At 39.0% G+C, this 144,179-nt stretch overlaps 7 protein-coding genes across 19 annotated transcripts in view; 3 read left to right on the top strand and 4 right to left on the bottom strand.

Moving 5' to 3' along the window:
* The window catches only part of LOC131943799 (cilia- and flagella-associated protein 44), a 10,415-nt gene extending 215 nt beyond the window's left edge, over positions 1–10,200 (bottom strand). The window contains exons 1-5 of the mRNA XM_059304081.1: positions 10,137–10,200; positions 3,027–8,490; positions 2,207–2,342; positions 812–1,033; positions 1–52 (exon numbers count right to left, since the gene is read on the bottom strand). The exon at positions 1–52 is cut by the window's left edge and continues 215 nt beyond it. Coding sequence (XP_059160064.1) covers positions 1–52; positions 812–1,033; positions 2,207–2,342; positions 3,027–8,490; positions 10,137–10,158 — 5,896 coding nt within the window. The 5' untranslated portion in view covers positions 10,159–10,200. The remainder of the gene's footprint in view (positions 53–811; positions 1,034–2,206; positions 2,343–3,026; positions 8,491–10,136) is intronic.
* Positions 10,201–25,259: 15,059 nt separating this feature from the next.
* Positions 25,260–26,351, bottom strand: LOC131943779 (putative transmembrane protein DDB_G0289901). Its single transcript, XM_059304057.1, has one exon. It carries the CDS (start codon positions 26,349–26,351, stop codon positions 25,260–25,262), a length of 1,092 nt encoding a protein of 363 aa, XP_059160040.1.
* Positions 26,352–32,946: 6,595 nt separating this feature from the next.
* On the top strand, positions 32,947–55,549 carry LOC131943817 (twist-related protein 2-like). Its single transcript, XM_059304109.1, has 3 exons — positions 32,947–33,582; positions 35,079–35,836; positions 53,425–55,549. The coding sequence occupies exons 1-2, from the start codon at positions 33,528–33,530 to the stop codon at positions 35,816–35,818; spliced, it is 795 nt and encodes a 264-aa protein (XP_059160092.1). The 5' UTR covers positions 32,947–33,527; the 3' UTR covers positions 35,819–35,836; positions 53,425–55,549.
* A 2,259-nt stretch (positions 55,550–57,808) lies between these two features.
* Positions 57,809–82,135, top strand: LOC131943798 (leucine-rich repeat-containing G-protein coupled receptor 4). 3 transcript variants are annotated; one of them, XM_059304080.1, is made up of 9 exons: positions 57,809–57,930; positions 58,732–58,969; positions 60,207–60,442; positions 63,043–63,253; positions 64,976–65,119; positions 66,598–66,875; positions 67,175–67,283; positions 67,376–67,533; positions 81,840–82,135. In XM_059304080.1, the coding sequence occupies exons 2-9, from the start codon at positions 58,736–58,738 to the stop codon at positions 82,078–82,080; spliced, it is 1,611 nt and encodes a 536-aa protein (XP_059160063.1). In that variant the 5' UTR covers positions 57,809–57,930; positions 58,732–58,735; the 3' UTR covers positions 82,081–82,135. The 3 variants fall into 3 exon arrangements, with proteins under 3 accessions (XP_059160063.1, XP_059160062.1, XP_059160061.1); XM_059304079.1 differs by lacking the exon at positions 81,840–82,135 and adding an exon at positions 75,305–75,676; XM_059304078.1 differs by lacking the exon at positions 81,840–82,135 and adding an exon at positions 68,901–69,242.
* A 273-nt stretch (positions 82,136–82,408) lies between these two features.
* On the bottom strand, positions 82,409–123,230 carry LOC131943738 (death-associated protein kinase 1). 7 transcript variants are annotated; one of them, XM_059303966.1, is made up of 28 exons: positions 123,190–123,230; positions 121,516–121,624; positions 120,410–120,628; positions 112,872–113,010; positions 112,570–112,693; positions 111,054–111,129; positions 109,424–109,576; positions 108,789–108,924; positions 108,572–108,673; positions 92,213–92,332; positions 91,791–91,889; positions 91,538–91,636; positions 91,073–91,171; positions 90,430–90,528; positions 89,922–90,020; positions 89,683–89,781; positions 89,488–89,589; positions 89,171–89,269; positions 88,821–88,898; positions 88,482–88,674; positions 88,255–88,362; positions 87,886–88,080; positions 87,172–87,437; positions 86,843–87,031; positions 86,484–86,663; positions 85,915–86,121; positions 85,061–85,735; positions 82,409–84,278 (listed from the first exon to the last, which is right to left on the bottom strand). In XM_059303966.1, exons 2-28 carry the CDS (start codon positions 121,581–121,583, stop codon positions 84,063–84,065), a joined length of 4,239 nt encoding a protein of 1,412 aa, XP_059159949.1. In that variant the 5' UTR covers positions 121,584–121,624; positions 123,190–123,230; the 3' UTR covers positions 82,409–84,062. The 7 variants fall into 7 exon arrangements, with proteins under 7 accessions (XP_059159949.1, XP_059159948.1, XP_059159947.1 ...); XM_059303965.1 differs by having other exon boundaries at positions 121,516–121,674; positions 123,020–123,227; XM_059303964.1 differs by having other exon boundaries at positions 123,020–123,227.
* Positions 123,231–123,315: 85 nt separating this feature from the next.
* On the top strand, positions 123,316–127,607 carry LOC131943777 (oxidoreductase NAD-binding domain-containing protein 1). 4 transcript variants are annotated; one of them, XM_059304051.1, is made up of 8 exons: positions 123,316–123,393; positions 124,340–124,467; positions 125,042–125,123; positions 125,212–125,315; positions 125,958–126,099; positions 126,364–126,606; positions 126,954–127,044; positions 127,292–127,607. In XM_059304051.1, the coding sequence occupies exons 2-8, from the start codon at positions 124,388–124,390 to the stop codon at positions 127,462–127,464; spliced, it is 915 nt and encodes a 304-aa protein (XP_059160034.1). In that variant the 5' UTR covers positions 123,316–123,393; positions 124,340–124,387; the 3' UTR covers positions 127,465–127,607. The 4 variants fall into 4 exon arrangements, with proteins under 4 accessions (XP_059160034.1, XP_059160036.1, XP_059160038.1 ...); XM_059304053.1 differs by lacking the exon at positions 124,340–124,467 and having other exon boundaries at positions 123,322–123,350; positions 127,292–127,606; XM_059304055.1 differs by lacking the exon at positions 124,340–124,467 and having other exon boundaries at positions 123,364–123,393; positions 127,292–127,605.
* Positions 127,608–127,947: 340 nt separating this feature from the next.
* Positions 127,948–139,864, bottom strand: LOC131943739 (splicing factor 3B subunit 1). Of its 2 annotated transcripts, XM_059303971.1 has the most exons (22): positions 139,804–139,864; positions 137,797–137,969; positions 137,390–137,476; positions 136,907–137,024; positions 135,522–135,601; positions 134,895–135,111; positions 134,642–134,809; positions 134,142–134,536; positions 133,751–133,960; positions 133,307–133,408; positions 132,927–133,193; positions 132,524–132,794; positions 132,210–132,355; positions 131,883–132,029; positions 131,642–131,767; positions 131,262–131,483; positions 130,939–131,121; positions 130,305–130,483; positions 129,794–129,979; positions 129,318–129,590; positions 128,911–129,127; positions 127,948–128,646 (listed from the first exon to the last, which is right to left on the bottom strand). In XM_059303971.1, the coding sequence occupies exons 1-22, from the start codon at positions 139,823–139,825 to the stop codon at positions 128,488–128,490; spliced, it is 3,948 nt and encodes a 1,315-aa protein (XP_059159954.1). In that variant the 5' UTR covers positions 139,826–139,864; the 3' UTR covers positions 127,948–128,487. The 2 variants fall into 2 exon arrangements, with proteins under 2 accessions (XP_059159954.1, XP_059159955.1); XM_059303972.1 differs by lacking the exons at positions 136,907–137,024; positions 137,390–137,476; positions 137,797–137,969; positions 139,804–139,864 and adding an exon at positions 136,059–136,864.
* Between the last annotated feature and the right edge of the window lie 4,315 nt (positions 139,865–144,179).

Raw genomic sequence — 144,179 nt, 5'->3', positions numbered from 1 at the left:
GGCCTATTTCACGTTTCAGGGCGTTTAGCACCTGCCTTTGATCTTCCACCACCTGTAAGACAAGTGCAGGTCTGTTACGTCACGTCCGGTGTGTTTGTTTTAAATCTGAATACATTATTGGTGGCCGTATCGGGGGTTTAACCGGGGTGGTGATGGTGGAGAGGGGATTTAAACGAGGGGCGGGGGAGGGATGCTGGTAAAGGGATATAACTGGGATGATGATGGTGGGGAAGGGATTTGACCGTGGTGGTGATGGTGGGGAGGGGATTTAACCGGGGGTGATGATGGTGGTGGGGAAGGGGATTTAACAGGGGTGATGGTAGTGGTGAATCTACTTGTGAGTGCAGCTCAGTTAGAGCTTAGGACAAATTTCGACGAGGTATTGTATATCTAGAGCTTAAGTCAAGTAGTGATAAGGTATTTCCCAGTTACAGCTAAAGTCAAATACCGACAGCGGTATCGTCCATCAAGAGCTCAAGTCAAATATCGACGCTGTATTGGCCAGTTAGAGCTAAAGTAAAATATCGACGAGGTATTGTCCGAGTGTATTAAAGCGAATCAAGTGTTTGTATTGCAAGTTAGTGTCTGGCATATTTCTGTGTGACTTGTGGTGTCGGTTTGTAGTTTGCGTTGTCGGCTTATACGTCTCGGAGATCCAGTTCAAACCCCATCAAATGTCACTTTAAACTTCTAACACTAATTAATGTAATTACAATTCTAAAATTTTAACCGCCAAACTTTCTTCCCTCTTGTATCAAAACTGCGTTTAGAATTATGATTATGGACACGTAGCGCAACCAACAAAGCTTACCGTTTTTAGGAAGGCAATCTCTTTCTGGGTGGTGATATCCTCATACTCAGACGGTAGGTGGCGCATCTGTTCGTCCATCTGTTTGGTCATATCGTTCACCTGGTACATCATGTCCGCCTTCCCGTACATCCGCTCGGCATGGCGGCGTGTGACGTCAACACGGTCAGTAACACACATACGCTGCTCTATACCGTAGTGGTGTAGGTCGTATGCGTGCTGCTTCTGTTAAACACAACACACGATAGGTTAGGTGTTTAACACAACACAGGCCGGAGATTATCAGGTGTTTAACACAACACAGACCGGACATGGTCAGGTGTTTAACACAACACAGGCCGGACATGGTCAGATGTTTAACATAGGCCGGACATGGTCAGATGTTTAACATAGGCCGGACATGGTCAGATGTTTAACATAGGCCGGACATGGTAAGATGTTTAACACAACACAGGCCGGACAAGAAGACGCCAAAAATTACAAATTTGAAAACCTGATTAAAAACACACTTTGGTGCTTCGCTAAACTGTAAACATATTTTGGTCCTTTCCTAAACTTTTAAGACATATTTTGGTCCTTTCCTAAGCTTTTAAGACATATTTTGGTCCTTTCCTAAACTTTTAAGACATATTTTGGTCCTTTCCTAAACTTTTAAAACATATTTTGGTCCTTTCCTAAACTTTAAAACATATTTTGGTCCTTTCCTAAACTTTTAAACATATTTTGGTCCTTTCCTAAACTTTTAAAACATATTTTGGTCCTTTCCTAAACTTTTAAACATATTTTGGTCCTTTCCTAAACTTTTAACTGATTTGTTCCTGATATAACCAGTTTGACCCTTAAGTAAAGTTACCCCATCAATCTACGATCTATGTGGCAGATGAAGTAGAGTTCATCTGTTTCTGTGACCTCGGTATATGATAGGCTATTGTAGACAGCCGCCTTTACTTTCCCTAACGTTAGTCAGGTACCCATCAGAGCTGAGTAGGCTCAGGGGCGTATTAGAGACTCGTGCTAGTGATCCGAACTCTAGACTTTCGGGTTAGTAGTCGCAGGCTCTACCATCCAACCACGCCTTCCCTGTTCCTGATATGATCAGACCGACCTTGACCTAAACTCACCTGATATGATCAGATCGACCTTGACCTTAATTTACCTGATATGATCAGACCGACCTTAACCTAAACTCACCTGATACGATCAGACCGACCTTGACCTTAACTCACCTGATACGATCAGACCCTTGACCTTAACTCACCTGATATGATCAGACCAACCTTGACCTCAACTCACCTGATATGATCAGACCGACCTTGACCTTAACTCACCTGATATGATCAGACCAACCTTGACCTCAACTCACCTGATATGATCAGACTGACCTTGACCTTAACTCACCTCGATCATCTCCTGCTCGTGCTGGAGGGTGAGTATCTCAGGGTCCTTAGAGAAATACTCGAGCTCCTCTATAGCCCTCACGGTGCCAAACTTTTTGATCATCTCGGTGTCACACTTAGCCTTCATCTCTTCCAGGCTGTTGGTGGCCAGGGCATTACAGGGCATTACAGGGCATTACAGGGCATTACAGAGCATTACAGGACATTACAGGGCATTACAGGGCATTACAGGGCATTATATGGCATTACATGACAGTACAAGCCATTAAATGGCATTATATGACATTACAGGGCATTTCATGACATTACAGGGCATTACATGACATTACACAACATTACATGACATTACATGACATTACATGACATTACATTGAATACATGGTATTAAATGGCATTATATGGCATTGCATGTCAGTTCATGTCAGTTAATGTCACTACATGTCTGTTCGTTACATTACATATAATTTAAACTCATTATATGTCATGCTACTACATGTCACTAGATCTCATTTGAAATCCATATATGTCATTGTATGTTATTACAAATCATTCTAAAAAACTCTCCTCGCAGTAAATAAATAGCATTTAGAAAGCTGTATTCGGCTGTGTAAGTAGATTGGAAATGCCAAGGTTTGTGCAATCTTCTTCACAAAAGAGGAATAGATATATAATATACATCTTTTACAGTAAACGACCATATGACTAAACATCAAACGACCATTAGACTAAACATCAAACGACCATTACACTAAGCATTAAACGAATATTAGACTAAACATCAAACAAACATAGACTAAACATCAAACGACCGTTCGACTTACCGATCAAGGAATTTATTTTTCTCTCTCTGCAGCGTATAGTGCTGCTTCTTGATGTCCTTGCCTTTCTTCTTCTGTATAACCGTCTCTTTCCTGAGCTCCGGAATCCGGTTCCGTAGCTGCTCGATGGTGTCGTTGTCCGTACAGAGGGCGTCCCTCATGTCCTCATCCATGAGGAAGATCTGGTGGAGTTTGATGGACACCGTGCAGTCCAGATCGTTCTGCTTCTCCTGCTTCTCTTTGATAAAAGCGTCCAAATCTCTTCGCCCAGTCTCCAGGTTCTTATCGGCGTCGCGTATCTTTGCTTTCAAGGCGTTCATGCCGTTGTTGACGTCATCGTATACTTCTCGAGTCGCAGCCTCGTACTCGTCGATGACGTAGCGTTTGTCTCTGACCTCTAGCACCTGCTCGTAGATTTCTTTGTTGAGCTCTGATGGAGGGAGATCAACATCCAACCCATCGTCGTCATCATCTTCCTCCTCAATGTCCATATCGCTGCTAGATTCGCTGTCCTCGTCACTTTCTGGGTTAGACACCTCGGAATTGACAACAGATTTACGTTTCTGTTTGCCTAATTTTTTATTAAACACACGGATGAGGTACTTCTCAAACGCAGGCGCCCTGGTCGCAATCTGCATAACTTCGGACAACAAGACCTGCCTTTGTTTTACGTAGCCCTCCATGTCTTTTTTCACGAGTTCCAGTTTTTTCTGCAGTGTTTTGAATTGCGTGCTGCAGTCTTTCTTCTCCTTGTTGGCGTCCAGGATCTTCAACTCTATGGACGCCTCCATAGCCTCGCTCCGCTGTGCCAGGATAAACTCGTCAATCAACAGGACCATTCGCTCGTCGGCAATCTTCAGCAGGTAGTCCAGCTTCAGCTTACGGTGCCGCAGGAGTTTGAGCTTAACATCGAACGCCTTCTTTTCTTCGTCTATCAGCTTGGTGTAGTATTGTTGGTAGAACCGGGCGTTGGTCAAGTTAACCTTGGCCATCTGGCGCTCTAAGGGCGAGGGTTCGGAGACTATGTCCTCCACGTGGTTACCAAGGTCGAAGCTTTCTTTTTTTTCTTGCGGCTCTTGATCCACACTTTCAACTTTATTTGAGCCGGATGAGACTTTCCGATACAGGTTTTGGTTTCCCATCAGCCTTCTTTTGGCGGGAACTTCCGGTTTTTTGGCAGCTTTAGCGCTGATCTGTGAGGCCGCAGCTTTCATCTTTTCCTCCATTTGTCTCTTGTATATCTTGATGTCCTCGACCGTGTAGTACATGTATGAGTAAGGGTTTTCCTCGATGGTCATCTCCTCAATCTCTGGGATCTGAAGTTGCTCGCCGGCTGGCAGTAGCTTCTGTTTCTCCTCAATCACCCTCACGTACTCCTTCATCCTGTTGATGTGTGCGATCTTCTGATGCCGTAGTTTAATTAACTTCTGATTAAACTCGTTCTTCAGGTTGAATATTATCTCCTCTAGGAACACGCATTTTTTACGCGCCCTGTGTTCTGTTAGCTTTTTATCCTCAGGGACCTTATAGTCAGGCGCCATCTTGAGTTTCATGTCCCCCATGTTGGTCATGGCCTTCTCGATGGCCTTGTCCTCCTCCCTCAACTCCTTGCCCTTCGGCTCCGTGGCCAGGAAATCCTTCCAGACTTGGCTGCGTTGAATCTTCCTTTGCTTCCTCTCCCACAGCCTGACCTGCCGCTGGTAAACAAACCGGTCCATGCCGGACACTTTTCTCGGCCTGGGCTCGTGCGTCATGACGGAGCTGACGTGGGACGACAGGTCGTCTTCTATAATGTCTGACTCCACCGCGTGCGGCGTCCTCTGGTGCTCGATCCTGTCTTTAGCAGCTTCAAAAAACGGCGGCATCTTTGGCAGACGGAACGAACAAACCGACAAATTGGAGTTGAAGGACTTGAGTTTGAACAACTCGTTGTGCAGTGTGTCCTTGTATGCGGACTTCATCTTAGATAAAGCGATGTTGCATTTTTCTGTCTCCCACGCCATCTCTACTTCTAAGTTCTTCAGCGCCCCCTTCAGCTCTTCTTCTCTCCTGACGCTGTTGTCTGAGGTAATGGACAGCTCGGTGTGGGTCAAGCGAGAATCTTCAGGCAGCTCGCTGTTTTGTCTTAAAATATCGCAGTACCACAGCCGCAGACGAACAATCTCTTCCTTTCTCGCCGCCTTGCTGCGTTTGGCCGCAGCCAGTAGCGCCATTTCTTTCTCAATGTTTTTATATTTCTCCAGCGTGTAGGCGTCTGGGTCGATGATATCCTGGACGGTGGTCGGCTGCGTGACGTACGGCACCTCGTGGAAGTACAGATTTTCCAGGTACCGGTCCAGCATGTCCGGGTGGAGGAAAGAGTGCAGGAACGTGTTCCCGTCGTTGGCGCATGTGATCATGAACACACCTTTCATGTCCAGTGCTATGGACGTGATGCTGCCCTTGACGCAGTCGTGGACGCCCTCGGTCCAGTAGGGGCCCATATTGTCCAGGTCGAACGGATAGATACATTTCTGGATTCGTATTCGTCCGTCAGCAAAACCGAATACGAATTGATCCCCGTCTACGCTGGTCGCAAAGGCGGTAATCGGTACATCGTCAGAGTCCTCGACGGGGATGGCGCCAATGGGTTCCTGGGGCTGCGGCTCGGCCTTGACCTTGCTGTTCATCTTGACGTGGTACAGATACCCCGAGTCGTACTTCCCCATGGAGAGAAACATCTCGTTTTCCCTGACCCCCGGCATCAGACACAGGATGGGGCTCGGCTCGGGTGGGTAGTACGGCTCCCACTTTGGCTTAGGCTTCTCCTCCAGCTTCAGCCGCTCAAACTCCTCCGCCTCTTGCAGGAGTCTCAAGTCCTGCTCGGACTGAGTCTCCATTCCCTCTGTGATTTTCTTCCGGTTCTCTTCCTCTTGTGCTGCTTGTCTCGCCTCCTCCGCCAGCCGTTCTCTCTCCAGCTCCTCATTGTGTCTCAGCTGAGACTTGATGCTCTTAAAGTAGTAGCTCTTCAGCAGCGCTGACTCCATGTAGTGGTAGGACGTCTCGTTGTGGATGTGCTTCTTCTCCGGCACGCCAATCTCTTGGATAAACCCTCCGTCTAGCACGGCGAAGACTGTCTTTTTCTCCTGGGGTAAATAATTCCACTTGAGGAACGACACGCCTCGATAATCCGGCATGGCGACAAAAACCATCGGAAGAAAATTTTGCTTGACATCAAAGAAAAAAACGGTTCCGTCTTCGCTCCCTGTGACGAAATGTTCAGCGTTTTTGTCGAGCGCCATTGATGTGATTTTCCGAGCGTGAGGTTTCATGGCGCTGAGCAGAATGATGGACAGGGGCAGGTCTTTTGTCGGGACACCCGACAGTTGCATGACTCGTAGGGTACCGTCGCTAAATCCTGCGATCATTTTATTAAATTGGCCGTCTATCAGTGTAGACGGCCAAAGGAAGCATGAACCTGCAGAAGTGAAATGTCGTCTGGCCACCAACTCCCTAGACAAGTAGTTATAGACCCTGACCTGGCCGTCTTTGCCCAGTGTAGCAAACAGGCAGTTGTCGTTGGAGATCTGGCAACCGACCACTGGCCCGCCGTGGGCCGTGGAGATGAGCATCGGCTCTTTAGCCGTGTTTAAAAAGGACAGGTCGACCTTCCATATGGAGCCCGCGCCGTCCTGGGCGAACCAGAATATGGAGCTGGTACTGGGGTCGGGGATGTTGGGGACGATGGACCAGATGTCGGCCCCGTCAGCCACCTGCACCTGCGCCATGACCTTGATGGGGACCTTGATGCTCTCCTCACTCGTGTTGATCTCAGCCGTGTCCACGGCGTCGTAGTTCCACGTCTTGACCCATCCGTCCTGCCCCGTCGTGTAGAACTCGCCATCCGTCAGCAACACCTGCCGGACGATGCCGTCGTGGCAGGGGACGTCGACCCTGCTACACAGCTCTGCGATGATCAGCCCGTTCTCCCAGACCAGCAGGTTCCCCCACTCGCTGCCGCTCAGCACCTTGCCGTCCGGCATCTCGATATAACCTTCTATGTCGGACAGCTCCGTCCGCCCGAATCGCCCGATATCGCCTTTAAGTTTGAGCCCTGTGAAGGTGTCCGCCATCTTCCAAAACTTGATATGACACAGACCTGAGGTGGTTAGTCTCCCCGCTAACTCTTTTGAAAAGGTCACTCTGTACACGTCTTGGGAGTGCGACTTGACCCTCAGGATGGGGGTCTCGGCCAGCCAGTTCCACACCGTGATGAGATAGTCGGGTTCTCCCCCTTGTGACGCCAGCAGCCTCCCGTCTGGGCTGAAGTTCACCGAAGCGTAAACTTTGTTTGTGCCCTCTCTAAGTTTTCGAAACAGCTGCAGTTTTGGCCACGACCAAATCCCTATCACGGGATTTTTCCCTTTCTCGGCCGCCGCGAACAGAATTTTACTGGGGTGCACGGCCAGGGCGCCGAAGCACGATCCGCCCAGACACTTGAGGTAAGTCTTGTGGAGAGTTGTGTGGTCCAGGAATGTGAGCACAAACCCGGACATAAAGACCAGTGTCTGTTCATCCAGCACGTGCAGGTTCGCCATGCGCTGGGCGTCATAGCCGAAGGAGTGGATGAGCGTAACGGGGGCGTGGATGAAATAACCGGGGTCGTTTGTATTGTCCGCCACCCTTTCGTAACGAGGCTCATAGTGGATCTTCGGTGGCCGCTCCACCAGTTTTTTAACTAAGATTTTCTTGTACCTTTTCTTCGGCGGTTCAGGTTCTGGTTCTTGCTCCGGCTCGACTGTTGCGACTTCAAACGTTTCTTCAGCATCGGCGTCTTTTCCTTCGGCTGCTGCCTCGTCCGTGACGGACACTCCCTCTTCCGACACAGCCTGTGTTGCTCCTTCAGCCTCGGGTACTTGGGGTGCCACCACCTTTTCGCTGGCTTCGGCTTGGGCGGCGAGGCTCCCCAGGTCAGTTCCCTTACTTGTCTCCGAATACCCCTCCTCATCTGATGCCTCAACAAGTTCTTCCACCCATTTATAATCTTTTTCAGATGGATAAATATCGGGCTCGTCATACTCCTCGAGCTCTCCCTTCCATTCGTAGAGGATTTCCTCCGGCGGTTCGTCGTCCTCCCTCTCGTCATTGTTCGAGCCCACAGACAGAGCGGACAGAACTCTGGTGGCTGATTCCTGCGTGAATACCGCCGTGGGTGGGAGGGGTGCTCCTTCATCGTTCTCACCAGTCGCGCTACCTTCGCCGATGCTCTGTCGTACCAGTTTACCCCCCGTCTCGTCTTTGACGGCTCCCCCCACTCCACGGTCTTCATTTGATTGGCCAGACATTTCATCCTCTTCACTCTTTGACATAATATCCCTCGTAGACGATCGGATTCCTTCATCTTCTTCTGGTATCGACTGGCCGTCTTCTGGGTGCTCGGGAGTTGTCACTTCTTCTTGTTTCTCTTCCTCGTCGTGCTGGGGGGAGTCTTAATGGAAAAGTTTTATTTTTATTTTCTTAACAGCTTTTTGTGATTATAGCTAGGTAACAATATAGCTTAAAAAACTAAACATGCAAACGCATTTTATTTTAATTAAAGGAATTTCTCGAATTTTAAACTAGATATGCAGGGTTGCGCGGTCGTGTGAAGAAGCGTATGATAGCTAGCTCCAAAAGTCCCGGGCAAATGAGGCTCGATAGCTGGGGACAGCAACATATCTAGGAGAGACAACTCTAAAATTTAACAACGGCTGCCTTGCAGAGTGTTCTTGGGTGGACAAAATATGCCATGAAGGCAAATTCAGAATGTAAAACAGGTTGAAATCGGAGTCAACAGGCCATATGGCTCATAGCATGATGACACGTAATACTTAATTGAGTTGGAGGAGTTTCCATACAATATTGGAATTAAGAACGAAGATGGAGAAAAACAAAGAAAGCAAAAAAAAAATATTAACTTTATAACTGCCACATGTTTAGAAATAAAATAGCATGAAACAAACCCAAATTTCACTTTAGAACTGCCTTCTGTTTAGAAATAAAATAGCTTGAAAGAAACCCAAATTTCACTTTAGAACTGCCACCTGTTTAGAAATAAAATCGCTTGAAAGAAACCCAAATTTCACTTTAGAACTGCCTTCTGTTTAGAAATAAAATAGCATGAAACAAACCCAAATTTCACTTTATAACTGCCATCTGTTTAGAAATAATGACAAGTAAGAACTCAAAGATGGAAACACCACGTCAAGATATTTCAGAATAGGATTGTAGGTTAAGGATCCACGTTTTGTTTATGATTGCTACTTCACATCGATTGTGTTTTCTATACAAAAAGTTGGAATATCTAGCGACAATTTCCTAACGCCGAGACAAGTTAATATCAAGTTTAATACGAGCGCCGAAACACATTTTTGCTATGCAGTTACATTAGTTATAAGCGTGTCAGTGTGCGAAAATATATCATTGGTTTATCTCTAACAGAAACACCAGCTGATATAAAGCGCTAGCCTAACCTTAACTTTTAGCATTCACAGTTTCTTTGATCGCCAACTTGACATCGAAAATATTCTTTGCTTGTTCTGCTATTGTAACTTTAACACTAGGGCTAAGCCTGATCAGGATCCTAACGTCGTATGAAGTGAGAAATTAAACAAATAAAGTAGAATATTTTCCTGCATAAACATAGCTTTAAATAATTAAACTAAACACAGATCTTTGAATAACTAAACACAGAATTTTAAATGGCAAAATACAGACTTTTGAATGATTAAAGACTGACCTTTTGATTAGCTAAAGAAAGATCTTTAAACACTTAACGACACGCACGGAATAACTAAACATAGACCTATGAATGACTAAACACGGACCTTTTAATTGCAAACGCCGTTCGAAATGTATCTAATGTATGTAAGAAAATACGACTAGACTTTGTACAATAGATGTGAATACAGTTCTAGATCTAGATCTATGACTAGATCTACGTGAATCCAGTTGAAAGACAGGTTTTTATATTTTGAATTTTGATTTACTATTTTATTCTAAGCTTAGAAGCGAGTGTTAAAACAGCCAAAAACTTGATTAAAATTCCAGTCCCAACTTCTTAAACTTAGTCTAAACTCAGTTTATCTGACTTACTGTCATCGTTTTCATCTTCCATAGCGAAAAGGTTTAGGTCAAGAAAAACATGATGGGTTAGGGCTGAGCATCTTTGTTTGTAAACTTGGAGCGTTCAAGGACAGTGTAGTTTGGTGCACAGTCTATTCACGTGTAGGTATACAATTACACCGTCGTGCGAAAATTGTCTTCAATTAATTAAATTAGTCCTTAAAAATCTTTCCGTGGAAATGTTAGATAGATCTAGTTGAAATCTTCTTCGTTCTTAATTTTTTCCCACGTTTTCTTTAACTTGCTTTCTCTGTGTGTTTGTTTGTCTTTCCAATCCAATCTTGCGATCGAAATTTCTGGCACTTCCCAGTTAGCTAGCGCGCTGAAATTTTCAGGGAAGCTTTGTTTTGGATGACAATTGAATATTCTATTGTTTTTATTACTAAATTAATCCATGGAAACATTTTATTGATCATTTTAGACCGCTATATAATTGTACCAAAAAACGTGGGGGAAAAGGGACATTACCCAGTAACTGTAATTTGATGAAAACAAGGTTCGGCACTCCCCCTCTTTTTGCTTACTGAGTAGTTGTCACGCTGTGTTTGTGTACAAACAACCATAACGTAACAACTGGTGGCCAGTATGGGGGAGACGATATGGTCGAGTGGTTGGGCACACGATTGCTATCCCACTCGACACGGGTTCAAATCTATGTGTTCTAGTCAGTAACGTATTCACACAACGTGTTTTTTACGAGTTGTCTTTTTACGAGTTGTCTTTTTACGAGTTGTCTTCGTTTACCCAAAAAAAAAGTGAAAAGATAAAATCGATAGCAAGATTTACATGCAAACAAACAGACAAACACTAAAAAGTAGAAAATAATAATCATTAAAAAAGTTTTAAAAAACCCACGTTTTCTGATTGAACTAAAAAGTAGAAAATAAATACTATACATCACAATAATGCAAGCGATCACTCTACTATAAGCTATCAAAAACGTGGGGCGCCGTGATTTTCTTACAGTTTCTAATACTGTTGACTCTCTACAAGCTCCCTAATAAAAGTCAATAGTATTATCTAATCAATAGTAATATAACTTTTACTTCGGCGACCCACGTTTTTGATAGCTTATAGTAGAGTGATCGCTTGCATTATTGTGATGTATAGTATTTATTTTCTACTTTTTAGTTCAATCAGAAAACGTGGGTTTTTTAAAACTTTTTTAATGATTATTATTTATTGTTGGAAGGGATCGAGACTTTTTCGAATTTTAATAATCATGAGCAGTTGTTTGATTTCGGAGTTGTCTCTCCTAAAAGAGTGGCTGTCTATCAAGCCTCATCTATCCGAGGGTTTGAACTCGTGAGATCTCGGTTTAGCAACCATGAGCTTTACCGACTCAACCACGCCGACCAAGTTGAAATATCGTATTTTAATCTCTTCTATAAGGAGTTATTGAACACTTAGATCAGTGATCTAGGCGGAGGGGGGGGGGGGGGTGGAGGGTAGGGCAAACAAGGTGGGTAAGTAGGATAAAGAATGTTGGTATATGAATATGTGTGTGTATGTGTGATTGTAAGTGTGTGTGAGTGAGTGTGTGTATATGTATGTGAGGGGGTGTGTATGTATGTGTGTGTGTGTGGGTGTGTATGTGTGTGAGGGGGTGTGTATGTGTGTGAGGGGGTGTGTATGTGTGTGTGAGGGGGTGTGTATGTGTGTGAAGGGACGTGTATGTGTGTGTGAGGGGGTGTGTATGTGTGTGAAGGGGTGTGTATGTGACTCTGAGTTCTGTAAATCGTGATCTTGCGTGCTCCGCCTTCTGTGAGACCTCACGGGCATGGGCTGCCCCATTACCAGGTACAAAGCTGCCCCCCCCCCATCCATGGGCATGAGGCTGTCACAACACCAGATACCCCCCCATGGGCATGAGGCTGCCCCAACACCAGGTACAAAGCTGCTCCCCCCCCCCCATGGGCATGAGGCTGCCCCAACACCAGGTACAAAGCTGCTCCCCCCCATAGGCATGAGGCTGCCCCAACACCAGGTACAAAGCTACCCCCCCCCCCTCCACAGGTGTTGTCTGGAGGCGTACAGATGTTTGACACCGCCTTGATGGTTTCAAGGAATCTTCCGTCTGCTGGACCAGTGAAAAACAAATTTCTTCCGTAAACATTTTCACTTTCTAATTTCCTTAATCAATATTTACAACACCCTCCACATATTTATAACACACTCCACATGCCGTATATTTTAATAAATATTATCCCCATTCACATTTTATAGAGTTAAAAAAACTTCAAAACGTTGTTAATTATCCATGTGTTAATTATCCATGTTTTAATTATCCACCTTTCGACCAGATGGCTACCTCTACGTTATATCTCTGTGCATGGTGAAGTTGGCAAAAGCTGATGGAAGCCTTTGGTCGAAACATCGTCTGTTGTCAAACGGGAATATGCTGCCCTCCCAACCACCACTCCAAACCACGACAAAATTTGTACTTAAAAAAGGCAGTAGCATAAATTTACAACTTAAAACCTATTATAAATGTAAGCCAACCGATTCTAATTGCTGAATGTTATTTTAAAAAATAAAGATAAACAAAATAAAACAAAAGGCAGCGTTTAATAAAACCATAACACCCTATTTAACACTAGACCATATCAAAAGATAACCCACCTCTTCGCATGTTAGACCTAATATATACATGTAGCCTGTATGTAGCCCTATAACATGTATGTAGCACATGTAGCCTGTATGTAGCCCCATACGTGTAGCCTGTATGTAGCCCCATACCTGTAGCCTGTATGTAGCCCTATACATGTAGCCTGTATGTAGCCCTATACACGTAGCCTTTATGTAGCCCTATACATGTAGCCTGTATGTAGCCCTATACATGTAGCCTGTATGTAGCCCTATACCTGTATCCTTTATGTAGCACCATACGTGTAGCCTGTATGTATCCTGTATGTAGCACATGGAGCCTGTATGTAGCTCACGTAGCCTGAATGTACTACAATACATGTAGCCCTAGTGTACCACCACCTCACATAAACCAAGTACTCACCACCGAGCCAGATCCCAGCACATCCACTTTAAGCCGCTAATTTCCTAGCTTTATAGGGTGTCCGGGCTAATTAATTAACCGCCGAAGATGAAAGCGCCTTGTCCTGCGCACCTAATTCAGGGCTATCAAGATACGCGGCACTAGACGTGCACACAGATGGGAGTCATCGACTCGCCCTCCCAGGGAGGCGTGCAGCCCCTCGGGGAGGTGCCCTCTCGGAGAAAATGTTAACCAAATAATCTTCACCCCAGCGCGTTATCCACGAGCAGTCAGACTGCCCGAGTCTCCCCCTCTAACGATGTGCCATCATTAAATAAAACTATTCTCCCGCTTCGATCTTTGCTAGACTCCCCGCCCCCACCCCACCCTATTTCGTTTGTTATGATATTTTCTTTGAAGCTCAGTGACTGTTTATTTGAACAAAAGTGTCTCGTGGTCACGTGAGCCGAGCTTCTCCCGAGGGAGCTTTCGTACAACTTCCGCCAACCTTCTCGCGGCCGCTCGGGTGTTTCCGTGACACGGGCCCGCTACGTTTATTTGTGACCGCTTCTCTCCCTTTTGTTTATTTGCTACATTAGAGTTTGTTTCGTTGCTGACTTTTTCTGTAAACTCTCGCGCGTAGTGATACAATATAGAGACTGACGACTAGTGACGGGACTTTTTCTTACGCGGACTATTTGCCGACAGATCTAATTGTTGGTTGCATAACGTCAGAGGCGTAGCGACCCATCCCGGCGCCCGGGGACAAACATTCAATTTGGCGCCCCCTCGGGAGCAAATTTTCAATTTGCACCCCCCCCCCATCAAACTTTTGATTTGCACCCCCCCCCCCCCCGCTCAAACTATTTATAATGAAAAAATGCAGCTAAAATGATACTTTAATTTGTTTTTACAACCCATTTTGGCGCCCCCTAAGGTCGGCGCCCGGGGACATATGTACCCCCTTGCCCCCCCCCCCCCCCCCCCCCCCCATCGCTACGCCTCTGCATAACGTAACATAAAATGTAATGATCTTCAAATATCCATGTTAAATAGTTATCAGCACTCACAGCGGTATTTTTTTAGAGACGTAGGAGGGGAGGGGTCAAAATTATTTTAATATTTATAAACAAGGGGAGGGGAAGGGGACTAGAAGTCAGGGTCGATTCTAGATTATAGCTGTGCTAGAGTGCTACTGTCCTAGTATTTTCTCCACTAAAGCGAACTTATCGATGTGCGAAAATAAAATGTTACATGTAGGCCTATCTATCATAATACATTACACTACACTAACAAGCTAGCACGCTTATTTCCCTTACTACGTGTATTAGTAAGGGGAAGTTGTCAGTGATCGAAGCGATAGAAGAGTTTTATTCAATGAAGGCACATCGGTAGAGAGAGATAATTTCATGACATTCAAATATTGTACTGTTTGGTCTAATGTTGTGATGTTGGTCGGACTTTGATGTCCAGTTTGGTCTAATATTCTGATGTTAGTCTAACTTTGATGTCCGGTTTGGTCTAATGTTGTGATGTTGGTCTAACTTTGATGTCCAGTTTGGACTAATGTTGTGATGTTGGTCTAACTTTGATGTCCAGTTTGGTCTAATATTGTTATGTTGGTCTAACTTTGATGTCCAGTTTGGTCTAATGTTGTGATGTTGGTCGGACTTTGATGTCCTGTTTGGTCTAATATTGTGAGGCACATCAAAAAGCAGCCACATGCTTGACTAATGATTAACTGTTGCACCCTGTGTTGCACCTTGCACCGTTCGCACCTTTCTGCACTCCAAGCACAGGTATGCACTTCTGTTTTTGGGTTACAACCATCTGTGGAGCTGATTCTTCTCTGAGTGTGCGTGGGGTGGGGCTGTTATCTGGGTGGTCACTCCATTGGGTCTGCGTGGGGTGGGGCTATAAGGGGGTGGTCACTCCATTTAAAATAAACCAGAGAATCGTATACCTATGTATGAAATTTCGTTCACCTAACTGAAACAGTACTTATGTTGTCGGTATTTTAGAAACCAGAAATAAAGTACCGATTCCGGATATCGGAATTCACTCAAAAATTGAAAGTTATCAAAGTTTAAGATTTTATACTAATACATACATTTCTTTAGCCTAACTGTAAGAGAATTCGTGTTATCGTGTTCCCAGTCAAGTAAAGTACTACTTCCAGTGACTGAAAGTCCCTTTTAATTTTGAAAGAAATCTGCGCATTAATCACATTATTTAAATATGAAATTTCGTCCCCCAATTCAAGTTATGTAGCTTTGAGAAACCGAATGCAGAGCAAGTACTACTTCCGGTAACCGGAAATCGCTCTAAAGTGTTAGAGAACTACAAAGTATTACACTTCTAAACGAAATGCCTTCAACATAACTGAAACGGTACTCAAGTTATCGTGTTCACAGACACACAGACATACAAACTAAATTGCAAAAACACGTTTTCCTGACTTAGTAGGTGTAAACATCGACATTTGTGAAAATCTCGATTTAATTTTTGTGCACGATTATAATTCCTCCACTATGCTTTGTATACGAGAAAGTAAAAGTGATAACAAAATGTATTATACAATAATAGGTTAATTATAACAAAACAAAATAAATTAAGATGATTACAGTATTAATATAAAAAAGATAACAACTCGAACATTGAGGAATGAAGTTCATGAAATAGGCCTAGATCTATATTGTGAATAAAACAAAACGCAAAATGAACTGAAGTTCATGAAATATATTGTGAATAAAACAAAACGCAAAATGAACTGAAGTTCATGAAATATATTGTGAATAAAACAAAACGCAAAATGAACTGAAGTTCATGAAATATATTGTGAATAAAACAAAACGCAAAAAGAAAGAAAGCCATTAATTAAAGTAATTTTTCCAAAGCAGATTTTCAATTCATTTGTATTTCTTAATCAAGTAATTAAATGCTCATTTTACATTTTGTGAAACATAAATCTATCAAAATAATACATTAACAAAAAAGTAATTTAATTTTTTAAATTTTATTATTTAGACTAAGAATAATTCGATGAAACGGTGCGTAGGCCATTCTAAAGATGGGATTTCATGGTGAATTCTGGAACAAGCATGAGTGGTAATCCGTGAAGACTTCTCAGGTAAACCACAGGTAAACTGCAGGTAACTGCAGGTAACTGCAGGTAAACAGCAGGCCAGTCCAGACTGCCAGGATGTCGAGGTGTAATTTAATCGAATAGCAGCTCCATTTGGTTACACCGCTAAAATTTAATTACCGCCAACACCCTGTCAGTCGTCCAACAATGATGAAATGGTTTAGTAAACATGATTTGTTTCGGTTCATTAAGACGAAATGTGAAACCCACGTCAGGGCTAGAGTTGCTTCCCTTTGTTCGTGAGTTGTCTTCCCGTTTTTACCTGTTTTACAAAAGTAAGTGTTCTTGTGTTACTGACAGGTGTAAGAAAATCTTTGGTAACTGTTTGTTGATTTTACGTGTATAGACATGAGTTTTAATGCTGTAACTGCTTGTTGATTTTACATGTATAGACGTCAGTTTTAATGCTGTAACTGCTTGTTGATTTTGTACATCTAGACGTCAGTTTGAAATTTTGTAACTGTTGATTTTACATATATAGACGTCAGTTTTAATGCTGTAACTTTTTGTTGATTTTACATATATAGACGTCAGTTTTAATGCTGTAACTTTTTGTTGATTTTACATATATAGACGTCAGTTTTAATGCTGTAACTATTTATTGATTTTGTACATCTAGACGTCAGTTTTAATGCTGTAACTGTTTGTTGATTTTACATATATAGACGTCAGTTTTAATGCTGTAACTATTTGTTGATTTTACATATATAGACGTCAGTTTTAATGCTGTAACTATTTGTTGATTTTACATATATAGACGTCAGTTTTAATGCTGTAACTATTTATTGATTTTGTACATCTAAACGTCAGTTTTAATGCTGTAACACTGCTGAATTTATACACCGAGACGTCAGATTAAACTATTTAATATTATAACAGTTATGATTTTATACATTGAGACTTCAGATTAAAATATTGCAACTGCGTGTTAATTTTACTCATCAAGACGTCAGTTTAAAATATGTGCGCTTGTTGATTTACCTATCAAGACGTCTGTTTAAAATGTGTGCGCTTGTTGATTCTAAACTTGTGTAAAGATAGAAAAACAGCAAGCAGTCACGGCTGTTGTACATCTACCATCTGCCAACCACAATATGTACACAACATCTATAATCTACAATATGTACATCTACCAGCAAGTTTGTACATCTATTAGCTCGAGTGTACTTGTAACAGCTAAATTACAATGTGTACATGTGCCAGCTGGTATGTATTTGTACCAGCTAAATCACAATATGTTCATGTACCAGCTACAATGTGTACATCTACCAATCACCAAGTTGTGCCGGCACCAGCACATGTTTTACATTGTACATCTACACGTGTCGTAACTCCGTAAACTCGCGAGCCTGGAATCTCCGAAAAACTCTGGCACCGCTTACTTCCCTTGCTCAAACCCTGGCATCGCTTACTTCCCCTGCTTATTAAATCGTGTGTTGATTGCTTACGCGAATACGGCGCGTTTAAGAAAACGTTAAAAAAAAAGCCATTAAAAATGAAAAGCCATTATTAATATTAGGAATTCTGTAGATTGCGCCACAGACACCTCAAGACGCGGCCGGCGTGTAAGACAAACCTACAGCAAATCAGCTGCAGGTGATTCTATTGGTCCACGTCTGCTACCAATTCCCTTCCCTCCGTTTATGCACATGCTACTCATTTATCCCACACGGCTCAAAGCCGACTCCAGCCCGGGGGTGGCACCCTCTCATCGTGTGACCCCTAATGGCTGCCAGTGTGACCTTTCTAGCCAGGACGTCCCAGCATGCTCCCATTAACGTATTGTAAACTCACGTCAACTCAGACGTACCTATGCCGTCTACACTGACCCTAATTGCGCGTGCTATTCATTTAAAACACTCCCGCGATAAAAAACATAATGGGATTAGAATTTCATTTATTTTTAGTAGTTTATTTAATCAAAGGATTTCATTTTGAAAGAGGGGAAAGGAAACAGAGTAGGGGTGGGTTGTGGGGGTAAGACCAGGTTGGTCAGTGGTATCTAACCTTAAGATGACGGTAAGCCCAACACCCAAAGCACGTTAACGGTTGTAATGTATCCAATTATTGCTTAAAGAATATCGTATGGGCGACATCTGGTGCTGTTTAAGATGGGGGTGGGGGATGGGGTGGGGGATGGGGTGGGGGGAATACCACTTCAGGTTGATGTAAAAACGTGTTTTATAGCACTCTTAACAATACACGTTTTATGGGGGGGGGGGGGGGGGGGGAGGGGGGGGGGAGGGGGGAAGTGACTCGACTTTTGCAGTGATGTAACCTGATTGCCATTGGGCATGTATTTATAGGTTATGTAAGAGATTGTAATCTTGGCCATTGGCCATGTATCTGATGGCCATGTATCTGTTAAGTAACGTTTGTTTAGTCCAGGCTATTGGTCTTGTTTGTTGACGGTTATGTAGGAGAAACCTTAGTATCCATTGCTAAAGTGAGGCTACCTTAGTATCCGTGGTTAGGATGAGGCTACCATAGTATCCGTGGTTAGGATGAGGCTACCTTAGTATCTGTGGTTAGGATGAGGCTACCTTAGTATCCGTGGTTAGGATGAGGCTACCTTAGTATCCGTGGTTAGGATGAGGCTACCTTAGTATCCGTGGTTAGGATGAGGCTACCTTAGTATCCGTGGTTAGGATGAGGCTAACTTAGTATCCGTGGTTAGGATGAGGCTACCTTAGTATCCGTGGTTAGGATGAGGCTACCTTAGTATCCGTGGTTAGGATGAGGCTACCTTAGTATCCGTGGTTAGGATGAGGCTACCTTAGTACCCGTGGTTAGGATGAGGCTACCTTAGTATCCGTGGTTAGGATGAGGCTACCTTAGTATCCGTGGTTAGGATGAGGCTACCTTAGTATCCGTGGTTAGGATGAGGCTACCTTAGTATCCGTGGTTAGGATGAGGCTACCTTAGTATCCGTGGTTAGGATGAGGCTACCTTAGTATCCGTGGTTAGGATGAGGCTACCTTAGTATCCGTGGTTAGGGTGATGCTACCTTAGTATCCGTGGCTAGGATGAGGCTACCTTAGTATCCGTGGTTAGGATGAGGCTACCTTAGTATCCGTGGTTAGGATGAGGCTACCTTAGTATCCGTGGTTAGGGTGATGCTACCTTAGTATCCGTGGCTAGGGTGAGGTTACCTTAGCATCCATTGCTAAAGTGAGGCTACCTTAGTATCCGTGGTTAGGATGAGGCTACCTTAGTATCTGTGGCTAGGTTAAGGCTACCTTAGTACCCATGGTTAGGGTGAGGCTACCTTAGTATCCGTGGTTAGGATGAGGCTACCTTAGTATCTGTGGCTAGGTTAAGGCTACCTTAGTACCCATGGTTAGGGTGAGGCTATGCAAGTACCGAGTGTGCTGTATGGCTACACCAAATGCCATCACGTGAGACCCCCTGACCACCTGAACCCAGTCTCGCACCTGTCCGCTGACGTTCGCCCCTCTAGCTTACAACTAGTTTACCTGTAGAACCCGAGGATACTGCGAGGCCCCCCACAGACTCCAAGGGTCCTTAGCACCGCCTGGCCTGCGCCTAGATCTAGATAAGGACATTAGCAACACTTAGCACGGGTATCTAGGACTCGTTGATAGCATCAAATATATTTCATTTCATACTAGCATCAGTTTAATATGAATGTTTTGCTTTTTCTTCTATTTGAATTGGGAAAACCCGATTTAACTCGAGATGACGGGAAAACCCGATTCACTTAAGATGACGTGCTCTATCTGTGTGGTCCGAATGGAAAGGTTTAATTGGCCGACAAACGATTTGATTCGCTTTTTTATTGCGTCAGGGTAAACATGAAATCCATTAGGGCGGGGTGGCGAGCGGCAGACGTGGAATCAGGCAGATCCAAGCAAGTTTACCTTTGTCATCCCGCGTGCACGTTTTTTAAGGCGCGAAAGTTTAAGTGATTTTTTTTTAAATTTCAAAGTTGCGTCCCTTTGATATCTCCATATAATGTCCCTTTGAACTCGTAAATTTTAAACTAGGTTTCTTGCACGTTTAAATGTTGAATCATATTGATATAAAGTTAAAAATGACTACCATGAAAAATTAATGTCCAGAAAAATTAATATCTCGAAAAATCTATTTTAAGAAAAAGAAATACCAAGAAAATAAGAAGAAAAATAATACTAAGAAAAATTAAAATGGAGAAAAAAAAATGTAAAGAAAAAATAATACCTAGAAAAATTAAATAGGTGTATAAAGTGTAAGCCTGTAGTTCAGTATTTATAACACATGGGCGACTACAGGTAGGTTTGATGAGGGGGGGGGGAGGAGGGGGAAGCAGCTGACCACCCCTGGAATAAATTATATCAAATCCTGCGGGAGTCTGTGTTACACGCCTCCCCACCCCCACCCCTAGCGACCTTAAATCACGTGATATCTGCCCACTAATTTCTTATCAATGAGCCGTTTGATCCCTATTCCCGCCACTGGCCACATAAATCATCTGGAAGTCTGCGAGGTTCTGGTCCGCGGCCTGTGGCACCTAATGACGATGGATGTGTTTCCTTCTGCCAGACTGCCGCTCTACAGAGGTGGATCATCCAACTCCACATCCATCGCATCCGCTACATCCACACCAATCCTAATCCACCAAGTCATGTTTGCTAGTGTAATAAGATCAACATATCCCTCTCTTAATACCCACTCTCACTCAATTCATATCCTCGCTAACTTTCTCACTCCGTTAATAGTTAATACCCTCACTCCCTTAAAACCCACACTCCCTCTATCAATATCCATACCTTCTAGTTCGATTCTCCTATGTGATCATCCCCCTCCCCCCATGTGCTCCCCCCCCCCCCACCGGCCCACCTCCGATCCTCAGACTCTCCCCACGTTCCAGTCATAAATTACCAGCAAACGTTGACGCCCCTCGACCTAATTGGTCCTTGTGTTACCCCACCCCTCGTCCCTACCCCACCCTTCGTTCCTACCCACCCCTCCTTCCTACCCCACCCCCACCCCTCGCCACCACCACCACCTATGCCTGCTCACCGCCACCCACCCCACCCTCCCACCCCTGCCCTGCACACGTTCTCTCACCTACTTCTGCTCATGACGAGAGGTCGTACTTTAACAGTACTCGTCTACAAATACTCACACAGTCGAGGCCGTTTTGGTGACTGCAAGTACTCGATTCCTAGATCTGTTGACACATTATAAAATATTCGATTCCTAGATCTGTTGTCACAGTATAAAGTATTCGATTCCTAGATCTGTTGTCACAGTATGAAGTATTCGATTCCTAGATCTGTTGTCACAGTATAGAGTATTCGATTCTTAGATCTGCCTGGTGCTAACATATAAAGTATTCGATTTCTAAATCTACCTTATGTTACAAATCAAATATTCAATTCCTAGATCTAACTGTTGTCATAATATGAAGTATTCGATCTGTAGATCTATCAGAAGCTAACACATAAAGTATTCGATTTCAAAATATATATTATTTCCTAATACAAAGTGTTCAGATTATAAATCTATGTGATATCACAATATAAAGTATTCGATTCATAGTTCTATTTTATATGAACAATAAAAACCAATGGCGTAGCGAGATCGGGTGTCACCCGGTGCGGCACTTAATGGTGTCACCCCGCCCAGAGGCATAGAGACCCTTCCCAGGGACAAACTTTCAAATTTTCGATTTGCACCCCCCCCCCTCAAACTTTCGATTTGCACCCCCCCCCTCGAGTTTTTCTCTATATATTTTGCTATTTTTTGCCTTGGTGTCACCCCCCTAAATGGTGTCACCCGGTGCGGTCCGCACCCCCCCGCCCCCCCCCCCCCTCGCTACGCCCCTGATAAAAACTACTTGATTTCTAGATCTATCTGATGGTATCTCACAATATAAAGTCTTCGATTTCTAGATGTATCAGTTTTCATCATATAAAATAATCGATATCTAGATTTACTTTATGTCAAAATATTCTAAATCGGCATCTATCTAATGTCACAATATAAAGAATTCGTCACAATCAAAGTATTCGATTTCTGAATCTCTCTGATATCACAGTACAAAGTATTCGATTATTAGAACTATTTGATGTCAAAATATAAAATATTCGATATCTAGATTTATCTGTCACAATTAAAGTATTCGATTCCTGTATCTATCTAATGTCACAAGCAAGAAAAGTATCCGCTAACGATAAAAAAAAACTGCATAACCTTACATCTTAATTATGAAGATGGAGATTAATTAGTGAAGCATTTATTAATTAAGGTAAAAAAAATGTACAGAATTGGCGATTGCTAAAGCAAGTGCAATAGTGGGCCCCAGCGGGAAAAGTCACGAATGTTCCAGTAAATATTTTTAAAATCGTAGGCGGTACTATAAAAATAAATGTTGTTATTAATGTGAGTATTTTTGTTGTGTTGACTAAAGACTATGTATTTGAGGTTTTTAGTTTTAATGTTTTCGGTAGCTTAAAAATGTTCTTAACTTTTTTTATTTTCTTATTAGGTTTGAGTACAAAATACTCAAAGGTTTGAGTACATGATACTAGAAGTAAGGTTTTTAGTAGATAGATCACGGGGTTTCAGTACAGCCAATCATTGATTGTTTTATTAATGCGCAACTTCGTTTCAATTTAGGCTTGAAGAAAATAAATCGAAATGTAGCCTTAAACGGAAAAGACAAAATTCAAGTTCTCTGAAGTTTTTTAATTAATTTATTTTAATGGCTCAACGAAACGATTTTTATCCATGTCATCAATAAGAATGGAGGCTTTTTGTCTAACTCCTTGATGTTCACTGGGAGCTAATGCTAGACACAGAACATAAACTAGACACACTACAGAAACTAGACAGACCACAGACACTAGACACGCAACATAAACTAGACACACTACATAAACTAGACACACTACATAAACTAGACACACTACATAAACTAGACACCCAGCATAAACTAGACACACAACATAAACTAGACACACAACATAAACTAGACACACTACATAAACTAGACACACAACATAAACAAGACACACTACAGAAACTAGACACACTACAGAAACTAGACAGACTACATAAACTAGACACACAACATAAACTAGACAGACTACATAAACTAGACAGACTACATAAACTAGACATCCAACATAAACTAGACACACAACATAAACTAGACACACTACAGAAACTAGACACACTACATAAACTAGACACACTACATAAATTAGACACCCAACATAAACTAGACACACTACATAAACTAGACACACTACATAAATTAGACACCCAACATAAACTAGACACACTACAGAAACTAGATAAACTACAGAAACTAGACACACTACAGAAACTAGACACCCAACATAAACTAGACACACTACAGAAACTAGATAAACTACAGAAACTAGACACACTACATAAACTAGACACACTACATAAATTAGACACCCAACATAAACTAGACACACTACATAAACTAGACACACTACATAAATTAGACACCCAACATAAACTAGACACACTACAGAAACTAGATAAACTACAGAAACTAGACACACTACAGAAACTAGACACCCAACATAAACTAGACACACTACAGAAACTAGATAAACTACAGAAACTAGACACACTACAGAAACTAGATAAACTACAGAAACTAGACACACTACATAAACTAGACACACTACATAAACTAGACACACAACATAAACAAGACACACTACAGAAACTAGACACACTAGAGAAACTAGACACACTACATAGACACACTAAAGAAACTAGACACACAATATTAACTAGACACACTACATAGACACACTACATAAACTAGACACACTACAGAAACTAGACACACAATATAAACTTGACACACTACATAGACACACCAAAGAAACTAGACCTACACCTGCCGTTGCCTGTTCTTGCTGCATGTTCCACCATTCCACTTGATCATGAATTTTTTCATCAACCGACGCATGCGCCGAAACACTGATTCCATTAAACGAAACCGCTTGAAAGCGTCTTAGGATTCATGTTTTCCGATGTAGCGGGGAACAACATTAAGATGAAAGCAACAAATTGGATGAGGGTGAAATTAAATGGCATTAAGTCACCGGTTCGCCGCTGACTCGCTATGTGAAATGGGCGTTCTTTACTAATCGAATTAACTATTCCAAAGCGCAGTCGAGAACGGTGCAAGCTGAAAGGATATTCCCGAAACCGGCGTCCCAAAACTACAAGAGAAGAGAAATCCATTTAGGAAGTCTGAGCGCTACTCGTCTGTGTTTCTTTTGTAATGTTGCTTCGTGTACGCGGTGTAAAACGTGTTGATATAGTCCCAAGCAGGGGTACATTTATAAACACATGTGTTGTAATAACAATAGCATTCCTGCACCCCTCCCCCTTCCACCATTCCACGCAGTTCGTTGCTAGTCACTATAAAGTTGACGTCATGTTTTGGATGTCTGGGGGGGGGGGGGGGGAAGCCCGCCGTACACTACATGACCTTGAGCTATGAAAGCGTAAAAGAAATGTTTTCATTTTAGTTTTTTAATTCATAGACCGGGTAGAATGTTGTAGAAAGTTGTAGAATGTTGTTGAAATGAGTCGAGGTGGTACAAGCATCGGCTAAGGGGTGGGAAGATTTGTTATTTTAGGGATAAACTTGCTTATCTCGGCACATCAATGTCGACTACTTAGCTTTAGATTCTAAAGGGACTTGAATGTTGAGGATGTTTTTAAGGTAATCACCGGGTGGGATCAACAAACATGAGACAGAAAATCTTGTGTTCTGGTGTGTTTGTTGTGTGTTTGTTTTACTGTTGTGTGTCGTGTGTGTATATTTAATGTGGGTGTGTCGTGTGTGTGTGGGTATAGTGAATAGGGGTGAGGCGTATTATCTGTCTTTCCCGTTTATTTAAGAAAAACATTTGTTTACAAGAAAGAACTTGTCAAAGTAAATGTTCAGTTGTGTTTACCTCTCGGACTGATTCCAGACCCACGCTTTAATCCACTGATCCAAGTCCTCCACTGACCCAAGTCCTCCACAGACCCAAGTCCTCCACTGACCCAAGTCCTCCACAGACCCAAGTCCTCCACAGACCCAAGTCCTCCACAGACCCAAGTCCTCCACAGACCCAGGTCCTCCACAGACCCAAGTCCTCCACTGACCCAAGTCCTCCACAGACCCAAGTCCTCCACAGACCCAAGTCCTCCACAGACCCAAGTCCTCCACAGACCCAAGTCCTCCACTGACCCAAGTCCTCCACAGACCCAAGTCCTCCACTGACCCAAGTCCTCCACAGACCCAAGTCCTCCACTGACCCAAGTCCTCCACTGACCCAAGTCCTCCACTGACCCAAGTCCTCCACTGACCCAAGTCCTCCACTGACCCAAGTCCTCCACTGACCCAAGTCCTCCACAGACCCAAGTCCTCCACTGACCCAAGTCCTCCACTGACCCAAGTCCTCCACTGACCCAAGTCCTCCACTGACCCAAGTCCTCCACTGACCCAAGTCCTCCACTGACCCAAGTCCTCCACAGACCCAAGTCCTCCACTGACCCAAGTCCTCCACTGACCCAAGTCCTCCACTGACCCAAGTCCTCCACTGACCCAAGTCCTCCACTGACCCAAGTCCTCCACTGACCCAAGTCCTCCACTGACCCAAGTCCTCCACTGACCCAAGTCCTCCACTGACCCAAGTCCTCCACTGACCCAAGTCCTCCACTGACCCAAGTCCTCCACAGACCCAAGTCCTCCACTGACCCAAGTCCTCCACTGACCCAAGTCCTCCACTGACCCAAGTCCTCCACTGACCCAAGTCCTCCACTGACCCAAGTCCTCCACTGACCCAAGTCCTCCACTGACCCAAGTCCTCCACTGACCCAAGTCCTCCACTGACCCAAGTCCTCCACAGACCCAAGTCCTCCACTGACCCAAGTCCTCCACTGACCCAAGTCCTCCACAGACCCAAGTCCTCCACAGACCCAGGTCCTCCACTGACCCAAGTCCTCCACTGACCCAAGTCCTCCACTGACCGAAGTCCTCCACTGACCCAACCCCCATTTACAAATGCAACTCACATCATACTGACGCCCTGAGCCCAAACTCCTAGGCCCAAACCTAGTCCTCTAACCCTCAGACCCACACCCTAGCCCCCCCCCCTAACCACAGATCCACCCCCTAGCCCCCCCCCCCAGACCCACACTCTAGCCCCCCCCCCTAACCACAGATCCACCCCTAGCCCCCAAACCCCCACACTCACCCATAGCCCCCCCCCCCCCTAACCACAGATCCACCCCTAGCCCCCAAACCCCCACACCCACCCATAGCCCCCCCCCAGACCCACCCCCTAGCCCCCCTACCCCCAGACCCACCCCAAGCCCCCTAACCCCCGTTTGTTTACGATGTCTTGACGCGAGAAGTTGGTTACTCCCCGCACGTCAAATCAGCTCAAAACATTTTCCCCTCCCCCGGGTCTCCCCCCGGGTCTCCCCCCGGGTCTCCCCTGGACCCTAAGTCCAAGCTCACGATTTGAAAATCTCACCCTGATCGCCCAGATCTAAATGTCAAACTGGAACCGGAAGTGCTGCCGTAAACGACGCCTCGCTGGCTAGGGGAGAGCAGCCGTACTCGTGAGAAAGTCTCCCCTCCAGCCAGCAATCCTGTTTGTTTTTAAGAGAGTGAGCCGAACCGCTGTCTAGCAAACACTTTATTCAAAACACGGGAATAAAAACTGGTGTTCAGGCCGGGCAACCCTCGGCCTATTATTGGAATGTCAAAACAGACATTTATATGTAACACTTAACTCTGGAACTTGCCCGCTCCTGCCGTTATGGCACTACCTTCTTGTACTGTACCGGTACTAAATCATGAATTCTTTCTCCGTTTCTTGTACTCATTTCTCTTTCTCTCTCCTGCCTTGCCACCCTCATGCTTCTCTCTTGCTCTTGCTCTTTCTCTTACACATACACACATACATAGGCCTATATATATATATATATATATATATATATATATATATATATATATATATATATATATATATATCAAAGCCCAAACCTTGGTTGAGTTCTGATTTCAATATTAACAATCCAAGGTTTAGCAAACTAATAACAACAACAAAAATAAAAATAAAAATAAAATAATTTATTACATTTCCATATCCTCTCCGCGTTTCCATTCTTATTTTTGACTTACAAAACTGTATAATATCCTAAGATAACATTTTGGATATAAACCAGTAACAGAACCCAGTTAGAATTGTTAAAAGCTGCCCCACTACAATAAGCCAGTGATCATCGAGGTCTAATTAATTATGTTCGGCCGTGATGTTGCAAGGGAGTGTACAACATTACAGAATTATTTTTTTTGTTTAACCCTTTGGCCTACAGATTTTTTTTGGCAGACCTGTAAAGTGTGGGTTCGGTTTCAGGTGTGAAAGGGTTAATGATGAATCAGCAACCCGGCCGATGATGAAATGATGACGTGTATTGGGGTAAAGGATGAACCCCGCGTGTGGCGGCTGACCACGCCATATGCCTGCGTGTGGCAGGGCCACCTGCGTGGTTCACCAACCTGTTGCAGGATGCAGGCACTAACAGATGTGCCAGATTTAATAGGCGGATCAAGCCAAAACAGATGTGCCAGGAAAAATTATGGCACTAGCTTTGATAGGGGGAAATATTTCAAGAGTTTTGTTCCATTTCCTGCCGAGTTACTGGCTGTCACTCCCTATGGGCCAGATATAATGGGATAAGTCTATCCTACAGTCTATAGTAGGATAAGTCTATCCTACAGCCTAGTTAGTATGGAATAAGTATCCTACAGCCTATATTGAGATAAGAATATCATGCAACTAGTTAGAGTAGGATAATTCTACCCTACAGCCTAGTTATTGTGATATAAGTCTATCCTACAGCCTATAGTGATATAAGTCTATCCTACAACCTAGTTATTGTGGGAGTCTATCCTACAACCTAGTTATTGTGGGAGTTTATCCTACAGCCTATAGTAGGATAAGGCTATTCTACAACCTAGTTATTGTGATATAAGTCTATCCTATAACCTATAGTGAGACAAGTCCCCCCCCTCCACCCACCTGTTAATCCCGTCTCCCCACAAGGCAGGAAACGAACGTGAGTTGGTTATTAATTTTTAGGATGTTAACTTTCCAAGCGTCAAAGAAGATCCACTTAGGCGCGGCTTTCAATACCGGTCGGGCGGCCGATAAACCCTGCCGGCGCCCCTCCCCGCGCCCCTGCTCGCACCCTCCAGAGCCTCTCTAGTTGATTAACTTAAGAGGCAGGCACCGCTCACCTGGGCCGGGTTCCAGTGTTTTAAGACACTTGAATATGATCAAATTCTAGAGGCAGAAATTAACCACTTCTACTGGGTCCCAGAGTCGGCGTGTAATGGGGGTGACAGTTGAGAGAAACTTGCTGGCTGTACGGGGTACTTTTGATGAATTTTAGATGTGGAAACGTATTAATTTCAACCCACATAGACGCAGATTTCTATTTTCTTTGAAATGTTTTTAGAAGGAAAAAAAGTGATGGTCAATTTTGTAGGTAGTTGAGAGTTTGTTTCATAAGTAATGTGTAGTTATCAAGGTATGTAAGGTACCTACTATAGTTGAATGAGTTCATTGATTCGTTGTACAGGAAATTTGGCATGGCTAGTAAAATGTAATTTATTTATTGTCTAAATTAGAGGAGAGCTTGTTTATTGAACACGCGTTGAATAGTTGACTTATACCAAAACAAAATACATGTTTCTAAATAGTGAAATGGGGTCAAATATTTATAGGATCTCCCAGCCAGACTACAATAACATTAGGATATAATATTTGAGCCATTCATTATAGGCCTATTATGTATTTCTTTCGCTTACTTATAAATATATGGCTATGTGTGTGTGTTTTTTTTTCCAATGCCTTTCTTGAATGCCATCACCATGAATTCGCCTAAGAATGTTCTGAACATCTTTGATGTAATCTCCAGTCACCCAGCAATCCTCCGTACCGCGGCATATATTCACCATCTGCGTGAAGCTACATGATGAGGAAATGCAGACAATTTATTTTAATGCCGGAACATGTCTACAACATCTAAACCGAGTAAAGTTGCTGAAGTTTGAAACTGTTTGAATACAGGCAGGTGATGGACACTAAACGTGATCACGTGATCATCTCAAGACATTTTATCATCTGCTCCATAACTTCCTCGCCTCGAGAAAATAAAACCTTCACCAAAAGCTACCCGGTACACCAATTCTAATCCTTAACCTAATCCATGCACTAATCCCAAGTCTAACGGTAACCCAATTTAAAAAAAAAAAAACGAACTCACATAACTATAGATAGAAGAGACCTTGATGGTGCCCCATCACGTGCACGAGGCAGTGTGCCTACATCAAAGACATAGACGGGAGCCCAATATTTCTCAGGAATCTAATTCCCTTCAAAGATTCTCTCCTCCAAGATTCAATTAGTTGGAGTTATAAATTCTGAAATGTCCATGCTGTTTCTTCCATAATACATTTTTTTTTCTTCTCTCGGCGTTTTGATGAAGAGAAAACAGAACGGTAGAGAAATAACGGAGGATTCAACGACTCAAATTTAGGAATATCTTTCACGGTTGTTTTAACTTGGTTGTGTTGGTTGTAGGTATAAACTAATTATGTAATGCAGGTGTAGCAAAAGTATTCCTGGCTACTTATGTAATGATGGTACCGTGTAGAAGTGAGGGGTGTAATGTATACCTGTGTGATTATACCAGGCTACTTATGTAATGATGGTACCGTGTAGAAGTGAGGGGTGTAATGTATACCTGTGTGATTATACCAGGCTACTTATGTAATGATGGTACCGTGTAGAAGTGAGGGGTGTAATGTATACCTGTGTGATTATACCAGGCTACTTATGTAATGATGGTACCGTGTAGTAGAGTGGGGTGTAATGTATACCTGTGTGGTTATACCTGGCTAATTATGTAATGATGGTACCGTGTAGTAGCGTGTGGCGTAATGTATACCTGTGTGGTTATACCTGGCTAATTATGTAATGTTGGTACCATGTAGTAGAGTGTGGTGTAATGTATACCTGTGTGGTTATACCTGGCTAATTATGTAATGATGGTACCGTGTAGTAGAGTGGGGTGTAATGTATACCTGTGTGATTATACCTGGCTAATTATGTAATGATGGTACCGTGTAGTAGAATGGGGTGTAATGTATACCTGTGTGGTTATACCTGGCTAATTTTGTAATGATGGTACCGTGTAGTAGAGTGGGGTGTAATGTATACCTGTGTGATTATACCTGGCTAATTATGTAATGATGGTACCGTGTAGTAGAGTGGGGTGTAATGTATACCTGTGTGGTTATACCTGGCTAATTTTGTAATGATGGTACCGTGTAGTAGAGTGGGGTGTAATGTATACCTGTGTGATTACACGATCTGGTGCTACCAACGTTTTATGTTGTGGTTCTGCTGATGGGTGTGACTTATTTGTCAAGCAATTCTAAGCTAGCTGGACGTGTGTGGTCACTCAGCCATACAAAGCTAGCTGTGGACATTTGGCTATACAAAGCTAGCTGTGGCCACTAAGCCATACAAAGCTAGCTATGGTCACTCAGCCATACAAAGCTAGCAGCACTTTGATGAGGAAACATGTTTCAGTAATTCAGTACTGATGTATTTGATATGTAAACTTGTGATGCAGCAATAAGTCTGTCTTTTCATATTCAGCTATAAATTTCCTACCAACAAGACTATCTTGCATTAACAAAAAATGCTTCATCACAAAACTTGATAACGCATTGGATTGATTAAACTCACGCCTTTTCCCTGGTGAAATCAACTATTAGAACAAATATTTTTATTCTGTTATAGATTTAAGAAAGTATTTTCGGGTCCGAAAAATTAGGACATTGGGCTAAAGCACGGATAATCTTAGTAGCCATCAGACTACGCATGCTCGGAACTATCGTCGAAAGTTGAGTTCATACATGATTAATTTGCATGCATGCAAATTTCTAAAATCTGATGGTGTTTGCAGGTAGGAATATCCCGACGTACAAGAAAATAAGGCAAATGTCATGTGCAGGGGCGGGCGGGTAATGCGCTTGAAGATGGCTCTTGTTCAGGGGCGGTAAATAACCCCCGGCATTTAAAGAAAATGAGAAAGTCACTTATTGAGTCCCCTTGAAGCAACGAGCAAGCTATTTCACAAGACAACATTTCGTTTTTTGCTTGGACGAGTGTCTCGAGGAAATAACTGCATCCACTCTGGAGCCGGGAAATGGAGGAGCCTGAATGTTGATGCCGAGGGCAGAGAAACCCGAGCTCTGGAACCGTCCAGGATGGGGAAAAATCTGGTCTCGCCCTCTGTGGACTGGAGTGGTCCTACCTTTCAGTGACCTCCGGCCTAGACGGACCTAAGTGGCTCAACGGTAGCTCCACTGTGTCGCCTCTTTTCTTTGTTCTCGGCCGACTCTATTGTTCGTCTGTTCGTTTGTTGGACAAAATATATGTTTTGTGTTTACTTGGAGAAAACCTTGTTGTTTTGTTATTTTTTATATATTAATTTTGTTACATAATTTAATTTTCAATATTTAGTTGTTTTTTTTTTCTTTTTATGAAGTGGATCTTTTGTTTATTAAATTTAGGCTTAACAAACGTATATGAAGTTTAAATGAGGAATAACATTATTATCATTAGCCAGGGGAAACAATAACCGGAACTCCAAGGTTATGTCCCTTTGATAGACATGGCAAACGTCGATACAATGATGGTAGTAGGAGTGTGTTCAGTTTTGTCTTGTCTTGGTAAATGGTACCATAGCTACCATCTCTACCACCTAAAATTCTACCATCATCTTTCATCACTTGCTATCATATACCATTTATCATCAACTACCACCCCACCATTACTTACCATCACCTAACGTCTTGCCATCACCTACCATCACCTGCCACCCCACCATTACTTACCATCACCTACCACCTCACCATCACCTACCATCACCAACCATCACCTACCATCACCTACCATCACCTACCATCACCTACCATCACCTACCATCACCTACCACCTCACCATCACCTACCATCACCTACCATCACCAACCATCACCTACCACCTCACCATCACCTACCATCACCAACCATCACCTACCACCTCACCATCACCTACCACCTCACCATCACCTACCACCTCACCATCACCTACCACCTCACCATCACCTACCACCTCACCATCACCTACCACCTCACCATCACCTACCACCTACCATCACCTACCATCACCTACCACCTCACCATCACCTACCACCTCACCATCACCTACCACCTCACCATCACCTACCATCACCTACCATCACTTACCATCACCTACCACCTCACCATCACCTACCACCTCACCATCACCTACCATCACCTACCACCTCACCATCACCTACCACCTCACCATCACCTACCACCTCACCATCACCTACCATCCTGCCATCACCAACCATCACCTAATATTTCTTCCCGCTTAAAGCGCGCCGAGGATCACTTTACCCGGGATGGGGGCGGGGTGGTTGATGGCGCATGGGGGGGGTGAGCCCACAGTGAGCACTATCTTCGCGTGCTGTGTCTGCTAGCCGTGGCACCGTTCTAGCCGCAATAAGACACAAGTGTGAGCTCGCCGTCGTACTATTAGTTGGCTGCGTGCGTAATTTCGGTGACCATGCCTGCACGTGCTGGGAGATACTGGCCGCTTCTTGTTTGATCCAGCGTGAGCACAACTTATCGATATCTGCTGGAGATTGGGCGCTAGCACGTGCTAAGTGGACGTAAAGACGTGCATGTAGCCAGGAGAATTGAGTGAGTTCAAATTACTTCAGCGCCACTTGTGTCAGCTGGTGGAGCCAGGCTTGAGGTGTTTTGATTCAACAAAAATTTCTGGCCAATTTTTGTTGAAATAAAATTCTGGAGAATTCTTTGATTCCAAATTTCAGGCAAAATTATTCACAAAATTTAGAAAAAATTTATTTCACAAACCTCAGGAAATTTGATTTCATAAACCTCAGGAAATTTGATTTCATAAAGTTCAGGAAATTTGATTTCATAAACTTCAAGAAATTTGATTTCATAAAGTTCAGGAAATTATTTGATGCCACCAAATGTGTTGATTAATTGCTGAATCTAAGGTGTGGTCAGTGGCCATCTCCCGGCCAGGTGACAGTTCCAGACGAGATGGTACCGTTGTGTCTGAGAGATGTTGACGTCCTAGACCGAGGCGACATTACAGGTAAAAAAAAGTTTCCTAGAGTACAACATTAGTCAACAAAATCTCACAGTTAACAAATACCATTACACAATTAACCGAAATATTTATTTTTTAGTCTTTGACAATAAAATATTTTTAAAATACACGAAAATAAATACTTTAAATCTTAGAAAATGTTTTTGTTGATCTTGTGAAATTGTTGGCTAGTTGTTTTTTTTTAATGTTTTTTAATTAAAAGCTAAATATACTTTTTAATTTGATTATCCAATCTAAACTATTATATATATATATATATATATATATATATATATATATATATATATATATATATATATATATATATATATATATATATATATGTATATTAATCAAATTTTTTTTTTACTTCTAGTTTTGATAGTTTACTTATAAAAGGTGCCTTGTGGAAACGAAATGTGATAAGATAGTTTAATTATTATAAAAGCGTCTTATTAAAAATAGATTAGATAAGATAATTTTATAATATAAAAGGTGCCTGGTTAAAAAGAAATTTGATTTGATAGATTAATTATTATAAAAGGTGTCTTGTTAGTAAGAAATTTGATTTGATAGATTAATTTTTATAAAAGGTGTCTTGTTAAACAGAGATTTGATTAGTTCTGACAGCTGAACGCATCAAATAGAAACTTAATTAGTTATAGCGGTTGAAGGTATCAAATATTTGTATTCCCTCACCAAACACGATAATGTGTTTAGCTGTAGCTAGAAAAAGTTGAACGTGTTGGCTGTAATGGCTACATGGTGCATGATCGAGCACAACAGCTTAACAGAATATTGTTACAGCTGCCGAAAAAGAAAAGCTTTTATTAGGTTTGATTACAAGTATCGTTTCTGCTGCTCCGGATTTTTTTGCTGCGAGCAGCCAGATACACCTGTCCAGCTTTGGCTCAATTAGGCCATTTTGGCCCTCTTCTACTTTCATAGACAAACAGAGTTTTTCATGTGGTGAGTGAGGCTAGAGCAAACAGTACGGGTTAAGGTTGGTTCATGGGTTAGGGTTAGGGTTAGACTTTTCCAGCCTCAGAACACTAATGATAACTAAGATAATAAAACATGTGAGAACGTTTTTAATGCGATCATATAACGAGAAATTGAGAGCATGTGTGTTGTAATTTTTTTATCCAGCTGTCTCATAATAGGCTAACATATATAGGTTACATCATACGTTTACAATTTGTACATGTACACCAAAACTAGCTTTGTTTGTTTTTTATTTTTATTTTTTTGTTGTTGTGAAAATAGAAACTATAACAAATAAAAGATAGTGTTATATAAAGCTATAGCACCACGGCACCACCCCATTTTATACACTGTAATAAATGTGTAAACTAAGCACTTACCACTGTATGTTATATAATGTATGCACCATACGTAACACTCAACATACACCGCTCACATATACACACTCACACAAACATAGAAACACTCACACACGTGTTGATACTGCTCACACTAAAGTCACGTGGTTTGTTCCCTAGGTTTGGCCATGACCTCTGACCGACTGTCCCTCCCTTCAACAGAGAAGAGCGACAAGTTGACCAGACTAGACGGGGTTCTCTCCCCTCACGTGAGCACCTCTCACCCCGACCCCGACTCGTCACTGGACACCCGGGTCTCGCCCGACCCTCGCTTTGACGGGGTCAAAGTTCAACACTTTGTCAAATCTGAAGACATATCCACAGCTTTAAAGGAAGAAAAACCAATGCAGAGAAAACGAGCTTTCAACTTCACAGACGATGATCTCTACACAGCTGAGTCTAAATCTCTGGAACAATCTCTGGACCAGTCTCTGGACGGTAGCCCGTCTTATATGAGCCCAGATCCTGCCACACACAGCCGGTCATCAGAGAACAGTGACTCCAACTCTACTTCCGGGGTCAGCAGTCGGAAGAAGGTCAAGAAACAGACTCAGTCAGTCGAGGATCTTCAGAACCAGCGGGTGTTGGCGAACGTCCGAGAGAGACAGAGAACGCAGTCGCTAAACGAAGCGTTCGCCCAACTTCGTCAGATCATTCCCACTCTGCCGTCAGACAAACTCAGCAAGATTCAGACTCTGAAACTGGCGTCACGGTACATTGATTTCCTGTACCAGGTACTGCGGAGTGACCAGCCGGACACGAAGATGAGCACTAGCTGCAGCTATGTGGCCAGCGAGAGGCTTAGCTATGCCTTCAGTGTGTGGAGGATGGAGGGGGCGTGGTCGACTCTAGGACACTAGCCAACACCCACAAAAATGGTAGGTTGATAATTTAATTTAATTATATATATATATATATATATATATATATATATATATATATATATATATATATATATATATATATATATATATATATACTTATACCTGGTAATTACATACGGCATTAATCAAATCAAATTCATATTTTAATTAAACCTTTTAATTAGATTCTAATTAAACCGTACACTGATAAGAGTATACATTAATTAGCCCCTGATAACTAAATGCAGTATTACTTAATTAAAAGCTAGATGAATGCATATGATTATTAGATACTGTTATTAGTTAAAATGCTTACATCAATTAAAGGTTACATTGATAATTGGTTGGTAGGCTATATTAATTAAAATATACCCTTCCTCGTCTGTAAAAACAACTGATTATTTCAATCTAGTAATTAATTATCTTTTTTTTTTACTCTGATCCCCATCCTCAAACAAAACAATCTGCACAAAAACAAACTCAGCTACCGAAAGTTCGATAATCCCCTTCTTTCCCCTCCCCCCAACCAAATATTCTGGTCACCACACCAATCTAGATTCTCCCTGTACCCTATTGATGTGCTTCTTCTCTTTCCCCCTGATCTCGTGTGTTCACTAAATGTTCACTAAAAATGTGAACACGTTTAAAAAGTGAAACTTATCACATAGAGGTTAAGTATTAACTAGCGCTAACCCCTCGACTTTTAAATATATATTTTTTTTGGTGACCAAAACTAAACAAACGTTAAAATCATGTTCATTGTAATTAAATATGTTTAGAAACCAAAAGGCGTTCAGTATAATTTCCCAAACAAACGGAACTCACACAGTGCAAATTTAACTGGCCACTTGAGTGACATTAAACAGGAGTTGCCTCATTTAACATGGAGGTGTGTTTACAAGTTGAAGCTAATTAATTAGTCAGCCCGCGCGTAAGCTTTAGATCTAGCGAGGCCAGGACGTGCCAATACACGATCAAGGCGGCCTAGTAATTTGTCTTCAGGTATTTATTGTAGGGGTGTAGAACCGTTCACACTCCTTCAACTAACTGCACCCTCAATGATGGGGGGCAAAGGTCAGGATGGTAGTACAAGGGTAGTCCGGGTTTTTTAAAAGGGATTTTAAAATACGGCTGTAGACACGGCTACGACTGAAAGAACGGCTGTTGCACAGCTGTAGTACATAACACGGCTGTAGAACACTGCTGTGAATACGGCTGTAAATACGGCTACAGCACGGACTAAAGCCGATCTAGTCGGGGTATTTGATGATGGTGGAGATAAGCCCCCCCCCCCGTCCCCCGTCCCTCCAGAGATCTGACCATAGTTATACCAACATACATTCAGAAAGGCTAACTACATTGCATTTAAAATATATTCCTGTAAAAAGAACAACATTCTCAACTTTTTTTCGAAAATATCAAATTGGGGGTGGGGGCGGCGGCTAATATCAACCCTTTTCTTGGTCCGTCTATGTCAATAGAACTTCTCTATAGAACACGGCTGTAGAACACGGCTGTAGAACACGGCTGTAAATAGGCAATAGAACTTCTCTACAGAACACGGCTGTTGCGCGTGGCTGTCTAACAGACCTGCATATAATGCTGTGTAAGATTGCTGTAGGCGCATGTAGCCAGAGACGCAATCAGCCATGCCGCTAATTACAGGGCTTCCAATAAGAAAGTTTGACATTGCGGGGTTTCACGCTGTTTGATGTGGAAGGAACGGCCAGTCAATTTCACCCCACAAGAACGCTGAGATAAAAGCTACCCCCTCCCCCCGGGCTTGCCTTATGCCACGGCCAATTAAAACTTCCGGTTCGTCTGATTAATGATGACGGCAAGGACCGGCTGTGTCGTCTGCCGCCCGGAAACATAAAAAGCCGGTTTTCACGGCTCTTCAAACAGCGGAGTTTAAGAAAACGTATTAAGGTAAACTGCGAACTGTTCTCTAAGGTTCCAGAGTTTGTGTCTGATAGTTGGACATTTTCTTTTCATTCTAAATAAAACCATGAGTTACGTAATGATAAACTGACGGTCCAAACGTTAAATCGTTGGTCGTGGACTTGTTATATAACGCAAAAAATGTCATCCATCAAAAATATATCATGAAGCTTTCCGTATCTGTTACATAGAGCCTGTGAGATAGTGTAAGTTGTTTGGTCAGTTGTTTTTTTTTTCAATTCAGTTTTAAAAATAAAAACGTTTGCATCAGATCACACTATCGCACCTTTATAACAATTTTTCTGATAATTCTGGCTATTTTCTTTTATCCCTTGCTATTGATGGTCTAAGTACCAAAAAGCTACAAGAAAACAAAATAATTCAATTATCCTATTGTTGCAATAGTTTTACTGCGAACTCCATCCAAAAAGTTTTTTGGAGAAATTTTTAATTAACTTTCTGTAAATTTAAACCAACAACATTTCCTTGTTACCTTTAGTTCAATTTTTTTAAAAGACGGTTTAATAACATTTTAGTTCGATTTTTTTATAAGACAGTTTTATAACATTTTAGTTCGATTTTTTTATAAGACAGTTTTATAACATTTTAGTTCGATTTTTTTTATAAGACAGTTTTATAACATTTTAGTTCGATTTTTTTATAAGACAGTTTTATAACATTTTAGTTCGATTTTTTTATAAGACAGTTTTATAACATTTTAGTTCGATTTTTTTATAAGACAGTTTTATAACTTTTTAGTTTTTGGCAGGAATGTTTATCGAAGTTTTGTAATGGTCAGTAGTTAAACATGTGTAGGGGTCATTAGTTGAACATTGGTAGGGGTCAGTAGTTAAACATTTGTAGGGGTCAGTAGTTGAACATTTGTAAGGGTCAGTAGTTGAACATAGCAATCGTTTGTAAGGGTTAGTGATCTAACATTTCAATGTTTTGTGGTACATAATGTGTTGAGAGTTGAGGGAACTCAAATAATGTTGTTAGGGTGAGATCAAGGAACGTCATAAAATGTTAGGGGTGGGGGGAGGGCTGGACGGTAAATAAAGTGTGGGGGTCCGTCAAATAAGCTCAGTGAGGTGAACTCTTGAGAAGTACAATCTGAGATAAGTGAGATAAAGATGTTTCTATGACAAGAAAATGAACATGATTTTTTTTTCAACACGAAAAACAAGAAGAAAATGTTAGCAGACGATTGCGTCAAGCGATCCGTGGCGAGCAGATGCTGAGACAACCGCGCCTGGCGGGAACCACGTGACCACAATTGTGTGCTTTGGCGTGCATCGTTGGCATAACAACTGGGGCGGGCAGGCTCTAGGGGTGTCAAATGTTTCTGGAAGCCGCAGCCTTTCCGTGGGGGGAGTCTAATGGCGCACAACAATGGGGTGCCTGCAACTAGGGTAATGTATTGGTGGGGGTCGGGGATTGTTGCAACTATGTCAGGGATTGGTGGAACTGGGTTCAGGAACTGGTGGGACTAGGGTAATGGATTGTTGCTACTAGGTCAGGGATTGGGGGAACTAAGGTCAGGGATAGCTGGACCTAGGGTTAGGTATTTTTAGAACTACGGTAGGGATTGGTGGAACTAGCCAGCAAAATCTTGGTTTAGCAGGAACTAGCCAAAAACTAGTCTAAAAATGGCGGTGTTCATTTTACATGAATTAGTATGGAGCACAAGCTGGAAAGTAAAGGCGGCTGGACATGATGCTTGCTACATTACGATTTCTTAAACTGAACTGTGGTCAGTAAAACATGCAAACTCTACTGCACCTGCTCCATTTACCGTAAGAAAAGAGTCTACTTTTAGTGCGAGACACGCTCTTTAGACCAGACGGACAACACATTTTTTAGACCAGACAGACAGCAAAGTTTTTAGACCAGACGGACAACAAAGTTTTTAGACCAGACGGACAACAAAGTTTTTAGACCAGACGGACAGGACAACAAAGTTTTTATATCAGACGGACAACAAAGTTTTTAGACCAGACGGACAACAAAGTTTTTAGACCAGACGGACAACAAAGTTTTTAGACCAGACGGACAGGACAACAAAGTTTTTATATCAGACGGACAACAAAGTTTTTAGACCAGACGGACAACAAAGTTTTTAGACCAGACGGACAGGACAACAAAGTTTTTAGACCAGACGGACAACAAAGTTTTTAGACCAGACGGACAACAAAGTTTTTAGACCAGACGGACAGGACAACAAAGTTTTTAGACCAGACGGACAGGACAACAAAGTTTTTAGACCAGACGGACAACAATGTTGTTAGACCAGACGGACAGGACAACAAAGTTTTTAGACCAGACGGACAGCAAAGTTTTTAGACCAGACGGACAACAAAGTTTTTAGACCAGACGGACAGGACAACAAAGTTTTTAGACCAGACGGACAGGACAACAAAGTTTTTAGACCAGACGGACAACAAAGTTTTTAGACCAGACGGACAACAAAGTTTTTAGACCAGACGGACAACAAAGTTTTTAGACCAGACGGACAACAAAGTTTTTAGACCAGACGGACAACAAAGTTTTTAGACCAGACGGACAACAAAGTTTTTAGACCAGACGGACAGGACAACAAAGCTTTTAGACCAGACGGACAGGACAACAAAGTTTTTAGACCAGACGGACAACAATGTTGTTAGACCAGACGGACAGGACAACAAAGTTTTTAGACCAGACGGACAGCAAAGTTTTTAGACCAGACGGACAACAAAGTTTTTAGACCAGACGGACAGGACAACAAAGTTTTTAGACCAGACGGACAGGACAACAAATCTTTTAGACCAGACGGACAGGACAACAAAGTTTTTAGACCAGACGGACAACAAAGTTTTTAGACCAGACGGACAACAAAGTTTTTAGACCAGACGGACAACAAAGTTTTTAGACCAGAAGGACAACAAAGTTTTTAGACCAGACGGACAACAAAGTTTTTAGACCAGACAGACAGGACAACTAGGTTTTTAGACCAGACGGACAACAAAGTTTTTAGACCAGACGGACAGCAAAGTTTTTAGACCAGACGGACAACAAAGTTTTTAGACCAGACGGACAGGACAACAAAGTTTTTAGACCAGACGGACAGGACAACAAAGTTTTTAGACCAGACGGACAACAAAGTTTTTAGACCAGACGGACAACAAAGTTTTTAGACCAGACGTACAACAAAGTTTTTAGACCAGACGGACAGGACAACAAAGTTTTTATATCAGACGGACAACAAAGTTTTTAGACCAGACGGACAACAAAGTTTTTAGACCAGACGGACAACAAAGTTTTTAGACCAGACGGACAGGACAACAAAGTTTTTATATCAGACGGACAACAAAGTTTTTAGACCAGACGGACAACAAAGTTTTTAGACCAGACGGACAGGACAACAAAGTTTTTAGACCAGACGGACAGGACAACAAAGTTTTTAGACCAGACGGACAACAAAGTTTTTAGACCAGACGGACAACAAAGTTTTTATATCAGACGGACAACAAAGTTTTTAGACCAGACGGACAACAAAGTTTTTAGACCAGACGGACAGGACAACAAAGTTTTTAGACCAGACGGACAACAAAGTTTTTAGACCAGACGGACAGCAAAGTTTTTAGACCAGACGGACAGGACAACAAATCTTTTAGACCAGACGGACAGGACAACAAAGTTTTTAGACCAGACGGACAACAAAGTTTTTAGACCAGACGGACAACAAAGTTTTTAGACCAGACGGACAACAAAGTTTTTAGACCAGACGGACAACAAAGTTTTTAAACCAGACGGACAGGACAACAAAGTTTTTAGACCAGACGGACAACAAAGTTTTTAGACCAGACGGACAACAAAGTTTTTAGACCAGACGGACAACACAGTTTTTAGACCAGACGTACAACAAAGTTTTTAGACCAGACGGACAGGACAACAAAGTTTTTATATCAGACGGACAACAAAGTTTTTAGACCAGACGGACAACAAAGTTTTTAGACCAGACGGACAACAAAGTTTTTAGACCAGACGGACAGGACAACAAAGTTTTTATATCAGACGGACAACAAAGTTTTTAGACCATACGGACAACAAAGTTTTTAGACCAGACGGACAGGACAACAAAGTTTTTATATCAGACGGACAACAAAGTTTTTAGACCAGACGGACAACAAAGTTTTTAGACCAGACGGACAACAAAGTTTTTAGACCAGACGGACAGGACAACAAAGTTTTTATATCAGACGGACAACAAAGTTTTTAGACCAGACGGACAACAAAGTTTTTAGACCAGACGGACAGGACAACAAAGTTTTTAGACCAGACGGACAACAAAGTTTTTAGACCAGACGGACAACAAAGTTTTTAGACCAGACGGACAGGACAACAAAGTTTTTAGACCAGACGGACAGGACAACAAAGTTTTTAGACCAGACGGACAACAATGTTGTTAGACCAGACGGACAGGACAACAAAGTTTTTAGACCAGACGGACAGCAAAGTTTTTAGACCAGACGGACAACAAAGTTTTTAGACCAGACGGACAGGACAACAAAGTTTTTAGACCAGACGGACAGGACAACAAAGTTTTTAGACCAGACGGACAACAAAGTTTTTAGACCAGACGGACAACAAAGTTTTTAGACCAGACGGACAACAAAGTTTTTAGACCAGACGGACAACAAAGTTTTTAGACCAGACGGACAACAAAGTTTTTAGACCAGACGGACAACAAAGTTTTTAGACCAGACGGACAGGACAACAAAGCTTTTAGACCAGACGGACAGGACAACAAAGTTTTTAGACCAGACGGACAACAATGTTGTTAGACCAGACGGACAGGACAACAAAGTTTTTAGACCAGACGGACAGCAAAGTTTTTAGACCAGACGGACAACAAAGTTTTTAGACCAGACGGACAGGACAACAAAGTTTTTAGACCAGACGGACAGGACAACAAATCTTTTAGACCAGACGGACAGGACAACAAAGTTTTTAGACCAGACGGACAACAAAGTTTTTAGACCAGACGGACAACAAAGTTTTTAGACCAGACGGACAACAAAGTTTTTAGACCAGAAGGACAACAAAGTTTTTAGACCAGACGGACAACAAAGTTTTTAGACCAGACAGACAGGACAACTAGGTTTTTAGACCAGACGGACAACAAAGTTTTTAGACCAGACGGACAGCAAAGTTTTTAGACCAGACGGACAACAAAGTTTTTAGACCAGACGGACAGGACAACAAAGTTTTTAGACCAGACGGACAGGACAACAAAGTTTTTAGACCAGACGGACAACAAAGTTTTTAGACCAGACGGACAACAAAGTTTTTAGACCAGACGTACAACAAAGTTTTTAGACCAGACGGACAGGACAACAAAGTTTTTATATCAGACGGACAACAAAGTTTTTAGACCAGACGGACAACAAAGTTTTTAGACCAGACGGACAACAAAGTTTTTAGACCAGACGGACAGGACAACAAAGTTTTTATATCAGACGGACAACAAAGTTTTTAGACCAGACGGACAACAAAGTTTTTAGACCAGACGGACAGGACAACAAAGTTTTTAGACCAGACGGACAGGACAACAAAGTTTTTAGACCAGACGGACAACAAAGTTTTTAGACCAGACGGACAACAAAGTTTTTATATCAGACGGACAACAAAGTTTTTAGACCAGACGGACAACAAAGTTTTTAGACCAGACGGACAGGACAACAAAGTTTTTAGACCAGACGGACAACAAAGTTTTTAGACCAGACGGACAGCAAAGTTTTTAGACCAGACGGACAGGACAACAAATCTTTTAGACCAGACGGACAGGACAACAAAGTTTTTAGACCAGACGGACAACAAAGTTTTTAGACCAGACGGACAACAAAGTTTTTAGACCAGACGGACAACAAAGTTTTTAGACCAGACGGACAACAAAGTTTTTAAACCAGACGGACAGGACAACAAAGTTTTTAGACCAGACGGACAACAAAGTTTTTAGACCAGACGGACAACAAAGTTTTTAGACCAGACGGACAACACAGTTTTTAGACCAGACGTACAACAAAGTTTTTAGACCAGACGGACAGGACAACAAAGTTTTTATATCAGACGGACAACAAAGTTTTTAGACCAGACGGACAACAAAGTTTTTAGACCAGACGGACAACAAAGTTTTTAGACCAGACGGACAGGACAACAAAGTTTTTATATCAGACGGACAACAAAGTTTTTAGACCATACGGACAACAAAGTTTTTAGACCAGACGGACAGGACAACAAAGTTTTTATATCAGACGGACAACAAAGTTTTTAGACCAGACGGACAACAAAGTTTTTAGACCAGACGGACAACAAAGTTTTTAGACCAGACGGACAGGACAACAAAGTTTTTATATCAGACGGACAACAAAGTTTTTAGACCAGACGGACAACAAAGTTTTTAGACCAGACGGACAGGACAACAAAGTTTTTAGACCAGACGGACAACAAAGTTTTTAGACCAGACGGACAACAAAGTTTTTAGACCAGACGGACAGGACAACAAAGTTTTTAGACCAGACGGACAGGACAACAAAGTTTTTAGACCAGACGGACAACAATGTTGTTAGACCAGACGGACAGGACAACAAAGTTTTTAGACCAGACGGACAGCAAAGTTTTTAGACCAGACGGACAACAAAGTTTTTAGACCAGACGGACAGGACAACAAAGTTTTTAGACCAGACGGACAGGACAACAAAGTTTTTAGACCAGACGGACAACAAAGTTTTTAGACCAGACGGACAACAAAGTTTTTATATCAGACGGACAACAAAGTTTTTAGACCAGACGGACAACAAAGTTTTTAGACCAGACGGACAACAAAGTTTTTAGACCAGACGGACAGGACAACAAAGTTTTTATATCAGACGGAAAACAAAGTTTTTAGACCAGACGGACAACAAAGTTTTTAGACCAGATGGACAACAAAGTTTTTAGACCAGACGGACAGGACAACAAAGTTTTTAGACCAGACGGACAGGACAACAAAGTTTTTAGACCAGACGGACAACAATGTTGTTAGACCAGACGGACAGGACAACAAAGTTTTTAGACCAGACGGACAGCAAAGTTTTTAGACCAGACGGACAACAAAGTTTTTAGACCAGACGGACAGGACAACAAAGTTTTTAGACCAGACGGACAGGACAACAAAGTTTTTAGACCAGACGGACAACAATTTTTTTAGACCAGACGGACAGGATAACAAAGTTTTTATATCAGACGGACAACAAAGTTTTTAGACCAGACGGACAACAAAGTTTTTAGACCAGACGGACAACAAAGTTTTTAGACCAGACGGACAACAAAGTTTTTAGACCAGACGGACAGGACAACAAAGTTTTTAGACCAGACGGACAACAAAGTTTTTAGACCAGACGGACAACAAAGTTTTTAGACCAGACGTACAACAAAGTTTTTAGACCAGACGGACAGGACAACAAAGTTTTTATATCAGACGGACAACAAAGTTTTTAGACCAGACGGACAACAAAGTTTTTATATCAGACGGACAACAAAGTTTTTAGACCAGACGGACAACAAAGTTTTTAGACCAGACGGACAACAAAGTTTTTAGACCAGACGGACAGGACAACAAAGTTTTTATATCAGACGGACAACAAAGTTTTTAGACCAGACGGACAACAAAGTTTTTAGACCAGACGGACAGGACAACAAAGTTTTTAGACCAGACGGACAACAAAGTTTTTAGACCAGACGGACAACAAAGTTTTTATATCAGACGGACAACAAAGTTTTTAGACCAGACGGACAACAAAGTTTTTAGACCAGACGGACAGGACAACAAAGTTTTTAGACCAGACGGACAACAAAGTTTTTAGACCAGACGGACAGCAAAGTTTTTAGACCAGACGGACAGGACAACAAATCTTTTAGACCAGACGGACAGGACAACAAAGTTTTTAGACCAGACGGACAACAAAGTTTTTAGACCAGACGGACAACAAAGTTTTTAGACCAGACGGACAACAAAGTTTTTAGACCAGACGGACAACAAAGTTTTTAGACCAGACGGACAACAAAGTTTTTAGACCAGACGGACAGGACAACAAAGTTTTTAGACCAGACGGACAACAAAGTTTTTAGACCAGACGGACAGGACAACAAATCTTTTAGACCAGACGGACAGGACAACAAAGTTTTTAGACCAGACGGACAGGACAACAAATCTTTTAGACCAGACGGAAAACAAAGTTTTTAGACCAGACGGACAACAAAGTTTTTAGACCAGACGGACAACAAAATTTTTTGACCAGACGGACAACAAAATTTTTTGACCAGACGGACAGAAAGGCAGTGTTTCTTCCAGACTGTTCTCTCCGGGGTGCATTTGAAATTTTCGGGGGGGGGGGGGGGCGGACACTGTCAAAAGTAAATACTTTCTATGTAAATTCAATTTTCTTCGGGGGGAGGGGGGGCAGTAGACTTTCTTCGGGGGAGCTGTGCCCCCCCTCCTCCCCCGAAGAGATGCCTTGAAGAAAATCTGCAGAAAAGGACTAAAAGCGCGGTTTTTGTTTTACTCGACTCTAGCAAGACGTGGGCTATTTCACCCGCTGACTAGCAATAAATTCCATTTCCTACTCTGGAATTATGGACGTCTTAAGTGAATGACCGTAAAGACCAGGACTCGAAGCCTGCAGAAGTCTGGATTGGAAGGCAAGCAGACGTGAACTACTTCAATCCAGTTTAACTGTATTTGAGACCCCCCTCCCCCCTCAGTTCCACCCGCTCCAAGCAATTACGTCACAGCTAGACTCACTTCTGTCTACATGTCATTTCTCTAGCATTTCCGGTTTCTACTCACCCTCGTCAAGTTTTCAAGTGGTTTTTTTCACGTCTGCCGAGTTGAATGCCTCGCCGTGTTTAATGGTGTGTGAGTAGGCTTTGTTGAATTTACCCGCTGAGTGGTGTGTGAGTGGGCTTTGTTGAATTTACCCGCTGAGTGGTGTGTGAGTGGGCTTTGTTGAATTTACCCGTTGAGTGGTGTGTGAGTGGGCTTTGTTGAATTTACCCGCTGAGTGGTGTGTGAGTGGGCTTTGTTGAATTTACCCGTTGAGTGGTGTGTGAGTGGGCTTTGTTGAATTTACCCGCTGAGTGGTGTGTGGGCTTTGTTGAATTTACCCGTTGAGTGGTGTGTGAGTGGGCATTGTTGAATTTACCAATAGAGTGGTGTGTGAGTGGGCTTTGTTGAATTTACCCGCTGAGTGGTGTGTGAGTGGGCTTTGTTGAATTTACCCGCTGAGTGGTGTGTGGGCTTTGTTGAATTTACCCGTTGAGTGGTGTGTGAGTGGGCTGTGTTGAATTTACCAATAGAGTGGTGTGTGAGTGGGCTTTGTTGAATTTACCAATAGAGTGGTGTGTGAGTGGGCTTTGTTGAATTTACTCGCTGAGTGGTGTGTGAGTGGGCTTTGTTGAATTTACTCGCTGAGTTGAAGGTTTCTTTCCGGAGAGAAATAGAACAGACTAACAAGTAAAACATTTGATTTAAAGGAACAATCCAAACGCCAATGTTATTTGATCATTGATAATTTATTTACCATAATTAAAAGACAAAAGAACTAATTAGTCATCATGATCGATCTCTCTACCTATTCATTCTTCCATCCATCACCCACTTAATCCCTACCATAATCCCTCGACCCATCCCTCTACTCCCCCCAACCCCCGCCCAAACCCCGCCCCCCACCCATGCCCCTCCACCCATGCCCCTCCACCCAGTTCACCTACAGCAGATTCACAAGTTACCTATCACAAACACAACCTAACCAAAACGTAAACAAAACCAGCTTTTAACGACTCCGTCCATTAAGTATTTATGCCGTAGGCGCTAAACATTTCCTTCTGCCGCTCATTCTAGCGTTCAGAACATCGTGTTCGTTTAGCTCATTTCAGCGTTCAAAACACGGCGTTCGGTTCGTTTAGCTCATTTTAGCGTTCAAAACATCGTGTTCGCTTAGCTCATTTCAGCGTTCAAAACACGGCGTTCGGTTCGTTTAGCTCATTTTAGCGTTCAAAACACGGCGTTCGGTTCGTTTAGCTCATTTAGCGTTCAAAACATCGTGTTCGTTTAGCTCATTCTAGCGTTCAAACATTGTGTTTGTTTAGCTCTAGCGTATTCATTTTATTAGTTCTAACGTCCAACTTACTCTAACGTGTTCTGGTAAAGGTTAAACACGAGTTGAGTTCTAACTATCTTAGGTTTGAGTTTGATCAAAACAAACGAACAGAACGCCGTGATGTGTTCAGTGACCAGAGGCCGTGTTTATGGACACTATTTACCTAATAAGTAAAGTGCAATCATAGTTTCGGACCTGGCATGATAGGGTGAAGTAGAGTTTACCTGTTTTTATGAAGGGATAGTGTCGTCAGCACTGTACCCAGCTGCCTTTACTTTCCTATCATAGTTGACGAGTGGGGGGGGGGGGGGGTGTCACATGGGCATCCTACGGGTTTGAACCCAGGATCCGTTAGATGTTCGGGTTAGCGCTCTTCCTTAGGTCCCGTATTTAAAAAAATAATTTGGCCATTGTGGGCCAACTACTGAACTAGCACTCAATTTAGGACATCCAACCTGCTACGCCGTACCGTAGTTAAGTTGGTCAATAACTACAGCTATACATATCAGTCTCTAACACTAACAGACTAAAAACAATTTGCCGGTAATTTGTTTCAACAAGTCACAACATCGGACAAACGTAGGCCATAGATGTTTCAAATATGTCCCGGTGACGCTTAAACTGGCCAAAGTACGATGTACTAAAGTTAGTCTTGGTGCGAGGCTATGCCACAACTTCAACTGTCCAATATGCGAGCCTAGGTCACTAAAACTGTCCAAAATGTGAGCCTAGGTCACTAAAACTGTCCAAAATGTGAGCCTAGGTCACTAAAACTGTCCAAACTGTGAGCCTAGGTCACTAAAACTGTCCAAAATGCGAGCCTAGGTCACTAAAACTGTCCAAAATGTGAGCCTAGGTCACTAAAACTGTCCAAAATGTGAGCCTAGGTCACTAAAACTGTCCAAAATGTGAGCCTAGGTCACCAAAACTGTCCAAAATGCGAGCCTAGGTCACTAAAACTGTCCAAAATGCGAGCCTAGGTCACTAAAACTGTCCAAAATGTGAGCCTAGGTCACTAAAACTGTCCAAAATGTGAGCCTAGGTCACTAAAACTGTCCAAAATGTGAGCCTAGGTCACTAAAACTGTCCAAAATGTGAGCCTAGGTCACTAAAACTGTCCAAAATGTGAGCCTAGGTCACTAAAACTGTCCAAAATGCGAGCCTAGGTCACTAAAACTGTCCAAAATGTGAGCCTAGGTCACTAAAACTGTCCAAAATGTGAGCCTAGGTCACTAAAACTGTCCAAAATGTGAGCCTAGGTCACCAAAACTGTCCAAAATGCGAGCCTAGGTCACTAAAACTGTCCAAAATGCGAGCCTAGGTCACTAAAACTGTCCAAAATGTGAGCCTAGGTCACTAAAACTGTCCAAAATGTGAGCCTAGGTCACTAAAACTGTCCAAAATGTGAGCCTAGGTCACCAAAACTGTCCAAAATACGAGCCTAGGCCACTAAAACTGCCCAAAATGCGAGCCTAGGTCACTAAAACCAAAATGTGAGCCTAGGTCACTAAAACTGGCCAAGACCCAGGCCACACCGCCTAGATCACCTGCTGGTTCAAGTTTTCTCTAGCCACGATTAGAGCGAGGAGCGAACCAGTTGTCGGCCCTGCCCGTCTAGTGTTACCAGAGGGGAGAAAACTCGGAATTTCCCACGGCACTTCACCATATGACCTTGACAATATCCTCTGTTTAGATGCGGCCATTTTATCGTTTTCATCTCGACGTCATTCGGGGATTGGTGATCTGAGCTGAAAGAAATCTCAAGCCCAATCAAAAGTTAACTAATTAGGCTAAATAGTGTTTCAAGACCAACAAAAACTGCCTTCTTCAAAACTTTCATCCTCAGTAAATCTTTAGTTATGAAAAGACGCGTCCGGTGTAAATCTTTCAATTGAATAGCGTCGTGCGGTGTAAATCTATGGCAGTGAAATGCATCATCCGGTGTAAATATATAACAATGAGAAGTGTCATTCAATGTACATTTCTGGCTATGAAATACGTCATTCGGTGTAAATCTATAGCTATGAACAGCGTCGTCCTATGTAAATCTATGACCAAGAGAATACAATCCAGTGTAAATCTACGACTTGAGCGACCCAGTGAAAACCTAGTCAAAACATCTCAAGCCAATCTCATAGCACCGAATTATTTTGAAGGAGTTTAATTACACGGTGCGAGAAATTTGTTTGCAACTCAGAAAGCTGTAAACTGTTATCTGAAGTTGGCGGTAATCTCGTGTACGGGGGTGGGAGGGGGTGGGAGGGCAGCGACTTGGGCAGCCTTCTATGAGGTGTACGACTCACACGCAGAACAAGCTCACCCCACGACATGGGGTGGGGGTGGGGGTAATATACGGTGGCCGGGTCTGGATAAATCATGGGCTGAGGGGGTCACGTGACAAGAGACGGTTCTAGACACGAGTGTTCTGGTACCGTGTGGTTCAGTATCAGAGACTTGGTCGTTGGTACATCAGTGGTACCACATTTGTGGTTCAGTATCAGAGAATTGGTCGTTGGTACATCAGTGGTACCACATTTGTGGTTCAGTTCTCAAAGACTTGGTCGTTGGTACATCAGTGGTACCACATTTGTGGTTTAGTTCTCAAAGAGTTGGTCGTTGGTACATCAGCTGTACCACATTTGTGGTTCAGTATCATAGATTTCGTCCTTGGTACATCAGTTGTAACAAATATGTTGTTCAATATCAGAGACTTAGTTGTAGGTACATGATAATACTCGTAGCTAATTATAACATACACTTTTAACTAACCGTACAATAATACTCCTAGCTAATTATAACATACACTTTTAGCTAACTGTACCATAATACTCCTAGTTAATTATAACATATATACTTTTAGCTAATTGGACCATATATACTTTTACCTAATTGTAACATATATACTTCTAGCTAATTGTACCAAATAGAATTCGAACTAATTCTGACATATAGACTTCTGCTAATTGCACCATAAAAACGTACCTAGAGATTTCTATGTCACGTAGGAATTATGTAGACACAATAACACAAAATTAGGACATTTCTACCTCCCCCTCCCCATTCTCCTAATAAATGTTGACGCTCACACAAAGGCATGTTGACGTAGTTCTAGATACCCGTATGTTGACGTAGTTCTAGATACCCGTATGTTGACGTAGTTCTAGATACCCGTATGTTGACGTAGGTCTAGATACCCGTATGTTGACGTAGTTCTAGATACCCGTATGTTGACGTAGGTCTAGATACCCGTATGTTGACGTAGTTCTAGATACCCGTATGTTGACGCTCGTAGTTCTAGATACCCGTATGTTGACGTAGGTCTAGATACCCGTATGTTGACGTAGTTCTAGATACCCGTATGTTGACGTAGCTCTAGATACCCGTATGTTGACGTAGTTCTACATACCCGTATGTTGACGTAGTTCTAGATACCGTATGTTGACGTAGTTCTAGATACCCGTATGTTGACGTAGTTCTAGATACCCGTATGTTGACGTAGTTCTACATACCCGTATGTTGACGTAGTTCTAGATACCCGTATGTTGACGTTCGTAGTAATTATGTAATTGTATTCAGAAACGCATCCAGTATAAATCTAAAAAAAAAATTACCCGCCAAGCTCTCTCTGTCCGATTTATTCTTAATATCCGAACGTGTACTGTGTTCTACTAGATATTCATGTCTTGTATGGTATCTACCTTCCATTTATACGTTGTGATGTATGCGACGTGTTTGTATTCAGTTGCTGGGGGGTGGGGATGTTTGGGGTGGGGATATGAGTAGGTAATGAAAGAAATGTAATCCTGGTTAATGGAAAACCGCATCACCTGAACCTCGGCATTCTTGATGGGATGGGGAGATGCCAGGACGCCAGGGGGACGCCCGGGGGCGGGGGGGGGGGGGGGGAGAGACAAGTATTTGCTCATAAGAAAATAGATCAACAGAGTAATCCATCACGTCTGTCTGAGTCTCCGGCTCATCTAGACAAGGTTTTTCTAGACAACTTTGGTCTCAGTTTAGTAAAGGTTGGTCTCTGTTTAGTCAAGGTTGGTCTCAGTTTAGTCACGGTTGGTCTCAGTTTAGTCTAGGTTGGTCTCAGTTTAGTCAAGGTTGGTCTCAGTTTAGTCAAGGTTGGTCTTAGTTTAGTCAAGGTTGGTCTCAGTTTAGTCAAGGTTGGTCTCAGTTTAGGCAAGGTTGGTCTCGGCTTAGTCAAGGTTGGTCTCGGCTTAGTCAAGGTTGGTCTCAGTTTAGTGAAGGTTGGTCTCGGCTTAGTCAAGGTTGGTCTTAGTTTAGACAAGGTTGGTCTCAGTTTAGTCTAGGTTGGTCTCAGTTTAGTCAAGGTTGGTCTCAGTTTAGTCAAGGTTGGTCTCGGCTTAGTCAAGGCTGGTCTCTGTTTAGTCAAGGTTGGTCTCAGTTTAGTCTAGGTTGGTCTCAGTTTAGTCAAGGTTGGTCTCAGTTTAGTCAAGGTTGGTCTCAGTTTAGTCAAGGTTGGTCTCAGTCAAGGTTGGTCTCAGTTTAGTCAAGGTTGGTCTCAGTTTAGTCTAGGTTGGTCTCAGTTTAGTCAAGGTTGATCTCAGTTTAGTCTAGGTTGGTCTCAGTTTAGTCAAGGTTGGTCTCAGTCAAGGTTGGTCTCAGTTTAGTCAAGGTTGGTCTCAGTTTAGTCTAGGTTGGTCTCAGTTTAGTCAAGGTTGATCTCAGTTTAGTCTAGGTTGGTCTCAGTTTAGTCAAGGTTGGTCTCAGTTTAGTCTAGGTTGGTCTCAGTTTAGTCAAGGTTGATCTCAGTTTAGTCAAGGTTGGTCTCGAGAAGTATGTCTTAAGCTAGTCTAAAGTTCCCATTTCGCAACAAGTTTAATTTTTCCCTGGAACGGGTTTATTTTTTTTCCAAATTTTGTTCCATGATTTCATCGTTTATTTCATGATTTGATCGTTTATTTCATGATTTCATCGTTTATTTCATGATTTGATCGTTTATTCCATGATTTCATCGTTTATTCCATGATTTCACCGTTTATTCCATGATTTCATCGTTTATTTTCATGATTTCATCGTTACTTACCACAACATCAAAAGTACTTTAATACTCATTATTTCCCTCTTTCTTTCTTTTTTTTTCCATTTTGTTTTCATGTTTTCATTCCCTTATATTTTCATCTTTATACTTCCTTTATTTTCATGTTTCTATTGTCTAACTTTGTAGTTTCTTTTGTTTTAATCTTTTATTCTATTTCGTTTTAAAATTTTAATTGTTTTGTTTTAATATTTTTAATTGTTTTGTTTTAATCCTTTTTGTTTTATTTTGTTTTAATATTTTGATTGCTTTGTTTTAATATTTTGATTTGTTTTGTTTTAATATTTTGATTGTTTTAATATTTTGATTGTTTTGTTTCAATATTTTGATTGTTTTGTTTTAATATTTTGATTGTTTTGTTTTAATATTTTGATTGTTTTATTTTAATGTTTTGATTTCTTGTTTGTGTTTCCCAGAAAACCGCTGAGCCAAGAGCATAGACTGGTGTTACAGACAAAGTTGGGTACCGTGTTGTTAGCTGTCATACTGTCACTTTACCACATGAAATATGACGAATATGTGGACGGTGGAGGTGGAGGAACTGCTGCATCCACCAAACTGTGTGGATAACTCCACTGGATACATCAGCTACACATCCTTGGCGTCTCGTTATCCAAACATTTGGCAGAGTTTTAATTAGGAGTCACAAATATGCTATGATGTTAGACTGAAGCTAAACTAGCAGTCACAAATATGCTATGATGTTAAACAAAAGCTAAACTAGGAGTCACAAAAGTTCTGTAATGTTATACAGAAGCTAAATCGGGATTACGTTTGTTTATTAAAAAAGATATTAGTTGAAAAAAAAACGTTCAAAGTATCTATTTTATCAATATTTGTTGCTGCTAATTGTGTCAATTTGTCTAGATTGATTTGTTAGCTTTCCGATGTATTATTTCTACTCATGGTTTTTTTTTTTTAAAGGAATTTCAACAAAATGTGATTAATAATATTTTTATAAATAAATAATCAGATTTTAAAAATAACATTAAACAATGAATCATTTCATATCATTCATTATTTATCTACTCCCCCACCCCAAAAAAAATCTCCCTATCATACTTACTTGGCACCGCCTAACGGAAAAGAAGTTGTGTGTGTGTGCCTTGACCTTATGAGATGGTTTTCTTATTGGTGACCTTGACTTCCCGACCTCCAATGACCTACACAAAAAGTGACACCAAAACTTAGAGCAGAAAACATTTATCAGAACAATCCTCTTGTTTTAATTAACTAATTGCGACGTTTTAATTACGATAAGAAAAACAAAAGACGCTTGTTTGGTTATCTGTGCTGGTAACTCGGTGATAAGGATTTCATTAGTTGACACTATCAACATTATTATCTAAATGTTGATAAACAATTAGCAAGATTCTAGACTCGGTGTTGATAAATGTCATGATTGTTGCTCCACTGTTTGTAACTAACTTAGTGTGTTATCGATATGAGTGTTATCAACATGAGTGTGTTATTATCATGAGTATGTTGTTATCAACATGAGCGTGTTGTTGTCATCATGAGTGTTATCAACGTGAGTGTGTCGTTATCAATATGAGTGTTATCAACATGAGTATGTTATCAACATGAGTGTGTAATCAACATGAGTATATTATCAACATGAGTGTTATCAACATGAGTGTGTTATCAACATGAGTGTTATCAACATGAGCATGTTATCAACATGAGTGTTATCAACATGAGTGTGTTATCAACATGAGTGTTATCAACATGAGCATGTTATCAACATGAGTGTGTAATCAACATGAGTATATTATCAACATGAGTGTTATCAACATGAGTGTTATCAACATGAGTGTGTTGTTATCAACATGAGTGTTATCAACATGAGCATGTTATCAACATGAGTGTGTAATCAACATGAGTATATTATCAACATGAGTGTTATCAACATGAGTGTTATCAACATGAGTGTATTGTTATCAACATGAGTGTTATCAACATGAGCATGTTATCAACATTAGTGTGTAATCAACATGAGTATATTATCAACATGAGCATGTTATCAACATGAGTGTTCTCAACATGAGTATGTTATCAACATGAGTATGTTATCAACATTAGTGTGTTACCAACATGAGTGTTATTTTATTAGCTCGAGAGTATGTTATCAACATATTGTTGTGTGCATGAAAGATCTTTTTTTTTTATCAACTTTTACAAACTATGCAAACCTATTTTACAAAGCTGGATATGCACATTTTATATTATTTTATGATAACTAGTGATTTGACCTAAGCACTGTATGAGATGAAAATTGTACTTAGTTCCGTGTTTATGTTGACTCACTACACAATGTGAGCGTCCAATAGTGCCTCAACACACATTTGTTTATCCCAGTAAGTGCCCGTATGTCGAGTATTTACTAGCAATGTCAACCATTTGTGGTTGTGAAGAATGTTAACTCGTCTATTTGTTGACATTTTTCATGACACGTGATGTATTAAAAATAACTTGATGTATTACTACACTACCTAAATTAACCTGAAGTTAATTTTTTTAAATAAATACAAACTAAACAGACATTATTTTAAGTGTTGTTGTTTTGTTTTTTTTTTTTGTATTTTTTTTGTACTTAATTTAGATGCCAAAAAAATAATAAAAATTGCTGTTAGAAAGATAATCGTCAAAAGATTTAGTACCCATGAGAAAAACGAAAAGTAACATAAAATGATGCGCAAGAATACAGAAAGAAGTGCAAACAGAAAAAGGAGCAGACTTTAAAGAATCACAAAAAGGCACGGAAATATTTGCTGGAGGTCACAGAGAAAAAAAACAAACTAAATAAACATGTGTAAAATAAGCAAAAAGGACGGATTGGTCTGTAGTTAGCTGTACAGCTAACTCGTAAGTCTCGAGATCGAATCCGGGATCAAGTCAGTAGACCACCCCTGAGTCCACCCAACTCTGATGGGTACCTAACTAGGTTAAGGAATGTAAAAGCGGCTGGGTATAGTGCTGACCACACTATCTTTTCAAATGCTGAGGTCACAGAAAAGAGTGAACTCTACTTCAATTGCCCTATAGACCGTCAGGTTTTAAAAGGGAACTTCACTTTTTTTTAAATAAGCCTATTTTAAAATTATTTTAAAAGAAATTTATTTTAAGAAATATAACGTTAACTTATACAGTATTCACGAAAACCTCATACAGTTATTGGTTAAAATTGTGTCACCAACTATAGTAAGTGGTGACTCTAGCGTCAACTAGTTCAAATAGTGATTTTACATGTTGTGTCACCATTTAAACCAGGTGGTGACACGCAGTGGCGGAACTAGAAAAAAAAGGCTCCCCCGCAAAAAAATTTTTTGGGCCCCCTATATGTATATATATATATATATATATATATATATATATATATATATATATATATATATATATATATATATATATATATTATGTATATATAAAAATATATATATATATATATATTATATATATATATATATAAATATATATATATATATATATTATATATATATATATATATAAATAAATATATATATATATTATATATATAAATATATATATATATATATATATATATATATATATTATATATATATACATATGTATAAGTAGCCCTCTTCTCAAAATTTTAAATATTCTATTACCTGCGTATTTTAATCTATTTTATTTCAATGTATAACCACTCTGAGATAACGAACCAGACAACAATAAGTCCGAACTCATTGCGAGCGCGGAATAATCGTGTTTTACAAATGTTTGTACCGAAAATAGTGACAAAAATTGTTGACTGGTCAAAATTATATAAACACGTAAGCTTGATTTTAAAATGGTTTCTCGCGTTATGTTTATTTTTATGATTTTTTGTATTTATATTATTAGGTTTGAATACATTAATTTTTATAGCTATAGGATTCTTTAGTATGCTTCATTTAAATAATAATTAAGAGAATAAATGGCTCTTTAATTTACATAGTACAAAACTATTTAAATGAGCTTTATGGGCACTCGTGTTTTGATGAAGGGCAGTAAGTCATGGAAGTAGTGTGAACGTTTGCCTATCTTTCAAAGTAGAGCTCTTGTAGATTTTATATTTTTCTACGCAACAGTGTGTGTTAGTTACTGTAGAACAATCACTGCTACAGTAGACCTGTTTGTTTTTTACAAAACTACTATCAATGTGCACGAAAAACATTATTTATGAAAGGAAAATTCATTGTTTTTTTGGTCGGAATTGGGCCCCTAAACGTCGTGCCCCCCCCCCCCCCCCGCATTGCGGGGTCTGGCGGCACTGTAGTTCCGCCCCTGGTGACACGGTTATCTAGCGACTGAACAACACTACTATCGAGCACATTGTATCACCATTTGGACACCGTGGTGACACAACTGGCCACTACACTGAGTACCAAACCAGCCCAGCACATTGTATCACCATTTGGATACACTGGTGACACGGTTATCTAACTGGAAAATGTGGTGACACTACTATCGAGCATATTGTATCACTATTTGGACATTGTGGTGACACAACTGGCCACTACACTGTGCGACAAACCAGACCAGCACATTGTATCACTATTTGGACACGGTGGTGACACTACTATCGAGCACGTTGTATCACCATTTGGACACGGTGGTGACACAACTGGCCACTACACTGTGTGACAAACCAGACCAGCACATTGTATCACTATTTGGACACGGTGGTGACACTACTATCGAGCACGTTGTATCACCATTTGGACACGGTGGTGACACAACTGTGTACCAAACCAGCCCACAGTTCGACGTGCGTGAGAAAACAGACAGCTGACGACAAATTTCTGGAATCGTTAAGTTAACAAACAGTCAGACGTAAGTCTTTAGTTCCTAGCTTGTGCTTTGGTCTCCAGCTAGACCAGTCTCCGAGATTTGCGGATTTCTGAATAACTGAATGGGTAACGATTATTTTTGCACTTTTTAACGTATGAGACTTACGCATTTTACTATCACATAAATTGCACGCAAAATATACACGATACACACATTTATTTATCTATTTATTTATATGTACATACACAAACACGCACACACACACACACACACACACACATATATATATATATATATATATATATATATATATATATATATATATATATATATATATATATATATATATATATATAAGAAATTAAATTTAAAACTTGACAAATGTGTTTTTACGTAAAATACTAATGATGCTACAGTAAGTTTAATTCAAGTTTACCACTTTACCATGAGCCCTTGAGTAGTAGCCGACATCTTTCGTATTTTTGTTATCTGTGAGCTGTTTCAGTATCTGCATACACTGTTTACAGTTGAGATAAATGATACGAAACGTTAGTGTAGGCTTACCTTTACATTTAGCCATTGCCCATGGATAGATACAACCTATACAAGGATTATCACTTGTGTAAATTACAACTGTTAATCTGGTTACTTGAGGGATACTTAATGTACAATTATTGCAGCTAAAGTGGTAGAGTATACAATGATAGAAATGTATTAAAGTTCAAAGGACCCTAATAATACGATTGAATGACTGCATGTGTTTATGTGGTGTGCGTTTGTTAAGTGCGTGTTTTTGTGTGCGCTCGATGCTTGTGTGAGTGTTTGCGTGTGTGTATAGACGCCCAACGTCCTTGACATTGCTCAGACGACCTTGTTCAGACGACCTTGCTCAGACGACCTTGTTCAGACGACCTTGTAACCTTCAGACAGATGGGTAGGCTCCAGCAGCTCTTGTGTCTGGCCATGACGTGGAGCCTGGCCGCGGCTTTCCTGACCCTCGGCTGTCCGGCCCCGGCTCCCTGCCAGTGTGACGTCAGCATTCACTGCGAGGCTCGTCAGTTAAATGGCATACCCAGGTCAATGGGGCTACTGGGCACTGAGCCGTACATTGGATTATACCTGAACCGTAACAACATTACAGTCGTTGATCAGGACTCGTTAAAGGTAGGGTAGCAATTCGGGTGAGGTAGCACAGGTAAGGTAGCACTCAGGTGAGGTAGCACTTAGTTAAGGTAGCAGTTAGGTAAGGTAGCATTTAGGTAAGGTAGCACACAGGTAAGGTAACACTTAGTTAAGGTAGCAGTTAGGTAAGGTAGCACTTAGTTAAGGTAGCAGTTAGGTAAGGTAGCACACGGGTAAGGTAGCAGTTAGTTAAGGTAGTACACAGGTAAGGTAGCACTTAGGTAAGGTAGCACTTAGGTAAGGTAGCACTTAGGTAAGGTAGCACTTAGTTAAGGTAGCACACGGGTAAGGTAGCACTTAGGTAAGGTAGCATTTAGATAAAGTAGCACTCAGGTAAGGTAGCACTTAGTCATGGTAGCAGTTAGGTAAGGTAGAAGTTAGGTAATGTAGCACTCAGATAAGGTAGCACTCAGAGTAAGGCAGGACTTAGGTAAGGTAGCACTTAGATAAGGTAGCACTTAGGTAAGGTAGCACTCAGATAAGTTAGCACTCAGGTAAGGTAGCACTCAGGTATTATAAGGCAGCACTTAGGTAAGGTAGCACTCAGATAAGGTAGCACTCAGAGTAAGGCAGGACTTAGGTAAGGTGGCACTTTACGGTAATGTAGAACTCAAGTCGTAACACTCGGGTTAGGTAAGGTAACACCCAGATTTGGTAGGTAAAGTAGAACCCAGGTAAGGTAGCTCTTAAGTAAGGTAGCACTCATGTAAGGTAACACCCAAGCTAAGCCGTGACGTTAGTTGTACTCTTCCTAAGATTAAGAAACAGAACGTCTTACATACCTAGTGTCATACATCAAGTTCATTGAATGGATGTCAAGTACCTAACTACGGTCAATTAACTGACATCATTAATTTGATAGCAGAGTCGTAGCGAGGAGGAAGGGGTGCGGACCGCACCGGGTGACACCATTTAGGGGGGTGACACCAAGCCAAAAAATAGCAAAATATATAGAGAAAAATGATAATTCCACTTAATTAAGTGATTAATTCGAGTGTTAAATAGTGTTTTAAGAGGTGTAAATCGAAAGTTTGAGGGGGGGAGGGTGCAAATACAAAGTTTGAGGGGGGTGCAAATCGAAAGTTGAAAGTTTGTCCCCGGGAAGGGTCGCTACGCCTCTGGGGGGGGGGGGTGACACCATTAAGTACCGCACCGGGTGACACCCGACATCGCTACGCCACTGTTTGATAGTACAGTCACGTTAATCTCCCCCCCCCAGGGCTACCACACCAGCACCGTCGACCTGAGCCAGAACCCCATCACCACCTTCCAAGACGACGCCTTCGTAGGGATGGAGGAATTCCTCCTGGAGCTTAACATAGAGAACACCCACATTAGGACAGTTCCAGCCTCCGTCTCCAGGTTAAAAAATCTGCAGAAACTCAACATCCAGAACAATCCAATCAGCATCCTGCATCCAAACGTCACGTTGGGAGTCGGCCAATCGTTGATCAGGTACTTTCGTTTCTCATCTGTCCTCTCGAGACTGATTTTAAAAGTGTAAACTAAAATATGAAAATAGAATTTTTGAGCAATATCTACACGGAGCCTGTTGGGAAATTAGGGGTGGTCGGTTGTTGGTAGCATTGTGATATCAATTTAGAGCTAGAACTTGCACTTGGAAAAGATGGCTAGGCTTAGGACATTTGGTTAGGCAACTGCTATGACAAAAAATACTAGATTTTTGCGCTAAAAAAACGACTCCAGACTAAGCCACACTAATGTTTCCGATGTTCTTAATAAATATTTTGTGTCTTGGGAGTACTTGTGTTACCCGTCTCCAACAATAGACTCTCCTGAAAAAAAGGATTAGAAATATTGTCATAAATTATCATGTTAAGTATTAGGGGTTAGAAGCCAGGGTTGGATTAGGGTTATGGTTTGGGCTAGGGATCTGATTACTGTTTAGAAGCTCTATCAGTATTTAGTTCACTAGCAACAACCTAACACCATTTTAAGGAGATTCCATCATTGTGGCATTGTCGGATATAAGACATATCCCATGTTTTGTTTCAGCCTATCAGTATTTAGTTCACTAGCAACAACCTAACACCATTTTAAGAAGATGCCATCATTGTGGCATTGTCGGATATAAGACATATCCCATGTCTTATTTCAGCCTATCAATGGGCAGGACCAACATCCGCTACTGGCCACTGATATAAGACTTATCCAGTACTAGCCACTGGTATAAGACATATCCCATGTTTTGTTTCAGCCTATCAATGGGCAGGACCAACATCCGCTACTGGCCACTGATATAAGACATATCCCATGTTTTGTTTCAGCCTATCTATGGGCAGGACAAACATCCGCTACTGGCCACTGATATAAGACATATCCCATGTTTTGTTTCAGCCTATCTATGGGCAGGACCAACATCCGCTACTGGCCACTGATATAAGACATATCCCATGTTTTGTTTCAGCCTATCTATGGGCAGGACCAACATCCGCTACTGGCCACTGATATAAGACATATCCCATGTTTTGTTTCAGCCTATCTATGGGCAGGACCAACATCCGCTACTGGCCACTGATATAAGACATATCTCATGTTTTGTTTGAGCCTATCTATGGGCAGGACCAACATCCGCTACTGGCCACTGATATAAGACATATCCCATGTTTTGTTTCAGCCTATCAATGGGCAGGACCAACATCCACTACTGGCCACTGATATAAGACATATCCCATGTTTTGTTTCAGCCTATCTATGGGCAGGACCAACATCCGCTACTGGCCACTGATATAAGACATATCCCATGTTTTGTTTCAGCCTATCAATGGGCAGGACCAACATCCGCTACTGGCCACTGATATAAGACATATCCCATGTTTTGTTTCAGCCTATCTATGGGCAGGACCAACATCCGCTACTGGCCACTGATATAAGACATATCCAGTACTAGCCACTGATATAAGACATATCCCATGTTTTGTTTCAGCCTATCTATGGGCAGGACCAACATCCGCTACTGGCCACTGATATAAGACATATCTCATGTTTTGTTTCAGCCTATCTATGGGCAGGACCAACATCCGCTACTGGCCACTGATATAAGACATATCCCATGTTTTGTTTCAGCCTATCTATGGGCAGGACCAACATCCGCTACTGGCCACTGATATAAGACATATCCCATGTTTTGTTTCAGCCTATCAATGGGCAGGACCAACATCCGCTACTGGCCACTGATATAAGACATATCCCATGTTTTGTTTCAGCCTATCTATGGGCAGGACCAACATCCGCTACTGGCCACTGATATAAGACATATCCAGTACTAGCCACTGATATAAGACATATCCCATGTTTTGTTTCAGCCTATCTATGGGCAGGACCAACATCCGCTACTGGCCACTGATATAAGACATATCTCATGTTTTGTTTCAGCCTATCTATGGGCAGGACCAACATCCGCTACTGGCCACTGATATAAGACATATCCCATGTTTTGTTTCAGCCTATCTATGGGCAGGACCAACATCCGCTACTGGCCACTGATATAAGACATATCCCATGTTTTGTTTCAGCCTATCAATGGGCAGGACCAACATCCGCTACTGGCCACTGATATAAGACATATCCCATGTTTTGTTTCAGCCTATCTATGGGCAGGACCAACATCCGCTACTGGCCACTGATATAAGACATATCCAGTACTAGCCACTGATATAAGACATATCCCATGTTTTGTTTCAGCCTATCTATGGGCAGGACCAACATCCGCTACTGGCCACTGATATAAGACATATCCCATGTTTTGTTTCAGCCTATCAATGGGCAGGACCAACATCCACTACTGGCCACTGATATAAGACATATCCCATGTTTTGTTTCAGCCTATCTATGGGCAGGACCAATATCCGCTACTGGCCACTGATATAAGACATATCCCATGTTTTGTTTCAGCCTATCAATGGGCAGGACCAACATCCGCTACTGGCCACTGATATAAGACATATCCCATGTTTTGTTTCAGCCTATCAATGGGCAGGACCAACATCCGCTACTGGCCACTGATATAAGACATATCCCATGTTTTGTTTCAGCCTATCTATGGGCAGGACCAACATCCGCTACTGGCCCTCCTCACTCAACTCGCTGGCCCATCTCCAGTTTTTAAACATGTCCAACAACCGGGTCATCTTCCTGCGAGATGGCGCTGTGTCCAGCTTTAGCAACACACTACACGAGCTGCATCTTGTCAACAGTAGCCTGACCTCATTTCAACAGGAACTTTCTAGTCTCAAGGCATTGTGGGTCAGTGTTGCCATAATGTGGTTGTAGTCAGTGTTTACATTGTGGTTATGGTCAGTGTTTACATTGTGGTTATGGTCAGTGTTTACATTGTGGCTATGGTCAGTGTTTATACTGTGGTTGTGGTCGGTGTTTACATTGTGGTTATGGTCAGTGTTTACATTGTGGCTATGGTCAGTGTTTACATTGTGGCTATGGTCAGTGTTTACATTGTGGCTATGGTCAGTGTTTACATTGGTCAGTATTTACATTGTGGTTATGGTCAGTGTTTACATTGGTCAGTATTTACATTGTGGTTATGGTCAGTGTTTACATTGTGGCTATGGTCAGTGTTTATACTGTGGTTGTGGTCGGTGTTTACATTGTGGTTATGGTCAGTGTTTACATTGTGGCTATGGTCAGTGTTTACATTGTGGCTATGGTCAGTGTTTACATTGTGGCTATGGTCAGTGTTTACATTGGTCAGTATTTACATTGTGGTTATGGTCAGTGTTTACATTGTGGTTATGGTCAGTGTTTACATTGGTCAGTATTTACATTGTGGTTATGGTCAGTGTTTACATTGTGGCTATGGTCAGTGTTTACATTGGTCAGTATTTACATTGTGGTTATGGTCAGTGTTTACATTGTGGTTATGGTCAGTGTTTACATTGTGGTTATGGTCAGTGTTTACATTGTGGCTATGGTCTGTGTTTACATTGTGGCTATGGTCAGTGTTTACATTGTGGCTATGGTCAGTGTTTACATTGGTCAGTATTTACATTGTGGTTATGGTCAGTGTTTACATTGTGGTTATGGTCAGTGTTTACATTGTGGCTATGGTCAGTGTTTACATTGTGGTTATTGTCAGTGTTTACATTGTGGTTATGGTCAGTGTTTTCATTGTCGATATGGTAAGTGTTTACATTGTGGCTATGGTCAATATTTACATTGGTCAATATTTATATTGTGGCCATGGTCAGTGTTAACATTGTAGATCTTCTAGTTGTATTTTACTTTTATATGATCTACAATGTTGTATTATAAAGCTGTTATAAAGCAAGTTTAATTTCTCAGGTGTGTGTTATATGAAATTGCATTCTTCAGGTGTGAGAGATATAGTTCTATGTTTAGGGCTGTGATAAGGTTTATAACGTTTTATTTTTATATGTGTGATGTATAATGTTATATTTACATGTGTGTGATGTCTGAACTCTTATTTTTTCTCATGCGGTGTTATATTTTCAGACGCGTGTTGTTATATTTACAGATGTGTATTGTTATATTTTCAGACGCGTGTTGTTATATTTACAGATGTGTATTGTTATATTTTCAGACGCGTGTTGTTATATTTTCAGATGTGAGTTGTTATATTTTTATGTGTGTGTGATATATAAAGTTATACTTCCAGATGTGAAATAAAAAATGTTCTACTTTCAGGTGTTGGACCTATCACAAAATGTTCTACTTTCAGGTGTTGGACCTATCACAAAATGTTCTACTTTCAGGTGTTGGACCTATAACAAAATGTTCTACTTTCAGGTGTTGGATCTATCACAAAATGTTCTACTTTCAGGTGTTGGATCTATCACAAAATGTTCTACTTTCAGGTGTTGGATCTATCACAAAATGTTCTACTTTCAGGTGTTGGATCTATCACAAAATGTTCTACTTTCAGGTGTTGGATCTATCACAAAATGTTCTACTTTCAGGTGTTGGATCTATCACAAAATGTTCTACTTTCAGGTGTTGGATCTATCACAAAATGACATCGCAGATATTCCTGCAGGAGCTTTTAGAAATATTTCCGGATCTCTGAGGAAATTTACTATGTCGTCTGCTCGACTCACCTACCTACCACCTGCCCTAGCCGACCTCTTGGTCATTGAGGTAAGTGGCATTTGTATATCTTGGTCATTGAGGTAAGTGACATTCGTATCTCTTGGTCATTGAGGTAAGTGGCATTCGTAGTGCCATCTACCTCTGTTAACATTGACGTTACCTACTGTTTAAGGAATATCTCGAATGCAGGTGAGCACTGTGTCCAAGATCTCCCGAAAGCTTTAAAATGGCCTCCTAACCCAGATTAAAAATTTTGTTTGGTACTTTATCCGTGTCTATATCTGCTTGCCTCACTAACTTTAACAAGAGGATTTTTCGATGAGTGGGTCTAATTTTAACTAGAGTGATACAATTTCTAACATTTGTTTTTTAAAGTGGAAGTCGGCTTCATTATCTTGTCCGGTCCTTCTGCGAAATGCCAAATTCTTTTTTTAATTAAATTTACGCCATTGCATGTAAAAAGGGAATTGGTAAAATGAAGAAATACCAAATTTTTAAAAAAAATCAAAGCACCATTAGGCCCATTACATTGCCGTTTTATTGGGATCTAATTGATATTTTTCCCTGGGGTCGACCGGGATTTTTCCAAGTAGACCTGAAGGCCAGTGTACCCCGGGTCGAAAGGATTGGTACATTTCTAGAGCTGATCCAAAATGTTAGGTTAAGATTATTTCAAACAAAAATAGCTTCGCATTTTTAAATTATTAAAGTAGTTGTTAGCATCTAAGTTTAGACTGATTTTCCAAGATTTTTAAACATCCAATAAAAAAGTTAAATTTAAGCCATGCGTTAACCAAAACAGATTATCTAAAATCTAATCTGCCATAAACATGAAATTTTTTACTCAAATATATTTTTTAATAAAATTCTAATATATATTTTTATACATTTTTCTTCCTGTGTTATATGCTTTTTTATTATTTTTTTTAATAAAATTCACTTCAAACGGACTGATTTGCAAAAATATAGACAGTTATTTCCCTTGATAAAATTAACTGCTTTTATTTTTAGACCAACTTGGCATTAAAAACAGGCTGTTCATTAGGTTTATCTAATTGGTTTTTAATCTGCCAATTATTTCTCATTAGCTGATTAGTATTTCCTGTCATGTAAGCCTAGAGGTTCAGCTAAGATAATTACCTTCGTTTTTGTTCACATCATGTAATGGTAATAGCTGAAATGTTGAAATGGGACCATGATGGAGTAAGGCCTTGATGAAATAAGACCATGCTAAAATGGGACCATGATGGAGTAAGGCCTTGATGAAATAAGACCATGCTAAAATGGGACCATGTTAAAATGGGATCATTATGAACTGAAACCATATTGAAATAAGACCATGCTAAAATGGGATCATGTTAAAATTGGACCATTATGAAATGAAACCATGTTGAAATGTGAATACGTTGAAATGGAACAAGATGGGAGGGGAGGTAATTAGTTTAACGCGTGGCTGGGGAAGGGAGAGGTGAGTGAGTAGTTTACACGTGTGATTGGTACTCACCAAAGTTCACGCTGACCTCCAGGAGATCGACTTGAGCGACAACCCCATGCTGTCCACCAACAACGACGTCCTTGACACCGGCACCGACCCCCTGCTCCTGAACGCCGCCATCAGCCTCCGCAGCTTGAACCTGGCCTCCTGCAGTCTGCTGGCGATGCCGCGTGCCGTCAAAAGTCTGGCATACCTGGAGCTGCTGGACCTCAGCGGCAACAAGATCAGCCTGTTGCACAACTTCCAGTTCAGTACGCTGACACACCTCAAGGTGCTCATACTCAACGACAACCCGCTGTCGAACATCCCGTAAGTAGCTGGTGGTTGTATTCAATTGGGAAATGACCACATGGGGAATGACCAACTGGGAATTGACCAACTGGAAAATGACTCAGTGGGAAATGACCAGCCTGGAAATGACCAGTTTGGAAATGACCAACTGGGAAATGACCAACTGGGAAATGACCAACTGAGAAATGACCAACTAGACTATGACCAACTATCCCTGCAGACATGCATCCACTTTACACTCACCTAGTTGACTACACTTGTACGAAACATCATGTTAATCCTAATTCACTAATCTCTATTACAACACAACTCCCCAGGTACAAATCTTTCGGCGGCCTTGTGTCTTTAAACAGCATCCACCTGGCCAGGTGTCACATGTCCTACGTGCCTAGCTCGTCACTCTCTGACCCCACTGAGCTCACCACGGTAATCTATTTTTAGAAACACTGATCGCCATCTACCGGTTAAGATTTTTTTTTAAATAACTAAATTTCGTCTCATGTTCTGATTATGTATAGCTGGACTTGTCAAGTAATCGAATATCTAATATACTCGATAACGCCTTCCCAAACGCACGCAAGCTGGCATCAGTGGACTTGTCCAACAACTCGATACTGGAGGTGAAGGACGATGCGTTTAAGGACGCCCACAGCATCAGGACGCTGAGGTTATCCAGGTATAAGTGGGTCAAGTGACAGACCGTCTGGGGGGGGGGGGGGGGAGACATAAGGAATTTAAAACAATGGATAACTTTTAAATTATTTACTCAATCTGAAAACTCGCCAATTTGCAATGTCGAAAAGTTGGTGTCACTCTAGCTCGTGCTTACCAAGATCTATCGAACGTTGCTAAATTTTGTTGTTAGTTAAAACCAATCTGGTTCAAAAGTCCGAACATGTTCTTTCATTCTGTACCAATGTCATTATGGTCATTGACTTGTAAATGACACACGGTCCATGGACAAATTTTTGTCAGTGTTTTAAAAATATTTCCTCGGGGGGGGGGGGGGGGGGGGGGAGGCATTTGAAACTTGAGTGGATGGTTGGACAATAGTTCTACCTAAATTTAAGGGGGGACCTGTAGTCAAAGCACATTTTGCTACAAGCTATACAATACATGCTTTTTTTTTTGGAATTTTATTAACTTTAAAATACTTCAAACAATATAACATTGTATTTTTTGGGGAACAATTTATACATGTTTTGCCAAATTTGGTGTCAAATTGAACATTTTTTAGGTACACAGTAGAATGAAAATAACTAAAAATATAATTGAAAACAATGCAAAGTAACCTGGCATATTCATAGTAGACATGACAATTGACTATCTGATAGAAGGAAATTTTGATATCTTACAAAATGAATTTTTTGTTAAATTTTTAAAAAGTAAAAATTTTTTTCCATATGATTTTCTATGAAAGCAATTCTAAAAACTTTCACAGTTTAAAAAAAAAATAAAGTTCAGCCAAACCCTTCTACTACTTTATAACATATGTTAGTAACATACAGTGGCAGTTTGAAGTATCTCTGATAGGCGCTTTTTGAGTTAAATTCATTCACGCGAGATCTATATGGTAAAATGGACAAAACTGAGTAAACTCAAAATTAAGCATTATTGACTAAATGTTTTGTCATATAAGGGTATGCATTAGCAAAATAATGAATAACTTTGACAAATAATTACTTTTTCCGATAACATTATTGGGGAAAACAACATTTTACTCAATTTACAAAAAAAAAAAAAAAAAAAAAAAAAAAAAAATTCGATGCCAGTCTTCACTAGATATCAAAGTCCCCAAAATATGAGATAAAAAAACTGATTTTAGACCAGAAAATTGAAATTTTTCAAGAAAGTTGACTACAGGTCCCCCCTTAATATTTTTTCTGTTTTATTGTGGAGAAGAGTGGGTTGAGATACATTAATATAGGGGAGGCTACTCATTCAGTACACAAATTGTGTTAATCTTATAGTTGTTTCCCTTTACTTTGTAAAATTCACCGTGTAATGAAAGTTTAACAGATGTGTCGCGACTGTCATTTTCAGGTGTTCGCTGACAACATTGCCTAGGTCGCTGGTCAAAGCAGACGGCCTGCGGTCAGTTTACGTGGACGGGAACCACATACCTTGCACGTGCGACCTGAGCTGGATCTCCGCCTGGCAGTCTCAGACGGGTCTGATCCCCAACATCATTGGTCGCTGTGACGATGACCCTACCATGACCTTTAACACCTTCGTCACGTCCAGCCTACAACAATGTGGCCCAAGCAACATCGCAGTTGGATAGGCGCCTTCACTAGTCATCGCTGGGTTCTGCTTTATTTTACTATCAGGGATTTTTATTATTTGTGCTCCAAATTTGTAACATAATAAACAAAATCGCATTTCTTGGGTTATCTTCTATAGACTTCGTGAAGTGATACATTATATATGATACCAATATAAAGATTTGCTTCCAAATGTTATGGATACTAAATTATTATTACCAATTTTTAGCGGTAATCCGATTTTTTTTTCCGTTTGAGCTTCAATTTTCCTTCGATTACTTCATTTTCTCCGAATTGTTCCACCAATTTTAGATTTTTTGCGAAGTTTGGAAAATTTGGATGAAAGTGATAATGACCTCTATGGAAACGACCGAATTATGCATTTGACACATTTCTTTTCAATTAGATGATTAAAGTAGATCTGACGGCTCTAGATAACAGGGATAGGTAAGTCAAGTGAAGTAGAGTTTCTGTGACCTCGGCATATGAGAGAGATAGTGTGGTCAGCACTATGCCCAGCCGCTTTTACTTTCCCTAACGTGAGTTAGGTACCCATCAGAGTTGGGTGGACTCATGGACGGTCTATTGACTTGAACCCGGATTCGAACTCGAAACTTACGTGTTAGCAGTCCAGCTCTCTACCACTAGACCACTCAGTCCTCAGATAACAGGTATGCAACTTCCAAATTCCGGCGGATTTCCGAAGTTTTCAAAAATCGCAAATTTTTACTCCGAATTTTCCACTGGTATTTCTAGTTAAATATTTTCACACAAAAATGGGACGGCGGGGCCTAGCGGTAGAGAGCTAGGCTGCTATCCGGGTTCAAGTCAGTAAAATGTCCCTGGAAAAACAAAAACGGCTGAGCAAAGTGCTGACCTCACTATCTATCATATGCCGAGGTCACAGGTGAACTCTATTTCATCTGCCCCGTTTGCCTTGGGCGGATCCCTGAAAAAAAGCGCGATCGGAACAATGCGCAAATACAAACTAGTTATACTAAATCACTTACATTTTGTCATATTTGGTGGAAATGTTTTATTATGCTACAATATACACGTAGTTAATGTCTAAAAATGCTCGATTTTAGAAAACACTGATGCCCTTGCGCACTTTTTCTTAGCGCATCCTTCCGGTCACCGTCTTTGGGCACGAACGGGAAAAGAAGATAATTTTCACACCAAAAAAATTGGGGAAATATTTTAAAATGCCGTGTTTTAAAATGAAAAGTAATTATCCCGAGCTCGATTTCTTGACCGATGATCTCGCATGCACGAGACTATTTTTACAAGCTTTTAAAATTCATCTTTCTTTTTAAAGCTTCCCTTTTAGCGTTTCGTCAGCTTTCTATTATCAGTTGGTTACCTTTACTAATATATTAGTGACCCACGCTTTTCTGTATGGTTATTTAAATAGTAGTGTATTATTATATATTTAAAGAAAATCACTTATTTATTTCATTTTTAGTGCATTATTACATAAAAGCTTGTTATTAAAAAGGTCGTATGCATATTTTTAATTAATAGATTTAGATGGAAGATAAGAAATTAAATAAAAATTAAAAACAACATTGCAACTAGCTCATTACAATTAAAATTAGCTTAAAGTTGAAAAGAAAGTTCATTTCAATTTTTGTCTTTATTAATATGTCGATTAAATATTTTATGACACTCTAAACTATTTTAAATCTTTTTATATCTATTACAAAAACAGTTTTATTTTTTTTTTAACAAGAGGTATTTTGAATGCCATTTCGACTCCATGAATTTGCAGAAAAAGTATAAACTGAGTGTATATTTCGGGGATTTATACAGATATTTAAACACGTTCCACCCACTAAGGAAAAAAACATAACTTACAGAAACAACTAGATCTGTGTGCTAATGGCCAATGTAATGCAGTGGCATCACAAGACGGCGTAGGTGGTGCGGTCCGCACCGGGTGACGCCAATTTTAGGGGTGACACCGAATTTAAAAATTGTAAAATATGCCATTAAAATGATGTTTTATCCCGTAACAGTAATAGCTTAGTAGTTTGAATCCAAACTGAAATTGCAAAATTGGTGTAGGGCGTTGACACCTTCAGTTACCGCACCGGGTGACACCCGGCCTAGTGACGCCGCTGGTGTTATGTGTGTAAAAATCTCTTTCTGTAGTAATCATCGCATGCACACATCTCAGCGTCTAGAGTAGAACGAGGCACATTTTTTATTACAAAACCAGTCCACTTTAGCATCAGTCTACTGTATGTCTATCTATATTCCTTTACCATCATAGATCTATATCATGCGCAAGTATAAACCCTTAAGATTTGCTGCCCTTTTCATGTTATCGAGTTCATTGACACAAAACACAAAATGTATTTTCGACTCACTTGCACAATATATCTTGACTCCGATTGTTATTACAATACATACTCTTGTAAAAATGAGAAAAGAAAACCACGTACTATGTTGCACAGCAAATGAATGCGTTTGTTGCGTTTAAAAAGGAAAGAAAACATGGTAGATACAAGTTTTATTCAGCTGAATTTTTTAAACTCAAAGACCAATTGCTGGATGAACATCTATTTTTAGAACAACACCACCATAATGTGGAGGACATCACATTCGCAATAGTCTATGTTTTCATTGAAGTACGCGCTTTGTTTATTAACACGTATTACTCCAATTGGCGGATACTCGCAATGACCAATGTCCACACACTTAGATGTGAGGTGTATATCGGCATCCGTCCATTTTCGTGGGAAATTTGAATCAGCACTCCGCTTATTTGGATATATATATACAATAGTACTCCGACCGGTCACACTGACTTATTTATCAAGTTGTGTCATTGTACTGCCATCATAATGGCTTGTAGACTGATTTATCAAGTTGTGTCATTGTACCGCCAACACAATGGCTTGTAGACTTATTTATCAAGTTGCGTCAGTGTACTGTACTGACAACAAAATGGCTTGTAGACTGATTTATACTTAACTACTGACCTGACGTGCAGACGTGTATATACTAACGGTAGACGACCATGCCCGTCACTCCAGGTGGCATGTTGTTCAGGCGCATGTGGATTGGACCAGCGCCCCGAGGGGTGTCCTTCACCCCACGGGGTGTCCTTGCTGGAGCACGTATTAACGGACAGTTGTAGCTTAGCTCTTCAACTTGGCAATGGCCTTATTATACTAGCCTGGCGAGCAGATGTCTATACTAACGGTAGACGCCCCTGCCCGTCAATCAAGGTGCATGTCGCTAAGGCGCATGCGGTAATCCAGCACCCGCAGGGGTGTCCTCGATAGAGCTCGTATGACGGACAGTTGTTGCTATATCTTCAACCTGGCATTGGCCTTATTATACACGTGTATGGCCTACTTAATTCAACTCGGCGTGTAGGCTTGTTCATAGCTGACCCCCAAATAGGCGTCCGAGGCTTGTCTATATCTGCATCCTAATAGTGCATAAACTTTGGTCTAGCCAGTGCCAATATTCGAACATTTTCTTGTTCGAGAGTACACACACACACCACACACACCACACACACCACACACACACACACCACACACACACACCACACGCATACACACACCACACTTCACACACACACACCACACACACACCACACACACACACCACACGCACACACACCACACGCATACACACACACACACTTCACACACACACGCACCACACCTCATACACACACCACACACACACACACACCACACTTCACACACACACACACACACACCACACACACACACCACACTTCACACACACTTCACACACACCACACACACACACACCACACTTCACACACACACACCACACACACACCACACACACACACACACCACACACACACACACCACACACACACACCACACTTCACACACACTTCACACACACCACACACACACACACCACACTTCACACACACCACACACACACCACACACACACACCACACTTCACATACCACACATACACACACACACCACACAACACACACACACCACACACACACACACCACACACACCACACACACACCACACACACACCACACACACACCACACACACAGAGAGATACATACACTCCTTCTCTTGTCACATTGTCACAATAGTCCTAACACCCCACCATTTTCTGGGAGCGTGACGTCATGTAAAACAATAATTAATATTTTAAGCGATCGATAAAGTAATCATAATTAAAGGTAAACATAATTAGAGATTATGATTGACTTACTAATTAGGCCTACAGATAATTATATTTTTAAAAATCTAAAATTTCTATATATTCAGCTGATGCTGGATTAAATGTTATCACTCAATTTGCTCTTGAGTAGTAGGGGCTACCATGAGTAGGGACCACCATGAGACCACCATGAGTAGAGACAACCGTGAGTAGAGACTACCGTGAGTAGAGACTACCATGAGTAGAGACTACCGTGAGTAGAGACTACCGTGAGTAGAGACTACCAGCCATGAGCAATTTTTTGGGTTATTTTTAAAAAAATGAAAATTAACTGCTGATATGTAGAGAGTGATCTAACATTTCACATGATGGAATCAAAAAGATAAACACTATTTGGATGACAGAAATAAAAAGAATACTATTAGTATTGTAATTGTCGAATTAATAATAAAATTGCCAATTTTTAAAGTTTTCATTATGCTGGAGGCATGAGAAAGAAGCTCTAATATTTTGAATTTTTAACATTGCCTTCTTAAACTAATTTAGTTATATGCAATATAATTACATTTTAAAAATGTGTGTATGTTTTTAGTTTATACTGGCTTGAAATGTATTACTAGCAAGCCACTCTATTAATAAATGTAAAGTAAAGTTTCCCTTTCAAACCTGACGGTCTATGGGGCAAGTGAAGTAGAGTTCACTTGTTTCTGTGACCTCGGCATATGAAGAGATAGTGTGGTCAGCACTATGCCCAAATAAATGTACATGTAGTTTTTTTCACTTTAAAAAAAAACAGAGTCTGTATTAAAATTAGATTGACTTTGTGATGTATTTCATTTTCAACATGAAGTAGAGTTCACTTGTTTCTGTGACCTCGGCATATGAAGAGATAGTGTGGTCAGCACTATGCCCAAATAAATGTACATGTTGTTTTTTTCACTTTAAAAAAAAAACAGAGTCTGTATTAAAATTAGATTGACTTTGTGATGTATTTCATTTTCAACATGACGCCTAGATATAAAAACATTTAATAATAATATTAAACAGTGTGAGATTATCAAATGCCTTAATATTTCAGGTTATTTTGACAGGAATAAATGGAGCAGTATATGTTGTGACGTTTATTAGAAACTTTTCCCTTGAACTAAACAATTTAATAGGAGCTAAATAAACTTTGTGGGTTTGGCCATCATTTTATTTTCAAATACATTTTTTGGTAGACAACTTATGCATTTTACTTGAATAAAAAATATAACAAAACATTGGTCCCACACTATAAATTCTTTCATAGTTTAAATATTAAGTTCTAAAAAGGACTTCAAGGGAGTTAAGTAAGATACATTTAAAAACAATTCATGGCAGTTTTGCTTCATCATTGTACAACACTACCAGTGATATATTTTAAGATAATTTAACATATTATTGATGGGGCAAACAAAAGTATTTTCTTAATATGAAAGCTCGCCAATTTACAATGTCCAAAAGTTGGTGTCACTCTAGTTAGTGTTTACCAGGATCTATCAAACCTTGCTAAATTTTGTTGCTAGCTAAAACCAATCAGGATCTATCAAACGTTGCTAAATTTTGTTGCTAGCTAAAACCAATATGGTTCAAAAGTCCGAACACGTTTTTTGCATTCTGTGCCGATGTCTATATTTGGTTACTGTCTTGAAAATGAACAAATGAGTTACTTAACTTGAAAACAATTACTGATACTGTCAGTGTTTTTCAGATATTTTTCTCCTGGGGGTGGGGGGGGGGGCTTTGAAACACAAGAGGGTGGAACAATTGTTAAAGTATATAATTTCTACATAAAAAATTATTTTCTGTTTTATACCTGGGAAGAGAGGAGGGGGAATTATTGTTGAGATAAAGGCAATTTAGGGGAGGCTACTCATACATTACACAATTGGTGTTGATCTTATAGTTGCTTCCCTTTACGTTGTAAAATACCAGTGTATTGAAGTCCATCAGCTGTGGTGGCTGTCATTTTCAGGTGTTCGCTGACGACATTGCCTAGGTCTCTGGTCAAAGCAGACGGCCTGCGGTCAGTTTACGTGGACGGGAACCACATACCGTGCACGTGCGACCTGAGCTGGATCTCCGCCTGGCAGTCTCAGACGGGTCTGATCACCAACATCATTGGTCGATGTGACGATGACCCTACCATGACCTTTAACACCTTCGTCACGTCCAGCCTACAACAATGTGACCCAAACAACATCGCTGTTGGATAGGCACCATCTCTAGTCATCGCTGGGTTCTGCTTAATTTTATTTTTACTATCAGGGATTTTTATTATTTGTGCTCCAAATTTGTAACATAATAAACAAAATCGCATTTCTTGGGTTATCTTCTATAGACTTCGTGAAGTGATACATTATAGATTCCAATATAAAGATTTGCTTTTAAATGTTATGGATACTAAATTATTATTACCAATTTTTAGCGGCAATCCAATTTTTTTTTCTCGTTTGAGCTTCAATTTTCCTTTGATTACTTCATTTTCTCCGAATTGTTCCACCAATTTTAGATTTTTTGCGAAGTTTGAAAAATTTGGGTGAAAGTGGTAATAACAACTACGGAAACGGTCGAATTGTGCATTTGACATATTTCTTTTCAATTGGATGATTAAAGTAGATCTGACGGCAACAGATAACAGGGATAGGTAAGTCAAGTTTCCCTTTCAAACCTGACGGTCTATGGGGCAAGTCGAGTTTCCCTTTCAAACCTGACGGTCTATGGGGCAAGTCGAGTTTCCCTTTCAAACCTGACGGTCTATGGGGCCAGTCGAGTTTCCCTTTCAAACCTGACGGTCTATGGGGCCAGTCGAGTTTCCCTTTCAAACCTGACGGTCTATGGGGCAAGTCGAGTTTCCCTTTCAAACCTGACGGTCTATGGGGCCAGTCGAGTTTCCCTTTCAAACCTGACGGTCTATGGGGCAAGTCGAGTTTCCCTTTCAAACCTGACGGTCTATGGGGCAAGTCGAGTTTCCCTTTCAAACCTGACGGTCTATGGGGCAAGTCGAGTTTCCCTTTCAAACCTGACGGTCTATGGGGCAAGTCGAGTTTCCCTTTCAAACCTGACGGTCTATGGGGCCAGTCGAGTTTCCCTTTCAAACCTGACGGTCTATGGGGCCAGTCGAGTTTCCCTTTCAAACCTGACGGTCTATGGGGCAAGTCGAGTTTCCCTTTCAAACCTGACGGTCTATGGGGCAAGTCGAGTTTCCCTTTCAAACCTGACGGTCTATGGGGCAAGTCGAGTTTCCCTTTCAAACCTGACGGTCTATGGGGCAAGTCGAGTTTCCCTTTCAAACCTGACGGTCTATGGGGCAAGTCGAGTTTCCCTTTCAAACCTGACGGTCTATGGGGCAAGTCGAGTTTCCCTTTCAAACCTGACGGTCTATGGGGCAAGTCGAGTTTCTGTGACCTCGGCATATTAAGAGATACTGTGGTCAGCACTATGCCCAGCCGCCTTTACTTTCCCTAACGTGAGTTAGGTGCCCATCAGAGCTGGATGGAAGGTGTACTGACTTGAACCAGGATTTGAACTTGAAACTTACGGGTTAGCAGTCCATCTCTCTACCGCTAGACCACTCCGTCCCAAGATAATAGGGTTGTGACTTCCAAATTCCGGCGGATTTCCGAATTTTTCAAAAATCGCAAATTTTTACCCCGAATTTTCCACTGGTATTTCTAGTTAAACTAGGCATGCTGCCCAGCTTCAGTTAGGCTTCCGAAAACATTGAGAATTTGAATGCTTAATTAATTCGCCCGAGGGTCGGTCTACGACCTCAAGAGTTATGAAGAGGTTCCTCCGAGGACATTTTTTTTCGATTTATAGCTCATATAAGGCGCCGGTCAGTCGAGGTCAGTTTTGACCCCCTCATCGTAGACTTTTCGGCCAACCGGCCCTCGTGTTCTGTCACCCCAAGGCAAGATCCTGCCAAATTTAAAGCGCCTGCGGCGCCGGGAAGTGCCCTATCGGACACCCGACAACTTTGCTTTATATAATATAGAGATAGAGATTAGCAAATTGCATAGATAAACAAAGATTTCAATAAAGTAATTAAGGCCTGAAATACTTTAGTATAGAAATGTATTGTTTGAATAGATTCTAGATCTAGGTAGGGTCTACATCTGTGTAAGTCTAGTTTTTCCGTTGATCTAGTAGATCATCTAGATCTAGATCTAGAATCCTAATAGAATTTTTTTTTAAGTTTAGCCCGAGCAAAATAAAAAAAATAGATTAACCAAGTTGACTTGGTGCGTCTCGAACCCGCACCACCTGCGTGGGTTTAAGTACACTATCGTCTCCGCTATATAGGCACCTTATAAAACACGGAGAATAAAAGACGTATTTTAAAATCTTAACTTACGCGATTATGGCTATTCTTTCAAATTAATTTTTTTTATCCCAAATTAGCCAGTTCCAAACAAAGATTTTGTATAAAATAATTATGTCTTGAAATAGTTTAGTCCTAATGTAGAAATTTATTTTTGGAATAGATTCTAGAGAAGTTAGTGTCTAAATCTAGATCTAGATCTTAGCGTCTACGTCTGGATCTAGTTATTGCGTAGATTTGTAGATTTAGATCTAGTCTAGATCTAGAATCTCTAGATCTAGAATCCAAATAAATAAAATAAATTTTATGGTTTAGGCCGGAAAAATTGTATTGTGTACATTTCATAGTGTACGTAGATCTAAATCAAATTTGAATGAAATAGTTCATTTCTTTTTATTCTAGACACGGCTAAACACGGCAGATGACGTCATTAGTTAATGTAATGTATAAACATTAGTGACGTCACAGCTTTATGCGTTCTTTTTCACATCTATAAATGCTTTTCCGGTTGCATAAATAATACTGTTTTTCTACATTCGAATACGCCTTTATTTTTATTTTTCTTCTTTAAATAAAATTGTGGTTATACATTTAAAACAACTACCATATTATTTTCAACAAAAGTCCGTATAAAGTTCTCGATATATCGCTGTAGATTCTAATGTGATGTCTGGCGAAAATATTTTGCGGACAGACAGAGAGAGAGAGAGAGAGAGAGAGAGAGAGAGAGAGAAGTGCGAACGTGGCCCATTATATATTAGGATAATTTCACACAAAAATGGGACAGCGTGGCCTAGCGGTAGAGAGCTAGGCTGCTATCCGGGTTCAAGTCAGTAAAATGTCCCTGGAAAAACAAAAACGGCTGGTTAAAGTGCTGACCTCACTTTCCATCATATGCCGAGGTCACAGATGAACTCTACTTCATCTGCCTCGTTTGTCTTGGGCGGTTCCTTGAAAAAAAGCGCGATCGGAACAATGCGCAAATACAAACTAATTATAATGAAACACTTAAATTTTGTCATATTTCGTAGAAATGTTTTATTATGCTACAATGGTAATGTCTAAAAAATGCTCGATTTTAAAAACACTGATGCTCTTGCGCACTTTTTCTTAGCGCATCCTTCCGGTCACCGTCTTTGGGCACGAACGGGAATAGAAGATGATTTTCACACCAAAAAAATTGGGGGGAAATATTTTAAAATGCCGTTTTAAAATGAAAAGTAATTATCCCGAGCTCGATTTCTTGACCGATAATCTCGCATGCGCGAGACTATTTTTTACAAGCTTTTTAAATTCATCTTTGTTTTTAAAAAGCTTCCCTTTTAGCGTTTCGTCAGCTTTCAATTATCAGTTGGATAACTTTACTAATATATTAGTGACCCACGCTTCTCTGTATAGATATTTAAATAGTAGTGTATTATTATATATTTAAAGAAAATCACTTACTTATTTTTCTTTTTAGTACATTATTACATAAAAGGTTGTTATTAAAAAGGTTTTATGCATATTTTTAATAGATTTAGATGGAAGATAAGAAATTAAATAAAAATTAAAAACAACATTGCAACTGGCTCATTACAATTAAAATTAGCTTAAAGTTGAAAAGAAAGTTCATTTCAATTTTTGTCGTTATTAATATGTCCATTAAATATTTTATAACACTATAAACTATTTTAAATCCTTTTATGTCTATTACAAAAACAAAGTTTTATTTTTTAAACAAGAGTTATTTTGAACGCTACTACGACTCCATGAGGTTGCAGAAAAAGTATAAACTGGGTGCATGTATACAGATATTTAAACACGTTCCACCCACTAAGGAAAAAATCATAAGTTACAGAAAAATCTAGATCTGTGTGCTAATGGCCAATGTAATGCAGTGGCATCACAAGACGGTGTACGTAGGGCGGTCCGCAACGGGTGACGCCAATTTTAGGGGTGACACCGAATTTAAAAATTGTAAAATATGCCATTAAAATGATGTTTTATCCAGTAACAGTAATAGCTTAGTATTTTGAAACCAAACTGAAATTGCAAACTTGGTGTAGGGTGTTGACACCCTCAGTTACCGCACCGGGTGACACCCGGCCTAGTGACGCCGCTGGTGTTATGTGTGTAAAAATCTCTTTCTGTAGTAATCGCATGCACACATCTCAGCGTCTAGAGTAGAACGAGGCACATTTTTGTCACAAAATCAGTCCACTTTAGCATCAGTCTACTGTATGTCTATCTATATTCCTTTACCATCTTCATGTGCAAGTATACACCCTTAAGATTTGCTGCCCTTTTCATGTTATCGAGTTCATTGACACAAAACGATAAATGTATTTTCGACTCACTTGCACAATATATCTTGACTCCGATTGTTATTTACTCTTGTAAAAAGGAAAAAAGAAAACCACGAACTATGTTGCACAGCAAATGAATGCGTTTGTTGCGTTAAAAAAAGTAAAGAAAACATGGTAGATACAAGTTTTTTTCAGCTGATACTTTTCAACTCATAGACTAATTTCCGGGTGAACATCTATTTTTTTTAAAACAACACTACCATAATGTTGAGGACATCACATTCGCAATAGTCTATGTTTTCATTGAAGTACGCGCTTTGTTTATTAACACGCATTACTCCATTTGTCGGATACTCGCAATGACCAATGTCCACACACTTAGATGTGAGGTGTATATCGGCATCCGTCCATTTTCGTGGGAAATTTGAATCAGCACTCCGCTTATTTGGATATATATATACAATAGTACTCCGACCGGTCACACTGACTTATTTATCAAGTTGTGTCATTGTACCGCCATCATAATGGCTTGTAGACTTATTTATCAAGTTGCGTCAGTGTACTACTGACAACAAAATGGCTTGTAGACTGATTTATACTTAACTACTGACCTGACGTGCAGACGTGTATATACTAACGGTAGACGACCATGCCCGTCACTCCAGGTGGCATGTTGTTCAGGCGCATGTGGATTGGACCAGCGCCCCGAGGGGTGTCCTTCACCCCTCGGGGTGTCCTTGCTGGAGCACGTATGACGGACAGTTGTTGTTCAGGTCTTCAGCTAGGCGGTTGCTTTATTATACTAGCCTGGCGAGCTGATGTGTCTATACTAACGGTAGACGCTCACGCCCGTCACTCAAGGTGCATGACGCTAAGGCGCATGCGGTAATCCAGCACCCGTAGGTGTGTCCTTGATAGAGCTCGTATGACGGACAGTTGTTGCTCTGGTCTTCAGCTAGGCGGTTGCTTTATTATACACGTGTATGGCCTACTTAATTCAACTCGGCGTGTAGGCTTGTTCATAGCTGACCCCCAAATAGGCGTGTGAGGCTTGTCTATATCTGCATCCTAATAGTGCATAAACTTTGGTCTAGCCAGTGCCAATATTCGAACATTTTCTTGTTCGAGAGTACACACGCATACACACACACCACACACACACACCACACTTCACACACACACATACACCACACACCACACACACATTACACTTCACACACACACACACCACTTCACACACACACACCACACACCACACTTCACACACACCACACTTCACACACACACCACACACACCACACACCACACACACCACACTTCACACACACACACCACACTTCACACACACACACCACACACCACACTTCACACACACACCACACACACACACACCACACTTCACACACACATACACCACACACCACACACACATTACACTTCACACACACACACACACATACCACACTTCACACACACACCACACTTCACACACACACCACACACACACACCACACACACACGCATACACACACACACGCATACACACACCACACCACACACACACCACACACACACAGAGATACATACACACTCCTCCTCTTGTCACATTGTCACAACAGTCCTAACACCCCAACAACTTCTGGGAGCGTGACGTCATGAATAGACGACCCGTAGTACAATAATTAATATTTTAAGCGATCGATAAAGTAATCATAATTAAAGGTAAACATAATTAGAGATGATTGAAAAGAGGGAGGGTGAATTATTGTTGAGATAAAGCCATTTAGGGGAGGCTACTCATACATTACACAATTGGTGTTGATCTTATAGTTGCTTACCTTTACTTTGTAAAATATCAGTGTATTGAAGTTATCAGCTGTGGTGGCTGTCATTTTCAGGTGTTCGCTGACGACATTGCCTAGGTCGCTGGTCAAAGCAGACGGCCTGCGGTCAGTTTACGTGGACGGGAACCACATACCTTGCACGTGCGACCTGAGCTGGATCTCCGCCTGGCAGTCTCAGACGGGTCTGATCCCCAACATCATTGGTCGCTGTGACGATGAACCTACCATGACCTTTAACACCTTCGTCACGTCCAGCCTACAACAGTGTGGCCCAAGCAACATCGCTGTTGGATAGGCACCATCCTAATTCTCCCTCCACTTAATTTTATTTTCAGAGATGTATCAATTGTATTCTAATGTTAAATAATAAACAAAAACGGTATTTCTTGTGTTCTTTCCCTTAAATCATGTGAAGTATTACGTTTTAAGTTTATATTTAACTTTCAATTTCGTTCTTTTTTAATTACACTGAATATTTAATGATAAAAATTGAACAGCAGAAGCATTTTGAAACTATAGGTCTACTTATATAAAAACTCAAGAACTAAAACTAAGAAATATTTAAATACAACATGTAAAAAAAAACCACCAATACAAACAAAAAAGACCAAGACAAGTTTTGGATTATTATTTATTACAGGAGCAAAGAAAAAAAAGTTACAAAAGTCTGTTGTCAGTAGTAGAAACCACAAGACAGTCATTGGTTGTTCAGTACACAGTTGAATATGCAAGCCCACACTTGTGTACAAGACATACACACACTTACTGAAGGAATCTCCCAATCAACAAGTGAATGAGAAGAATGAGATAAAAACACGGAGTATCACAGAAGTCAATCATGGGCTTGTGGTTTTTTTTTTAACCTTACTTTGGCAGCTCCCACAAATAATGTCAGACCTTCAAGGGCAGGTGACTTGTACAGCTTTCAAGGGAGGGAACTTAGAGGAATCTACTAATTGTATTGTTTTCTATTTAGACTACAGCTTACATATTTTATTCTACTCAAACACTTAAGAGACCAAACTGTCCTAATTTTAAACTGCTGTATACATTCTAAAAATAATTTGTTGACATGATATGAAAGGGGTCTGGAATATGACAGTAGCCAACCTTTTGGTATTGGAACTTAAATTTTTCACAAAATAAACAGCACTGATGAAAGCTGCCAAAGTAAAACTGTAAATGTTAATAAAATACAAAGTAAAAACAAAAACTGGAACACAGTAGCTTGAGTTGGCTTGAAGGCACATGACTGTTAAATATGTAGAGTTAATAAGCCACAGCTAACCACCAACCCAATGGTGTTTTTGTCAAAGGGAAAAAAGACATTTAGTGCCATGAATTATTGCTCAACTTGCTCAATTAAGGGAAATAACTATGCATGTTAAAAAAGGGAATTAAGCAATGCCATGGCAGTACAAAACCTTTTAATAAAAACCAAAAGCCTTTAACCTGCACATCAAGATAAATAAATTATATACCCTATATGTTATATGTACATAGTAATGAATGATCAACATTCACTTTGTATAAAGGTATTTTCATACAACAAAACAACATGTAAAAATATACACTTTTGAGATAGGCTTGGAGCAAACAAAATTATCAAGGAACGGGTGGGCCAAACACAAAATGGTGTAGGCCAATGCTCTGAGTTTAAAAAAACTGGACCACTGGAATGGTATGGGTGTTTTCTGGCTTAACACTGGTCAGTTGGTGTAGATGGTAAATAACATTCTAAAAAAGTTCTTGTCAACTCCTGGCAATGATGTAGAAGCAGTAGGCTGATGTTAGTCAAAGACAAATGTTACTGATGCTAGTAGCAAATACAACTAGACTAAAAGTCAGGTTTACAATGAGCTCAATCCACAAACACTGTCATTAGTACCCCACACAATTCTACATTAAAAAACTAGTCTAGTCACAATATTATGTAAAAAAAAAAAAAGTCCTAAAGATAAAAGGACATGTCAAATGTCTAGAAATATACACTGCGTCCTAGAACTGGAAACACTAATCACCTGTAATGAACTAAAATGGTACCTTCAGCCATTACACGAGAATAATCTGTTTCCTTACTGACAGTTGTGTTTCTTTCATCTGCCACCCAGATATACGGGACATTTTTCATTTGTCTTCTCATCTACATTAGTAAGAGAAGTTTATCTTTGATGTGTAGATGAGTTTGACCATTTCAACTCTATCTACATTATTTAGATCTGTTTCTCTAGTTAATAAGGACAATATATTGTTGTCATCTAACATTGTTTATATCTGTCATCTAGATAAGTTAGACAATGTGTTTGTTGATGCATTAGTTCCTTGAGTCCCAGCACTGCCATCAGTTATAGGATCTTCAAAAGAAAGAACTTTAAATGGAGGACCTGTGCGTAAAATGGCTTCTACTGCATCCACTCTACCAATTTCTTTGAGTTTGTTGACAAGTTGTCTAATGGTTGCATCAGGGTGTCTTCTTGTCCATTCATTCAGCACCTGAAAGTAGTCATATTACTGCATCAACACAGCTATGGTCTAAAACATATAGTTGTGTACAACTTGGCTGTTGTGTTTGAGTGCAATTTGGCCAGATGTTCTATTTTAGTATAACTTAGCCAGATGTTCTATTTTAGTACAACTTAGCCAGATGTTCTATTTTAGTACAACTTAGCCAGATGTTCTATTTTAGTACAACTTGGTCAGATGTTCTATTTAAGTACAACATGGTCAGATGATGTATTTGAGTACAACTTGGCCAGATGTTCTATTTTAGTACAACTTGGCCAGATGTTCTATTTTAGTACAACGTAGCCAGATGTTCAATATAACCTTTCTCAATAAATAATAAAATATGCTCCTACTTCAAGCCCTTCCCTAAACCCCTTTACCGTGTGTCACGAGTTAACTCGTCATATAAAATCTTGTGCTTAACCGTACATCACGAGTTAACTCGTCTTCAGATAAAAAAGGCGTCTTTGTGCCGTGCGTCCCGAGTTAACTCATCTTGATACGAAAATAGCATTGGAAATCAATAACAATGTAGAGGGAGGCTAATCTAACAGCCAATTCAACAGCGGATGATAAAAATAGGTCATCACGTGATGTGAAAACGAAAGTGGAAAAAAAACAATTACACGGTTAACAAAAAAAAAAAAAAATTTCCACGGTAAAGGGGTTAACTATCATTTTATCATTACAACTACATATGACATAATTGAACCACACAACTCAATAATAGAATTGTGTTATTTCTTTAAAAAAATGTATCTATAACATACCTTCTGTGTCTGGCTGACTTTGTTCCCATCCCCACCTGTAGGCTCCAGTGCAGGTAAAGCATCACTAAGTCCTAAGGTAACAGCTAACAGACACCAGTCTTTGCCCATGGCTTCTGGTGGGTCAAGTAAATAACTTAACAACCTCTGTGTATGAATAGTCAAATGAGAGATAGGTAGGTCCATGCCTAGGGTAACTGTCACTAAAATTTCCTCTGAGCCGAGGCAGACAATGTCGATGAAGTCTTCAGTTTGTTTCCCACCAAGAACAACAGAGGACCTGTTTTCTATCTGCATGCGCAGCAGTTCTGTGGGGGAATAAGAGCGCACAACTTTCCCATGTTCCCTAAGTTGTGACGGGCTCAACGTGTAGCGCTCGATGCACAGACCCGGGCAGACATTCTCTACCACTTGTTCTATGATGTTGACGAAATCCTCCAGGAAATAGTACAAGTTAGCCCTCTCACTCTCAGGGCCCCGCACCTTGATCTCCAGGTACTGCTCGTTCTTGTCCATGTCAATGATCCCCTCCAGCCTGGCACAGCAGTACTTGGAGCCGTGGTGCCACTGGTAGAGGTCTGCATCCTTGTCCACTTTTTCTTTGTCGTCGTCACTGGTGTCGCCGTCGTCCTCATTGTCCTGGTCATCAGCTGAGAGAATGCTGCGTCTCAGACACACCTGTTAAAATTTAACCAATCTAATTAACTCGGTAATTACAGGTAAAAATAATGTTTGATGTCTTTTTTTTTATGTCCATGCTTAATCATCTAATAAAAGCGGTGAAGTTACTATTTTCTTAACTAAAACGAGATTTTATGGTAATAATAAAAGGAGATTTGAAGAAAAGCCGTATCAACCTGTATGCGAGGGAACAAATACTTGAGCTGGGCACCAGACTGAAAGCTTGTGTGAAGTCTAACACCCCCATAGACTGGGTTAGGGAATCTTTTATCATCTCTCAGCCACAGGCCTTCTAAAGCCTCAACAAAGTTCAGACACGGAAACTCATACTCCACCTCATCCTCTAGGTCACATGGTGTGCAGAGTTCTAAGGCTTCCAGCACCTGGCATTTTAAATAGATAGAATAAATACAATGGCTAATCATGTAGTCCAGGGGTCTCCAAACTTTTCAGTCCGAGGGCCGCATTAACTATAAATTTTCAGTTCGGGGGCCAGTTTCTTCCAGGCATGTTTTTGATTTTTCTGGGCAAAGTTCCTCAGCCATAAACAACAAACGTTTTTTTCCGTGGACAAAATGATCTCCGCGGGCCGGATGAGAGGACCTCGCGGGCCGCATCCGGCCCGCGGGCCGTAGTTTGGAGACCCCTGATGTAGTCATTAGAATGTATAAGACAAAACACTAATGATAATGCTTGTTCCAATCTCTCCATCCCCCCAGTGTTGTATCCCTTAAGTACACCCTACCTGAACTAAGCTGAGAGCATCAGTGTTGGGATACATCAGCTGAAACTCATCTAAAGAAAAACACCCAGTCCGTCGTATCTGAGCTATCCTTTCATGAGACAACAAATGACCAAGTACTTCTACACCTAGCCAGCGTGGGTTGATGACCACTAGGTCCGTCTGGCAATGGAGATAAACAATCTGTGGGGGGGGAAAAAAGCATTGCAATGTAAATTTATAAAACTATAAAACACTATCTACAGGGTTTTTAAAAAAAACTCTTTTTACTCTTGAGTCAGGAGTAAAACAGTACTAATCAATGTTAAAAGATAGTTCTATCATGGAGTATAATAGCTCTAGATACAAAATCTAATGATTACCTCCCCCATCAGCTGCAGCTGCCGGTCCAACAACTTGACATCCTCATCACTGGCTAGAGGGTTGATGCAGCCCCGGATCTGTTCAATAAACTGGGGCCAGCTGAGGACTGGGTAGGCTTGAAATGCTCTGCGCCACTCTGGTAGTTGGGCGACCACGGCTGACAGGAAACCATTGCTGCATGGCAAGCGCTGTCAGAGTTACATTACTAGACTTAGTCAAAGTATACATCAAGATTGACCAAGATAAACTGACAGTACAGGGTGAAAGTGTAATCAGCATTCAACTCGTTATACAGTACTGGGTGAAAGGAAAATGCTAGAACTTTTACCTCTGAGATTATTGTCCTAGTTTTAGCCAACTGCAGCTTGAAAGCTCTAAGATCTGGTGAAGATGGTGATGTCGCATCCATGACAAACACAGTTTGGCAAATGTCAAGGTCGTGTTGAAACATGGTTATTGCTTTTTCTAGAATGTACTGAGCATCTTGATTGACATGGAGCCCACTGGATGTCTTATGGCAGGCTGTGCTGGCTTTATCTGCATGTGTGGCTACCAGCACCACTTGAGCTGTGTTCTGTAGCTTGCCACAGTGGTCTGGAACAAAGTGGTACATGTGGCAGGCAATCTTTGTTTAACACTGTGCTGTGTCTTGTCTGGGGGGGTTCAAGCCCATTAACTACTATAAAATTATGTCACTTTTTTTTATCTTTGGGGCTTTGATTTTTCTTTAAATTATTTAAATTATTTCTTTTTTGACATTTTTTGTTTGTTACGCTAGTTTATTCATACTACTATATTAAATACAGTATTCTTACAAGTGATCAATGAACTGACCTAAAATAATTTCCAAACATACCATTATATTATAGACTGGTGTATTTTTCTTTTTGGGATGGGGGCTTGGATTTGTTAAATTTCATCACAAAATTGATTTTATTTTTATTACTGCTTCTTTTCTTGATAATTTGTAACACTTACTCCTGTCAAGTGTCACTTCTATTTTATACATGATATATCAACAAAAAGTGATGAAAGAACTGACCTAAAGGCATCTTTGGGTGTATCCTGGCTTTAATAAAGTTGAGCCAGAAAATGACTTCAGCCATCTGTTCTTCAGGAGAGTCCTCCAGGTTGAAGAGGACCACATGAATGCAGTTGACATCTCCCAGGAAGTAATCATACAGCATGTAGTACGGCTCATAGCCAGAGAAATCCCAAACACTAAACTCACCTGCCCCTGCACAAATATATCATTTTGTTAATGCTGAAAATGTTAAAAGAATACCAAATTTTTAACTAGATAACTGACAGTATTTGAAATGAAGTAGATGGGTTGTGTATATTTTTTTGCCTCCTATTGTCATACATTCATAAAGAACAAAACAGTTTTGTGGTGACTAAATTGGCTTACCTGCAATACTAATGGATTGAACCTCCACACCTTTGGTATAGGTAGGATTCCCAATTGCATAATTAAGTGGGGTGGGCAAGCTAAATTGCCGGGAGAGTTGGGTCTTGGCTGCAAGTTAAGTAAAAAGTTTAGTAAAATTCATTGATAAAAATAAACTGAACAATTATTATTTAAAAAACTAAAGTTACCAAGCTAAAAAAATATGGCACTGAGAAGCAGGTACTGACATTTTTGTTTGATAGAACTGCCATGGCCAGGTGGGTGAAGCCTCCGCCTAAAGAAACTACTCAAATAGCTACACTTGAGTGACTCCACTAGGACAGACTTGCCGACTCCAGTTGAGCCTAACAGCTTCAACTTGATACGGTTGATTGGCTGAGGCAGAGGTTTCAGCTGGTTAATGAATGCCAGTCTTTTTTCCTGAAAAATATTTTTGTTGTAACACAATGTCCATTTGAAGGAAAAAATTCACACAAAGAAAACGTTTCTAAATGAATAGTTCTCCAACTGCCTTTATCTGTTAGTTCCCCATAAGATTACTGCTGTAAAAGCTGTGAGACACTCACCCCTTTAACTGTAGACATGAGCTCAGCAATATTTGAAAAGCCCTGAGCTAAAGCCATGATTTCACCAGTGACACCATCCTGTAAGAAGATGAAAGACAAGAGAGTTAAATCACAGCCTGTTAGGCTGATGATACACTACAATCAAACATGGAACAGAACATGTTAACAATGGTAGGAAGATGGAAACAGTGTCAAGACAATAGAATCACAACCTGTTAGACTGATGATACAGTACAATCAAAGATTAAACAAACCTTGTTAACAATGGTAGAAAGATGGAAACAGTATCAAGACAATAGAATCACAACCTGTTAGACTGATGATACAGTACAACCAAAGATTAAACAAACCTTGTTAACAATGGTAGGGTCAGCACCCACAAGAAGCAGGGACCGAGCAATTTCTATATGACCATGTTTACATGCCAGATGTAAGGCAGTCTGTCCATCCTGGGAGTAAACAAAGTAAATATAATAAATGAGATGACTTCAAACATGTAACAGGTCTAATGTGGTGTTATAGACATTACAAGCATAAACAAAAAAGTGGGAGGCTGCACAATTGGTGCATCAATTCAAATAGATCACACCTTCTAAAAGTAACCACATTAATCCTAACCCTCACTGTTGTGATGAGAACCACATTAATCCCAGGCCTCTAAACTTACTGTAGTGACAAGATCCACATTAATCCCTAAAGAACACATCGTCTGTACAACACTAAGGAGACCTTCCCTGGCAGCACAGTGTAGAGCTGTCTCCCCTGTTTCCTATGGGGAAAAAGAATGTAACAGTATGTTTCTGGTGAGGGTGATGCCAATACACTAAGTCAACAGATTTTAAACTGCTAGCTAACAGCTTACCTTGTCAAAAATATCCATTTTGCAGCCTGCATTAAGAATGAGGAGAGCAATAGCTGTGTTGTGTCTTTGACAGGCCAAGTGGACAGCTGTACAGCCTCGCTGGTGGAGTTAGAAAAATTTTCATTGACTGTATAACCAAATAGCTTGTAACAGGAAATATCATTACTAAATTAAACAATCTACTGAGAGTAGTGTGAGGCACTGTGCAGTAGTGAGGTGATATAAAAGAGCCAGCTTACTTTGTCTGTATGATTGAGAGATGCGCCATGCTCCAACAAAACTCTAACACAATCAACATTTCCTCTGACAGCAGCACAATGGAGGGCAGTTTCTCTATCCTAACATCATAAATACATACATTGGTTAAAGTCATTTATCAGATCAACTTTAATCTAAATCCTATCTTAGCATCAGTAATTGTTTAAATTTTACATAAGAAAATAGTTATATGATATAAAAACAATGCTAAAATTAATTATTATTAATAAAGTTATTAAAACACTAAAATTTGAAACTTATCCTATTATAATAAAAAATACATAACAACATCCAACAAAAGAATGTAGAAAGCTACAGTGCAGGAGTGCCTAATAAAACAACATTAATGTGGGAGAGTGTGTGTGTATGTGTATGTTGGTGCAGTGGGTGTAGTGAGACAAGAGCTGTGTACTAGTCTGGTGAGAGACAACAACATGTACAACAAGGCTAAAACAACAAACTCTGGCGTGGTCCACTGGCAGTGAGTACCTTATTCTGTAGTGAAAGCATGGCTCCATGCTGACACAGAATGCGCACAATCTGAACATAGCCATGCCAAGCAGCACTGTGTAGAGGGGTCTCACCAAGCTGATCAACAAACACACAGGTCAAACTCAGGTTATTTTTTGCCTACATTCATTAGGCACTTACACAAAATTGTTTAGAGATTACATTAATAGGGAAGCAAAATAAAAAGTTAAAATAAAATACAATAAAACACTTTGATTAAAGCAAAGCTATGGATAAGTACAAAAAATGTATTAATTTGAAAATGACACTTTAATTTGGCAATATTTCTCAATTTGTTTTATAGACTGAAAAACTGAGTAGTTAAGATTGACTTGATAATGAAAACATGTTGGATGTCTTCCATAGAAAAATGACCAAAAAGCAATTTACCTTGCTATAAAATACCTAGTTTTCAAATAACAGCCCTACAATTTAAAAAATTTAATCTTACAATTAGCCATTAGATTCTTAAAATAGATCTTCACTTTACCAAAGTAGTGAAATTACAAAAAGAGACAATATTTAGATAAAATGAAATTGAGAAATATTGAACAACAATGATCTCACACTGATAATTTCCATGCACTGATACCAAAGGCAAACACACCAGCTAAGTACTTACATTATCAAAGAGGTTAATGTTGGCATCAACACTACACAAGTACTCCACAGCAGCTGTGTGTCCATACCTAGCTGCTACATGCAGAGCGGTCTCCCCTGACTGAGGAAACATAAACAGTCATCTCAACACATACAACTGTAGTCAAGATTCTGGATTTAAATTAATAATTTAGCTTTTACATTTAGCTATGTAACATTAATAACAGGTTAACAAAAAACAAATATGGCAGTATAAAATGTGTGATGATGATTCATTTAATGAGGAAATAAATAGGCAATCAGGTAAATTACTATACAAATGGAACTATGGAGCAAGAAATGCAACCTATTATGGTATTGAGGTAAAATGACTGCACAAATGGCATAAAATGACAACACAAATGGCACCATAGAACAAACATGCAACCTATGCTGGTATTGAGGTAAAATGACTACACAAATAGCACCATGGAGCAAGAAAATGTACCTTGTTCTGTGTGTTGACGGAAACCCCTGCCTGGACAAGACATTGTATAATTTCTGTATGGCCTTGCCTTGCTGCCCAGTATACTGCACTATCTCCTTGCTAGTGTAGGAAAAAAATCATTTTAATACCAAACACAACCTTTTAGTAATAACACAACCAAAAAAAATGAAAAACACAATTTTCATGAAACACACCAAAACCATCTAAAAGTGCATAGTTTAAAAATGTTTATAAATATGAAAGAATGACTGACCTTATCCAATATAGATATGTCCACCCCTTTGGCTAGCAGAAATTTGATGACATCAACATGTCCACCACTGGCTGCCATATGGACTGCTGTTTCTCCATGCTGTGAAAGTAAATCATAAGAGGACTCAAAGATATGCAACAGTTGCTACACTCATAAGATATGTAGCATAACATTTAACTTGTACAAGTAATCAAGGAGACTGTTTGACATTTTCCCTTCCCATAGGTAGGTTTTAATTTTTTAAGTATGCGTTGAACCCAGTTATTTCCCCTAATGTCCTGAATATATGAACTAGTAACTATGAGTCACTCCAAGAAAATTCAATCCTGAGTACAATAAAAATAATGAAAGTATTAGTCCCTACAGGCCCTGGTAAGTGGTTGACTAATCAGCCGGCAGCTAGTAGATAAGGGCACATTTACCTTGTTGGCTGTGTTAAGGTCAATGTTGGCAGCCATCTCAGACAATTCCTTCAGGCCATCCACATTCCCTTCTTCTGAGGCACAGAAGAGAGCGGCCATGACAAAGTTTTCAGCTTTGTCCTAAAAAAATAATAGCATTTATTTTAATATGTCAACATATCCAGCTCAAAAACATATATCACATCAATTGCATTAGTCAATAAGTCATATCTAAATTATAGTCAAATACCATTATAACATCACAGTCACTTGAAAGCATTATGATGATTGTTCTGTCAAAAAGCTGTACATTAATGTGATATTACATGGATGTTAAAAATACAAAATTGGATTGAGTAGATTGAGAAGAAGTATTTAATTCAAGGTATCAAAAAGAATTCACTAAATAAGCCCACCAGCCAATACTGGTATGAACAAATGGACAAGTAGGGTCACACAAAATGTGACAAATATAGCAAGGACTATTAAAGCTTGTGTTAACAGGCCCATGGTTCTAAGCCTGTACCCTATTGCCACTGTGTTGATGAGTAGTTTGGCAAATATTTCCTGAAGGCAGTTTCTTAACATTAAGAGGTTTGTGTATCAGAATCAACCAAGCATGAAATTCTGGTAAATATCATGCTGATCCGCTACACCTCATTTGACCTAGATAAATAGCTTCGTCTACAAATAAAAGCCATGGGAAAGCTTGCAGCTATTGAAATACAACTTAGGCTGAACTTGTTGATCAAATCATCAGTGATGGATTGTCTGATGTCTGCTGGTCATGGTCTAGTAAAAATATCCCCAACTCTTTTAGCTTACACCTTCCATCCTCCAAATATACATATTAAATGTGAGTGTGATAGACTATGTCCACAGACCAATCTACCAACTTTGCCATGGAGACAGTTCAACCTTTTGCTACTGAGTAATTCTAAAGTAAGTAGGCCTATTCACTGGGTGGTGGATTATAACATGTATACTTTCAATACAGTAACCATTCATTATTTAAAGTAGGTCTGAATGTTGTTTTAATAGACCTAAATCTAAAAACTGATCTTAAGTTTAAGGAAAATCATTTTAGCCTTGTTATCTGTACATAGGCTTTTAGTATAGAATAGCATTTTTTAAATGTATGTATGACATGTAATGTAAAGACATAATTTGTAATAAGTGTATTGCAGATAGGCCCTATAAGTATAAGTACTATACTATTTTTAGGCCTAAAGGATTTCTGTATGGTACTTCCTGTTTTCTGCAAGGGCAACACAGAGTCTTACCCTGTTTAGCTGCTGGTATCACTGTTAGGGTATGGGTATGAATAACAATCTGCACAATTACACCTAATCATAGAATAGCTTGAGGCACTAATCTAGATAATTGGATAATGATATAAAAACTAAAGCATTCACACAAAAGTTTCAAAATAAATCTTGATATATTTACTAATATAGTCACAGAGTAGCCTAATCATGGGTATGTTTATGATTTATGGGGGGGGGGGGGGGGAGAAGCATGCTTTAATTAGATCTAGTTATACAACTGACCTAAAGGAGGCTAATAACATCATTATTATTCATTAACTTGGAGGGTAGTCCTGTAGCCAGTAGTAGACCAACTAATAGATTCTAGTAGATTATGTCTTTTGTTACAGCAAAAAAGTTTTACATCATAACCTGTCCCTTTTGACATATCTAACTAGAAATCTAGCACTAATAGCATAACTTACAAACAACTTGTGCTTTAACTTGTTAAGCCTATGCCTTTAACTTTAACTACTATGTTTTTTATTTATTGTTTACGTTAACTCTTACTACTCGGCTACATACTACATAGTCTATAGGCCTAACAATAATAAAACATTTAATACAGTTTATAGTATTATTTAATATTATACAATATACATACACTCAGTCACGTGAGCATAACGAATTTATGAACTAAAATTAACGTTTTAATATATGTGCCGGGCTTACCTCGGCCAAGTTAAGCACGCTCGTATACATGGTTAATCCAGAGAAATCAAACGAGTAATTCACATGTCAAGTTATCACATGACCACATGTTGACCACTGAAGTCGACCTATCCGTCACCTAGACGTGTTACACTAGACATGGTGTGTTTGATGGCAATAAATGAAACCCTCGGGCCCAGTTGGTTTTCCCCTTATCTGTACTTGTGAGACTTGCATTCCTGAGCTTCGGCGAGGGTTATTTGACACATCTCGTGCTGTGTACCACTAACAGTAGTTCATTCATGCGCAAATTACGTCACTTCATCAGCACAACAAACCCCGCCAAAAGATGGCATAGAAAGCTGCACAAAACAAGAGTAGTTTTTCTATGTCCTAGCACGCTGTGTGTATTTCCTGCAGTGGAGAGGCCCAACTGCGACAACACACCGGCCGCACCTCAAGTATTAGGGGAAACACTTGAGCAGAGGGGCGAGGGAGGTAGAGCCATCATTCAATTCTTCTATAGATCTACCTGTTGGTGACGCGCGGTGTCATGCTAACCACAGGTGACTCAATATCCACGGGATTAAGAAAACGTTGGGGTACTTTACTTGTACAGAAGAAATTAAAGGCCCTACACAAGAGCGTGTCGTCTCGGGGCAAATGTTTGCTAGATGTGTAACACAGCACACATATCCAGCCAGTACTGTGAAGCCATTGTCTCAAACTTTCACACTCAACATTTCAAAGATAACAGCAGCAATAGTTATCTGACGAGTGTAGAAATAGCGTGGCTAGTAGGTGTATGACCAGCCTTGTGCCCATATTACTGTGTGTATACAGTCTGTGACAGCCAGCAGTAAACAATACCTGCAGTCACAACAAACATAAAACCTTATCAGCCTAAGTATCGGGTGACAGTAGCCTACAGTGCTAGTTTGGCTAGAAAAACATTCGTGAGAGGGAGTTTGTTCCCAGCATTAGGCTCTAGCGGGTTCAGACGGTCGCTGGGTTTGTGGATAGGTCAGTGTGGCATGGGACTGACCAGCTCACGACGTGTTTGACACACGTGACGTCTAGCAAGGCGGGGAACTTAGTGAAACCAAGGTGCTTGGTGGTACAGGGAATACTTGGTCAACGTACTGGCTGACAGCACGTAATCTTACAGACAGCACACGACCGTACTAACAGCTGGGGTACAGGCTGTCACAGACAGCTCGACTACTGACCGACAGCACGTAATCTTACAGACAGCACATGACGGTACAGACAGCTGGGGTACAGGCTGTCACAGACAGCTCGACTACTGACCGACAGCACGTAATCTTACAGACAGCACATGACGGTACAGACAGCTGGGGTACAGGCTGTCACAGACAGTTCGAGTACTGACTGACAGCACGTAATCTTACAGACAGCACATGACGGTACAGACAGCTGGGGTACAGGCTGTCACAGACAGTTCGAGTACTGACTGACAGCACGTAATCTTACAGACAGCACATGACCGTACTAACAGCTAGGGTACAGCTCGTGGACTGACAGCTCGAGTACTGACTGACAGTAGGGACAGCTCGTGTCTCTGAAGATATTGCTGACGTACAATGTCTACTTACAGCCGAAGCATATTTTTTATGTGCTTACAGTATTCAACAGTTATGTATTTTATTACTCCGCGTAGAACAACTACCTTAAAGACACACACACACACACACACACACACATATATATATATATATATATATATATATATATATATATATATATATATATATATATATATATATATATATATATATATATATAACAATGGACGAGAGAAGATGAACAAATTAAATCTAATAACAAATTTTTATAACAATGTGCACGGAAGTCTGCAAAAAACACAAGACACACAATTAGCGTGGTTGCAGTTTCATATGCATCAGCATAAGGAGCAGGAGTTTTTAAACAGAGATATACATTCCCCACGGGATATTGACGGGGAAGACGAAATGGTTCCCATAAATGTCAAAATCTATATCAATTGTCTAACAAACAGAACATTCTAACATTAAAAACTTGTCTTCGGAAACACAATGTAGATTCTAAAAGCATAGCAATCAATCCATGAAAGCTACGACCCATTAGGTTTATCTTAGAAATTATAAATAGTTTGGGTGTTTATTATATGTATAAGATCGGGAAGTGGGGGGGGGTGGCAAAATGGTTTTACGAGGGACAAAAAGTCGCAACCGTTGGGTTTTAGTCTGTCTATAAGTATAAATACCAATACCTAGATGTCACTTGTTGTGCTTTATTCTGCCTATAAATACCAATATCTTTATGTCATTTATTGGGCTTAATTCTGCCTATAAATACCAAATTCAGGATATCAAAATCTGGAAACCCCTACCCATTTAAGATAAGACACACGACTGTTGAGTACAAATGAAATAATTCTAGGCTAACAGGAAAGGGAAGTGTATCAAAAGGTAAACAATCTCGACAGTCATGTCATGTTTAGTTGAGGGTAGAAGAGCCTCAGTACCACACCACACAGATCGTCAATAAGGAACTTAGGGGAGATAACCAATTAAATTCTATTTGCAGTTGATTGTAAATGTTGTCCCTTTACACTTTAACCCATATTTTCATAAATACATGTATTTATTACCCACATGATATAATGCGGTTTATTTCGAACGAGACTAGCACAATTTAACAATCCTTGGATTGAGTTTTTGCAATTTCTCCGTGTTGTAAAGATAAGCTATCCCATTTTACATGCGTTAAGTGACGAACCCAGCATCACGTGAACACTCCTACTTAATGGGGGCAGCAAGTTAAAAGCAACCTTTAATGAATCACACACCTAAGAGAGGTTCAGTGTTGTTAATAAGCTAGGATTTACAACTATAAAATGTGGCCCGGTTAAAATTCAGTGTAAATAAAACAAATTTTAAAAAACATTTAAAATAAACGTTTAAATATAATTTAAATAGCAATTAGGAATATAAAAAACTTAAAAATAGTAAGCAAATACATACTTTATTTAAAACCGTGTTTTAAGACGTTTTTCGGGTGTGAAAAGATATGACCACAACACCACAGACAGACAGGCAGACAGACATTGTGACCTAAGTAAAAACTTTAAAAAAAAATATCAGCCATCAATTAAACTAAACTCTATAATAATAAACCCCCCATTCGAACACCAGGTGCGCCATTTCTCACCCTCTAAGTGGCCATTTATGTTGCTCAAGTACTAGGTAATTCAATACTTTAATCCATATATTCGATACAAGCAACGAATAGTAATGCAGGAAAGGGGGGGGGGGTGTGTTTAAAATCTACGTGTAGGTTAATGTAGACTACTAGTACTACTATTCCACTCAAAACAGTTTGTTGATAGTGCCATTGGTCAAATTACAGAATAACATTAAAACTAGTTTGTTACATTGTCAGTGGTCAGATAACATTGTACATTCACGTTCTCAGATGGTTTAGTTAGCCTATAACTGGGCTGTAGCGTACCGCCTCACCACGCCTCTCGTGTTTGATGAAACATGTTTTAAATGGCCAGCGCTCAAAATGTAAACATGCGGAGTCTTGATGGACGAAACAGCACACGAAGCTATGGCCTGAATAACATAGCACACGATTTTACAAAGACAATGTTAATAGCAGCAGCACACATTTCTGCAACGATATTAATAACAACACAAGATTCTACCACGATATTGATAACAACACAAGATTCTACAACAATATTGATAACAGCACAAGATTCTATAACGATATTGATAACAACACAAGATTCTACAACAATATTGATAACAGCACAAGATTCTACAACAATATTGATAACAACACAAGATTCTACAACAATATTGATAACAGCACAAGATTCTATAACGATATTGATAACAACACAAGATTCTACAACAATATTGATAACAGCACAAGATTCTATAACGATATTGATAACAACACAAGATTCTACAACATTAATAACAGCACACGATTCTACAACAATATTGATAACAGCACAAGATTCTATAACGATATTGATAACAACACAAGATTCTACAACAATATTGATAACAGCACAAGATTCTATAACGATATTGATAACAACACAAGATTCTACAACATTAATAACAGCACACGATTCTACAACAATATTGATAACAGCACACGATTCTACAACGATATTGATAACAACACAAGATTCTACAACATTAATAACAGCACACGATTCTACAACGATATTAAAACAGCACAAGATCCTAACACTAATAACAGCACATGATTCTACAACGATATTGATAATAGCACATTATTTTGCCGCCAACGCAATAACAGCTCACGATTTTGAAACCAAATTTATTACTTAACACTATTCTACCCCAAAATAATAGCATAACACCACAACAATCAAATTACAGATCACAGCTGATTATACGTTAATTAAAGCGCACAGGAAATACTTCAACATAAATAAGTTTGCAAACGTGGAACTGCTAATAGAAATAAGACAAACATATCGATCTAAATCAGATTACTTTTCTACCTACTCTAACCTAGATTTAACTTGGGTAGGCAATATCAAACAGTACTCGTCGTTTTTTTTTGGGTTTACAACGATGCAATCGTTCCATCTACTGTATATTATAAATATTTTTGTTACGTTTATATAAAAATATAATGAGTAAAATTATTTCAGCCGAATGGAACAGCAGTTAATTTTATCCAGCCTAGCAATTTAACCGAATTTATATAAATGATAAAATGGCAGTATTCAAACGTTTGGCCACTTGCTAAATGCTCACTTAGCTCTGATCACAGGCTTGTATTTTATTGATTTCCTTTAGTGCGTGTGTTTTTCAAAATAACCTGTAGGGTGGCTTTGGCAAACAACAAAGTGAACCATGGGCCACAGGCAGTAGAAAAAACGCGTACTATACCAACTGAAGGGCTAGTCTTATGGCCACTCACTCCTCGAAATATGCTTATTGGTCAGAGTAGATTGTTCAAGCTCTCAAGATATGATATTTAAAAAAAAACAATAAACAGGAAAGTTACCTGAAATATGGTTGAAAGTGTCAGTTCGGACGATGCTGATTTGGCCAGGTGTGACCTGCTAACAAGCGTAGAGTCTGTGGACCTTGTAACAATCGGCGAGTCAATGGACCGGCTGAGAGCGGACAAAAAACCACCGGAATGGAAAAGTTTGGTTTTGTACAAAGGCACATGCTGTTGTAGGAGATCTCCGGAATGGAACAGCCTGTCTTTGATACGACTGACGGACGTGTAGCTGGTGTCTAGCTGATGGTCGGATATGATGGAGCCATCGGACTGATGGACCCTAGCCCGCAGTTTTCTGGGTGTATCCAGGCGGGAGCTCACAGAGAGCCGATCCTTCTTCATGTTGCTGCCGACTCCCAGCCGCCAGAAGTGGAGTTGCTCAAAGTCGATGTGCTATGGTAAACAGCGGCCGTCTTACGCGGCATCACATCAAATGCTCCCATCTGCATCCAAATGATCTTTGATCACAAGATCAGACAAATACTGCCGTTTACACATACCTCTATTTGCTGGTGACTCTAGTATCTAGTCCTGCGGTGTGTGGCACATATTTACTATCCGACTGTACGCCTTTTCTTCATTTGACTCGACAAAATATCCGTGTTTTTAATAGACGACAGCACCACAGAATCGAAAGAAGCGTCAGGGTGCTAAATAAGATAAGTGATGTGTGAGAACTGCAATCCTTGATCACACACAACAGACAGGTGGCTGCACCCACTGTGATGTTCGTCCACACAGTCACACAACACTATATGGTGTGTACTGGCTTACAGTGGGGGATCGATATATGTTATATGTAGTATAGTATGGTGTGTCGTCGATACTGTCAGCAGTCTATATTCACGTGGACATTTCTCACCATACCTAACACGGCCTCCTATACGATCCGTGAGGAACACACAATCAAGTAATCCCAACAGGAAAGTGAACACTCAAGTTTCAATCATTCGGGCATGAAAGCTGTCGTGTCAGCACACGAAGCACATTTGCATATACCTGTCTATATGTGTCTTAACTACACAACACACAACTAGGTAAAAAAAAAAACCACGTGCGGGAGGTACCTTCATCAATCCAGGTACTTATATAAGCAGGTAGATGGACAGTCGAGGTAGTTTATAGCCTCAACACCAGCGGGCGTGAACCCAACAAGCCGTAACATCGATTATGTAAATAGCTACACACCATCTGTTTCAGGTGGATAAAAAATATATCACATGACTGCACAGATCTAAGCGGGAACTCTGAAGAACCAGACCAAGTCCTACGTGTGTGTCATAGAACGGTTCAATCGCTTCTCTATAGTCGGAAGACTTGAGAGATACGTGCAGCGCCCGGCCACCTTCACAAACAGGCTTTGTTCCTTCACTAGCAGGCCTGGGTCTAGTCTTTCAAGCGGTGGCTACAGAGGATTTCTATACAACACCGAGTCTAAGGATATACCGTGGGCTTTGCATGAGTTGCTATATTTAAATGTACAGTGGAATTATGCAATATTATAGCCGACTTCTTCATTAGTGTGGGCTTTATGACCACCAGGCTAATACGAAAAACTTGTGCGCATGGGGCATTTTTTTAAGATTATTTCTCATTTAAAACTATTTACTTCCTCAAAGAGTGACAAGCTTGGGTAATGCAACTTACAATGACAACTAAAACAGGAATAATGCACCAAGATAACACTACATTGTATTTAACTTTCAGGGAACTGGGTTTTCGACGACAAATATAGCTGACTATAAAAACCTAAAGTTAAAACTTAAGCTGAACTCTGAAGTCTTTTTTTCTCTCTCGTTCGTAATTAAATTTATTCAATCGTTTGAAGTGTTAAGTTAGCCTGCATAGTTTTTTTCGCCCACGTTCGCGAAAGCCCTAAATCTTTAGCTAAAAAAAATGTTTCAAAATGCCTCCTTCCTTTAGAGAAAAAAAGTAATGATTTGTTTATGTTTCTCATGTGTTAATAGGTCAACATCACAAGGTTAACAAACCCATTCGTAAGCCTTAACTTAAAGGTCGATTAAGTGCAAAAAATAAAAGTTGTATTGTAGAATTTGGTCAGCAAGAAATCTAAAACATAGAAGAGCAATAAAGTAGTGGTCTAAGATGACTGAGTGTACCCTACACTTGAGTAGTTTCTGGTCAGCAGAGCTACAGAAACGTTTCATGTAACGGTCATGGAGCCAGTACTAATGGTAAAGTAAACACTACTTGTGATATGAAAGAAAAGTCTTGACGTCAAAGATACGACAGCCACACGGTTCCTGCAGTAATTTGTCACGTACACAACAGTCACATGATACCCGCACCTGCGGTACTAACGAGTTACTAAGACAAGCTACAGACTAGGGCTAACAGTGGGGACGATAAAGTAGTGCTACAACAGATTGTTACTGGGATTCAACTACTAACTGTTACCTGTTTTAATACTTTCGAACAAAGATTGTCATTAAGGACAAAGAGTCGGGTACCAGGACTAACTAGATCTACATGCTAAGTACGAGAAATGCGCACTAAGACTAACTGGGTGAGGTGTGGGGTTGCCGCGTATGCTATCTGGATCAACAGATGAGTACTGAAAAAAGTACAGTCGTTGGGTACCATGGCAAACTAGGTCATCAGCTGGGCACCGTGAGCAACTTGGTCAACAGCTTGGCACTACAACTAACTAGGTCAACAGCTGGGCACTGTGAACAACTAGGTCAATAGCTGGACATCATGAACAAATAGGTCAACAGCTGGGCATTACAATTAACTAGGTCAACAGCTGGGCACCGTGACCAACTAGGTCAACAGCTGGACATCATGACAAAATTCGACAGTTGGGCACACAAAAATAACTAGGTCAACAGATGGGCACCAAAATTAACTAGGTCAACAGCTGAACATCATGACAAAATTCGACAGTTGGGCACCAAAACTAACTAGGTCAACAGTTGGGCACCAAAACTAACTAGGTCAACAGATGGGCACCAAAACTAACTAGGTCAACAGCTGGGCATCATGACAAAATTCGACAGTTGGGCACCAAAACTAACTAGGTCAACAGCTGGGCACCAAAACTAACTAGGTCAACAGCTGGGCGCCAAAACTAATAGGTCAATAGCTGAGCACCGTGACTAGCTAGATCTAAAGCTGCATATCAGGATGAAAAAGACGAAGAGCTAGAGAGAAGGACGAAATGCTTGTTATAATGATTATTAGCCTAAAGCAATTATTATTGACTTAATACTAGGGCTACTATTAACACTGTGAGGATTATTAAATACTGTTGACTATAAACCTGTTGCTAGTTATTGCCCTTCAATAAGCTGCGTCAACAGCTGTGAACTATCCTATGACTGTTGACTTAGAACTAAGATTAACAGCTAAAACCTCGGACCACAGAGGGTAGTGACTAATTTTCGTTTTAAAAGGCTAACATCAACAGCTTGCAATCAGTAGTAATGATAAGGATCGTATGATCGGGCGAGGGAGCGTATGATTGCTTGCCCCAAAAGTGCCGATGTGCAAATTGTTAGTGAGTGGACATAGACTATGGAAGCAAATCCAGAAAGAAAAGCAGGCTGAAGTCGGTGTCAAAGAGCCTTATGGTGCATAGCATGTTAACACGTAATACTCAGTGCATTGGGTGGAGTTCCCATACAAAATTACAACAAAGCACGAAGAAGAAACTAGTAATACGATTAGTTTGGTACTAGAAGCTTTGTATAATAGATGGGTACTAGAACACTCCAATTAGAAATAGCATTTACTGACGTTATGGTGATACAGTTATGACTACCGGCTAAAGCTAAATCTATGAGTTTTGGACTTTCGACCATTATTTAACAACAGACTGTCGCAAATAATAGTAAAATACGCTATTGCGCAATCTTCATTAGAATATGTCCACATGTAACTAATGTAAAGATTGTAAACACAAAACATAAAATAGTTGTTATGGTTATTGATCACGATAAAACCACGGGATGGGTACCGTTATTACAACTGTCTCACAAGCTTCCCAGTGGTCAGGGAGCGACAAGATAACATAACCCGGCTATCCTCGCACACAGAAAACAATAAGAATAATAAAATATCCAATACGGCATTGATTGCTAAATGAAAATAGTGTCCACAGTCCCACACAGCACGTTTCGTCTGTTTCGTTTGTACAAGATTGGGCTTCATGCCAAAACAAGCTGGGTTTTTTTCACCTGGAATTTCATTGATTAAAAGATTACACGAGTTGACACCTCTATTGAAATTAGCTTGCTTCAAGACAAGGCCAAGAATGTATTTCCTAAACAGATCGATAAAGTAAAGTAGACCGGCATAAAACGTAGGTAAAATACCTGGAATGATTGTGATTTAGCGAGGAGGTGGGAGCAAGACATTAAACAAGAACAACAACAAACAAGAGAGCTAGTTGTAAATCTGACGTGAGATTTAAAGGGACAGGTCATTACAAAGTAAATATCTGTACAACACATGTGAGGAAATATCAGGGGGTGTGACATTTGTAAAGGTTGTAGAGGTTCTATAAAACTGTCAAAAGTTGGTTACACTCCCCAACAATCGGCAAGCTATGTAGACTTAGCCACACTTATGAGGTTACTCGGTCATTATGGTTAACTTAAAATGTAATCAATGACTGCTTGATTATTTTTATCTGTTTTTTTGTTTAAATTCGGCCACCTTATGATTTACTATTAAAAGTCTGGCCATATAACGGTGAGCACTTATGAAGTATGAAGTGTGGCCACTTTAGGTACCCATAAAAAGTGTTGGCCATTTTAGAAACCATAAAAAGTTGGACCACTAGAAGTGTGCCCATCTATGTCAAGGCTTTAGAAGTTTCATCAGCAGATAAAAATCTTCAGCCATGTTCCACGGGTAATTTTAAATTAAAAAAGGAAAAAATATTCTACTAAGCAGTGTGTTATTGACAAATGAGGTAATGAAACCAACTTGACTCTACTAATTGGCTAAATTAAAGATGTGTGCATCAATCATTGGCTTCTGTCATCACATCATGTAAACATGTTTTCTACTGTCAGACTAGTTATTGTAACGTTATGATTTGAAAACTGGCTATGGTCAGGCTAGTTATTGTAATGTCATGATTTGAAACCTGTTAGGCTCCTGTGGTCAGGCTAGCTATTGTAATGTCATGATTTGAGACCTGTCTTTGGTCAGGCTAGTTATTGTAATGTCATGATTTGAGACCTGTCTTTGGTCAGGCTAGTTATTGTAATGTCATGATTTGAGACCTGTCTATGGTCAGGCTAGTTATTGTAACGTCATGATTTGAAACCTTTGATCAGGCTGGCTATTGTAATTTCAAGTATTAAAATCAAACAGCCACTTGTTTTATTTCTATATTACAGGCACCAAATTACTCAAGCTACATAAAGCACCTGCTTGATTAGACTTTTAAACAACTCAGTAATCTTTTAACATGAGGCATTCAAATAAGTAAGTGACAAGATGTAACCAAAATCTAGTGTCTGCTAGAACAATTTTCCACTTTAGTACTCACATATTAAATTTTTAAACAATGTCTAACTTAAGAAATTCATTAAATTACTACATACTAAGTAAAAAATACTAAGAGCACAATGTTACATAATTGAGCCACACGAAAAATTTGAAACAAAAATCATTACCGTATTGGGAACTAGTGACCATGATGTAAAGTAGATGTGTACACTACAATTTCACACCTGCTGTTTGTAAAATTATGATTCATAGAAGTTGTGTTGCAATAGCTGATTTGTTGAGTGGGGACTAGTTTAAGGACTTGTTAATGAGTTAATCCAGAGCTAAGTATAATCTTTAGTTTAGCTTACTTATGAGGTTAAGTTAGTTACATTACACAGAATATCAAAAATGTGTGTGAAGACATTTATTTCGTCTGTTTTGAGTTTTTCCGTGGAGATTTTCAAAGGTCTTCCACTTTTAGAAATAAGGTAGGTAAGTCAGTTATACTGCTAAGGTTGTTGCTCCTTGAGGAGTAATTTCCCTTGCTAGCAGTTCTACCAATGCACCGTGGAGCTAGAGCCGCATTCTATTTTTGTAGTACAGTTGGAGCATGTCAAAGTCAAAGGTATAATTTTTTTTTTCATTTTCAATAAGGTGCCTTCTCCCCATAACCACCAATTTAAATCAAAATTCAGATTTGAATGTCTAGTTTCTTTGTTCCAGAATTGTGAATAGTTAAAAAAAATTATCCCTAATTTCATAAAAATTGTAATCAGAATTGTGAAGTGGTAAATAAATCACATCATGTTATATCTCCTTTTGTTGTAAACAAAAATTATGCTTGATCACCAAACTGCAGATTTCTAGTTTAGCTGTCCTATGATTGGTCTATCAAGGGAACATTAAAATACTGTTCATAGAAATTTAATTAACATGTAATCTAATTCAAAATTCTGTTGTATTGTGTTGCTATACAGTCATCTTCCTCAATTTACTGAAAGTACTCTGATACTTCACTGTATGTTGTACACTTTTTAGTAAAATGTAAAAATAAACAAGGATCATCTTTATTACTGTTTATTCTTTATATACATATATACAGATAGTTTTGTGATAATGAAGTTAGTTTTAAGCAGATAATTAGTTTATGCAAATGAAACACACACAAAATATTTTTAAATTAAAACCTTTTATCTGCAGGTATAAAGAGCCTCAGCCTGATTACCTATGACAAAGGCTTACATCCCTCCTGCTCCACACAGCTGTGGTCCAGGTAATGATGAGCATCACAGAGTCAACCACTGTATACTGGGTCAAGTTTTCACATGCTCAACAGAACTGTTGCTTACAGTTGTATCACCATCAGCTGGTAACAACTCCTGGCCAACTGTGCTGCTGTGTGTATTACCATCTGTCTCCATATGACCAAGTGTGTTGTTGGTTGTATCACCATCAGCTGGTAAATTCTCTGTATGACCAAGTGTGTTGTTGGTTGTATCACCATCATTGGTTAAAGTCTCCATATGACCAAGTGTGTTTCTAGTTGTACCACCATCATTGGTTAAAGTCTCCATATGACCAAGTGTGTTGGTAGTTGTACCACCATCAGCTGGTAAATTCTCTGTATGACCAAGTGTGGTGTTGGTTGTACCACCATATTTCTCCATATAACAATGTGAATCAGCAAATGAATAAACTTTGTTAGTGTCAATGTTTAAATTAGAATTCATCTGGTCTGCATGTCCAGCAGCAGCCTCAATGGTCAAGAATTCTAATTTCTGTGCTGCCATCTGACTAACATCCACTTGTGAGAGAACAAGATTTGAATGAGAAGAACATCCCGGACCATTAGAAATAGCCACATCATCTCCAGGTAAAGACAGAGGTGAAGAAGGTACAGGAACACCTGTTGCATTTTTCATCTCTACATTTTCTTGAACAGCACCTAGTTTATTTTTCTATCAGAAAATAAAATAAAAGCTTCAATAAGAACACCTCAAAGAATTATGTTAGAATCAAACTATATCTATGAGAGCTGCATTGAAACACACAAATTATAAAACTGCTACATTAAATGGTTATCAAAAATATTCAGAGTGATATATCAACAAATTATGTTTAGTCATAATTAAAAAGAAAACATATTAGCTTAGTTTTAAGAAAGAGGATCTGCTCTGATAGTTTTGGTAGTAAGCAATAAAAGCTGTCAACTAGTTCGAATAGATCAAACATGAAAAAAAAAAAATCTAAACAAAAGAAGGTTGTTTTTTTAAGGTTTTTAATCAGTGTTTATATACTTGAATTGTAAGTCTATTCAGCTAATCGCTACATAAGTGACAAGCAAATGTGTGGATTAAACAAAGAGAAAAATAGTTTTGTTTTGTTGCTCTTTACTCTTCTGTTTTAATGGTTTAATCAAGCAAGCCATGCTAGGGAGATTTGTATTAGGGCAATCAAAGTTAGATTTTATTTATCACAAAGCAACCAAAGATTATATTTCATCATTAGGCAATCTCTGATGAGATGAATTGTTAGATGTGCTTTAATTAAAGACTAGCTTAGTTAGTTGCAAACATGAACTTACCATGGGAGAGCATCCAGCCCACAACTTGTACATGAAGACCAAGAGGACAAAACGGAGGCGGAATACGGGTAGAGACAGGCTAAAGTTACATTACAGTCAGCATTAACACGTGAAACCAATTGAACAACCCATGAGCTTTAGAGTGCAAGTTTTAAATATGGATGGTCAACAAGCAAATGAATCAATTATGATAAAATAGTTGAATGTGATTAGTTAGATTAGAAATATTTCAGCGAACCATCATTAGGCAATTTAATTGAGAAAAAAGTTAGAAGTTGATGTAAGGTGAAAAAAATGAACCCAGATGTAGTTTGCATTGATAATTTATGTTTGACTTGTCCATACAGCTCCTTAAAAGATAAATGGATGAGTACTTCATTTTTGTTTCCAGTTAATACTTTAAATAAAAAAAAGCTTTGCTGTAGTGTTGAATTTGTAACTCTAAAACTTTAAAAAAATAGTATGTTGACGTCTAATTATATTAGCTCTATAAGTTTACAATTTGTGAATACTTTAAATGTAGGAATTCTTTTGAAAGTACTTTCATTAATTTGCTACAATTCTTAATGAATTAACAAATTTGTTATTTGTAAGAGAAGCAATAAGTCTGTCAAAATTTAAAAGTAATAATGTTATTATGTAAGCCAAATATTTCAGGCATTTAAAAAGTGAACAACTTGTAATTACTCTATTGAATAAAAATTTTTAACATATGCCAAGTATAATTACAGTTACTGAACAAAACTGTGTTTTGTCTTTCACATTCTTTCACCAAACAATTTTTATATGATTAGGGTTCAGTGTTGCTAACCAATACAGCGTTAGGAGATAACTCTCTAGAGATACTGCTGGAGCTAAAGAGTTATCCTACATCAAATTGTTTCAGTTGTGAAGCCCCAAATCTACTTAAACCAATGATCTTAGACAATATTATTATAGAACTTTTCATGCACTTGTGCATATAATGTAATGATCAGATAAGATGTATGTGATTACACATATACACTTGATTTACATACATCATTTCCATATATATACAGATATATAGACATAAAAGGATTGACAGGCAATATGACTGCTATTTACCCATTAGTAAATACATTGACAATGGTGTGCAGAATTATTCATTGACCATAACTCAATATGCTGTATGGTGGAAACTGACCATGATGAAAATGATGACCATGATATAATGAGCCCAGTGACAATGATGTGCTACAGCACAATGTCAACTGTTAGACACAATATGTACCAATGTGCAGGGCGGGAACTGGTCAGTGGCTAGCTACACATAAATCTTACCTCTTCATCAAGTGTATTTCGACTGCCCAAAGTGTCTGTGCTCTTTCTAAGTAGCATGCTTTTGGATAGTCTGTTACACAAGCTGACCACACGCATTGATTGCTGGCATGGAAAAAATACTGACAATAATGACAGGAAATCAACTTTTTAATTAATCAACCACTAACAAGCTTAGCTGGAGGTGTTAAAAAATAATTACAGTAGAAAGTAAGCTAACCTTCCATCTCTTCCGTGCCATAAAAGCCTTAAAGTTGTTAATGTTAATTACTGCTGATTTTCTCTCCATTGCTTCTATCTTTTCTTTTGGTTTGATCCAAGGGTGGTTCAAGCATTCGTCAACTGTTGCTCGTTTTCTAAATCATTGGGGTGGACAAAAAATGTAAGGTTTAAAGTCACTGATTAACTAATTAGTTTAGTTTCCTGAATCATAGTGCAGTTCTAAGTCACTGATTAATTTGTTGTTTAGTTTTTTAAATCATTGTGTAGGGCAAAATGTGTGTATTAAAGTCACTGTTTAATTAATTAGTTTAAGTTTCCTAAATCATAGTGTAGGAAACAATGTGTGGTTTGAAGTCAAATGTTTGCGTAAATGTCACTTTTTAAAAATGTGAATAGTAAAATGTGAAATAAGTGTTTATTATTTACTTACAATAAAATATATATAAATTCAGTTTGTTTTTATTTTAGAAGTTAAAGTACACTTTTCTCATTCCATTTATTTTAAGAATAAGATATATTTTTTAAATATTACTGTGTATATTTTTGTTTTTAAGTACTTTATTTGTGATTAACCTTATTTAAATTTCAAAGACATAAACTTTTAGCTTTGATGTAATAAGGTAAAATATTCACCTTGGATTTTTAACAAATAGTTTCCTAATAAAGTCTTTAGCAAGTTCAGATGTGTTGGCAAAATATTCCTTGTCAAACTGGTAGTTAACAGCAGTAATGTTGTGGTAGGTCTCCTGCTGGTCATCACCCAAGAATGGAGAGGCTCCACTCAAACTGAACAAGAGATTGGACATTTGTAATGCACCATTTGCTACTACTATATACAAAAATACTTTCTTTTTTAAAGAGCCCTTATGTGAGCAGGTAACTAAACCATTGGACATTTGTAATGCACAATTTGCTACTACTATCTACAACAATGCTTTCCTTTTTTAAAAGAGCCATTATATGAGCAGGTAACTAAACCATAGTTCTCACATAAAAAGTAACCTTGTTTTTCAAATTTATGAATGGAATGTTTTTAAATTCATACCACTTATTTATCTATAAATAGTTAAATATAAGGTTACATAGATGGATGGATATAGCTTTGTAGTGTGATGTTATTAATAGAAACATTTATACTCTATTTCAGCTGAGCTACTTTTTCCCCAGCTAAGAAAATTTCCACACAATCTTTTTCTGTTGACACAATCTGGGCTATATGAGTTAAGTGCTCCTTATCAGACATGTTGGAAGTTATCTCCCCTCATTCCAAGCTGGGAGGTTTTTTTTCTTTAACCTGGCTATTTTTACTAACATGAGAAGAAAGTTTGCTTTCAAACAGGTCAGTAAATAACAGGGTTAACCATTGTGAGGGCATTTTTTAAAAGAGCAGGTTTTAAGGTAGTTATATATTTGTAAAAATCTAGTTCCTATAAAGTTCACATGAAATTCAGGCAAACTACTAGTATATCATAAAACAACTTCACTCGCCCAGAGGAAAACATGCCCCACTTAGATAGTGAGCACTAAAGGAAGTATAAATCCATCACAGGACAAACAGACACACATGTTACTCCCACCAGATAAGTCCACACATTTTTAACTTGTGAATGAATCTTTGTGAGTAACCAAGATAGGGTGTAGTAAAGTGGAGGTGGCTTGTTGAGGTGAATGTTTCTGTTTACAAATATCTGTAGTTGGCTGTGGAATGGCTAGAGTTATGTGTCTTGTTGAGGTGAATGTTTCTGTTTACAAATATCTGTAGTTGGCTGTGGAATGGCTAGTGTTATGTGTCTTGTTGAGGTGAATGTTTCTGTTTTCAAATATCTGTAGTTGGCTGTGGAATGGCTAGTGTTATGTGTCTTGTTGAGATGAATGTTTCTGTTTTCAAGTATCTGTAGGTGGTTGTAGAATGGCTAGTGTCATGTGTCAGCAAATGTAACTCTAGTCTCCGTATGCAAATATCTGTAGTTGGCACAGAATGGTTAGTGTTATGTGTCTTGATGAGATGAATGTTTCTGTTTACAAATATAGGTGGTTGTAGAATAGCGAGTGTCATGATTCAGCAGATTGTTTCTGTTTACAAATATCTGTAGGTGGTTGTGGAATGGCTTGTGTTATGTGGCAGCAGATTTTACACTTTTTACCAATATGGTTTGTCAGGCAACACAAATTAAACTCTTATAATTAAAAAAAGAAGTAAGTAAAAAGTTAACAAAGCAGATAAATGTGTCTAAAAGTAAAGGGATGCTTTTAAAATACTTACAGGATATATGTAATGACCCCTATACTCCACATATCTGTTGCCAATGATAAAGAATCATAGCTAACAACTTCTGGAGCTGCATTAAAAATGGAAATTTTATTTTGTAAACAATTATACAATGTCTTATTCACTAAAAATTTCTACATATAACCTCCAGTTACAGAAAGTATCAACCCATAACCCCTAGCCTACAGTCATAAAAAGTACCAATCTATAACCACTTCAATCATAATAAGTACCTATCCACAAAACAGTAACAGAAAATACCCACCCACAAACTCTGCAGTAATAGAAAGTACCTACCACAAACACCATAGTAACAGAAAGTACCTACCACAAACACCATAGTAACAGAAAGTACCTACCACAAACACTATAGTAACAGAAAGTACCCTCCCACAAACTCTACAATAACAGAAAGTACCCATTAACAAACTCTACAGTAATATAAAGTACCTACCCACAAACTCTACAGTAACAGAAAGTACCCTCCCACAAACTCTACAGCAACAGAAAGTACCCACCCACAAACTCTACAGTAACAGAAAGTACCCACCCACAAACTCTACAGTAATATAAAGTACCTACCCACAAACTCTACAGTAACAGAAAGTACCCTCCCACAAACTCTACAGCAACAGAAAGTACCCACCCACAAACTCTACAGCAACAGAAAGTACCCACCCACAAACTCTACAGCAACAGAAAGTACCTACCCACAAACTCTACAGCAACAGAAAGTACCCTCCCACAAACTCTACAGCAACAGAAAGTACCTACCCACAAACTCTACAGCAACAGAAAGTACCCTCCCACAAACTCTACAGCAACAGAAAGTACCTACCCACAAACTCTACAGCAACAGAAAGTACCCACCCACAAACTCTACAGTAACAGAAAGTACCCTCCCACAAACTCTACAGCAACAGAAAGTACCCACCCACAAACTCTACAGCAACAGAAAGTACCCACCCACAAACTCTACAGCAACAGAAAGTACCTACCCACAAACTCTACAGCAACAGAAAGTACCCTCCCACAAACTCTACAGCAACAGAAAGTACCTACCCACAAACTCTACAGCAACAGAAAGTACCCTCCCACAAACTCTACAGCAACAGAAAGTACCCACCCACAAACTCTACAGCAACAGAAAGTACCTACCCACAAACTCTACAGCAACAGAAAGTACCCTCCCACAAACTCTACAGCAACAGAAAGTACCTACCCACAAACTCTACAGCAACAGAAAGTACCCTCCCACAAACTCTACAGCAACAGAAAGTACCTACCCACAAACTCTACAGCAACAGAAAGTACCCTCCCACAAACTCTACAGCAACAGAAAGTACCCACCCACAAACTCTACAGCAACAGAAAGTACCCTCCCACAAACTCTACAGCAACAGAAAGTACCTACCCACAAACTCTACAGCAACAGAAAGTACCCTCCCACAAACTCTACAGCAACAGAAAGTACCCTCCCACAAACTCTACAGCAACAGAAACTACCCACCCACAAACTCTGCAGTGCCCATGAGTGCCCGGATATCATCCTTCTCTGTGATTTTTTGAGCCAGACCAAAGTCAATAAGTTTAATACTGTGTGAGCTTCTAGACAGCAGCATGATGTTTTCAGGCTGAAACCAAAGATGTAGATATCCTCTTACAGTTACTGATTATTAGATGACATTTTTCAGTTGTCACTAGGAAACTAACAAAAAGTGTTTATTAAACTAACTCTTTCAGAAAGTGTTTACTAGAAGACCTATCAGAAAATCTTTTTAAAAAATGGGAGAGATATTTAAAATTAACTACCTTGAGATCAAGGTGAGCAATATTGTTGTCATGGAGATGCTTGACACCATGGAGGATCTGAGCAATAAATGCTGAGGCCTCCTCCTCTCCCAGGTGATCTTTTTCTGATATGTAATCAAACAGCTCTCCCCCGGTCACCCTGTAATGGACATATGTAATAGATGTAATCAAACAGCTCTCCCCCGGTCACCCTGTAATGGACAGATGTAATAGATGTAATCAAACAGCTCTCCCCCGGTCACCCTGTAATGGACAGATGTAATAGATGTAATCAAACAGCTCTCCCCCGGTCACCCTGTAATGGACATATGTAATAGATGTAATCAAACAGCTCTCCCCCAGTCACCATGTAATGGACAGATGTAATAGATGTAATCAAACAGCTCTCCTAATCACCCTGTAATGGACAGATGTAATAGATGTAATCAAACAGCTCTCCCAGTCACTATGTAATGGACAGATGTAATAGATGTAATCAAACAGCTCTCCCAGTCACCCTGTAATGGACAGATGTAATAGATGTAATCAAACAGCTCTCCCCCAGTCACCCTGTAATGGACAGATGTAATAGATGTAATCAAACAACTCTCCCAGTCACCCTGTAATGGACAGATGTAATAGATGTAATCAAACAGCTCTCCCCCAGTTACTCTGTAATGGACAGATGTAATAGATGTAATCAAACAACTCTCCCAGTCACCCTGTAATGGACAGATGTAATAGATGTAATCAAACAGCTCTCCCCCAGTTACTCTGTAATGGACAGATGTAATAGATGTAATCAAACAACTCTCCCAGTCACCCTGTAATGGACAGATGTAATAAATGTAATCAAACAGCTCTCCCCCAGTTACTCTGTAATGGACAGATGTAATCAGTGGCGTAGCGAGGTCGGGTGTCACCCGGTGCGGCACTTAATGGTGTCATCCCCCCAGAGGCATAGCGACCCTTCCCGGGGACAAACTTTCAAATTTTCGATTTGTACCCCCTCCCCTCAAATTTTCGATTTGCACCCCCCCCCTCATGTTTTTCTCTATATATTTTACTATATTTTTGCCTTCTGTGTCACCCGGTGCGGTCCGCACCCCCCGCCCCCCCCCCTCGCTACGCCTCTGGATGTAATAGATGTAATCAAATAATACTCCCCATGAATGTAAAGTCATGAATTCTCCCTCCTTCAACCCCCCCCCCCCCCCCCATGCATCTTGAATTAGGCCTACATTTTTATAAAACAATGTTTTGTTTCAATTATTTCAATCACACACTACACATGTATAGCATCATGATGGTACATAAACAAGTTCAAACATAAATGTTTTTAAAAAACAGTAGGGTGAAAGATGTGAGCTAATGATTTAGTGAGACAGAGGGGACTGGTATTTGTCATGTAAAAAGCAGCTAAGATCAGAGCCTTATGGCTTAGATCAGCTTTTTTCTTGTCTGGAATTTGTATTGATCAATAGTAAGAGTTCCACATTAACAATCAGGCATACACATTATAGAAGACCTATTGAAATATAATCCCTATTTTAGTGCTTCCCAATCTAGTACCCAGTTTTACAAGAGGAAGTAAGTTGACCAGTTATCAGCTATCAATAGTATAGTTCAATCTTTTTTCACAGATTACTAATCTCATCAACTTTTGAAAACAATTTAATAACAAAAAAAAAACGTATTCAACATGTACATTGAATATTTTAACTTGTTATGCGTGAGGTACCAGATCTGAAAAGAAATGAGAATCACTGGTTTCCTCGCCTTTATATTGATCGATTGACGTATTGAACTGTTCAACTTGGACAGCGGTGTCAACAAAACTGGGATCGATTACGCTTGCAATAGTTAGGTTGTAGTAAAAACAATCTTTTTTTTCTGCTGGAGTACGTGAAGTGTGCGTATCGATACATGTAGCAAGTCACGATAAGGTGCGAGCCTATGACTCAACTCAGCACCTGCGGTGAGGTGTCAGCATCGTCGAGCTACCAAACAGGCAGGAAGGCAACTAACCAAAGCAAGCAGGGCGGACACACAATGGCGTTACGAATACAATCCATGTGATGACGGGGGAAAGGAGGGGGGAGGGGGTCACGCTGGCGCTAGTAGAACAAGAGGGACTGGACTACAACATACAGTTGGGTTTTTAGTGCGGGGAGGTGAGGCGAATTCCATGCATTGGTAATTTTAGTGCGGGAATATAGACATGCATTGGTCTTTCTAGTGTGGGAATAGAGAGACGGACAATATACAGTGGTCATTCTAGTGCGGGAATATAGACATACAGTGGTCATTCTAGTACGGGAATAGAGAGACGAACAATATACAGTGGCCATTTTAGTACGGGAGTAGAGAGACGGACAATATACAGTGGTCATTTTGTTACGGGAATAGAGAGGTGAACAATATTCAGTGGTCATTCTGGTACAGAAATAGAGAGACATACAGTGGTCATTCAAGTGCTGGAATATAGAGACATACAGTGGTCATTCTGGTACGGGAATAGAAAGACATACAGTGGTCCTTCTGGTACGGGAATAGAGAGACATATATTACAGTGGTCATTCTAGTACGAGAATAGAGAGACATATATTACAGTGGTCATTCTAGTACGGGAATAGAGAGACGAACAATATACAGTGACCATTTTAGTACGGGAGTAGAGAGATGGACAATACACAGTGGTCATTTTGTTACGGGAATAGAGAGGTGAACAATATTCAGTGTTCATTCTGGTACAGAAAAAGAGAGACATACAGTGGTCATTCTGGTACAGAAAAAGAGAGACATACAGTGGTCATTCTGGTACAGAAAAAGAGAGACATACAGTGGTCATTCTAGTACGGGAATAGAGAGACATACAGTGGTCATTCTAGTACGGGAATAGAGAGACATACAGTGGTCATTCTGGTACGGGAATAGAGAGACATACAGTGGTCATTCTGGTACGGGAATAGAGAGACATACACTGCAGTAGTCATTCTGGTACGGGAATAGAGAGACATACAGTGGTCATTCTAGTACGGGAATAGAAAGACATACAGTGGTCATTCTGGTACGGGAATAGAGAGACATACAGTGGTCATTCTAGTAGTGGAATAGAGAGACATACAGTGGTCATTCTAGTACGGGAATAGAGAGACATACAGTGGTCATTCTGGTACGGGAATAGAGAGACATACAGTGGTCATTCTAGTGCGGGAATAGAGAGACATACAGTTTTGATACTATGTCAGTGGTGACAGTAAAGAAGATATGCACACGACACACTGCTACATAGTACATTTATTTATACAGCAACCAATCCTAACGTTCCCGGCACTGGGGAAAATGATACAACATTGTATCGTTCTGCCAGCGTTTTGTACATAAAAAAGACATAATATATCGGGTACTGGATGCCTAAATGGAAGCCAGACAACATTCGGTGCAGTCACAAGTGCAGGAATGAAGAAAGAAATAATAAGATATACCGTGCCCCGGGACGTAACTTGGCTAACAGTGGCGTCACAACTAGAACATGTACAGCGGATATGTGAATTAGAAAAGGCAGCCCATAATGAGCTACTGTCTCTGTAATGTAAAGGGTGGGGGAAGAGCGGTAGCTAAGCGCGCTTCCTGTGTGCGATTTTATTCCTGCTTTCATACAAACGTTATAGGCCGCGGGTAAAGACCACGTGGTGCCCGTAATAACAAAATCATGGGATCTAACACAACATATGCAGTACTTAAAAGCAGCTTAGCGATAAATGTTTGTCCAGAAAAAAAGTTTCGAATCACTTAACTAATCTCACATTAGTAAAAGGGGTCGATGTAGCCTAAATATAGAGCAGGGGTGGGGGGAGGGTTGTACTTTATTTCTGGAGCAAAAGATTTTTGTTAAAAAAAAACTTGGAAAATTTTGGCGAGGTGTGCCAGTTACGATGTTTACCAGCAGTTAGAGAAAAATCTTTCATCTTTTATTTAAAATGCGCAGATTTCATCAACACCCTACCTTGTTCCACACGCCCACCAATTTCCGCGCTGGGCTGGCTAGAGCTCAAGGATCGAATAAAAATCAATACCAACAATAGACACCCTTATAAAGAAATATCGATACAAACAATCGAGGCATTCTTAAAGAAATATTGATTGTTTCGTTGGTCTCTAAGCCTAATTGTCCAATTACAATTGTGTTCCACTCATATTTCCTCATAGATCGTCCCTTTAAAATTGCTGCTGTGTTGCACTTAGGTGCTGACGGAGACCAAAAACAAGAATCATAAGGTTCATATAGATCTAGTATATTTACTTCAGCACGAGCTGCTAGTCTCTGCCAGACAGCGCAGCAAACCCAACATTTCCGAGCTTAGTTTAAGTAATTGTGTGACTTACCGGAATTTTTTTAAACATTGAAATTCAAAATAATGCCTGTATTGTAGTGTCATTGGATGACATGGTAGATAATAAGATGTTGTTTTTTTTTTGTTTTGTCCGTGCATTCTACAATTAGATACCTTTCACTGGATTTAGACGTTTATTTTGATATGCGTTTTACATACAAGATTATTTTTTTTTAGTATTGCTATCTTTAGCTTAAAATTCGACTCATAATTTCTAAGAGTCAACTCTGGCTTTCTGTTTTGCCCCCAACCCGCCCAGACATCACAAGTCTGAACGTAAAGCTTCCTAGAGGTCACTTGCTTGGATACGCGAGCACAGGCAACGACAAAGTGTGACATCCTTTTGGCGACAGTAATGTTTAGAACAAGCTTATGGTGCAAAGGTTTCTAATCTGATTTGCTTTTAAAATGCATTGCTTTTCACCGTGGTGTGTGACTAACCATGGTAAATAGTCCAAGTACGTTGGGGAAACATAAGTTGATGTTCATCTTGTGTATGGTAATGTTCACAAACACATCTAGTCCTTACAGACATGTTTAAAATGGTGTAGCCTATGGTAACCCCTATTTCATATAAATATTTTCCTTGAGCACCCGTGGATACTAAAGGTCCTGGGTGTGACAAACCAGACACTCGCATCAACATCGAGTTTAGTTCTAGGTAAGGTAGCTTGCTAAACAAAACGTTTAAAACGGTGACACACTGAGTACTTGAATACGTCATTTCAGATCGACGACACGGCAAGTGCATTAGCACGTTAGTTCTGACCGGGACAACAAGTGATCACGTGACGCAGAACCTCCGGGAAAAAGCCGTTTAAACCCCGACAAAACTTGAGTGTAAGAAGTTGGCAGCGGCCCTGCTACCGGTTATCTCCATCCGAGATTAGGGTGATTTAGCTGAGAGGAAGTGTCAATTATTTCTCCGCGCCTTCGGGTCAAGACAAAAGTAGCACAGTTATATAAGACGGGGCCCGCTCTTGTTTATTGCCACGGTACTTCCAATTAGATCTATGACTCTGGGTAACCTCATATTAAATACAAGCTCAAATTCACTAACTTTTTTTTTCAATGCCAAAGATTTTAATAACGTAATATAACCAGCTGTGGCATCATGGGAGATTGTCCGCTTTTTAAAATTAGGCTATTGGTTGGTGAGCTGATTGGGACCGTGGACATGGCAGATGTGGCCACGTGTAGATTTAAGCTGGTCACTTCAAGTGTCAAGATTAAACTCCAGCACGAAGTTATTAAGGCAAGGATTATCTAATGTATAAGCTAAACTTGTTAACCAAGGCAACAAGCAACACAGTACCACAGACACTAACCTACATAACACAACGCTGCCTGCTGTCCCACGAAAAAAAAATATAACGTAACAAAATGCACATCGAGTTATTGGGTGAGGAGCAGAACTTCAGAAAGCAAATTACTGCGGGGTGGGGGTTGTGACATTTTAGGGGACCAACACATTATTGGGTGAACAACATAAATTTCGACAGCCAACATGTTATTGGGTGGCAAACACAGCTTTCATTGGCCTACATATAGATCTAACACAACTTTAGAAAGCCAACATAGAAATGGGGGGGGGGGGGGACGCATACAAGAAGGGTGACCAACAAATTTTAAAAAACAATATATTATTGGGAGAGAAGGCTGAATGTTAGGAGGCCAACACAATATGTCCAATACAAAGTTGGACAGAAAACCTATAATTGGGGGAGGGGGGGTGGATTATTGAGTAACCAACAAAAATTTGGTTACCCAACATACTATTTTGTAACCAACATATTGCTTTGTGGTCAGTACATAATTAGGCAACCAACAGAGTTTTGAAAGGCTAACAATAATGCATGACAACATATCACTGGGTGACCAACACTTAATCGGTAGATAAAAACAACTTAGCTGGTTGAAACCTTTTTTCTTTTAAAATAAAGTTTAACATCTAAGAAATGTATCCACACAACTACAGAACTACAATATATGCACTCTCAGTCAACAGAGTGAGGACACCTTGAACCCCCCCCCCCCCATCCCCCACACACAAGTAATGTATCCACACAACTACAGAACCACAATATATGCACTCTCAGTCAACAGAGTGAGGACACCTTGAACCCCCCCCCCCCCTACACCCACACACACAAGTAATGTATCCACACAACTACAGAACCACAATATATGCACTCCCAGTCAACAGAGTGAGGACACCTTGAACCCCCTCCCCCCTACACACAAGTAATGTATCCACACAACTACAGAACCACAATATATGCACTCTCAGTCAACAGAGTGAAGACACCTTGAACCCCCCCCCCTACACACACACAAGTAATGTATCCACACAACTACAGAACCACAATATATGCACTCCCAGTCAACAGAGTGAGGACACCTTGAACCCCCTCCCCCACACACACACAACTACAAGGTGACAAGCTGATGTGACTACAGGCCAACATATTAACCTATATCTTCTACCAGGTATTTTGGCTTGCTGAATTAGTCATGAGATTGATTATGGTGTCAAACACTAGGTGTAAATCATAGACTTAGGGAGCCTTTTATTGATTTTTAATTTCTATACTGGTAAACAAGCTATAAATGAGCTGATTGAATCAGTAATTAGACAATTTTATAAATTGGTATCCTATAATTGCTGGGATATATAAACCTGTCTTCACACAACCAAAATAATTTTAAGTTTCTAACTTAATGCTTAAAATGTGCTATTTTTAAACCTCTGTAGTCTATTAGAGAAGATGGTGTCGTACAAAGAAACATAGTAAAAAACTCTCCTCCACTCCAAACCCTCTCTACTTCACAATGGTTCTACCTCACTAATTAAGTTAGCAGAAAACAAAGTCCATCAGTGAACCATACACAGGTCATGTTGTTGTTAGACCAAAACAGAACTAACCCAATTAGAATCTAGTGTTTCAGTAAAAACAACAGTCATGTATGTAATAGAAGCACAACATGGTCTACAGATAAATAAAGAAAGATACATTTCAATTACACACAAATATGCTGACTAGCATTGAGTGTCCCAGTATTACCTGACTTTGTATGTGAATGAATCATCCCTGCCATACCCCAAGCTAAATACCTGAGTTATCACAGGATGTTTATGTTAACTAGCATAAAAATACTCACAGTTCAAGAATAAGTATAACCTCTTGATTTGTCTCATACACATCATATAGGCTGATTATATTTTTGTGATTTAGCTGCCGTAAAATATTAATTTCTTTATGGATGTCCTCCATTTTGGCACCTTTTCTTCCTCCTCCTCGTCGTTTTCTGATATACTTTGCTGCATATGCATGATTTGTTTTTTTGTTTGTCACTTTACGCACTACAGCAAAATGACCACTTATGAAAAAGAAAAAAAATTAAAGAGTAAAATTTAAGAAAAATCATTTTTTAAAAGATTAATATTGCAAATACAACATAATTCTTACAAGTGTTTTTTTTTTATATTTGAAGTGATATGGCAACAATTATAATAGTAATACCAATAATGACATAAACTTTTTTTTAAATATAGAATATCTGTTTTTATTACATTGTGATTTCTGCAATATTGAAAATTTTCTGTTACACATAATTACACTAACAGTTCCATGTTTGGCTATTTAAAAACATGACATAGCAGATAGTGTCAGTGAATGACATGTTTTTAAATACAGTACAACAAATTCAAAAAACTTAACAGACCAAAACATAAGTGTTTAAGTAAAGCAAGTATTCATATGTAAAATCAGATATGACAGCCTAAAAAAAACTGCAGTCTATTTATAGTTTTTAATCTATCTAAAGAATATACATCTTCCTATACTTACAATAATCAATAAGTATCTTTTCAGAAATATATGCTTACATATTAAACTAAAATAAACTGAATTCAGTCTTATTAAACTTTAATCATCAGTGATAAGAAGTTATTTTTAACAGTGGGTACCTAAAAAATTTTAGTTCCAACTAGTCTATAAAACAAAATAAAATTATGTCTTTTTATTATGGAAACAACGTAGCCTTTACAAAGTTAATGTAGTTGGACATCTTGAAACAAAACTTTGATAATCTTAATGTGTTTTTCACTAAGACTTCAAATTTTAAAAAGGACTTTGGCTATTTGCTAAGCAAATATATTATCACAAGTAAATTTTTTCAGATATGCTTTATATTTTTACGTCAAACATTTAATCCGTTTTTTTTTCTTCAGTAAAATGTAAATTTAATTAATAGAAGAGTATTACCTGCCAATGTCTTCACCAATTTCATAGTTTTCCTCCAATGATTCTTTCTTGAAGGCGTAGCCATCCATTATTTATTTGAAAAATGTTTTCATTTAGCACCATTATAGGCCTATTTAATAAAATTGTGTGTAATTTCATATTAAAATAATGTTACAGCATCTACCACAACATAAAGTATAATAAAAATAAAACTTTTCAGAATAAAATATAAAATGTCATTCTAATGTTAGCATACTGCTGTGTATACCTTTAAGTATAGTAGCATTAATTAATGAATGTTTTAGTGGCTGACAAAATCTGTTAGGGCCTATAGTTTGATGGAACACTTTCTCAATTAACAGAAATTATCATATTAGTTGCCATTGTCCCCTTTTTTAATTTTCATGATTTAACTTTATTTAACCTATACACTTAAAAGTGCAAATCAATTGCTAGTACACAATGCTGGTTCTTGTCTTATTGCATATAGTGAAGTTATAGGGCAAGCAGATACACAGCAAATGCAAAAACAAATAGGCCTCCCCAAAGACTTTCAGTACTGGCCATGTTAAAGTGTTTTAATACCAATCACAATTAATATGGGTTCACCTGCATTTTAACTAAATAGAGAGGATTGGCGTAAAGTATTCAGCAATGAATATTTCCTTAACCAGTTATTATGCAATAATTAATTAAAGCCCCTATCAAGACTATTCCTAGCTTGAACATTTTTGTCTTTCACAGTACATGTGTAGGGTTTTTTCTTTTTTTTTTCTACTCAACAAATAATTTCGAGACTATTCTCAGTAGGGTCCAATGTTTTTTTTTGTCGGCCTAGATAAATATTCAATTTAACTAAGTGACTACTCGGAAAAGATCTTTTGCCCCAGCATCTCCATCTGGTCGGCAAAAGATAAGAAACTCAATAGTTCTGTGCATGTGCAGTGACCTTAATAGCTGCGGTTAGGGTTCTGCAGTTTGTTTGTAAACACAAGCATAGGCAGTACCATCAAAAACTTTGCCGCAAAGGAAGGCGTTAGTTTCTCTCCATTGAATTGCGCATGCATATCTTTTTTCATCTAGAATCGGCCTAAATTTAATTAGGCCTGTATTAGCCATACTTAATAGTTAATACATACTTAGTACAACTTACATATACTGCGCCCCGCCCCCCCCCCCCCTCCCGCCTATTACTTTTTAAAAATAATACTAGATTTTCTAGATCTAGATCTAGCTAGATTCTAGATTCTCTAGACTCTTAGATCTAGTCTAGCTACAGCTAGAATCTAGATCTAATCTAGAATCTAGATCTAGCTAGAGAGTAGATTGTGGCCTAGACTGGATCTAAATCTGGAGTCACTAGGAATCTGGTCTAGATCTAAAATCTTAGAGTCTAGGATGCGCTAGTCACTAGCCATGACTTAACTACTAACTAGATCTAGATCTAGTGATCTAGGGGCTAGGACTTTGATTTTTTTTGTTATTTAAATTTTAAAATATTTTTTAAGCCGCACTTGGCACTTACGACTGGCAAGCCTAAAAAGGCACTTTTGCAGTAAATGAATTGCTTAGATCTGAATCGAAATTTTGCTAACACATTTCTTCAATGAAAACGAAAATCTTTTCACTTCAAATTGTATCCGAGGAAATACTAATTTAGAAAAAAAAACATTTTAGCCTCGGTAGCTGACTCACTTCTGCCAGCGAACCGCAGCTTCTTAACTTCGGGAAGCTCTCCTGTGAGTGTTTTTAAATTGCTACAAAAGTTGACCTTAACCTTTGACCTACTCAAAAGTATACATTACAAAAGTTACCTTTAGGCCAGACCCTAACTTTAGGCCTACTGTGAGGCCAGTGTGAGTGTTGAGTGTTGGCCAAGTACTCCTAATAAATAGCCTAGTAAACACAATATTATCATTAATCCACTAACTAGATCTAGAGTGTAGATCTAGAATTTTTAGATTAGCGGTAACGCTCACACTGGGTTTACTTACAGTTTAGGCTAAATATTAAAATAAAAATATAAAAATAAATAACTTATTTTGAATTTTATGTTAAAATAAAAATATGTTTGTTAACATTTATCTAGGTCTAGTTAGATTCTAGATTTATAGATCTAATCTAGTCTAGATTAGATCTAGAAATCTAGATCTAGTTAACTTAAGTTAACATTAGTTAACAATGATTTCAATGAAAATAATATCTAGGGCTATAACTATAATTTAGATCTAGTTAGACTCTAAACTTAGACTAAACTAGATCTAGAGATCTAAAAAGAAAATAGATTCCTAAATTTTAGAGTGTATATATGTATAGATTCTAATTATAAATTAGATCTAGATTTTATTAAATTATTAGAATCTAGTAGGGCCAAATTTATTAGAATAAGAAAATAATCTAGGCCTAATCACTAATTTTTTTTAATGTTTGAAACAAATGTTAGCTGTTATTTCACTTTTTTGAAGACTTTTTATGAATTTCAATAACATAATTTAAAAAGAAATTGCTGTTTTAAAAAATGAAAATTGCTGTTTTGAAGGGGTGATAGGCTGAAGTGTGACTTAATTGGGGGGGGGGGGGGGGGTTCTGGCAAAAAAGGGGGAAGGGAGGTAAAAATCATTACAAAAAGTATAATTCACAACACACATAGTGATAATGGTATAAATAATCAAACCAAAGTAAAAATATTTCACACCAAAAAACATTTAACAAAGGTCATCTTTTGTTGTGTTTTTAAAATATGCTTAATCCATTTTAAGAACTCTTTACTAGGCTAATTTATTATTTGGCAAATTAGAAAGATATTCCTCATCTAACATCTATCTTACTTGGATATTCTCTTTAGCTTGCTTATAATTTCACTTGCAAAGCAAATTCAGCTGATTTCAACAATATGGTTTTAAAGGTTTTCGATAACTTACAGCAAGTTTGTAAAATCTTTTCTTCATTACTTATTCAATATAAATTAAAAAGGTGAGAAGCTGATAAGTTTGTATATTAATTTTGTAACATGTATCATAAGGGGTTGTGCATATTATGTATATTATAGTCAAACACCATGGGTATTACTATTAGAGTTGGTTTATCATTTGCATTGTAAGAATTACTACTTTTGATTTTATTTTTTAAATTACAAATTATTTCTGGTGTTCAAATTGTTGGATGGGTATATTGACAGATTTGTATCATATATTTTCCCAACACAATATCTATAAGACTTTGCAGCTGCTTTTAATAACATTGTTGCAAGTTAATTAGCTTTTTTCTCCACATGGTGTGATTCACATTTTTAAAAAAATCATTACATTTTTATAGTACCAAATTGTATTGTGAACTGTGTGATATAAATAAGCATTGGGATGTTTCTAACATTTTTATTTGTGTTATTTAATGTTATAAGGTATTTAAAGGAGGATTGAATGTTTCCTTTAATGGTACAATATTTTGAAATGTACATTGTCCCTAATAGGATAAATTATCACCTTCCTATTTATCCTTATTTTAGGCCCAACAGGAAATTATTACTCATAAAATGTGTTTTGTTTAGGTTTACCAACCCATGTAGGAAAATGTCAGTTGGTCGCGAATCAGATCACATCAGTAGAACCGCTGGCTGCAGAAGAGAGGAGGTGGTAATTATTGTTGTTTAGCTTAAACAGTAAGTGCACCGATAGCCCTTGAGTTCACTCCTAATCCTATCTACCATTTTATTTTCAGGAAGTTTCAACTGCTGAAGTTGTAGAGATACAAAGAATATCTGGAACAGTGAGATTATTGAAGCTTTATGTTTATGACTCCTTCACTTTTAAAGCAGGCCAGTGGTAATATTAAAATATAAAACACTTTTTTTTCTACTGATGGCCGTTTATATCTAAAATAGTCAATGATGTATTTATGGGCACAACCTCCCTTTTCTAATGACCCACTCTTGTCGTAGGTTATTTTACTATTCAAAAGAGATGACCACTTCATACTCTGTTGTATTAATGTCGCTGTAATACAATGGATGTAAAAATAACTCCACCATCATGTAAAAATCTTTAATCTGTTCTATGTAAATTGAGAAAAGCAACTAGTTTTTAACTACTAACAAGATACATTTCTTAAGCTGGTAATCATTGGCTGCGGTTTAATAAAAACATCTTTATATTTGCTTAATTGGTTTCTTAAACGATTTCTCAACATATAAGTCCTGCAGAAATCCTCCCAATTGGTGAAAAATCCCCCCCCCCCTCATTTTACAGAGAGGTGGAGAGCTTTTTACCTGTCACAGGCCATTAACACTGTAGCCTAAGCAGCATTAATTTTTCTACTGAGCAATCAATGTTGAAAATAGTTAAATCGATCTTTAAAGATGTGTCCCTATTTGCATAATTTTGACTGTAGAATTGAGTAATAGCTTTTTTTATTTAACAATTGTTCTACCCCTTTTTCATAATTAACAGATAAATGTGTGTTCACAGGGTGGATATGTTTATCCCTGGTATATCAGTTATTGGTGGATTTTCTATCTGCTCATCACCTCATCTCCTAGCAACAGAGAGAATTATCCACTTAGCTGTCAAATTTGCTGACCACCCTCCTGCATATTGGGTCCACAAAAAGGTATTTTTTTTAAATTCAGATAATCACTTGAGTCTTTCTACTTCAAGCAACAAATGTTAAATTGTAGATCATTTTATAATTTAAAGATAAAATAAATGTCTGGGGTATGTTGATCATTGAAGATTGGGGAAATCAACTTCATCTTTCCTAGAAGATATTGAAATGTGTGGTATAAAACTTTTGAAAGAGAAGAATCATTTCTCAAATTTCACATTAAAAAGAACGATTTTATATCCATTTTGCATTTATATTTACCTTCTATAGTGCAAAGTTGGTGACAAAGTCCAGCTGAGAGCAGGTGGAGATTTTTACTATGACCCTCCTGATGCTGCAAGTGGTCAAGATTTACTTCTGCTGGCAGGTGGCGTGGGCATCAACCCATTGTTTAGCATGTTGCAACATTTTCTTCACATCAACCCTGGTCAGAGCAGTCCAAGTGGAGACAATCCCAGCAGAAAAGCTGCCCTGTTATATAGTGCTCAAACCCCAGAGGAACTAATATTTAAGGTTGGTGACTTTAACATCAAATATTGGTCCAGAGGAACTTATATATTTAAGGTTGGTAATTTGAACATAAATATTGGTTGGTGATTTCAACAAAGTGAATAATTTTACTCACAAAGAAAACACTTAATAGCATCTTGTTTGTTTTATTATGTTAAACATTCTCTCCTGACTATTGAAACAATTCTAGTAACTTTTTGAAATCATGGTGTCACTGTAAGATGTATTGTAAAGTTTAGATATCTAATTTTTAACTTTTGCTGTATTTTTAATTGTTATACATATTCACTTTTACTAACAGCTTGTCTATGATCTGATCAAGGTTACGTATACATTGTTGTCAATTACAGGATGATTTGCTGAAGTTGTCTGAGAAAAAGCATGTGTTCATAAAGAAGTTCATTACCAGATGTGGACCACAGGAGATGAAGGGAAATGCCTGTAAGTTGATTCACATCAGGAATTCTCTACATCACTCATCACAGCAATAAGTTTCTATTTTAAAATACAGATTTCCTTTGTTTTCCTAAAAAATAATTCAGTTAAAAGGATACTACCTTTAGTATGAATTTTAGCAAACCAATTAGTTTTGTTTTTATTTTTAATGTTAAAAAAGCAGTTTGTAAGTTTAACTATCTTGTATCTCCAACTAAATGTTCTCATGTGATATATTTGTCATTTTTTCCAGTTTCAGCTAGTAGAATTCAACTAGAAGATATAAAAACTGCTTTAATACAGTTGGACAAACAGAAGTCTGATGTGTACATATGTGGACCTTACCCATTTATCCAAACCATGGAAGAATACTGTGTTAAGTTGGGCATTAACAATAGACAAATTCATTTTGAAAAGTGGTGGTAGTACAGTGTTGGTTAATGTGGTTGTATTTAATTCTGTGATATGGCAATATTGTGTTGGTGTATTAAATTATCAACATTAAACTGAAACCTTCACGTTAATCTTCATAATTTCAGTGGTGTATTTGTGCTGTTTTACTTATGGCGTTGAGGTTGTAGTTTTGAAAGTAAATCAGTTTTTTAAATACAGCTCTAGTCCACAGTTTACCAGGAACATAAGGCTGTACACACTATTTGGCTTCAGTCAATAAAGTTAGATTTTATAAAATGTGTTGGGTGTACTGTCTGTAAGAGGATTTAATTAAAACAAAAAGGGCTGGCATGCATACAAGTAGCCACATTAGGGAACAATTCAAACAGGACTACATCCTAGTACAACTAATTAACAAATGTGTTGGAAAACTTTCACCCAACAAATATTTACCATTAAAATTTAAAATGCCCTCAAGAAGATTAGATCATACAGAAGACCAAACAAAAATTTGTATTCAGACATTTATTTAGAGTGACAACAAAATTATGTCTCCACAACAAAAGAAAAAATGATGAGCTAAAATCTTGTGATGCATGTACAACTAAACTGAGATTTACAGTTTAAAAATAAAAATGTTTTACTTTAAAACTAAGGCTCTAATAATGTTGCTCAAAGCATTTGGTTTACTGCCTGCAACAATCTGTCAGAAACTCAAAAAAAAGAATAACATGTGGCTCTGAAGTAAAAACATTTTTTTAAATACTGAGCTGTTTGCCAGTGTGAACTATGTGCATTTAGCATGAATCTAAGGGTATTTATTTATAGATCAGACAATCAAGTTGAAATATTTACATTTCATTAAGATCATATTTTGCTTCCTTTTGCCAAACAGTGGGGAAAATATTGTTTCAATTTTCTGCAATTCATTGAAGCTGTTTTATTTCAAATTTCCTATTTTATTAGAGACTTGTTTAAAATAAGAACACTACCATTATTATTTAAAAGTGGAATTGTTATCATATATTTACAAAAGTAACATACACAAAAAAATAACTATAAAATATAATCCAACTCATAACGAAGGTATTGGTTCTTTGCATCATTGGGGATCCGAGGGTAAGATGGAATGAGGCCATCCTGTGCTCCTATGTACACTGTGTTATACACTTTCCAGTAGACATCTCGCACTTTTCTTGCAGGATGAAACAGGCCCTTGGAAGAAAAAAAATCATGTTATTCTACAATATAAATACAGGGTGTGGTAAGGCACTGAACCATCACTTCACCTAAGTGACCATAAAAATTCACCCTGCTAAAAATAAGGGGAAAGTATGTAACTGGGTAAAATGCTAATCTTATAAACTGTAGTCACAAAATGAAACAGCTTTATTTTTTATATACCAGTATGCACTGACATCTGTCTAAAAATGTACTTTAAGATAAAAAAAAATCCTTTTTCTGTCAAGCCTCACATACCTGCATGGCATACTGGAATACTTTAGATGGACCAATAGCAACTCTGAGGCCTTCAACAGCTCCCATAAATGCCTGGACAACATGAGGAGAATTTTCAAAGATGTTCGGCCACACATAGTTAAGTAAATGAATCAATGCATCCTCACAGCCAAACCCACAGACACCCAAAGCCATATGTTGAATTGCAGCCATTGCAGTCTGTCTGTGAACCAAATCTCTGAAAAAAATTCAATGGAAGGAAATACTAAAATTTATGGATTAAAGTACAAAATATCAAGTATCGTAACAAAATGTGCTTTGGCAGTAACTATGTTTAAAGTTTAATTTCTGCTTTTCTATTTATTTTACAAACTTCAAGAAAATGTAATATTTACAACGCTGTATTAGTGTAACTAAAAACAATTTACCTGTCCATCAAAGCATCTTCTAGCAACGGTGCAACAGGGTAAATGTAATCCTTTCCCATCTCTCCAATGTACTCAAACATAAAAGACAAAGATTTAAGGACACCGTTCTGCACATTAAGTTCTGGAACTCGATACTCATTCATCAATGCTGGCAATACTGTAAAAGGTGAACAAGTCTCAGCCACAATAGCTATGGCTACTGTTGTACAGACACGGTTCTGGCGTTCTTGGACTTTCAGATTGTTCAACAGAGTTGCTAAAACATCATGAGGTCTGTAAAAAAAAAAAAAAATACCTTTCAAATATTAGGCAAAGGTTTCTATTGGCAAAAACTTATATTATAAGAGCTATTATCTAGTGAATATAAAAGCTTGTTATTAAAAGTTGATTTGATTTTTCTAGTCAACGTCAAAACATTTTTACTGTTTCATATTTAAAAATATTTTGAATTTGACAAAATGAAGCAAATTATTTACCCAATAGCTTTAGCAATATATCCAAATGTGTTGACAGTTGCTCTCCTGATAGCCTTCTTGTGAGCCTTGAGCAACTCGAGTAGTTCAAAACAAATCCTCATCCATTCTCTGGCAGAGACAAACTCAGGTCCACGATCAGCAATACGACCAACCAAATCAATGCAGTTCTCCTGCACCTTTTCATGTCTGTTGATTTAAGAAAAACTCAAATTCACTGGCTTAGCAAAAATAGTAACATCTCTGAGATATTTTACAGTAATTTACAATGGTCAGTTGATTTATAAAAGTGCATATTACTGAACTTCAAAATTAATAAATTATTTTGTGTTGAAACATGTGAGGGATCTAAATTTTCACTTTCTTAAAGTTTCCAGTGAAAGTAAATGTCTTAAAATGCACATAAAAACAACCTTGCCAACAAATATCTTATCAAAATTTATCAAGATAATTTATATTAAGATGTCCTCCTATGTATAAAAATCATAGTGCAGGTCATTCAACGACAATTTACCTGTTTTTAAGAATTGGGGTAAGTCTGGGCAAGAGATCTTTAATTGGTGGGGTCATTTTTGTCATGCCTATCACATTGACAATAGCCTTCAAAGCACCAAGAATAGAACCCAGAACTTCTGGATACTCTTCACCAAGATACTCATACAACACAATACCAAGATGACCCATCAGTTTTTCCTGAAATAATGAGAACAATAAATGTTTCTGTGTAAATAAAGCTTCCTGGACCCAAAAAAATATATCTTTACTTACCTAACACGTAATGTAAGATAACCCAAAACCAAAAATTTAAAACATTTTATCCTTACAGACCGGGACACAAAAACTATTTTTTTATTTAAAAAAAAAATAATCCCAGAAAAGCAACAAAACGCATAATCTAATATTTCAAGAAAAAAAAAATTTAAATTCAAAACTTGTAGTGTTGCAACAAGAAAACTTAATGAAACTTATTAAAAAATCTGGATACTAATGATATTTTAGTTACCAAACACACATAAATGTACTGTACATAGCTCCAATGAATACACTAAAGAAAGTTCTTGGGCAACAGAGGGTGCTTAAGACCGCAAAAGGTTAAGGTAGCTAACGTTATTTTGAAATACACCTAAAATAAAATTTTTAGTACTTACTTCTTGACAAGTTTTCATCACAATAGCAATACGAGAGATTAAGTCAGCAGCTTGCTGTCTCACTTTGGCAGATTTGTTATTCAAACGCCACAAAATTGTACCACACATTTGGGGCAAGTATGGCTTAACACGTTTGCTGAGTGCATTTACAACTGTGCCAAATCCATTCAACATAACCACATCCTGGAAACAAATTTCACATTTTAAACTTAACTGTACAAAGAAGCTACAAGAACTTTTTTAACTGTAATTTTATGCTGTAATACCAAAATATATTTTACAAATGTTCATAATTTTTTTGTAACAAATGCAGATGGACATACCTCAGTTGTCTGTTCCTGAAAAGCATACAGGATACCATCAATAAGTTGTTCTTCAAGCCTTGAGTCAATGTCACTAGCTCCCAGATTGGACATGATCTTTTCTATTGTCTCCATCACCATCTTACGGTACTGCTCAGCTTCATCTTTCAAGTCATCCACCACTCTACCAATGATTTCTGCAGCCCCAACTTTATTGGCTATTTCAACTGTAGTGTCAACAAGCTAAAATACAAGACACACAGCACACTTTTACATCAGAGGTTAACAATAATGTTTGTAGCAGATCATATATGCAGCTTGCATAAAGAAATATGTTAAGTGAGTGACTATAGATGAATTCACAAAAAAACATATTACAAAAGGTTAATAAATCAATATACCTGTCTGTAATTGCGTCTGTCTAGAGCCATTCTCTGGTTCCAAAAGTTCTTAAAGAAAGGTGGCAAAATTTCATCCTTGATGTACTGAGATTCCACACCATCAGTAGCACAGCACTGCTTCACTACCTGTAATAAAAATACAAAGAGAGATTACCTTAGTGAGAAAAATAAGGATTTAAGGAACTTGATGTTCTTATGATTAGGTACAAATTCAAGAAAATACAAATGTGTTGTTACTGACCTTTAAGACAATTTTTTTCATTTCCTCATCAGGAGAAGGGAACTCTCTGATAAGAATCAACATGACTTCCCTTGTGTAGTAATTAGCATACTCAGCATCCATCAAAGGAATCAGATAACCAATGGCCTTCAAAAATGCAGCAAGACCCTAAGGAGGAAAGAATGCAATAGTAAGATCCAGTGAAACAAAAACTGTATAAGATGGCAACTCCTTACATCTTAACTGTAATATAAAAAAGTAAGCCTGGAGCTTTAATGGAGCTGGCTTTGTAAAAACATGTATATATGGATTGAATGTGCTCTATTTAAGAATGCCAAAATAACTTACTTTTCCTCTGTGCTGACGAATACCTTTCCAGAGAGGTTTAAGAACACTGTCAAAGGACTCAATACCATATGGAGTGGCAGCCTCTGCTAAAGCAGCAAGAGCCAAGGCAGTGATAGTTCGAACTTTCTGTTGTTCATCCACCAAACCTAGTGACAACAGTTGAAATTTAACCACGTGAGTTTTTTTATAACATATAGGCCTATAATACATTATCTCTAATTCCTCTCAATTTTCATTTTAAAATTTAATATTAAAAGTACAAAATAAAAAAACTTTTATCAATTTAAAAATAAAAATTAAACTAATCAACATACCATGCTCTATAATCTCCACCAAGCTCTTCAAGTGAGGTAAAATAGCACATCCCATCAAGATGGATATCTGTTGAACAATCTTTATTCCAGTATGACGAGCCTGCCATGATTTCTTGCTTTTACACACAGCTTTTAAGAAGGGGAGCAACGAGGGGATACCAAGAGCAGAAGCTACCACAGCAAAAGCACGAGCAGTTGTGTTTCTCACGTACTCATCCATGTTGTCAATGTCAGGACGCATAGTTGCAATCATCGTAGCTAGACCAGCAGCCTGTAAGAGTTAGAATAAGTAGTTTGACAATGTTTTGTAGTTTGACAATGTTTTGAAGCTTGCTGGGGTTAGAAATAAAACTATTAGATGTTTGTTTTAAATTTGAAGAGAAGTGAGGAAAATGGAGCATACCTTTGCCAGGTTAGAGATGATCTCTCTGCCCTCAACTCTTGCGTAATAGTCTTCATCAATAAGCAACGGTTCTATCACTACAAGGATTTTGTGAACGTATGGCCTGACAAGATCATCCAATTTGTACAATATTCTGTCAATAACTTTGACCAACAAGTGACGCTCCTGATCTTCTAGAGTGGGTGACATTAACAGAGGAAGAATCTGATTAAACAATGGACCAGCACCAAACTCACGAGCTTTGTCAGTTATTTGTCTCAAGGCAGCCTGAAAAAATAAATATTATAAATGTCATTATTCATTTGAAGTGTATGATATCAGCAGCTAAATTTAAAATATATTACTCCAGATAGTTTAAAAATAAAATAGCAAAAGTTTACCTTTCTCATTGGTGGTGTGCCGTTTTTAATCTTTAAAAGTAACTTCATTATTTTCCTTTCCTTTTGTTCTTCAGGGGACAGGGTTTCTTCATCAACATCAACCTTAAAAAAGTAGAAACTATATAATTTTCCAGAACTTTAATTAAACGGACAAATAAAACATGACTGACATCAGGTAAGCCTATTTTGTATATCCAATTCAATAAATTACAATTTATTTCAACAACAAATTCTAAAAAAAAAAAAGATATATTTAAAAGATGCATATCAAAATTTCCAAACCAGATGAACATATTAAATAAAACTAGTATTTTATGTTCAATTATCACAACATATAAAATGTGTTTTAATAGTAGACACATTTTTTTTTATCTCAGTGGGGATTATTTTTTACAAAGTAACAGATTTTTTTTAATATAAAGAGAAGCAATAAATTCTTTTTACCAAAAGTTTATCAAAATACTGCATATCATCTGGCTTCATCATAGGTAAATTTCCCTTGGGTTGCATGTCCACAATCATATCTTTACTACTCTTGTTGTCTGGTGTCTGCATTCTGAAGCCCATGGGTGTGCCCACCATTGGTGTTGGTGTTGCTAACAATTTACGAGCTGGTGTCCGAATGGGAACATAACCAGCTGGGGGAGGCAGAACCTGAAAATAGCAAAAATAAATTGTGATTTTTATCTGTGGGAAGCAGAACCAGAAAATAGCAAATATAAATTGTGATTTTAAACTGTATCCTTAAAATGCTGATAAACTGAATTGTTCAATCGTGCTAGCTAAGAAAAAAATATATAAACAAGAAATTTGAGCAACAGCAAAATAATGTAACCTTATATCCTGGAGGAAACATGCCCTCAAGCTCATCGTCAGACAGTGGACGATTTCTTTCATCAATTTCACGCTGCCAAGAAAAGGCCTGTAACTGTTCAGGGGTCATTGAAATCAAGTGTCCTGGGGTTGGTGTTGCCATGGCCATTGCTTTAGCCCCAGTGGGTGTAACTCCACTTGGTGTCATGCTCGGTGTCATACCACCTGGAGTCATGCTTGGAGTCATCTGACCTGGAGTCATGCTAGGAGTCATGGCTGAAGGTGTTGCAGCACTTGGAGTTTCATCCCACCGAGATCTACGTTTGCTGGCACCTGGTGTTGGTGTGCTCTCTATTAAGTCCCCACCTCTATCTGTTTTGGGTGTTTCTGCCCAACCACTTCCATGACTTGGGGTTTCTGTGATGTTAATATTAAACAGTATATTTATTTTAGTTAAAATATAATAATAATCTAACAAAAATCAAGGTTTAAAATTTACAAAGTAGTAAACAATATACAAACCTCTTTCTGTTTTAGGAGTTTCATCCCATCGATTTTTTCTAGCACTGGGTGTGGCTTTGTGACCTGGAGTTTCCTCCCCTCTTCCAGGAGTCACAGCACCAGGAGTTGCATGTCCAGGTGTGGCATCCCATGCACGAGAACTTGGAGTGGCACCTGGTGTTTCTGCTCCTGTTACAAAAAAAAAATATTTTTATATGAAAAAAGTCCCAGTTAAAACTAAAACATCACCTTAGAAAAAAAAAAAGATATTTACCTTTGGCTTTACCAGGGGTTTCATCCCAGCGACTGTTGGAAGGGGTGGTGGCTTCAGCAGCATCCCATGATGATGACTTCTTTTTAGATGGCGCTTCATCTCCTCCAGCTTGATCCCACCTGCGCCGCTTTGCTGTTTGCTTTTGTGCCTCAGAACCATTGACAACCCTCAAATCCCCTGCTTTAGCTTTCTCTTGCATCTGCTGTCTCAGCCCAGCCTAAGGTGAAACATTTATTTACATCTTAAACAACACACACACAAGAAACAATGGTTATATGCAAACTGTCATTTTTACTTTCCAGAAATTGAAGAGCTCAACTTATTATAAAGGGATAGTGTTTGAACTTTAAAAAAAAAAAAAAAAAATCTTGTAGTGTTACCTTGCTTCTATTTCTTAAATTTCTACATCTAAACTTAAAATTGTTCCAACAAATAATTTCAATTATTATCATTTGTAAGTTTCAAAGCCTTTCACTTATCAGTAACTTAAAATATATTTTTCGCAGTGTAACCAAAAACGTTAAATAAATTAGCCATCAGCTATCAGAGCTAAATTGTTCAATACTAAACTGTACTTGTGATTCAATACTATGAAGTGGCAAAAAGTTTGTATCAATAGCTACTTACTTGCTCTTTTTGAAGAGCTCTTTCAGCCATGACATCCTGATACGTTCTTCCTGCATGAAATGGATCTGGCGTCTTTCCACCTATAAGTAGAAAGCAGAATAGTCACGACAGGCGTGACATTAAAAATACATTAATATTTATAATCAAACTGGTTTCTTTTTGGTTTTTTTGTTAGACATCACATCATGAACAGTTTTGACTAACTGCCATAAGACTATGGCCAAATTTGAATAACCAAACCTGTTCACATTCTGAAAAATATGTTCACATTATGTTCAGTGAAAAATGTCTTTGGTGTATCAAAGGAGGTTTAAACCCTTTCTGATTTCATCAAATGAAGAAGCATATTTCCCAGTTATTAACTTTGTGTGATGCTAACATGTTCATGTTCTCTTAAATTTAGTTTTAGCAAGCACCAATCTTTTAGACCTAACCTACTAGGCTTGTTTTGACCAGCTCCAAGTGTTGGTAAAACAAGAAATGTTTTGCTTGCCAAAACTAAACAAACCCTTGACTACTTGTCTTATATATACGTACGCTTTCAGGTTGTTGAGCTCTGGGATTGATCAGACTGTAAACATATGAGGCAGCATCCCTAAAATTAGTCTATTATTAGTTTAGTGATGTAAGGACTATGACCTGGGCGATAACAGCACACAATCAACTTCCATATATTCTTTTAGTGTTTTGCGATTTTTTTTTTATAAACCCAAATATTGTCTTGAATCAGCTAATATTTTATATGACTCTGCATATAGATTTATATGCTTCCAGATTTTCTTATACTTAAAGTTGCATTTTTGTTTGTAAACTAATGACACTCTCACAAATTGCATACAAATGGAGTCAGAGTAAACCCATGAAGCTATGGTGAGCTTTCAGGCAATCACTTGATCAACATCGTCATTTGAACATGGCTAAGAAGGAAAGGTTGGACTGGTATTAGACGTGGTTTCAGGTAGTCAATAAAACATCACACTAAGTTTACAAACAACCATATAACTGTAAACAAAACTAAAATCAAGGGTTTTTGATGCATTTATACAAATAATTCATCTAGTTTCATGACTTGTAATGTATAAATGGTAGTCGGAAAATGCTCTTCATTGTTCAAATTTTGTTTGTTCATAATATATTTCAGTAGCTACAGGTTGGAAGTAGATGCCAGCTGAAGGAAGGTATCTAGAGTGGGAGAACCGTGCAGTCAAGAGATTGCAGAAAATGTTTGTGTTAACAAAAAGCTCGCATAGTCTGTGTTGGGGCTCCACTACTGTACATCAAAGTCTATATGGAAACTATATTCACATCAAACCATAATATCCAAAACAAAGAATGTATCTAAAAAACTAAGAAATCTATGTATTTATTTGAATAAGATACATTACCTTGAGCAAAAGGATCATATCTGTCAGGAGAAATTATCATATTCCTACGCCTTGCCCTATATTCATCCTCTCTGTCAGCAATTTTAGGAATTCTGTGTTCCGCCATAGGGTCAAAATCCTAAATGAGTTATAAATATTTTCTTTAAATTTAGCATTTCAGCGTCTAGGCATAAAAACAATCATAAATTTTATAATTTAATCAGAAAAATATTAGAACAGACCATGGGTCATATAAGAAATAAGGTCACACTTCCATTAGAGGGGGTGGGGGTAAGTACTTAATTTTGCAACTGTGCAATAAGTTGTATTAAAAACTGGTCAACATCATTACTTAATCTTGAGCCAGCTCAGTAATGTTTAAAATAAAATTCAAGTAGCAAAAATCTATTCTGCAAGGGGGGAGAAAATGTCATCAGAGCATGACATCAATTGTGGATGATCCCAAACTAATTATAAGACTGAATATTATTAAGGAATTCTAACCTGATCATTAGCAGTTTCATGAAGAAGGTTAAGTGGGGCTGTGTAGTTTGATTTTTTTTGATAAACTTGTGTGACATCATCATCATCCTAGAATTTTAAAAATAGTGTTAGTTCATAAATAACAAAATAGTACTAAAAATTAGTTAAGCTATTTCATCAAATTCTTTGTTCTTGTAGTATTGAATGTTATGAATGGCAATTTTCATCAGTGATCAGCAGCAAACATAACATGATAGATGATTGCTTAAAACTATTGTCCATACAGAAGTCAGTATCAAAAATGTGTAGGTCAAAGTATTATCCATGAAGAAAACAAATGTTATGCATTATTCAACATTTAACTCAATTCTATTTATATACTTATAAAGAAATGCAAAGTTACATAACTTCAATTTTTAAAAACTTACATCAACATCATCATTGGCTGCAATAGAAGTGACATATCCTCCATCATATCGACTGCCTCCATAAATATCTGTATCAAAATGTCCTTCAGAGCCTAATCCAACTCTTTCCTCTTCTTTATCCTTTAACAAGTTTTGTTTCTTAGCTTGTAAATTACGCACAGTCTCTTCAATCTCTACAAAAAATATAAATAGTGAGTCATTTTTTAGTAAATAAGTAAACTAGGAATAAAAGATTTTAATATTAACTTTAAGGTTGATGAATCTATATATATAAATCTCTTCATGGGGACCATACGAGACACGACGCAGCTTAGCCATTCCTACCCCGCTTTCTAGGTATATCGCTATTACCATCACCCCCACCTGTCAGGTGAGCTATGGTTCACCCGAATGTTTACAATAGTAGAGACAGTTCGAATAAGTGACAATTTGAAACTAAGGGGAGATAAGTTCTGCTTGATATTTTCATTGTCATCTGTAAACGGCTGCTTTAACTGGGCGGGGTGGGGGGGGGGAGGGGGTAGTGTCGAATTCACAAATTATGAATTGTTGATAAGTAGAAAATAAAACAACTAGATAGCTGCATATGCTACGTCGCAGGTCAGCTTGTTAATTACAATTAAATCTGGAATTTATTTTCTAGCTCTCCCAGATTTTTCCGTTTTTTGTGTCACAAACACACCTTTTTTAAATGTTTCTTCATATTTAGTCATTTAAAGAATCTACATCCATATAAAAGGTTTTAAAAAAAACAATGCTGTAGGCCTAGTTGAATTAGCAAGAAAATTATACAAAAAATTAGGTAACAGTTCACTATTTCTCAGTTGAATAATAATACTTTTGTATTTTAGCATTGGGACAAAGGTGGGAACAATAGTGTTAAAAATTTAGCTGGTATTTAGTTTTTAATGCAGAGACTTGATGAGTCATCAGAGAATAGGACCTACTGCTTCTTGAATAACATAACAACCAAAAACTGCCTATCTTTCTGGCAAAGAATGAAAGAGCATAATTTTTTTTTTATATTAGGTAAATGGGTGTTAAATTGAAAAGTGGATTTTTTCATAAATAAGCTAAAATAATTTTGATATTTTCATCTAAATGTCTGTCTAGTGAGGACCCCTGCCACTTTTTCAGCATAAACCAAAACTAACCAGAATCTGCTAGCAATTGTGGTCAGAGGTACTTTACTAATTTTGGATCTGCTACCAGATGACAGACTAGGTTTTTGAATAAACTATGTAGGAATCTAGCTTTTTTTTTTTTGTGGATTGCAAAATGGTTAGGCCTAACTCAAGTCTAAAAACTCTTAACTAAACAAACAAAAACAGGAGTTCAGTCAGTGGTGGTCCATTGCGACCTAAAAAAATAGGCCAATGCTAGCCGGAAAAAGATACGCATGCACAATGGAGAGAAACTACGACTTGCCATCACTGTGATGTTTTCGATGGTACTGCGCATGCTTGTGTTTATAACCGCAGAACCCGCCCTAACCCCAATCCTTTCCCTAACCCTAATCCTAGCCCTAAGTCACTGCAGATGCACAGAACTATCTTTTGCCGACTAGATCTCAGTGGAGACGGAGACGTTGAGGAGAAAATTCTTTTTCCGAATAGTCACTTCGAAAAAAACATGCAGAAGAATGAGGTTCAGGCTTAGGCCTATACATTTAAGTGCATAGATTATAGTTCTGGGCCCTAATGGATTTAATTTTTTTTTTGACACCAACAAGTAGCGAAGAAGACCATTTAAAAAATAATAGAACCAGCCCCCATCATAATGCCAGGCATCATTCCATGATGTAAAATTTTATAAAAATAAAAAAAAATGTTCAATGTTCGGCTTCGTGACTCTAGTTTTTACAGATCCATACGCAAAACCTCAACTGAATTTAATAGCTGTATGGTTTGTTTACTTCTAATAGTTTAAGAAGAAATGACTTTTATTAGCTGAATAATACTTAATTCTAGAATTTAACTTCGTTTTAGGTAGGCCCATGTAATTTACCTTCATGTGTTGTGGCAGCCATTTTTATATTTTAATGACGTCAGATATCCCACAATTCGGAGTACCCAAGTCGCTCTAACAAAATTGAACGGGAAAATACGTAAGTTTTTAACGAAATTAAAATTCTAGTTCCATTCATTTTGATTTTGTTAACTTTTAGGCCTAGTAATTCATTTTTTAAAATAGGACAAAAGTCGCGTGGTGTAAATAAAATAATATGGGTTACAGGTTAAATTCGTACAGCTTAAAATGTGTAACTTAAATTCTGTTTGCGTAAAATAATAATAGATGTCTATGCCAGGCGTACACTTTTTAAAAAAAAATGTATTATAAACTAATCTAACCTTAAATATGAAGATAATGGCAAAATAAACTAAAACTAAAAGCTGACAGATTTACATAAACAAAGAAAACTAAAAAATTACTAGACCTAGGTCACTCACATAACTATAATTATAATACTTTATTTAGGACAAACACCCGCCGCTGTTGTTCATGCAAAATACCAAAGACTACATGCATGTTGAATGAAGAGATATGCATGTTGTACAAATTTATTAATGATCTTAAGGGTGTCGTCCGTAAAAGACGGAACGTTGTTTGTTTGTTTGTTTATGTCATTTTTTATGGGTTTTTTGTGACGATTTTACCACAAATGTATGCAGAATACCGTATTTAAGCATTCGAAACGTCTTTTTTTTTTTCGCATCCCACCTATGAGGTTTACGACCGCCCTTTACCCCCCCCCCCCTCCTCTTTTTTTAAAATTATAGGTAGGCCTATATTTTTTTGTGATCTCTGAAGTTTTTTTTCCCGTTCTTCAGAGGCGTAGCTAGGGGAGGGCGGGGAGGGCGGCCGCCCCGGGCGCCGACCCTCGGGGGGCGCCAAAAGGGGTAGAAAATAATGTTAAAAGCTCATTTTAAGGTGCAGTTTTGAATTATATACAGTCAAAGTAAAGAAATGTAACGGCTGTGAGCCTTTACATACTGATTTAACTGTTTTCTACCTTGATTAAGTAACTGTAAAACGTATAACCTTAAGAAACAGTGACCGGAAAAACCGCTTTCCAGCTTCCTAGATGGGGGGGGGGGGGGCGCTTTTTCCAAGACTAAAATCGTAAAAATTCACACCGGAATGACTCAAAAAAAGAAACCTATTGTACTAAAGCGTATTGTGTAACATAAAAAAAAGAGTTAGTGACGTTTAAAATCCGCTCTCCCTTTTTTGTCCAAGATGGTGGTTGGGTGGGGGCGCTTTTTCACCAGCAAAAAACCGCAGGATTTTTACTGGATCGGTTGCTAGATAAATCTTTTGACACTTAGAAAAGAGATCAATTGAATTAACACTTAATGTACGATTTCACTACTTAGTTTTGCTAAGTAATAAAGCGACTAGTTCTTTGTAAGATTCTTACGATTCTCTCAACTTCAACGTAAGAGATTAGATACTTTTACTTGATTGCATTATATCTAACCTTGATCACTTCATTAAAGAGAACTAAATATCACGGATTCTTGTATCGCTATTCGTTCGATAAAATAGCAGACTGTCGAAGCGGGTGGGTGTATAGCGACACTCTTTGCCAAAATTTTAAGAGAAAAGAAAATTAGTATATTGTACTGAATAGATAATTTTTTATTCATTTTTAGCGCAATTTCCATTCTGGAGAATTGCGTTTATTAACCCGTCATTTCTGGATGTATGAATGTATGAATGAATGGATGGATGGATGTGTGTCCGCAGCTTTAAGTCGTATCTCCTCCTCAACGAAGCAATATCGAGGACTAGTTCCAAAAGCAATTATGTTAAGCAAGTTACGAGGATGAACATAGGCCATAAAAATTCCGGGTTTCTTTCATGGATTTCCCGGAAAAGCCAAAAAAAACTCGAAAAAATGCAGTTTTTGGCCCATATCTCGGCAACCAGACCACTTAGCGACTTGAAACATTTACCAATCGATTCCTGCCATAATTTAGAACAATATTGCCGAAGAAAAAAATATCCTTTCGTTCGGTCACAAATTTTTTTTTGAATTAATTAAAATTTGGACCGAATTAGTAGGCATGTTTATCCAACCACACCACACGCGTCATCACGTTCAATAGCTGCGCCATCACGTTCGGCAGCTAGGCGCGCAATGGTTTTTAGTCATGTAACTCTATTGTAAATAAAACATGTAAAATACTGAAAAAAAATTAATAAAAAACGTTTTAATAACTAACCAATGGTTTTACTAACCCTGCTCTTGATTTACGCTACGACAGAGCTATTTTTAGATAACATAAGGAAATTGCGCTAAAATTGTCACTAGACTTTTTAATTACCTTGTTTTCATAACACTTTGGTTAACCTAAGTGATAATTTAAAATTGTAATATAGGTATTATCGAAATTGTTCTAAAGACACGACCAAAAGTAGACCAAATCGGGTTGCACCTTCTACAAAGTACACTCTAAAGCAATGGTTCTTAACTTTTTGGAGTACCGAACCCCACCCGTTTTATATGCGCAATCACCGAACCCTTCTTAATAGTTGTATCGTCCACATTGACAAAATCCGATCGTGAATCATATGAGTCGGGTGTGTCTTGACCTCCGCGGAAGCCCTAAGATTGAATTACCTAACCTCTTGGGTTCGATGGAACCCACTGTTCTAAGCTCTTTTGATTTTCTTCTTTTTATTCGTTTTGGCTTCATAAGGAACACAAACGTAGGCAACACTTCGTCAACTCACTTGATTTTTATGAAGATCGAACCCTAATAATCCAGCCTCCCTCATCTCTATTTCAAACGATTTCCTTCCTTGACAATGCATTTGAATTCCACATCAACTTAGAATGTTAATACGCATTTTATCGCCGCTAAAATTCTAATCTGAATGTCATGGACTGTTGCACACACACACGCATATATATATATATATATATATATATATATATATATATATATATATATATATATATATATATATATATATATATATATATATATATACATATATATATATATATATATATGGGGGCGCCAGACTGAAAGTTCGCCCCGGGCGCCGGGAGGGGTCGCTACGCCTCTGCCGTTCTTTTCAAAGCAGCATTCTGCTAACTATATTTAGAACCGCTAAGTTTTCTTGTTTTCTCGAGTAAGAGACAGACAAGCAAATATTAACTGGGCCGCGGGTTTTGCTTAAGTGAACCAGTGTCTAAGTGATTGAAGTCTCACAACAGAGGTGTTGCATGGAACTGACTGCTCACTAAATCATCGCCGCCGTACGAGAGGAGAATGAGATCTACTGGAGCGAGAAATTGTCTCAAGACAACAACCAGTGTAGACTGACTTCGAACGAATGCTGGAAAAAATTGTAACACATCAATACATTCTTATCTCACTGTAAAAGGACACACACGCATATCCGTACACAAATATTCGCGCAAACACACACACTCATACAAACACACACACTCATACAAACACACACACTCGCGAACACACTCATACATACTCTATGACTCTTGTACAGACACACTTGCACACACACACACTCGCACACACGCGCATACACACAACAGGCACAAACACAATCACTCTCTTGCGCACATTCACATACAAATTATCATTAAGTCCATCATCAGAATGGTGATCGGGCATCAGTAATGACTACAAATGGATGTGTGGCATGTTTTCGCATGTCTAAAGCGTGGTATCTTTAGTTTCTCAGAAAATTTAGATCCACCCATTTTCACCATCATAAGAATAATTAGTTAACAAGTTTAGACAAAAGAAGCAGAAACTGGACTTTGAGAACTCCTTATTATATATTTATTTTATGATTATTTTTTATTGTCAGAGCTAATTGGCCATAGTGGTTACACTTTTTGGCTTGATGCATGGCAGGCGAGGGAACTTGGAACCTTCTAGACTTTTTTCTCGGGGGGGGGGGGGGCGGGGCGGGGGCCACTTGAAATTTGGTAAATACTGCTATGTCTATTCTAGACTTTGAACCTGTGTCTACCATTGGTGATGAAATAACATTCATTATTGCTAGTCTAGTCGAATCTTGTAATTCAATGTTGACCCATTTCTGATGGAACGATTTCTTTCAAACTTTCCAGATCAGTGCATTTCAGATGACGACGCGCGAATATCCAATTTTCAATCTAAGTTGAATATTAAATTATGCATTTAAACTTTCATGAAGGAATAATATATTCAATAATAAAAGTTATATGACAAGATTAAGCCGTCAAGATTACTTAATAAATCAGGTGAGCTAGGGTTTTTCAAAACCACTTATGAAATCTCTATAGGTATCATATCTAAATGAAGCCACACTTATAAAATGAAGGGGGTGGGGGTAAAGTGTGACAACTTACGAGAATG

The sequence above is a fragment of the Physella acuta genome, unplaced genomic scaffold, assembly GCF_028476545.2.
Source record: "Physella acuta isolate Inbredline_101_S28 unplaced genomic scaffold, ASM2847654v3 ptg000466l, whole genome shotgun sequence".
NCBI classification, from domain to species: Eukaryota; Metazoa; Mollusca; class Gastropoda; family Physidae; genus Physella; species Physella acuta.
Note: the sequence above shows the minus strand (reverse complement) of the source record. Positions and strands in the feature narration are given on the sequence as shown.

Bases quoted from the DNA above. Each gene is read 5' to 3' on its own strand.
- LOC131943779 (XM_059304057.1), bottom strand. From the start codon at position 26,351: ATGGGGGTTGGGTCAGTGGAGGACTTCGGTCAGTGGAGGACTTGGGTC.
- LOC131943817 (XM_059304109.1), top strand. From the start codon at position 33,528: ATGGTACCGTTGTGTCTGAGAGATGTTGACGTCCTAGACCGAGGCGAC. The intron at 33,583-35,078 runs GTAAAAAAAAGT...TTTGTTCCCTAG, and splicing joins AGACCGAGGCGACATTACAG to GTTTGGCCATGACCTCTGAC.
- LOC131943798 (XM_059304080.1), top strand. From the start codon at position 58,736: ATGGGTAGGCTCCAGCAGCTCTTGTGTCTGGCCATGACGTGGAGCCTG. The intron at 58,970-60,206 runs GTAGGGTAGCAA...TCCCCCCCCCAG, and splicing joins TTGATCAGGACTCGTTAAAG to GGCTACCACACCAGCACCGT. The intron at 67,534-81,839 runs GTATAAGTGGGT...TGTCATTTTCAG, and splicing joins AGGACGCTGAGGTTATCCAG to GTGTTCGCTGACGACATTGC.
- LOC131943738 (XM_059303966.1), bottom strand. From the start codon at position 121,583: ATGGATGGCTACGCCTTCAAGAAAGAATCATTGGAGGAAAACTATGAA. The intron at 91,637-91,790 runs GTCAGTCATTCT...TTCCTACACTAG, and splicing joins ACATATCTATATTGGATAAG to CAAGGAGATAGTGCAGTATA. The intron at 89,590-89,682 runs GTAAGCTGTTAG...TTTTCCCCATAG, and splicing joins AAATGGATATTTTTGACAAG to GAAACAGGGGAGACAGCTCT.
- LOC131943777 (XM_059304051.1), top strand. From the start codon at position 124,388: ATGGTTTTAAAGGTTTTCGATAACTTACAGCAAGTTTGTAAAATCTTT. The intron at 126,100-126,363 runs GTATTTTTTTTA...TACCTTCTATAG, and splicing joins CATATTGGGTCCACAAAAAG to TGCAAAGTTGGTGACAAAGT. The intron at 127,045-127,291 runs GTAAGTTGATTC...CATTTTTTCCAG, and splicing joins GGAGATGAAGGGAAATGCCT to TTTCAGCTAGTAGAATTCAA.
- LOC131943739 (XM_059303971.1), bottom strand. From the start codon at position 139,825: ATGGCTGCCACAACACATGAAG. The intron at 135,602-136,906 runs GTAATGTATCTT...TTCTACTTATAG, and splicing joins ATATGATCCTTTTGCTCAAG to GTGGAAAGACGCCAGATCCA. The intron at 135,112-135,521 runs GTAAGTAGCTAT...GTTTCACCTTAG, and splicing joins GAGCTCTTCAAAAAGAGCAA to GCTGGGCTGAGACAGCAGAT.